Source organism: Phaseolus vulgaris, chromosome 8 (assembly GCF_051622355.1).
Source record: "Phaseolus vulgaris cultivar YP4 chromosome 8, ASM5162235v1, whole genome shotgun sequence".
Lineage (NCBI taxonomy): Eukaryota > Viridiplantae > Streptophyta > Magnoliopsida > Fabales > Fabaceae > Phaseolus > Phaseolus vulgaris.
In genome coordinates, this window is record NC_143505.1 from 56,177,526 (window position 1) to 56,281,310 (window position 103,785).

General features: G+C 33.0%; 10 protein-coding genes, 1 non-coding gene and 1 pseudogene across 25 annotated transcripts; 7 read left to right on the forward strand and 5 right to left on the reverse strand.

The window, feature by feature from the left end:
• Window positions 1–296: 296 nt before the first annotated feature.
• Window positions 297–3,754, forward strand: LOC137825393 (cytosolic endo-beta-N-acetylglucosaminidase 1-like; annotated as a pseudogene).
• Window positions 3,755–9,917: 6,163 nt separating this feature from the next.
• On the reverse strand, window positions 9,918–10,742 carry LOC137825583 (LOB domain-containing protein 12). Its single transcript, XM_068631284.2, has 2 exons — window positions 10,494–10,742; window positions 9,918–10,261 (listed from the first exon to the last, which is right to left on the reverse strand). Exons 1-2 carry the CDS (start codon window positions 10,647–10,649, stop codon window positions 9,944–9,946), a joined length of 474 nt encoding a protein of 157 aa, XP_068487385.1. The 5' UTR covers window positions 10,650–10,742; the 3' UTR covers window positions 9,918–9,943.
• A 7,809-nt stretch (window positions 10,743–18,551) lies between these two features.
• LOC137825659 (small ribosomal subunit protein eS4z) lies at window positions 18,552–20,843 on the reverse strand. 2 transcript variants are annotated; one of them, XM_068631386.2, is made up of 5 exons: window positions 20,746–20,843; window positions 20,318–20,395; window positions 20,056–20,236; window positions 19,455–19,552; window positions 18,552–19,178 (listed from the first exon to the last, which is right to left on the reverse strand). In XM_068631386.2, the coding sequence occupies exons 1-5, from the start codon at window positions 20,746–20,748 to the stop codon at window positions 18,744–18,746; spliced, it is 795 nt and encodes a 264-aa protein (XP_068487487.1). In that variant the 5' UTR covers window positions 20,749–20,843; the 3' UTR covers window positions 18,552–18,743. The 2 variants fall into 2 exon arrangements, with proteins under 2 accessions (XP_068487487.1, XP_090149745.1); XM_090293619.1 differs by lacking the exon at window positions 20,746–20,843 and adding an exon at window positions 20,513–20,681.
• Window positions 20,844–39,172: 18,329 nt separating this feature from the next.
• On the forward strand, window positions 39,173–42,018 carry LOC137827228 (ferritin-2, chloroplastic). Its single transcript, XM_068633484.2, has 8 exons — window positions 39,173–39,687; window positions 39,786–39,869; window positions 39,970–40,030; window positions 40,140–40,227; window positions 41,277–41,338; window positions 41,467–41,532; window positions 41,664–41,727; window positions 41,847–42,018. The coding sequence occupies exons 1-8, from the start codon at window positions 39,413–39,415 to the stop codon at window positions 41,888–41,890; spliced, it is 744 nt and encodes a 247-aa protein (XP_068489585.2). The 5' UTR covers window positions 39,173–39,412; the 3' UTR covers window positions 41,891–42,018.
• A 3,343-nt stretch (window positions 42,019–45,361) lies between these two features.
• LOC137825660 (small ribosomal subunit protein eS4z) lies at window positions 45,362–47,783 on the reverse strand. The gene is made up of 5 exons (XM_068631388.2): window positions 47,565–47,783; window positions 47,096–47,173; window positions 46,834–47,014; window positions 46,239–46,336; window positions 45,362–45,963 (listed from the first exon to the last, which is right to left on the reverse strand). Exons 1-5 carry the CDS (start codon window positions 47,565–47,567, stop codon window positions 45,529–45,531), a joined length of 795 nt encoding a protein of 264 aa, XP_068487489.1. The 5' UTR covers window positions 47,568–47,783; the 3' UTR covers window positions 45,362–45,528.
• A 4,797-nt stretch (window positions 47,784–52,580) lies between these two features.
• On the forward strand, window positions 52,581–52,653 carry TRNAK-CUU (transfer RNA lysine (anticodon CUU)). Its single transcript has one exon. It is a non-coding gene; the product is annotated as a tRNA-Lys (tRNA).
• Window positions 52,594–55,874, forward strand: LOC137826932 (Peptide-N4-(N-acetyl-beta-glucosaminyl)asparagine amidase A protein). Its single transcript, XM_068633087.2, has one exon. The coding sequence runs from the start codon at window positions 53,870–53,872 to the stop codon at window positions 55,730–55,732; it is 1,863 nt and encodes a 620-aa protein (XP_068489188.1). The 5' UTR covers window positions 52,594–53,869; the 3' UTR covers window positions 55,733–55,874.
• A 199-nt stretch (window positions 55,875–56,073) lies between these two features.
• Window positions 56,074–60,348, reverse strand: LOC137826934 (putative methyltransferase PMT23). Its single transcript, XM_068633088.2, has 8 exons — window positions 59,637–60,348; window positions 59,234–59,383; window positions 58,420–58,690; window positions 58,195–58,305; window positions 57,810–57,981; window positions 57,063–57,317; window positions 56,637–56,831; window positions 56,074–56,493 (listed from the first exon to the last, which is right to left on the reverse strand). Exons 1-8 carry the CDS (start codon window positions 60,099–60,101, stop codon window positions 56,295–56,297), a joined length of 1,818 nt encoding a protein of 605 aa, XP_068489189.1. The 5' UTR covers window positions 60,102–60,348; the 3' UTR covers window positions 56,074–56,294.
• Window positions 60,349–79,595: 19,247 nt separating this feature from the next.
• Window positions 79,596–80,802, reverse strand: LOC137826936 (protein VAPYRIN). The gene is made up of 2 exons (XM_068633096.2): window positions 80,158–80,802; window positions 79,596–80,080 (listed from the first exon to the last, which is right to left on the reverse strand). The coding sequence occupies exons 1-2, from the start codon at window positions 80,800–80,802 to the stop codon at window positions 79,664–79,666; spliced, it is 1,062 nt and encodes a 353-aa protein (XP_068489197.1). The 3' UTR covers window positions 79,596–79,663.
• LOC137826935 (sister chromatid cohesion 1 protein 1) lies at window positions 80,787–86,417 on the forward strand. 12 transcript variants are annotated; one of them, XM_090293621.1, is made up of 22 exons: window positions 80,787–80,905; window positions 80,986–81,112; window positions 81,323–81,397; window positions 81,622–81,690; window positions 81,807–81,865; window positions 81,979–82,023; window positions 82,153–82,172; window positions 82,258–82,334; window positions 82,435–82,573; window positions 82,672–82,729; window positions 82,809–82,887; window positions 82,970–83,073; window positions 83,732–83,805; window positions 83,882–84,034; window positions 84,209–84,374; window positions 84,441–84,520; window positions 84,609–84,750; window positions 84,850–84,925; window positions 85,090–85,208; window positions 85,320–85,401; window positions 85,488–85,600; window positions 86,155–86,417. In XM_090293621.1, exons 3-22 carry the CDS (start codon window positions 81,345–81,347, stop codon window positions 86,235–86,237), a joined length of 1,791 nt encoding a protein of 596 aa, XP_090149747.1. In that variant the 5' UTR covers window positions 80,787–80,905; window positions 80,986–81,112; window positions 81,323–81,344; the 3' UTR covers window positions 86,238–86,417. The 12 variants fall into 12 exon arrangements, with proteins under 12 accessions (XP_090149747.1, XP_090149751.1, XP_090149746.1 ...); XM_090293625.1 differs by lacking the exon at window positions 80,787–80,905 and having other exon boundaries at window positions 80,949–81,246; window positions 82,453–82,573; XM_090293620.1 differs by lacking the exon at window positions 80,787–80,905 and having other exon boundaries at window positions 81,108–81,246.
• A 1,866-nt stretch (window positions 86,418–88,283) lies between these two features.
• Window positions 88,284–89,954, forward strand: LOC137826281 (uncharacterized protein At3g28850-like). Of its 2 annotated transcripts, none has more exons than XM_090294631.1 (2): window positions 88,284–89,288; window positions 89,532–89,954. In XM_090294631.1, the coding sequence occupies exon 1, from the start codon at window positions 88,524–88,526 to the stop codon at window positions 89,274–89,276; it is 753 nt and encodes a 250-aa protein (XP_090150757.1). In that variant the 5' UTR covers window positions 88,284–88,523; the 3' UTR covers window positions 89,277–89,288; window positions 89,532–89,954. The 2 variants fall into 2 exon arrangements, with proteins under 2 accessions (XP_090150757.1, XP_090150756.1); XM_090294630.1 differs by having other exon boundaries at window positions 89,518–89,657.
• Window positions 89,955–99,385: 9,431 nt separating this feature from the next.
• On the forward strand, window positions 99,386–103,468 carry LOC137824398 (putative inactive receptor-like protein kinase At3g56050). 2 transcript variants are annotated; one of them, XM_068630032.2, is made up of 9 exons: window positions 99,386–99,776; window positions 99,859–99,997; window positions 100,416–100,487; window positions 100,584–100,727; window positions 100,817–100,957; window positions 101,116–101,498; window positions 102,006–102,196; window positions 102,290–102,422; window positions 102,587–103,468. In XM_068630032.2, the coding sequence occupies exons 1-9, from the start codon at window positions 99,662–99,664 to the stop codon at window positions 103,162–103,164; spliced, it is 1,896 nt and encodes a 631-aa protein (XP_068486133.1). In that variant the 5' UTR covers window positions 99,386–99,661; the 3' UTR covers window positions 103,165–103,468. The 2 variants fall into 2 exon arrangements, with proteins under 2 accessions (XP_068486133.1, XP_068486134.1); XM_068630033.2 differs by lacking the exons at window positions 99,386–99,776; window positions 99,859–99,997 and adding an exon at window positions 99,999–100,055.
• The last annotated feature ends 317 nt before the right edge of the window (window positions 103,469–103,785 follow it).

Here is a 103,785-nt window from a genome sequence, read left to right on the forward strand (position 1 = left end):
AAGAGAGACGCTAGATGAGACTAGTGTGAGCTTAGTGTCCCAATAGAAATGTAAGTTAATCTTTTGGAAACTATGTATTAGAGACGACCTCCAATGGAACACAAATTTACAAGGTAGTGTTGACTAAGCCTACATAAAAAAAATATATTATTTAACTATAACATAGGTTTGGAGGACACTAAAATGAATATAAAATTAAATAATTATTAAGAATAGACTTTAAGCCTAACTCAACATCATAAAATTAGCTTATAAGGTAACGTTTGCATTCAATTATATGTGTGAGATTATCTATTATGGGTGGTCTATACCATCTTAAGATGTGAATTGTAAGTGTAACTCAACCTCATAAAATTAACTTATAAGATGAGGTTTGCACTCATTTATATACTATGAAATATCTTAATCTCTGGTGGATGTGCGATCTCTAACAATAATTAAACTTAGGGTCGTCGCCAGTGTCACTATTGAAGGTGATCTATATTATCAAAATGAACATAATAAACCTTTCTTTGATATATGTGATGGGCTATTTGCAAATTATGAATGGAAGGTATTGCTCATATTCCCCTGGCTTGATCTTGCAATACTGTAGTTTGTTTAGTCAATTATTACCAGTTAATTTTATTATTATCAATACCATGTAGGAAAACTATCCAAATCAATTTGCTTTTGTTTCTGGTGATAGAAAGTTTGATGTGTACATGGGGATTGATGCATTTGGAAGGGGGACATATGGTGGTGGATAGTGGAGTGTAAGTGATCTGTGTGACTTTTCATAGCTTCGAGTTGTGTTTTATTGTCCTAGTTTGAAACTTAGTTGGAATTCAGTTTTTAATTGTCGTGATTGGAAATTACAGTAGAACTGAATCTTGGCAATCATACTTGAATGTCAATTGCATTATGCTTTAACGATTGTGACATTGATTAATAGACATCATATCACACATGAACTGCATATTTTACAGAAGTTATGCAATTGATTATATTATTTTGCAGAAGTTTTGCTGACTTTATATTATGGATATGCCAGACTAACCGGGTTCTTGATGTAATAAGAAAAGCTGATGCTCTGCTGCAATATTTGCTATGAGACTAAGCAAGCACCAGATTTTGCAAGTGCACAGAATCGGTAATATGTATTTGCCAATATTTCCCTTTCTTCGAGTTGATAAAAGTGTGTCACAAGGTTCACCAAAACTCAGGCATTACACTTTACTTAGAAACAAATCAAATTATTATAAGACCTCTCTAGCTATATTCAAAGAGAGAACAAACAACACTCTTAAAATTGAGAATACAAACTCTAAAAAGTGACACGGGAGAAATTGTCTAACTCTTTAAATTTCCTCTCTAAAAAAGCAAAAAGCCATAAGAGAAAAGATTAATGAATTTGGGATGATTTTAAAAGAATCACCTAGGCTTTCATAGGATTGCAAGGGTAATACAAAAGTTAGACATGACAGAATAGTTTAACTTGCTCAATGTTGAGCTCTTCGGTTTCCTTTTTTTAAAGAAAAACTGAGAAACTTATCCAATGTGCAACTTTTGATTAGAAACTCTGCCAATAAATTCTTTTATACACTTTTAAGAAAAAAATATTCAATGTTTGGACCTCTAAAAACATTTCGTATATTCATTAAGTAGACTATTTTTTGAATACTCTATCATTTTTCAAGTTGTCATAATACACTTAACCTCTGGATTATTACTGTTTATATACCTGATATTGATCATAATTTACTAATTAAGGACTGGTTTTAAGTAATACCTTTTAAAACTAACATGTAACAATAAGTAAAAATATGATTGTTTACTCCAAATCTTCAAGTTCATCATAAATTGTACTTTTGAAATGCATGATTGAATGAGAAACTTGTTTTCCTGCAATCACATACAATATATCGGCCATTTTTGTTAATCATGATGCTTCCTTGGGTTCATTCCTTATACTATTATAGTACTACTTACTTTAATTACACCCTAACTCAAAAATTTGTCTGCAGCCACTCCTTGAGTTTGCTGATTCTACTGCAAATTCTATTCAACTTCTTGTAGAGCAAGTGATGAAAAATCCAATATTATATAATTTTCTTTAACTGGAAATTCCTATAGCATGTGTACATTGCATATTTCATATGATTAACAGAAATTCAGAATGAGTCATGAGCAAACTATTAAGAGACTAAGACATCACCTTTAACAAAAAACTTTAAGATTTAAGACAATAGGTCTACGAGTCTTCTTTTTTATGTCATAGAATTCATTTACAGAGTTAAATGGTTGACCTCATAGCGTGCAAACACTTTTCATATTTTTATGTACTTTTATTCCTTTGCAGTATTACAACTTCATGATTTTGTACATCTCCTTTCTTCTCTGTTGTATTTTAAATCAACGTATTGAATTATTACATTTCAAAACTAGTTCAGATAAGATCTCAGGGTAAATATCATATGTCTGTCTGTATTTCTGGAGAGGGTGGTCTTGTATATCCATTGGAGAATTCTATTTAATGATAATTCATCTTAAGTTGAAATCTGACCATCTCAACTCAAGTATTTGTTAATGTAGCTTGAAAGAAGCATCATATAGTGGAGGGGGAAATATTACATTCAAAGGATCTCTTGAAAAGTATACTAACTTTAAGACAAGAATCTTTCATGTAGAGTTCATTTTAAGCGAGCACTTCTTTTATTCTGTAAGCTATCTATCATCTATATTAAAATTGTTGAACAAACTGCTCCTCAATCTATCCTCGTTTGATCACTAGCTTTCATACATGGAATTCAAATTCAAACTTTTGTTGGATGTTAGAGTGACAAGGTTGAACTTTAGACCTTTGGGTCATTCGCAGAGTCTCTAATTCTATGTCATGAATTGACTCCTGCAGGCAAACGCACCAATGATTTTATACTTTTATATCTCTGGCCATCAGAGATATAATCATTGTCAGTGCGTCAATATAGATAAAAGTTCAGAAAAAATTCAGTTTTATCTTTCTTAGGGAGCTGAATCTGGATACTTATTTCAAGGAAGGGAAGTGGGGTATCTTTCCTTGACCAATGGTATAGTGCACATGCAGACCAGTTCAGCAAAATCTCTATATATAACTTGATATTACTAACAGTGCTATCTTTTCTTACCCTAGTTGACACATGAAGTCTGTGGGAATTGCAGGTGAAATCTGTTAGCAATTCTTCACTGGGAATCGTGCTTGAGTTCACTTCTACCGTGAACAAATCAATTTCTGTACTACTTATTTCCCATGGAATGAATTATGTGTCCAGTGCATTTAGCAAATTAGTCAGAACAAGTGAACACATGGGATACGTTCTGACTGAAATCCATGCTTTGTGCTACAGGTCAAATGCTCCATCCAAAGAAATGGTCTGAAATCACAGTCAAGACTTCCAACTATAAGCCAGATTTTCCGGTTTCTACAGCCTGGCTAGTTGATGGTGAATTCATCAATTGGAATTCTGATCCTCCGGATTCAAGGATCCTTAGTGTTAAAATATCTTGGAAGCTGAAAGAAGGAAAAAAAGATGTATTTCAACACTACAATGTGTATGTGGAGAAACTTCCTAAGCTAGAAGATGGTAAATAAAGCACCAGATTAGAACATGTACAGGAGTATCTTGGAGTAGCACATGTAAACTGTTACTAGGTTTCTGAGATCAAAGTTCCTCCTAGCATTTCTAGTCTCAAATTTATCATACAAGTCTGCGGTTTTGATGGTACAAATCGATAAAAGGTCCATAACTTGTCCTTAAGGAAGTATAGATCTTGCATTTTGGGTATGGGAGAATAGGAGATAAAAGGTCAATGCAATAAATTGTCATTAAGGAAGTATAGATCTTGTATTTTGGATTTGGCATTGCATGCCATACTTAGGGTGCAATGACGAATAAAATTTAGCCTAAGTTGCTACTTTCAAGCTCATAATTTCTATGCAAGTAACAGAGTATCCTAAGTGTCTTTATAGACCTTTCAAGTCCAACGGAACTATGATGCCTAGTGCTTGTTTATTTAATTAATCTAGTAGATTTGTCAGATAGTGTGTGCATTTTCCAGTAATAAAACACTAGACAATCATGAATTAGTGTTCTAAGTATACTTGTTACAGGATAAAAAGCTTTACATTATAAATTAATTAGCCAGTATCTAGACCATTGTTAGAAAGACTCCAAACACAACTTTCAACTTTCTGTAACATAGCATCCTGCACATCTAGAATTACGGTAACAATGGTTTCCCAAAGACTAGAAAACAGTAACTATGATGTTCAATGCTCCAAGCTGCACAATTTTAAACATTTGAATTTACACCAAAACGGTTTTGTTTGTAGTGTATAAACAACATGTGGCTGCCCCACAAAAATAATTAATATGTATAAGAATAGCTTCGAGTTCAATATAGTGTAGCCTTTTATTTTGCATAATGGTAATTTGTTTGGTAATGAAACAGTGCCAGAAAATCTTACTTTGACTTTAAATAAGTGAAAGAATAAAAAAGAAAGTAAAAAATAAGGTAAGGAGGGTGGTATATTAGTGGCATCTGAAGGCTAAAACAAAACTTGTTTTGGAAGTATTGTCCTCGAGCCCTCAAAATATAATTGTGGTGCCCACTGTTTTTTTTATCAGTTCAGCATTACTTTTTATGTCTCCACAAAGAGGAAGAATTTCATATTTGCACATATTTGTCATTTACTGTGTATTTCAAATTTCTATTCATGGTGTTGTATTCAACTGCTGTCATATATTCAGCATCTTTTAACTCCTACTACAATTTTCTCCATCTAATTCCATGAATACTGAAAAGTCCACAAAACAAGGTCTAGAACAAGAGTTGCATTTTCTCTCATGTACTCCTCATTATGAGGCTTCAGATAATTGTTTTAGAATTTTCATAAACTTATATTCTGAACCATATAAGAATCATTTTAAAACAAACAATTAAGTAACTGTAAAAAATTTATGTTTACATCGTCTATGTATTTAAAATAAATCATTTTTCAATCCCAAAAAGAAACCGAATTCATTATTTGAGTGTTGGAACTAAACTATTTGAAGCAAGAATTAGGTTTGATTTATTCTCATAAAGCTTTCTTTTCACATGCGTCACAAATAATTGAATCCTAATTAACATCCTTAAGGGACCCAAAACCAACAGGTTTTAATTTAAGCTGTTGGCATTTGATAACATGTTTTAACCCAAATAATGTGTTTAACTTTTAATCAGTAGCTCAATCATTGAATCAAACATGTGTCCTTTTATATTCATAAGTAATACTTAAATTAGTGTTAGCTCGAGTTCACATTATTTTCTCCAACTCACTCTGAAATATCAGTTAATGTAATTTTAAACTTCGCATCTGAGAGTGTGTCTGTGATTGCTAGATTTCGTTGTGGTTTCAAGTGGAAACAAAATGATATCTAACTTTTAATATTGTATGTTCTAATTTTCTTTATTTATGTCGTTCGCATCTTTATTCATGTATTTTATCATGAGTTTTGAGTTAATATATTTACATCTTATGAAGAAAATAAAATAAATTATAGATGTGTGAAAAAAAGAGAATAGAGTGAATCATCAAGTTGAAAATAAATATTTTTTTATAAGAAAAACAGTGTATACGAAGTTAAAAAAACCCTATTAAAACATAATCTTACACTAAATATTTCATATTCATAAAAATAGCTTACAATTTAGATAGAGAAAATACTAAATTTCAAGTAATGAATCATCAACAAATGTATACAAGAGTTCAAGATACGAACTTCAATAAAAAAAAATTAATAGAATATGTTTGTGAGTCTTTTATCCTTATATATTGGTTTTTATTGTCCATTTTTATTAAATTTAAGATTTCAACTGACTCAAATTTATAATTGGTTATTGCATCTCTTATGTCTTATTATTGATTTTTTGTTTTCTAAAATTTCTCTTTCAACACCAAGTTGTCATTTGAACGATGCTCAAGCAGTGATCAATCATTGTTTGCATCGAGCAATGTTGCTAATGTCCATAAAGTTATAACTTGAAACTTAACTAAGAGAGTTGCAAAAACAATTTATCTTCTTTGGAACTCTCAACACTCAAGCGACAAGTGGTTGATAAAGAAGTGAATGGTCATTACTTTTTTAGTGGAGTTCCACTGGTGGCTTGTTCAATAAGTTACATCACTCAAGTGATAATGTGATACTTGAACAAGAGATAATGAGTGTTATTTCTCTCTCCTCTAGAGTTGGTCACTTAAGTGATGAGAGGACGTCGAATAAGAGAGAGACAAAACAATTTTACTCTCCTTTAAATATAATATTCACTTAAACAATATGAGTCGCCGCTAAGTGATAGTTTCTCATCTTGAATAACGAGTCTTTTCCTATTTAGAGAAGACATGTTACCTAAACGAGGAAGTTTTGCTCAAGCGACATATCTATGATTGCTTTGGCGTGTGAGATAAGAGATGTATGTTTTATGTATACTATGTGACATGTATGTATATATGAAATGAATATATGTGATGATATGAAAAATGATGAGATGATATACATAATATTGTATATTGTGTGGATACATGGGATGATATCATGTAATTGCAGTCTAGTATTAAGTACACGAATCTAGTATTAAGTACACGAACCCATTAAGTAAAGAAGATACCTTAACTTCACTGATAATCTAAATCATATAGATTCAAGTACAAGTGGTGAGAATCTTGAAATAGGTTCCTAATCAAACTTTGTAAAATAAGTACAATGAATCACCTTGATGTAGAAAATTTAACTTAAATTTCCTATATTGTTTTTTATGGATGAAATGTGTTTAGTGGGACATACATATATAATGAGTCTTTTGGAAGGTGTTAAGTGTGATAAATTAGTCTGATGTCGATAAATTTGAAAATTATAATCTTTGATGGTGAATTAAGTAAGATGCTTATTTTGATACACTAATAGTCTCACAATACTTAGAAATCAATACTAAGGACAATTTAAATATGTCTTCCTCTTTTAACTCTCTCCTAAGTCTCTTAAGGATAAAATTGTGATGGAGTTTCGTGTAAAATCAAAAGCGTATAACAATAAAAAATAATGCACATAATAAGAATCTTACAATATTCTCACATTCCATATATTTAATTATTCAAAATAGACATTAAGTCTAATACTTTTATCTCAATTAACTTTATTTCAAAATATTTTTAAATTTTAAAATATATTTGATGGATATTCGAAGTTTACTGAGGTTGTATTTCGAGTTTTTCAACTTAATTGTATTTTAAAACTTTCTTGAAAGTATAAATGTTTAAACTATTTTATATTAATGATAAAAAAAAATATAAAAAAAACTATTTTATGTAATATAATATGATATTTATCATAAATATGTTGATTTAAAAAAATTATTTATGAAATATACCTCAAATCAAGTTTTATATTTATTTTAATCTATTATAGATTACTGTAAATTTATTATATTGTATTAGCGTCAAATTAATTTTGCTCCAATTATTTGGAATTATAATTATAGTGGATTCAAATTCAAAATAAATTATTATATTGAAACCTCTTGAATAGTATCATAAGAATTACATGCACTCCTATAGTTGTCTTAACCATCTTTATCTTTTAAAATCAAAAGTAACTCACCCACCATTTTACTTTCAGAAAGTTTGTATTATCCACGTGTTTTTCGTTTCATCTTTAAGCACGAAAAAGTTAATTAAATTCCACGATTTACTGGTTCATTTTTTTTTTATTTGTACTTTTTTAAATGTTATTTGTTTCACAAGTATATCTCCTTAAGTCCAAACATATAAAAACATCTAAACATTCAGACTTGTTATGCAACTAGTAACAAATTAGTAAAAGAAAATGTCTTTATGATATTGGATGAATTAAACATAAAGAAAAATATAAAACATCATTTTATTTCTTCTTCTTTTTATGACGTTATGATAATATGATATATTGTTATTATTGACCAGACTTTATTGATGTGTTATTGAATAATATCTTGATCGATACACTATAATATTATTATTTTCTTATTTATGTTAAATTAATAAAAAAAAAGAAAGAAAAATTATAAAAATTATATAAATAAGATATTGTTTGATTGAAAAATATTATTATTTATTTTATTAATATTAATATTATTCTTAATTGTTATTATTATAATTAAAAGAATAAAAATATATATAACTATAATATATTATAAATGTCATATAGTCATAAAAAATACTTATTTTTCTTTTATAAACTATTATTTAATTCAAAATCAATATTTTGTTTTATAATTGAGTATGAAAAGCTAATATACTTTTCTTTTCTTGAGAGTGTAAAACCCTCTCATATTCTTTCTCTTTTATGTATATATCTTCTCTAACACTTTTCATTACAACAATCTCCTTCACTATTTGTACAATTATGCTGGCTATTGTACACTAACATTGTTGCTACTACTTTCAACATTGTTTCCATTTATTGCAGGTCTCTTTTTTCAAATTATTTTTATTCGGTGTCACCCTTCCTAATTATTTTTTCTTCTTTTGCACTTTAATTATTATTATTTTTAAATCTCAATATAATTATTTTTGAAAAAATATGTCACCTATTTCTGACCAATAACAATAATAGCAACTAAACATGACACTTCAAGAATGTTTCACACAAATGTTATCTTAATTGATTTCATGATATTAGTTCATTTCTATACATTACTTTTTTTATTTTTTTAAATGTGATTTTTAATTTATTATGCACAATTTTACCATACAAATAGAAAGAAATCAAATCTATAGTTTTTATATAATAAATTAGATTTGAACGAGTCTTTAGATTCTTTCTCCATGATTACAACAAAATCTATTTCTATATTTTTATATAGTAATTTAAAAATATTAAAATATCAATATAAATACTTTATATTATATATTTATTAATGTAGTAGTATAAAAATAATAAAATTATTATATATTCACTAGATTATAAGAAAATAAACTATATAAATTTATTCTTTAAATTCATTAATCTTTTCTCTTTATTTATATATATATATATATATATATATTAATAAAAATTAGAAATGATTTAAATATATCTCTAGATGTAATATACTAAAAAAATTATTAAATAACAACTAAATTTATATACTAATTTAGAATCTAAAATATTAACAGTTTATCTAATTTAGATATCAATTTAAAAATAATTTTATAAATTTTATTAATAATAAAAATTACTTTAATTATAAATAATATTTTAATATCTAATTTAATCAATATAGTGATTAATTACTTTTTATCTTTAAAATTAATTTTTATTCAATAATTTTTTTTAATAGTTTAAATTTTTTAAAAATATATTATCAATAAACATTTTGTATTGTATTTGTAACAAAAAAAAATTGTTTATTTGAGATTTATACTTTATAGTTTTTATCACACAATTTATTAATTTTATAAGTAAAAGTTTATTATATATTATGATATATTTTGAAATCTTTTCATTCTATTTTTTAGATTAAAAAATCTAGTATTACACTTTTTTTCTACTAAATAATATAAAAATAATTATTTGAAACTCAAGTTCTTTGGAGTTAGATGTTGTCCACTTGAAAGCTCCTAATTTTGTCACGATTTTTCTTTAAAATATTAATCTCAATTATTCTTTCTTGTAAAATAATTCCTCTGCAACACTTGTTCCAATAAAAGAAACAGGAATGCTTCTAATGAGAAAAATTATAAGTATAAGTTTTTTTTTGTTTCCAGATAACAAGGTAGCTTCTGAATATAAAATAATAAGAATGTTTGTCAATTTTAAAAGTCACCACCAATTTTGTCTTTATTTGTTGCATTAACAACTAATATAGAAACACCTTAATATAAAGAAAGACAAACATGCATTTGAGAATTTTTTATTCCAGAATAATGTTATGGTCTAAGATAATTAGGGGGATGATGAACTACACTGTTAGAAGTACCAAAATTAGGAAACTGAGAGAAGTTATTTTGAAGATGATCAGAGTTGTGTAGATCAGTTTCTTCTGAGGGTACAATCAATGACTTCTTATCTATCTGAATGCATTGTATCTCTGCTTGAGCAACTGCAAGCTGCATTTTAAGATCAGCAACTTGATTCTGCAAATAAGATATGGCTCCAACACAACCATACACAGGGTCCCTCACTCTAGCACTTGCCTCATACACTAGACTACTCACTGCATCTGCTCTCTGCTCAACTGGAAGTTCCTGAAACATTGTACAAGAAACAACCATTTAGAACACTCTCTGAATCCACTGAAAGACCACCACTGACAACTCCAAAAGAACAAAAACCCTTAAATACTAAAGGTTTTATTTTTTTCAATTATATTGATAATTAGTACTTGAATTTTGATTCTGAAATTAATTGATTGTCTAGCAGAAAAAGGGTATTTTTCAACACTGAAGGAATGCAGAAAGAAGAGTAAGAAAGAAATACCTGCAACATTTTGCTAAGATTGCTAGCACCAAAAACCTTATGAACTATGGCAAACTTTTGAGGATCATCAGAAAGAAAATAAGGAGCGAAGATGCAATCTTCTGTGCACTTGCGTCTCAGCAATTTGCATGAGCCACAAGGGGGATTTCCACCCATCTTTTGAAATTTGTTGAAAACAAAGGACACTAAGAAAAGAGAAAATTGATTGTGCTTGAACTAGAAGCAGAAGAAAGAGGAATGAACTGAAGACAAAAGAAGTCAATGGAGCACAGAAAAAATAATAGTTGCATATGATGAGACTACCATTGAAAACATTGGTGTATTTATAATGGATACTAACTAAATCTGCTACAGTATTATATAAAGTATCAATTACTGAATTTTTATTTTTTAATTAAATAAAGAGTAAGTGATTCACCAAATTCTTAAATATAAAAAATTGTCAATTTGTACATTCAAATAAATATTTGAAACGCTTATACTCAAACAAAAATATAATTACAAACTTTTGTGTTATCTTTATCTTTTATTTTGATTTGATACCTTGACAAATTTGTCAATATTTTGTAATTTAGGAAACTTGTCATACTGTATTTTAATTTTCCTTTTTTATTTTGGTTTAATTATTTTTGTATTACTTTACTGTTAATAGTCAATTTTATCCAGTAACTTTTAAAAAATCAATTTTATTTTAATATTTTTTTAGAACGTTAGATTGTGATCACTGGTGACATCATCATCATCTGCTCTGTTGCTGCTGCTACTCATTGACCTTTCTCTTCTCTTCTCTTCTTCTGTTTCTGTGAATCAATGGGAGGAGAAGAGAATAACTCAGAGGGTATTATGGAAATTGGGATTTTTTTCAAGAGGGATTTTCCAGTGTTGCAACTACACTGTACTTAGTGATTTTATAAGATTCATGTTTACATGAAAAAAAACGTTTTTGAATGGTTTAATATTATAGCATCACATTCTTTTATCATTCTCAGATTAAAATATTATAATCTTTTGTAGCACTCGTTCTTTGTTTGATGGATTTTTTTTATAATTTTAATATATTTTAAACAATAGTATAGTATATATTCTGTTTAAATTGTTTACAAAGAGGTGTATGAGTTGTATTGTATTGTATAATTGTATTACACTACTTGAAAATAAATATAGGTATTTTTATGTATGGAAATTTTCAATTTATGATAGTAAAATCTCCACATTTAAAATAAAATCTATACATCTATTTGACATTTATTGAAAATATAGAAAATATTTAAATATAAAAGATCTCGTCAAAATAGATTTTTTATTAGCCTGTTTTTACCTACAAATTAACTACTGTTTTAACTAAAAGATCTTTTTAAAATAAATCTTATTATCTTATAAAAGAAAAATAATATTAAACTAAATCAATCTCTAGAGTGTAGTTTGGATTGGTTTTAAGGTTTTGTTGCATAATTCTTTACTAATAAAATATTAAAAAATATACATTGACAACTTGTTATAATATAACTCTCTTTCTATTTTTATACTTAAAATTTTATATAAAATATAAAAATATTTTTTATTATATCATTAATAAGAAGTTGATAATGGAACAAGATGTGATTGCTCTAATAATTAATTTCGGATATTTTCCTTTGGATCAGTTCCATATCAATATCAAACTACAAATTGACTGGAATACTTCAGTTTTGAAGAAAAAGAGTCTAACTTGATTAAAATATATATATATATATATATATATATATATATATATTCTGTTATTAACTTTTTGGATCAGTTTTGAAGAAAAAGAGTCTAACTTGATTAAAAAAAATATATATATTCTGTTATTAACTTTTTGGATTAGTTTTCATTTATCTTTTTATATATGAAGAACCTTATCATATTATAGGTACCATTAAGATGATATATGAACTGAATGAAAATTGGGGTATAGTTTCTTACTAACGTACCGGTAACAAATATATAAAAAGTATATGGCACTACATTTCCCAAAATTACTTCTTCTTTTAGAGGAAAATACTTAGCCCTTACGTATTCAACTCTTAATTAACATGTTCCGAAGGGTATGAACTTAAAGATGAAGAAGATTCATGCACAACACATACAACAACATGCGCTCATTGCTTCAATTAAATCATCCCATCGGAAGAAGGCGCATGGTGGCAGTGACGACGAAGTGAAAATCGCGGCAGGCCTCATAGAAGAGTGATAAGAGTATTTTTATTAACGTTGTTGGAGCCATTAATAAGAATGATGAGATGGTTGGGGTTGGGGTTGGGAGAGAAAGAAGAGAGGAATTTCAGAAGTTGGATTCAGGATGAAGATGAGACTTTAATAAGGGAGAATGGAAAGAAGGAAGAAAGATATGTTAGAATACATTTTGTGTTATACATATAGACATGTATGTATATTAGTGTCGGTAATTTACAAGTAATTGCATCTCTCGGTCTCTATTATTGGTTGACTGGTACCGTGGTCTACTTCAATGGATCGATCGACGTCAAGTCCAGTTACGTTTAAACAGAGTTAACAAAGTTAATTTGTGATTAAGAACTAGATAATGCAACCTTAAGCGCGATCCAACTCCCTAATTCGGCCCAATAACTTGTTGGGAATCCCTCCTTAGTTTAATGAGAGATTATGACCAATGAATATTAGTAACATTATTGTGGGGAGCTGAATTACTCATACCCCTCAATTAAGTCAATTAAGGGGGAGAATTGTTGGGAATCTCTCCTTAATTTAATGGAAGATTATGACCAATAAACCTCAGTAACATTATTGTGAGGGAGTTGAATTATTTATACCCTCAACTAAATCATTTAAGGGGAGAATTGTTGGGAATCCCTCCTTAATTTAATGAGAGATTATGACCAATAAATATTGGTAACAAATCCATTAAATATATTCAATGATGGTCATTCAAAAGTTTTTTGGAAATTGTAACTCTCACCTAAAAATATAATGAGCATTAATATCTTTAGGAAGAAGTCTTCCAGAGAAAAAGAAAGAGTAGATATCCATCATCATAGTGTGAGATTAGAATATCCTAGTGAGAAACTAGAGAGACATTTTGTTGGGTGAGATTGAGTGTTAAAAAAAAATATTGTAATCTTATTTTCATAGTGGAGGCATTTTATGGACTAGGTCCCGTGGGTTTTACTTCTCAAGTTGAGGAAGGTTTTCCCACATTAAAAATTCTCTGTCTCATTATTCTATTTTTGCTCTATTTTCTATTATTTGCTTATTGCATCCGCAAGTGCCCATTTTGTATTTACACCAAAGGGGAGAATTATTTCTGAATTTTTCCAACATAATTAAGGCTCATTAAGGTAATATAAATAATAACACACTTTTCAAGAACGAGGTACGTCATTAGCTATAGTACTCTGACAACCGAGTGTCGAACATCTTTGCTAACTTGAGCGTCGGAGTGCCTTCTGCAGGTACCATTCGAGTTTGTACTTCGAGACAACTGAGAGAAGCGACAAGTAGAGAAGAGGAAGGAGTTTGCAAGGAGGAAGGTTGATGGGTAGTACAACCGACCGACAGAAGAGTGATCTCAATAGTTCTCAAAGGAATTGAAGTGAAGAAGAAAGTAGATGGTATCAACCCGAAGCATGGCAGGCGAAAGAATGTCCGAAGCTGAGCAGATGGCATTGTTGATGTCTCTACAGAGGGAGATGGTTGAAATGAAGCGAAGAAATCAAGAGGTTACTCAAAGGAATGAGAATGAGATCCAAGCTCTTCGTAGGGAGAATGAGGAGATGAAGAGGAAGCTCACAGGGGAGGGGTCGTCTACTGAACCGACCAACCTAGTTGAAGGTCGTTCACCTCCCCCATCGGTCTAAAGACTGCTGAAGAGATGAAAGACAAGGTTTTTACCCAAGAGTTGAACGGAGAGTCCTACCCAAACAAGACGACCCCTACAACCGGACCTACGTCCGGGGTTTCGGATTCAATTCACCGACATCTTTTTACCGACTCCATCATCGGCGTCCCACTATCCGACAAGGGGAAAGACTTCAACAGAGATCACTATGATGGCACAACCGACCCGAACAAGCACATGGATGTGTACACTGCATACATCAGCATGTACACCTCGAACAACGCGATCCTATGTCGGGTGTGTTCCACATCGTTGAAGGGAGGAACTCTTAGCTGGTTCACAAAACATTGAGTTTGGCATGACGATTGGGCTTCTTGATGTCTGACTTGACATCAGGCGGCGCCTGCAGACGTGATGTGACTCGCATTGATGAGGGGTTTTCTGCGCAAACGACAAGGATCGTTGGATCAAAGAGATCTAATGTTGAGATGGTTGCGATGCTTCGTCTCCCAAGACCCTTGAGGGCTATAAATAGTGGTCCCAACAGTGTCGAGACACTGCACTTCTATTTTGATATTTGCTCTGAGACCCAAGTACCTCTCGTCCTCCTGTGTTGCTATCTTTCGTCTTTCACAAGGTTAGTCATGTTTTCTTTGTCTCGTCCTACCTCCTCTTCTTCGGTTGCTCCTTCCCCTCATCATATGTGTCCTTCGTCCTCTTTGTCTTCTTCTGATTCTAACTCCTCCACGACCGAACCTATCTCGATCGGTGTCATTCAAACGGTACATCCTGTGGAGGATATGGTTAGGGGAAATGACTGGGGTGGTGTTGTCGATCGGTCGGGTTCCCCTAAGCAGGTTATCTCCCCTTCGGAGCTTGATTGGGTGGAAGCTAAGGTAACTAGGATCACCTTTGCTTTCATGACCGAGACCTCTGTTGCCGATTTTTTGGATAGGGCCCCGATTTTGAAGGCAAATGCTAGCCTTAACATTATCTCCATTGAGCCTTGCCTCCCGACTGAGTCTGTAAGTCTGGGTCGGTCTGCTGTTGAGTCACCCTTCTTCTATATGTATTCTTGCTTATTCTCATATTTGCACATTTCTTTATCTTTTGATATCTTCACGATGGGCGTCCTTCAGGCGCTCAACGTTGCTCCCACATAGCTACAACCAAATACTTGGGCGTTCATTCAAGCCTTCTGCTTGATATGTGATGTTTTTTGTTTTCATCCTACTCCTTCGTATTTTCTGAGTTATTACACCTTCCACCCGACCGAACATGTTCTGTGGCATTCACTCATCAGTCGATCAGGTAACGTTCTCTTCAATTCTTTTACAACTTTATACAAAAAATTTAAATAAAAATTCTTCAAGATTGTCATCCGATCGGAGGGCATGCCACATTTTTTTTATGAAGTCGACCGATCGAGGTTTCCTTTGTTCTGCACTAGGAAACCTCAAAAGTTTAAGGAGTGGGGACCTCGTCCGACCTCTAGTGCCAAGGAGAGAGAGATTCTTTCTTTGACGAGCTCCCAAGGAAACTTCCTACACGGAAGCTACTAGCCGTGTACGCACAAATGCACTGATGGTTGGCCTTTAAGGTATGCTAGCTTTCTTTAGTTTCGGTTGAATGCCTAGTCTTCAACTAACACCTTTTCTTACGTAGATATAATGACTAAAGGCTTCCCCTCGTCGGGCGATGTTGGATTCCTTCAAGGAAAGGGTTGTCCAGAGAAAGGGTCGTTTGAGCATTGAAGCTCTGGCTGCAGGGAAGGAGTCGACCGTCAGCACTAGCCCTTCCAACAGGGGAAATAAAAGGCTAAGAGAGGGTGGTAATACTGTCAGGACCACCCGCTCTCCCCGCGTGGTGTCGACGCCTCCTCCTCCACGTTGTGTGCCCATCGATGTCGACTCTTCGCCGACCGATGATTTCAACAGGCCAATCCCACCTCTTGCTGACGAGAATACCATGAAGGTTTCAATGTCACCCCTGTCAATGTTAGGGGTGACTTACAGTTCGCAAATGGGGTGACTTACAATTCGCAAATGGGGTGAAGATTGGTCTGACCGCCCCGACAATTTTGTATGTTTTTATCCGAGATGGATGCGAGGGGTTCGGCCTCGATCCACTTGGTGAAGTAATCAACCCCGACTAAGAGAAACTTTGTCTGCCTTTTGCTTGGAATGAAGACCGATAATGTCCATGCCCCAGATGGCGAACGGTCATGGTGACGTCATGATGTACAACTCTTCCGGCTTGAGATGGTGCAGAGGACTGAACTCCTAGCACTTGGTGCATTTCTTCACATATTCGGCGCAGTCACCATGGAGGTCGGTCAGTAATACCCGGTCCTGAGGACTTTAGCGTCCATCGTTCGTGCACCCGAATGATTGTCGCACACTCTGTTGTGGATTTCCTTGAGGACGTACTCTGCTTGCTCCTTGGTATGCACTTCAACAATGGCGTTGAGTAGCCTCTTCGGTAGAGGTCCTGGTTGATCATGGTGTACCTCGAGCACCGCAACTTCGTTGCTTTCTCCTCTTTCGACTTGCACGTGTCGTGCTTCAAGTATTGGATGATTGGACTCATCCAAGTTTCGGCCTCGATCTCAGTCACAGCAAGGCACTCAACTTCCCCCACACTAGGTTATCTTAGCCAAATTTTCACAACCGATTTGTGGTGGCTCTTCTTTTTGGTCGTAGCTAGTCGAGACAACGCATCGGCCCTCATGTTGTCTTGCCGGCGAATGTGTTCTACCGTCACTTTTGCATGTCACCTCACGATTGTGTGGTAATATCTTTGCAGCAGGGGCTCTTTTTCCTCGAACTCTCCTTTTATTTTCTAGACCACTAACTGGGAATTGCTTTTGCATGTCACCTCACGAGATCCCATCTCGTACGCCAGGTTTAAGTCGGCTAGGATAGCCTCGTATTCGGTTTGATTGTTGGTGGCCTTGAACCCAAACTGAAGTGCTTGCTCCAAGAAGAGGCCGCCTGGTCCTGAGAGGATGACTCCTGCCCCACATACGGTTTTGTTGGACGACCCATCCACATATATAGTCCATCCAACCGAGAGGTCGTGTTGGGTGGGAGCTCGGCAGAGAAGTCAGTCAAGCACTGGATTTGATTGCTCCTCTCAGCTCATAACGGATGTTGAACTCCGAGAGCTCCACCGACCACCCTATCACACGTCCTACAAGATCAGGCTTAGATAAAAATTTTAATATGGAGGTACTCGGTTCTTACCGTTATGGTGTGGTTCTGGAAGTAAGGTCGCATCCGCCTTGCTGTTGGGACCAAAGCAAGAGCTACCTTCTCTATCAGCTGGTATCTCGTCTTGACTGCATGGAGCGTCCGGCTGACGAAGTATACCGGACGTTCTTCCTTTTCCACCTCTTGGACCAGCGTCGTGATGATTGCTTCTTCCAAGATCGATAGCTACACCACTATCGATTGGTCGGGCTTGGGTTTGTGAATAACTTCCGGTAAGGACAGAAATTTCCTTCAGCTGTTTGTCTGAGTTCGCTTCGATTCCTCAGTGGGTTAACATAAAACCCAAGAACTTGTCGCCCTTCACCCTAAACGCATACTTCTCAGGATTTGTCCTTCTCAATGCGTCAAAGACTTCTTCCAGGTCTTTGATGTGCTGGGCGAACGAGTTAGACTTTACAACTATGTCGTCAACATAGACCTTCACGCTCCGGACGATCATTCCCTTGAAGATTTTGTCCATCAACCGATGGTAGGTTGCTCCAGCGTTCTTCAGGCCGAACAACATTACTTTATAATAGTAACTAACACCGTCGATTTGAAAGCCATTTTCTCCATGTCCTTGGAGTCCATGCTTATCTGGTTAAAGCCAAGAATAAACATCTAAGAAACTCAACATTTTATGACAGGCTGCTCCATTTACTTGTTCTTAGGGTACATGCTTATCTGATTATAGCCAGAATAAACATCCAAGAAACACAACATTTTATGACCGACTGTTTCATTTACCAACCGATCGATGTTGAGGAATCGATGTTGAGGAATGGGTACGAATCCTTTGGACAACAAATTCTTGAATGAAATTTTCTGCTTCATAAATATATTTTAAAAGAAATTTCCTTTAAAAAATATAATGCATAGATTCATTTAGTAAAACTCGCCAATAATCATATTCAGTTCAATATCCACTACAACTTCGCCATTATTCTGCCTAGGTAAAAACTGATTCTGCAATTTGTGCAACCAGAAATCAAGTAAATACTAGAAAAAGAAACGATTACATCATGAATTTAACAGCCACAATAAAGTTGTATAGAGCAAGAGTCAAAATTCAACAATAAAAATCTCTCGGACAAAAGGAATTAGAAACCAAAAACATAGAATTAAACTACGAAATGCTCAAGTCTATTAATTCAGAAGGGGGAATTAAGCAGCAGTTGCTTGCTGAGCGGCAGTCCTTTTTCTAGCTTCCTCAATGATGGATAGCTTAATACCCTTACCCTTGGGAAGTGATATCAAAGGCTTTGTCCCCTTCCCAATAGTGAACACGTTTGCCAAACGAGTAGCAAATTCATGTCCAGTGGCATCCTGAACGTGAATTGTGTCAAAGCTGCCCTTTTGCCTCTCCCTGCTCTTAATAACTCCAACACGCCCCCTGTTTCTTCCTCCAGTAACCATAACAACGTTCCCAACATCAAATTTGATAAAATCAACGATCTTGTTTTCCTCCAGATCCAGCTTAATGGTGTCATTGGCTCTGATGACAGGGTCTGGGTATCGGATGGTACGACCATCAAAGGTGTTCAGGTATGGAATACCTTTCTGACCAAACTGCACCGACTTTACCTTGCACAGCTTAAACTGCCATATATACACATACAAGGAGGAATACACATTAAACCATAACCATTAATTGTAGGAAACTTCGAAACAAAATGCAAACAATTAACTAAGCAGGTTCTGAAATTGACATTTATTGGTTCATTAGTATCAACACATAACAGTGAAGCCAGTCTTCTATGTTACTTATTATATATTTACAGTATAATGGAAAATAGGCTGCTAATGATATAAGTACCTTGACAGTATTATGGCAAATAGAATAAATATATTAAAAAATATACGTATAAAAAGTACCTTTGCCTCATCATCCCTGACAGAATGAAGACGGAAACGACCTTTGGTGTCATAGAGCAGGCGGAAGTTCTCGTTTGTTTTAGGTATAGATACAACATCTACATAGAGAAATAAAATTTAGAACGAAATCATGGAATCCAGCCAAAACAAAACAATTATACTGCAAATGACAAACACTTGGTTCGGTGGGGGTAGAGAGAGTCAGCGACAAGTCTCAGGGACTAATTTGACCGACAAATTAGTGCTCACAATTTATCATAACAAATTCACAAAACAGGACGATTCAAGAAACACGGGTAAACATTGAAAGTGTTCGTAAATGAAACAGAGAGTCAGGGTGTATTCAGCATTCTTAAGAGCATGAATCTCGTTAATTCAGTAAATGCTCTACTTCCTATTCAACATCCTGAATATATTCTTTTATCTGTTTCGACCTACAGAGATATCACTAAATAATTCGTATTCATAAAACATCAAATTCAAACATCAAATTCAAACATCAATAACACTGTCTTACACAACAGCATATTATTAACCTTCAACCCCAGAATACAATACTGCATAAATTTAGCCCTATAAAATTAGAATGCCACAAACATACCCATGAAACCAGAAGGATATGTCTTGTCTGTCCTGACTTTGCCATCAACAAGCACATGTCGCTGCATCAGAATAGCAATGACTTCACGGTAGGTCAGAGCATACTTCAACCGGTTCCGCAGGATGAGTATGAGGGGAAGGCACTCCCTTGATTTGTGGGGTCCAGATGAGGGTTTGGGAGCCTATACATGAAAGAAAAAGTATACATCAGTTTCTAAAATGCTTCCCTTAACTGATCAAATGATGAAGAAACTTTCACTTACAAATGCACCACCCAATTTGTCAAGCATCCAATGCTTAGGAGCATTGAGCCTCTTCAAATGTTTCTTCAATCCCCTAGCCTGTAACAGTCACAAGCACCAAAGTTAAAAACTCAAAACACAAAATAAAAGGAAGAAACAAACAGCAAACCTAAAATTAAATAGATAAAACTTATCAATGGATCCTCAAAAAAATACCATGTTACAAACTTATCCTCCACAAGTTTATTTGGATAAATAGAGTGCAGAAAAGAGTAAAATCAAAAAACCCAGTGTACAGAATTCGGAGGTAAAACCCATTGAGTTAAAATATGACATAAAATGGATTAATACTTGCTAAAATGAAGATTCAATCCAAACAGAAAACAAAAAGGACTAAGAAACAGATCAAAACCTAATATGAATATGAGAAATAGAAAGAGGATACCAACCATCTTTGGATTTGCAAAGGAAACTAGTGCCCCACCTCTACTGCACTAAAGTGGAGAACTGAAGGGCCGCAACTGTATATTTAAAAAAAATTGTTTTTTTTACCTATTTCATCCCATAAGCTATTAAATATTAATATTTTAATTATTTATAAAAATTTATAATTTTGAAAATTATTTTAATATTTTGTATTTTATTTATATTTTTATTAAAGAGATTTTATTAATATTTTGTTATAAATGTAAGTTGGCAAAATATCATAACTCGCACTCCATAAATTTAAATTACACCCATATAAATTCAAATTCAAATTTTACTTTTCTGAAATGTGTACTGTGAATTGCATTATTGTGTTCTATGATTATATTATTTTTAATAAAAATATATTTTACATTAAAATATATATATATATATATATATATATATATATTATCTATCTATAAAAGAGAATTTATATATTAAGGGAATTTTCTGTTATAACTATTTCTTTTATATATAAATATATTCTTATTTTATCTTTATTAATATTTTATTAATTTATTATACTTATTTTGTAATTTCAAGGTAGTTTTTTTTAATGTGGAGAGTGAAGAAATTGATGCGTTGTTGTTTTAGATTATTTTTTTTAATTATTATAAAGTTATGAATTTATGAAATTTGTTATTGGTTTTAAGTTGACTGTTTTAATCTTCTTATTACTTTTTAAATTTTCAATTTGATTTAAATTAACCATTTGATCTTGAGTTTTGACCATTTGGTTAGGAAACTGTTTTAAACTAATTTTCTTTTTTATTTTTAAAATTAAAGATATTTGTAAATTTATCATATATAACTATTATGTTAGCTATGCTTCTTTCAATATATGGCGTAGGTGAACTTAAATAATTTATTTGTCTTCTTATATATATTTATATTTATTAAAATATACTATAATAATATTAATATTGTTTATTCAAATTTTAATATTAAATATAGATATATAAATGATAAAAGTAAAAAATGTGGACCTGTTATACCTAGAAAGAGGATTTCTTTTTATAACCGTTCTTTTTAGACAAATTTTTTATAATTCTACCCTTATTTAATATATTTTATTTTATTAGAACAATTGAGTATTTGTCATTTCATATGAATTACTTAAAAAGATAAAATTATTTTTTAAATTATGCAAACTAACTTTTCACTCTTCTCTTAATTCCTTATTTTAAGGCAACACGAGAAAGAAAGAAAGAAAAAAAGCACACTCTCACCCTCACTCCATTCTCACATAAAATCTCAAGTATCACATAAAATAACTTTCATTTTCAATCTCCCTCTCCATTCAAATTTCAATTACTCTCTCCACTCAATTTCAAGCAACATTATTTTTTGTGGTAAAATCATCATTCTTTTGTATCTACCATCAAGTTAATTCTAATATCAACGTGAATATCATCACACTCTCCGATCCCAAAACCACCAATGGAAGAAAAGAAAAAGTTTGGAGAAGAGAAACTCAAACCATAAGAGAAAAAAAAAGTTGATTAATCAATTCATCAGTTTTATTTTACATGTTATTTTTTGCTTTCCAATTTTCACTCATCCAAAATTATTTCTATATGTATGTTAAATTTTTATCATTGTAGAAGTTGAGCAGAAGAGGAAAATGCAGATACTCATGCGAAGTTTCTCTAGTATATACAAATATGTTCATATTTTATCCTTATATCAGTATTTCATTTTATTATTTTATATTTAATTATTTCGTCATTTTATAATTACTTAAATTTAAAACTAAAAAAAAAACGAAAAAAAGAACAAAAAGAAAAAGAAATATAAAAAAAATATTGTATACCACAAAAAAACTTAGTTTGTTCTTTCATTCTGACCAATCTAAAGTATTTCTGGTTGAATTAGTGTCATTATTGTTTATTTTATTCTAATCAATCAATACACTTGTATAAATTCTGATTATTTAATTGTTAAAATTTCTCATTTTTATTTTTTTTATTTTGTTTTTCATTTTCATATAAGGGCAGAAGAGGAAGAAAATAGAGAAGCAGAATATCCCAAACAGTTACTTGAATACCGAACATTCAGATTTTTTTGCACAGGTACAAAGTTATCTTGACATCATTGTGAATGTTGACGTCGATGGAAGATTGATGTCTTCCGCATTGTTGTGAAAAAAAAATAAAATTAGAAAATAAATATTTTTTTGAGTTTATTAGATTCTCCTTTTTGTGTACACAAATTTATTCTTGTTTTATGCTCATTAATATTTTATTTTATTCTTATTAATATTTTATTTTATTAATTTATCTTGATTGATTATTTTGTCATTGTATAATTTTAACGTTAATATTTTTAGTTTTAAAAATTTATTTTATTTATTGTCAAAACCACATTATTTAAGTATAGAAATTCTAGCACCAGAACAAACACACATTTCTTTTGAGGTTTCGCTACTCTTTTCTTTTTCTCAGTTTTTGTATTTGTACAAGGATACATTTTGGAATTGCAAAGGAAACTAAAAACTTCTATTGCACTAATGGTTGAGTTCTGGATCATGCCTTGATTCTATTCTCTTTAAATAGAGATTCCTGTTATGAACCCTATATATAAAATCAAAATTCTAATTCTAATTTTGTATGATTGGATACCCATTTTGTATTATATGATTATATTATTTTAATAAAAAATATATTTTAGATTTAGACATGTGTGGATTATATATGATTAAATTATAAAATGTTAATGCAAAATTTATGAATGAAAACATTATCTAGGAACTAAAATAATTTTAGTATAATAAAAAAAATTATTTGTCTTCCAACTAGAAATCAATGAATCCAAAAGACAAAAATAAGTTTTTTCATATATGAGTTTCTTTTAAAATTGATATTTAAAAAATAAACTTCTAAAATAAACAAATTAAAAATTAAACAAATTTTAAATTTATTATTGACTAGATTTTAGTTTTAATTAATATCAATAATATAATGGTTTGAGATCAAAATTTTACTAAGCTGAGAAAAATATGTCTTATTCTATTATTTATAATATTATTTGCTCTCAATAATTATGATAATAATATTTCACACCTAAACTAATTTTAATAAATTATCATATGTATCAGTCCTATCTCATTACCAATATATTACATATATAACAAATTACAATTGAATATTTTTTAATAAAGACTTAGGAGTAGTCGATCATATAGTCATTTGTCACGCACTTAATGCCTTATTTGTCACACTTAATGTATTGTAAAAGAATAGAATTGCATAAAGCATGTCCAACCAAATCAACATTAATTATTTATGTTAAAATGATTACTTGAAAAACTTATAAATTTATTTATTTTAGATTTTTATTTAAGTAGAAAATAAAATAATTTAAGATTTTATATTTACTTTAGGTTTTGAAAAATTAAAAAATTTGTTTATTTTAGATTTTTATTTAAGTATGACATAAAACAAGGATTTGTGTTTATTTAAGATTTTCAATAATTTAGAAATTTTATTTATTACAATTTTTTATTAAATTTTTTTAATTTAAGTAAGACATTAAATAATTTAGATTTATATTTATTAAATAATTTAAGAATTTTATTTATTTCATATTTTTATTTAAGTATGATAATAAATAATTTATAATTTTTATTTATTTAGGATTTTGAATAATTTAGGAATTTAATTTATTTTATATTTTTAATGAAGTAGAACATTAAATTATTTAGATTTTATATTTATTTCAGACTTTAAAATTTTTAGAAATATTATTTATTTTAGATTATTATTTAAGTAGATAATAAAATAATTTATGATGTGTATTTATTTAAAATTTTGAAAAACTTAGAAAATTAATTAATTTTTTTTTATTTAAGAATGACATTAAATAATTTAGAATATGTGTTTATTTAAAAAATTAACAATTTAGGAGTTCTCTTGATTTTTTTTATTTTTATTAAAGAATTACATTAATTTTTTTTAATTTATATTTATTAAGGATTTTGAAAAACTTACAAATTTTATTTATTTAAGATTTTTATTTAAGTAGAAAATAAAATAATTTAAAAATTTGTATTTATTTAAGATTATAAAAAATTTATTTTTTTGAGTTTTTATTTAAATATAACATAAACTAAGTTAGAATTTATTTTTATATAAGATTTTGAATAATTTAAGAATTTAATTTATTTCATATTTTTATTTAAGTATAATATTGAATAATTTAGATTTTGGATTTATTTAGGATTTTTAAAATTTTAGAAATAATATTTATTTTAGATTATATTTTATGTAGAAAATAAAATAATTTATTTAGAATTTTGAAACAATTTAAATTTTTTATTTAAGAATGACATTAAATAATTTAAGATATGTATTTATTTAGGATTTTGAATAATTTAAGAATTTTATTTTATTTTTTATTTTTATTTAAAATTGACATTAATTTTTTTTATTTGTATTTATTTAAGATTTTGAAAAACTTATAAATTTTATAATTAATTATCTAATTCGTCCCTACATTTAGGGTTAATATTCAATTTAGTATAGTGGTTTTAAAAAAAATCAATTTGGTCCATATGTATTTTAAAATGTATCCATATTGGTCATTTTCGTTAAGTCACAGCTTGCGGCATCAAGTGATGCTTATGTGGCAGAGAGAGAGGTGCTTATATGGCTGACAGAGGTGCTTACGGAGTTCCATCTCATGCACAGGGGTTCCAAAATCCTTCCTCCATCACCCCTGTGCTAGAAGGGTACAGTGATGCTAACTGAATCTCTGATTCAGATGAGACAAAATCCACTAATGGTTATGTATTTACACTTGGGGGTGGTGCAGTTATATGGAGATCAGCCAGACAAACTATTATTGCAAGATCAACAATGGAATCTGAGTTTGTTGCTCTCAAAATGGCTTGTAGTGAAGATGAGTGGTTGAAAAACTTCTTAGCAAACATTATGTTAGGAATGAAACCAACCTCATTTGTATCAATGCATTGTGATTGCCAATCGACAATAGTTATAGCTAAAAATAAAACTTACAATGGAAAGAACAAACATATACAATTGAGACATAATTTAGTGAAGCAGCTCCTAAAGAGTAGAACGATTTCTATTGGCTATGTCAAGTCATAATGGAATTTGGCAGATCCTCGAACAAAACCCATAGGGAGAAAACTAATTTTAGAAATATCGAGGGGAATGGGACTTAAGCCACTTACAAACAAACAAGTGATGGAAACCCAACCTTTGTAATTGGAGATTCCAGGAATAAGGTTCGTATGGGTAAAAACAAGTCACTTGTTAGTTCTGCTAGCACTAATATTGATTTAAAATCAATTTTTTCCATTCTTATAGTGTGTGAAAGTGCTAGATATTACATTATCGAGAGGATAAACTTTATGGTTAAAATTCTAAGATAAAAGAGTTTTAACGATTTACAAAGTTGTAATGATTTTTATATCCCTTACGGGTGGTGTATGATTTGCAGCATATACTTGATGAAATCACCTATATAAGTGTCAAGTGGGGCCGCTTGCATGAGATCTTGCCGAGATCTCTATAACACTCATGAATATCGAGCACGTGCATGGCCTAGTAAGCGCAACACGTTGATAACAACAAGTAATGTGGGGGTGTATTGTAATTTATAAACCTCTAACACATACTAAGTGTCTTGGTTCATATAACTTGTTATACCAACTACACTTTGTGTTAAGTTCATCAATCTAATATTGGTTCATATAGCTTGTTATACCAGCTCAATGCATTACATCTTAGATGAACCCAAAATTTTCTTTTTTTTTCTTTATCTATATGTTATATCTTTTGCGGGGATTGTTGTAAACCCTAAACAAATCAAACGCGTATAGATCGAACGCGTAGAGATATTTTGCAAACCGCCAAAATAGAAAATGTTACCGTTGCAAGTGCATGTTTCGCTTCTCCTTACCTAGTCTTTCAGAAACTTTGCTGCAGTGGAGAAGTCGTTCCGCCCCTGCATTGCCTGGTTTTTTGGAGGTTGAACAATGTTGGTGTAGTTGAGAAGCTGAAACGTTCAAATGCGGTTTATGAAGATGCAAATCGGTTATGAAAATGCAACACATTTCTTGGTTCCTCTCCCTATATAAAGAGAGGTTTCATCCTCTTCACTCACACATCTTCATTGTCTCTCATCTTCCGCATCTCACATTCAGCTTCCTCTCACCTTTTCACCTTTTTCCTCTTTCTCTCTCTTCACTTATTTTATTTTCTTTTACTTTATAATTATTTTTCAGGGTTTATTGGATTCTTACTCTTTTAAAAGTAACTTGCTAGTTCTAATCCTCAAAAATTTCTAATAAGTTTTTGTTGTATCCTGGAGGACTTACGCAATACACCACAAATAAATCCTTACAAACAGTGATCATTCACGCCTCCGAAGTCAATTTTGTTTGTATTTTGAAGCCTCATTTACTACAATACATTCACGTTCCTAGTACCAGAATCTGGATAAGAGATCGAGATTTGGGCAGAGAAATTGGATTGAAAGTGAGCTCCTTGGGGTAAGGCAAAACAGAACCCTGACGAGGCCTTTAACAACGTAGTCGTTGTATTAGAGGAGAGTGACAATGACGTGGTAAACGCCCATGTAAAATATAGGGGTTTCGGGGGTTTAAGTAACTTAAAAGAAAAGAGACACATCCATAGGTAATTGTGATATATAACATCTTAAATTAGAAATTTTAACATAGTATTATGATTTTTAAAGTAGTTATTATAAAAGTTAATAAGTTTACCATACATGGTTATGTGTGACTAAAGATGGTGCAATGTTTTTTACATTGTCAATACATAACCTATTTTTTTCTTAAACTTTCTTTGATATTTTAACTAAGTATTCGCTAAAAAGGAAATAGATCCAAACATGGTAAATGGAGGTGAAAGTAGAACATAGAATGCTTATATGGTTAATATGATTTGAGCATATCATGAGGAATAATATTTCATTATTTGTGGTCATTATTAGTAGCACTGATTCTGAATCAAATTCATTTTCTGTCAAATGAGCCTTATTATTTTTCTTGTCTTTTTTTTTTGGCATTGTCATTACAATTAGAGTAATGGACAAATTTATCATAACTATACCATTTTACTCTTCTTATATTAAGATTCTTTCTTAAACCCCTCTTTTTATATTGATTTTTCCTATAGTATAGAAATTTTCTCTTAATATTGTTATTGCTACAACGAGAGTGATCTTAAGAGGTGAAGTCATTTAAATCTCTATTTATGTCTCCTTTAAATCCACCTACCACTTTTATTCTAACCACCACAACCTCTCTATTCTTTTGACTATTTTTGTCTTGCAAAGCTTGTGTTTGTACCCTTTTTATGACTTCTTTTCTCAATCACTATCCACTAATGTGTTTCTAAAGAGTTTTGCAATAGTCCTAAGATTACAACTCCTCTATAACAACAATTATATGGTTAAATCGAGAAGATAGGCTTCTAAGTAGTTTTTCAAAAAATTTAGAATTAGTCAACATCTCATCACAGACTCGCATGAATTAGCCACAACATGGATTTTGTTGAAATAATCAATAAGTGTTTTTTGCTAACTCATGGATGGCAGTTCATACAGTATTTGAAGATATTACAACCTTACACATGCTTATTTTAGAATATCCCACACTTGCTTTGATGATGTGACTTTATAATTTTTTTAAAAATTTGTAAAAACAATTAATGCAATAAAACTTGAGTCTTGCAATATGACCTCTCAATCTCTTTATAGGTTTTCTTTTGTTCTTGGGAGGTTTTTGAAATCCAAGAGTAGCATCCATTTTCATGCATCAATCGACATAGTCGTTTCCACTTACTAAGAGGTTATGTAACATTTAGAATAGTCATGAAAGCATACTCACAATATTGCTTCAACTCACCGAAAATGTTGATCTCTCATTCACACGGGTCTTTCACACAAGCTCTAGATACCAATATATTAAGAATAAAACAAACATAACCATAAATAAATACAAAATAGATGGAGAAAATACAATAGACAAAAAAAAATGTTTTATCATTTCTAATTAAAAAATACATAAATACAATTATTTATATGAAATGTTATAACTGTATTTTTTTCTTTTTTCTTACATCTCAAACACAATTACATAATCTCTCCTTAGAGTTTATATTTATGATATATACGAAAAATTTTACTTGTTGTATATGTATTTCAATTAATTACAACTTGGAATTTCCGACATTAAATTTTTATTTTAGAAAATAAATTTATATTTAACTCAATTTCACATAATTGGTTGTAAAATAAAATTTATATATATATATATATATATATATATTAATTACTACAAACACACCATTACACAACATATCATTTATATATTATATACTTACAGGTTGGATTGATGACTAACTTATTAACAAAATATTATGAAAAGTTAAATATTTTTTTTGTCTCAGTTTTCATTTAAATTTAATAATCAAATATAAATTTAAAAATAAAATATTGTCAAATTAGTAAATCAAGAAATTTACTTAATGGCTTATCTCAAAGATCATAAGCTTTAAGCTGCAACGTTTATTTATTCTAAATTATAATCGCTAGAGAAGAAAGTTTTTACGGGTCCACAATTTTAAATAAAAGTAATAATGAAGCAATAATATATAGAGTCCCGATTTTTGGACAACTCTAAATGAGTTGCTCCACCATACAACTGTCAACGTGGCAGAACAAATATTATTTTATTTGAATTGTGGGGTTCAGGAAAAATCTGAAATTAAGTGTTTAGGGTGCGGTAGAATGTGAAATTAGGTTTTAGGAAAGGGGCTGAAATTAGGTTTCTTCTTCTCCACCACATCGTCTTCTTCACCACATCATCTTCTCCACCATATCGTCTTCTCCACAACATCGTCTTCTCCACCACATCGTCTTCTCCGCAAGCTATTTGTTCCAAGTTCTCCGCAACCTTTATGTGCAGCGGCATTCGTGGTCGTCGTAGGTGCATCAATTTTCAGGGTGGTTTGGCGGTGGTGTCGTCTTCGATATCCTCCTTTCACGGTGGTTGGGCGGCGGTGTCATCTTGGACATCCTGTTTTCACAGTGGTTGGGTGGCATTCTCCTCTTGCACATCCTGTTTTGAAAGGTAATACATTTATTTTTTTCATTTGTTTATTAAGTGAAACCTTGTTGTTGTGTGATTTTTGTTGTTGGGTCATTCTTGTTATTTGTCCTGTGGCGACCCTTGTATGAGCCAAACCTGATTTTTCGCATAGACTGCTAAGATAAATATATATTCGTATTTGATGTTGGGTTTACTTTGTGGGTCTGTATTTCACTATTATTGTAGTATTTTTTTTTCATAGTAGCATGTTAGGATACATAAAGAAAAGGGATTGGTGGAGCAACTCATTTAGAGTTGTCCAAAAACTGGGACCCATTTTCTGGAGTATGACTTGATTTTTTGTGGAAAATATTTTATTGTTGGAAATATGTGTCTTACTGTAAAAATATGCAGAGTGTTTGTTTGGAATGTTAGGTTGATGAGGTACCAAAATTTTTAAGGAAATTTTGTAATGTTGACATGGATAAGAAAGTTAAAAAGAGAGTGTTAGTGTTTGTGTTAGTGTTAGTGTTGATGTTGGTTGGGGAGGGCACTAGGTGGGGAGAAAGTGGGTTAAATCGGTTTTTTATATAGGCCAACAAAGTAGGATAGTGTCAAGTAACCACAATGTTCACTGAATTTAGAGGGTTGCAGTATGTTGTGTCCCTAGTAGGAGTATGTGGTGACCCACATGAGACTTCCTGCACAAACTTAACTGGGGAACTTTTTCTTGAAATGTCAATGGGGAGAAAGTGGATTAAATGAGTTATTTAGAGGCTATGAGAGTAGGACCCTGTGAATTAACCCCAAAATTTAGTAAAGTTAGAGACTAACAGTACGTGGTGACCCTTCAAGGAATATGTGGTGACCCACTTCTTACTTCCTGTACAAACCCAATGAAACTTGTTATGGAAATATGAAGTGAGTGTTCATGTTTAGGGTTTGGGATGGGCATGATGTGGGGAGAAAGTGTCTTAGATCAAGACTTTAGAGGGCATGAGTGTAAGGCAATGACAAGTGAGCAGAAATCTAGTAAACTTAGAGGGTTGCAGTATGTGGTGACCCCAGTAAGAGTATGTGGTGACTCACATCACAGTTCCTGCACAGACCTAACAGGGGAACTTTTTCTTGAAATGTCAATTGTGTTCGTGTTGGTTAGGGAGGAACACGAGGTGGGGAGAAAGTGAATTAAATGAGTTATTTAGAGGCTGTGAGAGTAGGACCCTGTGAATTAACCCCAAAATTTAGTAAAGTTAGAGACTGACAGTATGTGGTGACCCTTCAGGGAATATGTGGTGACCCACTTCTTACTTCCTACACAAACCCAGTGAAACTTGTTCTGGAAATGGGAAGTGAGTGAGTGTTGCTTGTAGTGGGCGATGAAGTGTGAATTGTTTCATTTTTTAAAGATTGATGTTCTTTCATTGTTGTTTGGTTTTAAATAACGTATTCAATGTTGACGAACATATGCAGACGTCTTACGTTAATGATAAAGACGAACCCAGTGAGCAAGGCATACCTAAAGAGCAAGGCGTACACGAAGAGCAAGGCCTATCTGATGAGCAAGGTGTACCCGAAGAGCAACATGTACCCGAACAGGAAGACGTACCTGAAGAGTAAGACGTACCCCAAGAGCAAGACATACCCAAAGACCAAGATGGGGGAGAAGAAAAAAGTATCATATTCCCCCGAGTGAAGCATAGAGCAAGGAAACGTGTGAAGTCGGTTGTGATGAAATCACCATGGACTAGGTATGGAAGGGGAAAAAATGATTTTGTTAGTCATAATTGAAAGGGATCGTACATGACATGTTTAGTACTTAAGTATGTTTATTACGAAGTAGTTGTTAGGAATGATACATGTTTATTTCATTGGGTGTAATGTGGTTAGAGAATTTAAGACGTGTATTTAGCAACTGCGTTGTAATTTTAGTAACTCTAACTTGGTTGGACTTTTTGAAGTTTTATTTAATTTTAATTGTCTTCCATTTATGTGGTTGAAGTGAACATATTTTTTAAATTTGAATGTATGACAGTGTCAACACACACTAAGTTCATAGAAGCTAAGAAGGACAAGTAACCAAAAAATTCACTTAACACATGTAATAAGCATTGTTCAAACATGTGCTTATAAATACAACTTTTCATCCTCAATTATACAATAATAGTCTTTATTGTGCATGTAGCCATGTTTGTAAGATGTGGAAGTTTAAACCATCCTTGAACGTCGGATTCTATCTTCCTCCCTCTTATTCAATAACTCCAATTGTTTTGCATATGAATATATTTTGGATATTGAAATGTGAATTAGAATATTGGATATAGGACATTGTTTTTTAAGTATAGACAATTTTTGAAACTGTACCTAGAGTCGGTGGATCGCGTATTACTGGATGAGAACAACGAACTTCCTCATCAGATGGTGGACATATGTCAAATTTTAAAACCTATAGGCATGAATCAGATGGTGTACATATGTTAAATTTTAAAACCTATAGGCATGAATATTGTAACGAAAGGCACAGTTGTTTGTACTATAGTTATAATGAAAGCTAAATACCTTAACAATGTTGTTTATGGTTATATATTAAGGTAGAATGTTCTTTGATTCGAACTAAATATGACTACCTATAACAATATTAATGATTTCATGAAATATGAAATGGACTTATTTGAAAAAAGAGTTTTATGGAAGATAAATACATTCTTTAGCACAAAGACTGATCCTACTGCAATTTGTGATCCAAATTCCGGATCTTTTAACACCTTTGCATGTACACTTGCTCTAACTATTCCTGTTGGATCCTGTAATAAAGATGTGTATAATAGTAATTTTTTTGTTACATAAACTGAAAGGATCGAAAGAGTACATAAGGATGTAATCTTGACGAATGTGAACAATGTATTAAGGATGGAGTTAATGAATGACACATGTACAATTTTGTTATGTAATATTGAACAATTGTGGTACATGTTCAGCCACCCACATGCAATGACTGGTTGTATATGTTTGAATGAAAGTTTTTTTACCATATTCAAAATATTTTGTAAGATTACAGTGTACATGGTTATCCCGAAAATGAGGATAATTTATTCTAAATCGATCAATTATGTGAGTAGTATTAGCAGTCATGCATTTTCCCTCAATGGTTGCACTTTAGCTTCTACTAAAAAATTGGATTGGGCCAAAATGGTAAACTGCTCAAGGGGTCCACTTTAGGTTCTACTACAAAAATTGGATTGAGCGAAAACGGGGCAGTGCTTAAGGGGTCCATTTTAGCTTGTACGAAAATAATTTAGATTGACCGAAAATAGGGCAGTGCTAAAGGGGTCCATTTCAGCTTGCACAATTTTTTTTGGATTGAGCGAAAACGGGGCAGTGCTGAAGGGGTCCATTTTAGCTTGCATGAAATTTTTTGGATTGAGCGAAGATAGTCCAGTGCTGAAGGGGTCCATTTTAGCTTGCACGAAATTTTTTGGATAGAGCGAAAATAGTCCAGTGCTGAAGGGGTCCATTTTAGCTTGCACGAAAATTTTTGGATTGAACGAAAAAGGGGCAGTGCTAAAGGGGTCCATTTTAGCTTGCACAAAAATAATTTAGATTGATCTAAAATAGGGCAGTGCTGAAGGGGTCCATTTTAGCTTGCACAAATTTTTTTTGGATTGAGCGAAAACGGGGCAGTGCTAAAGGGGTCCATTTTAGCTTGCACGAAAATAATTTGGATTGATCGAAAATAGGACAGTGCTAAAAGGGTCCATTTTAGCTTGCACGAAAATTTTTGGTTTGAGCGAAAATAGTATAGTTCTAAAGGAGTCCATTTTAGCTTGCTCGAAAATTTTTGGATTGAGCGAAAACGAGACAGTGCTGAAGGGGTCCATTTTAGCTTGCACGAAAATAATTTGGATTGATCGAAAATAGGACAGTGCTAAAAGAGTCCATTTTAGCTTACAGGAAAATTTTTGGTTTGAGCGAAAATAGTCCAGTGTTGAAGGAGTCCATTTTAGCTTGCATGAAATTTTTTGGATTGAGCGAAAACGGGGCAGTGCTGAAAGGGTCCATTTTAGTTTGCACGAAAATAATTTGGATTGAGCGAAAATAGGTCAGTGCTGAAGGGGGGTCCATTTGAGCTTGCACGAATTTTTTTGGATGGAATGCTGCTTAGGCATAGTATCATGAAATTTTGTCTTCCTCGCTTTGATCGTAGTTGTTTATGTTTTACCCAAATACTTGGTAAAAAAGTTGCCAAATTTTAAACTTTAACATAATATTGTTAACTTTAAACTTATTTTAGTGTAGCAAAATGCACAAATGTAAATATTTATAACTTTTTTTTGGCTGAGTCCAGCGAACTAAGAACGAAGTCATACTTAACCACGAACGACTGTTAAATTAACCTTCCACAGTTGGGAACAAATACGTACGTTGTTGTATTCAGGCATCGTCTTTCCGTCATAGTCAACCATACCATTTCACAGCTCAATATATTTCAAAACCAATACTCAACAATCATAACTACATAAAGAAAAGCACATAAAAATATTTACATATGAATATGCATAAAAATAACAAAAGTTTTCATTTCAATACTAACCCGTTTAGCTGTATAGGAAGTTTTTGTTTGACTACCTTGATGGGGGGACTATCCACCCCAACCAACACACACTTCACATTTCTAGAATAAATTTGCATTGGTGTGTACAGGAAGTCTAATGTGGGTCACCACATGTTACTACTTGGGTTACCACATACTGCAATCCTCTAAGTTGAGTGAATTTGTCATCAGTGGACACTGCCCTTCACTCATGGACTCTCAAAACCTGATCTAACTCACTTTTTGCCCGCATCATGCCCACCCCAACCAACACGGACTTCACATTTCCAGAATAAGTTTGCACTGGGTCTGTACAGGGAAGTCTAATGTGGGTCACCAGATGTTCCTACTTGGGTCATCACATACTGCAATCCTCTAAGTTGAGTGAATAATTGCTCACTTGACACTGCCTTGCACTCATGCCCTCTAAAGACCTGATCTAACACACTTTCTTCCCACGTAATGTCCACCCCAACCAACACGCACTTCACATTTCCATAACAAGTTTGCACTGGGTGTGTACAAGAAGTCTAATGCGGGTCACCACATCTTCCTACTTGGGTCACCACATACTGCAATCCTCTAAGTTGAGTGAATTTTTTATCACTGGACGCTACCCTACACTCATGGACTCTCAAAACCTGATATAACACACTTTCTGCCCACATCATGCCCAACCTAACCAACACTAACACGCTCTTCACATTTACATAATAAGTTTGCACAGGGACTGTGCAGGAATTATAATGTGGTCACCACATATTCCTTCTAAGATCACCACATACAACAATGCCCTAAGTTGAGTGAATTTGTGATCACTGGACACTGCCTTACACTCATGGACTCTAAAATCTGATCTAACGCATTTTCTGCCAACATCATGCCCATCCAAACCAACACCAACACTCACTTCACATTTCCAGAATAAGTTTGCAAAGGGATTGTGCAGGAAGTTTAATGTGGTCACCACATATTCCTACTAGGGTCACCACATACAACAAACCTCTAAATTTAGTGAATTTGTGATCACTGGATACTGCCCTACACTCATGCTGCATACTGTGATTTCGGTATATAAATGGATAAAAACAACTCTACATACATGGATAACAACAACTTAACAAAAAGGATATGGTGCAAACTATGTTTCTTCATATTTGTTGGGTTTATTGAACGGCTATCCAATTGTATATAATTAGGGCCAAAATCACAGGAAAAAAAATATTGTTTGGAAATCATTAACCGTAAAATTGGAAACAAACAGATCTTATTGTAGTATGACATTTTACCCCATGGGCATATTTGGTTGCACTCTACTGCCCTGCTTCACAGAAATAACATGTTTTATACATACAGAGATGCAAAGTCACACATTCATATTTTTACAATCATGCTATACAAAATTAAGAGCATCTCATGGTAATTTCTTAAATATAGATTACAAATTCATATTCTCATTCCCTTTTGTCAACCACACTCTGTTTTTCAGCATTTTATAACAATGATTGGTTAAAAAGTATCTACTGCTTAGAACATTCTAAGTCACATCTAGGTAACAAACAATTACAATGACACTGGACTCAAGCTTCAAAGCTTAATGTAATGTTTATTTTGCATCAGGGTATAAACAGCATGGCGCCAGCTTCCACAAATTTTGGAGTTGGAATCGCTTAATGACTTGGGTTTTTCTGAAACATATGTGAGATGTTTGCAGGTATGGTATTAAATTCTACCTGAAAGTGTATGTCAAATGTTGAGTACTATAAAGAAAACCTTTGATTTGTTATGCTTTGTATTTTCTCAACCAATATATTACATGCTACAATGCTTGACAAATTTCGGAGGTTGTCAACAGCATGAAAGACCTAATACATATTTGTGCACAACACAGAGTTGGGGTAATAAGTAATTTGCGAGTATTTTTTATGATGAGGTTACCCTATCGTGTTCTATTTTCAATTAATCTAGTTGTACGAAGCTGTTCTAATTTGGGCTTTTGGAATTATATTCTTATTAGTCTTGCCTACAAAGTGTTTCAAACAATTATCCTCTACTAACAACAACCTCAAAGCTCGACATGCAATAGATGCAGCATGCCAAATGCTCATGGTCTCCCAACTTATACAATCACACTCAATAAGCTGATGGACTCTAAAAATCTTATCTAACGCACTTTCTGCCCACATCATGCCCACCCCAACCACATATTCCTACTAAACCCTAAACCAACAATTACCAAACTCGTTTGTTTAACGATTAGAACATACAATTTATATGCTCTAACTTCATCACTGTGAAAAAAATTTATCAATTTTATATCAATGTGTCTAGTAATAACAATAATACCAACAGTTCAACATTCAAGGAAGAAAAGCTTCAAACTTCCTTCAACACGAAAATCAAACTAAAATTGAATCAAAATAGGCTCTACAACAACATCAAAATCACACAACAACAATGTTTCACTTCAGAATCCATTGAATAAAAAATATATTACCTTTATCACCTAACCACCGTGAAAAGAGATGGAGGGCGTCCACCGAGCAAACACCGACCGACGACGACAACGAAGAACAAGACCACGAAACCACGACACAGGAAACCAATACAACAATAAACTGCAAGAGGGAACGGTGCACTGGTGAACCACGGGACCAAAAAGAAGAAGAAATTGAAAGAGGGAGAGTTCAGCCACCAAAAGAAGAAGAAATTGAAAGAGAGAGAGTTCAACCACCAAAAGAAGAAGAAATTGAAAGAGGGAGAGTATCGTAACCCTAATGGAAATTTGAACCAAAGATTAAACCTTTTCAAAAAAAAATTGTGGGCCCTACAACAACAATTTAATATTTGTTTTTTTGCCACGTACACTGAGCAATGAGATAAGCGGTTGTTCAACCAACATTTTCCTAATATATATTAGTGTTTACTTTAAAAAGTCAATTTTAATTTAACTTAATCTATCGCCGTACTAATTTTACACCCCTTGTCACTGTTTCTTATGACAATATTAAAACATTTATAGTTTCGATATTTTAACCCTAATACAATTTTTGGGCTGATTTTCCTTCACTATATCAATTCAGAATTGTATTGTTCTTAATTATTTAAATTTTTTTTTGCCTTTCGAATATTCATAATTCAAATTACAAAATTTTGGATATACAAATATGTAATATGTCAGTTCCAGATTTCACTATCCGGAAGCTTATCTGGACAACATAAATGACATTTTGGATGTCAAGATTCATAAGAAACATAAATGAGTTCCAGATCTTAATCCTTAACATCATTTATAGTACACCATTCCAGATATGAAAAACCATAACTCATAACTCACTTCTAAATATGATCATCTAAAAACTTAAATGAAATATAAAAATTGATTGAGTTTCTGAACAAACTTGCGCTCAATAAGCCCAATCAAAGTCTTGGGCTGTATACCATTGCCAACCAAATTACCATCTGTTTACATTAAAAAAATAAATGAATAATTTATCCTTTTCCTTTATGTCTATTATTATTACGATTCTAATAAATAAATGCAACATATAATAAAAATATAATTTATTTCCTCAAAATATATGCATAATAATAATGAAATTGAGAATAAAAAATATCTCCTGCTTTATCTCATACAGATACATCTCATTGTCAGGGTCAGCAATAGTAATTAATAATGATTTTATTTGATTGCTTTTTGATACTTCCTGATTTAGCTTTCATGGTGACACTGATCAGGATAAGCATAGATCTTATTCGCTAATTTAGCTTTTATGTTTCTAACTTGCTTTTTCCCACCTAAAGCTACTTTCACATTGCAATTTAAGAAGAAAAAAAACTGCAAGCTATTTCTAGACAGTTAAGAAAAGAAGAACAAATCAAAGTAAGCCAATGCTCATCTCTCGTGGAATCACACACCACATTTTCCATATCAATGAAGACATAAAATAAACCAAAAAAAAAGTGAAGAAATATTTAAACATTAATTAAAATTTTAATTCTACTTATTGACCAAGTATAATAAATTTAGTTGTATTTTTTTATCATGCTACAAATATCTTGCTTCCACTAGACTAAATTTAGTTCTATTTGAAAGATAATTCAATTATTTATATTAGTTTTATTTATTATTATCCATATCAAAACTTAAAACGTTTTGAATATTTATAGCGTGAAACATATTTTTTATTAAAAAAAACTCAAAATATTATGACTAAGTCATATTCACTATCTAGATTATCTATATTAAGATATTACAAAATTTCTATTTTTTATGTTTACAATTTATTTAATCAAGATTAAACTCAAAACTTACTACTTTGGTATCATCGTCTTTTGAAGTAACATAATTCAATTTTTTTCCACAAAAACCTAACATGCTCTACGACAGATTAAATATACTTTAGTTATTCTCCAGAATTATAATTATATTTTCAAGAATGATAATTTTTTACATGAAAATAATTTTATACTAAACACTTCCTCAAAGTTATATTAGAATAAATAACACGTTAAGCTGTTTCAATAATTCTAAGAGTATAATAATTCACAATATACTCTTGACACATGCTTTCATTGTAACTTTGATATACATGCCATCTTCACACAAAAATACAATTGGAGAAAAGACAAACGAAAAAAGGTTCCAAATATAAAACTGTAAAGGGTCCCAAAAAGGATTAGAGAAACTATTTGATTCTAGATATTTCGAGGGGACAACACAATAATGATACTCAGCAAGACCACGAGTATGCCACGCGCCCAATCCTAGCTTTGCATATCAGCCCTCCACGTTTTGTCGCATCCAACGGTTCTCACTTCACCAAGTTCTCCATTTACTCTCACACGCCCATCTCGATCACCACGCTCACAATATTAACACAGTCGCCATTCCTACGAAACAAACCCTTTCCGTTCCCTTCCGTCTTCGTCTGTTTTTCAAATCCCCCTTTTAGCGGAATTCCGAATCTAAACCATGCTTCTCCGAACCGCTGCTGCTTCGTCACTCTCCCTCTTCAACCCCAACGCCGAACCTTCGCGTTTCGTTCCCGTTCAGGGAAACAAAGCGAGCCGGTTGGTGGTTCGCGCCGCCAAAGGATCCACGAACCACCGCGCCCTAACCGGCGTGATTTTTGAACCGTTCGAGGAGGTAAAGAAGGAGCTCGATCTCGTTCCCATCGTTCCACAAGCTTCTCTCGCACGCCAAAAATACGTTGACGAATCTGAAGCCGTCGTTAACGAACAAATCAAGTTGCTCCTCTCTCTCTCTCTCTCTCTCTCTCTTCTTTCTCGTTGTTTTCATTTCACTTTGTTATTTTATCGTTCTGATTGTCGTTTTTTGGATGCAGTGTGGAGTATAACGTTTCGTATGTATATCATGCTATGTTTGCGTACTTCGATAGGGATAACGTTGCGCTGAGAGGTCTTGCTAAGTAAGTCACGGTTTGTTAACTTTTTAATTTATCTTTTTATTTGATACTGCTACTAATGAGGAGTGATAATTTTGTAATTACTAATTATTGTTTTGAAAAGGTTTTTCAAGGAATCGAGTGAAGAAGAACGAGAGCATGCTGAGAAATTGATGGAGTATCAGGTTTTTTACTTTGACTTATTTTAATTATTTTGGCGTATTGATTGACGTTCATGTTGAACTCTGAATTGTAATTGTGTTGTTGCGATGTATTTGTTTTATTCTTTTTCAGAACAAGCGTGGTGGAAAAGTGAAGTTGCAGTCAATTGTGATGCCGCTTTCTGAGTTTGATCATGCAGATAAGGGGGATGCCCTGTACGGTTAGTTTTCTGGCCTTGTAATTTCTCTTTTTAGTGTTTTCAGTTCAGATCATGTGTGTGATTTGTGGTTTTGATTCTTGAAATCTTACGAGTTTTTAGATCGTCTCTAGAATTGGAATTCTTAGTTGATATAATAGTTCGTGAAAGACTCTGTACATATTTGATACTATTCTTAGCATCTTATGATGAATCACAAATGATTTGGAATTATGCAAATACATATGTGAATGTTGTGAGACCTTTTATTTATTTGTGTACTCATAATTTATTGTCAATCAAATTGGAAAGTTTTACGAATGGGAGTTTGTATGAAAAGAAATTTAAGGAGCACTCCTAAACATAAACCTCTCCGTTTTTCGTTTGTATGAAAGTAGGATTTTATCCTTCACTATTTGTATTGGTCTCTATTTTACCCTTTCCACATAGCTATGAGAGTTGTGGTCGGGTTCTTCTGTCAATTCTAATTAAAAATTATTGCATTTGAGATATACACGTCATTTATAGTATTTAATTATTTATTTCAAAAATATTCTTCATATCGCTATTTCTAATTTGTATTTGTGATACCAGGAGGTATCAGGACTGAATTATAACAATATGCATTTATTTATACTTCATAAACATAGCATGATATACATAAGAAATGTGTTTTTCTACTAATTAAAATGAAATAAAAATAAGAAGAAACAATGAAATGTGTTTTTCTACAAATTAAAATGTTTAATTCATTTATTATAAATTAATTAATTTATAGAAGTTATCTTATATAGTTTATTTTTATTTTCTCAAGTATTTACGGATAAACTTAATCACAAGCAAGTTTGTTCTGGCCACTAATGTTATTTAAATTAAATAAAATCCAGATTGGATGTTACATTTGTATATTATTACTATTTAGAGATACAATATTTATTACGAAAATGGTAAATACGAATTAAAGCGTCAACTTGTTCAATATATTTTAACTTCTTTCGGCTTTTTCCTCTTGAAGTTATCCACTGGATTCATTATTTGTCAGAGTTAAACATGTTTTCTTCCTCTTGTTTCAGCAATGGAACTCGCTCTATCATTAGAGAAACTAACGAACGAAAAGCTCCTTCACTTGCACAGTGTAAGCCACCTTTTATTGGATCTTAGTTCTGGTTTTGCTGCGTTGTTTCATTTCATTGGTCTTGTCTATGTCGATAATGATTTGTTAAAAGAAGTCCCTTACTTTGAACTTGATGCATGTATCTTCAGGTTGCCACGAAGAACGGTGACGTGCAGTTGACAGACTTCGTCGAAAGCGAGTTTCTGGGTGAACAGGTATAAATGCATTGTAAATTTGGTGTTGCAACCAGCAATTTTTCAAATAGTGAGATATTGTACATATTTCTTTGTGTTTTATGCATGGCATTTGGCAAAACAAGACTAATCTTTAGTTGTTTCTTTCTTAGGTGGAAGCCATCAAAAGAATATCTGAGTATGTTGCTCAGCTCAGAAGAGTTGGCAAAGGACATGGTAAGAAATTTCAAACTCTGGTATTTGCATTTTACTTTCCCGAGACCAATGATCAAAGTATAGTTGTATCTGATCAAAGTATCGTTGTATCTTATTTGTTTTCCTGGATGAACTTTCAGGTGTGTGGCACTTTGATCAGATGCTGCTACACGAGGCAGCTTGATGATTACTGTTTTCCCCCTTTCTCTTGTTACTATGTGTATCTTTCTCATCTAGTGAATTTCGAGTCTTGTGCTAGATGGTGGAACTGAAACTAAGGATGAATAAAATAAATGAGAACTGTTTTGGACACATCCATGTTTTGAAGTTTATTTATTATTTGATCAGGGCAAAACAAACTTTATTTCAAAACATTCTCCCTAAAATAAAGGCAATTAATGTAATAAATCTCACCATATAATAATGAAAATTTGATGTACTATTTTCAACAAACATATTTTATAATTAATTCAATATTTCATTATTTATTTTATTGAGATAAATAGTTTTTGTTGTGTAGTTTTGTAATATTGCCATTTTCTTCAATATGGGTAACATTGTTTTTACTTATTAACTTCGCATGTATCTCACGCTATCCACTGATAACCACTGATAAGAGGTTATTCATTTTTAACTTAACTTTTTTATTCCTTTCACTGGTTATTGAAGGTTGAAGTTATCAATTGTCCAATTCAAGTAATCGATTATCAACACCCTTGAAAGGATAATCGTGGATTGTTTACCATTTTTTTATATTTATATGGTTGTTGTGTTGTATGAAAGACATTTGAACATTTTATAAACCATTATGAACAATTTTATAAGTTAATTGATTGTAAGTTGCAAAGGGAAGTTTGATGTTAAAAAGGTTTATTACTTTTTCATGTTTTGTTTGTTGTTTATGAGGACTCTGTTTCTATAGTTTGAATCATCAAGATAAAATTGTTACTGTGTAAGGAAAATCTTACTCCCATTCCTATAAAAAAAACATTTTGAAGTAAAAAAAAACATTTTAAGTTTAGTAGTTTAATTTTTATTTATCTCTTCTTTGCAACATGTTTGAATGCTTTGTTTTGAAAATTTATATATTAATGTATAAAATGTTATTATTATTTTGATTAAATAAAAAAATTTAAACAGTTCACGTGTTAAATAAAAATATATTTTGATGTGTGCTTGTTATTGTATCACTCTTGTTATTGTTGGTTGCTTTGTTTAGATCATCATCAGATTGGTCTTACACTATTTCTATTATGGTCACATTTGGTTTGGCTTTGGATGATAGCTACCTCTGAATGGAAATTGAATCTTTGATGAATGACTTGGATTAGCTTATATAAAGGTTGAGGTGTGGATCTTATTGTGTTGTAACCCTAACTCTTAACCTTACTCTTAACTCTAACCTTAACCCCTAACTCTAATCATAACCTTAATCTTTAAGAATATCCCTAACCATTAATTCTAAACTTTAACCCTTTATCATATTCCTAACCATTAACCTGATTCCTAAATTTAAACATACTTATCATCATTAAACCTAAACTCTAAACCTTAAACTATAATCATAGCCATAATATACCTTAATCTTAAACTCTAAACCTTAAACTATAATCATAGCCATAATAGTAACCTTAATCCTAAATAAAAATAACTATTTCGCATATTCACTAATTTATATCACTAATTAATATCACTAATTAAGGGAAATTGAGTTTGTAAATGAGAAAAACATTGTTAATTTTATACAAGTAATTGGATATAACATAAAAAATCAAAATGTTTCATTCTTCTTTTATCGCTATGAGAAATAGTGTCATGTCATTTTCATAATGTGCTGAATGCAATTTTGATGTTGGATGGAAAATTCTTAAATCAATCATTTGAAACCGAAGTGCAACTTATATCTTAAACAACAACCGATTTTACTCATACTTGAAGGTTACATTGTAACAATCTAAAGTCTGACTTGACATACACCGATTTTACTCATACTTTAAGGTTACATTGTAACAATCTAAAGTCTCACTTGACATACACGATATATGTGTTCATTGTTATTGACATTATGATTTTTTTACTTCATAGGATTGCTTAGGTGTCATAGATAGCATTGGTGTATGTATGAAGGTGGCACAATTGGATGCTCCTCGTTTTTGCAGGAGAAAAGATTGACCAACTTAAAATATATTTGTAGTTTATGATTTTGTCATGAAATTCATATATTATATAGTCGTATGAGAAAGAACTTCATTTGATTCAAAAATATTGAAAAATGTATTTGTATGAGACAATCTATTGATTATACTTAAATGTTTGTTTAAAATATTTTGGTGTACACATTGTCATTTAGGACATACTATTTACGTTTACATACAATCATGGTAAGAAAATACTATATTACTTTTTTATTAAATTATGTTATTTTTTTATTATATTATATTATATTATTTTTTATTCTTATTTATATTATATTGTATTATTTTTTAGTTTTGTTATATTATATTATATTTAATTATATAATTATATTTAAAATTAATTGAATATTTAAAATTTTTGTAAAATAAAATTTTTGTATTTTAAAAAATATTATGAAAATCGATTTGAGAATCGATTTCTTTATCTTAATAATGTGAAAATCGATTTGTATGTGTTAATAGTGTAAAAATATCAGTACAAAGATTCATTCCTAAGAGCATATTGTCTTTCTTTCTCATCACATCTCTTAATCCAAAACACATCAAATCTCTTAATCCAAAACACATGACACACTTACTTCCGTATTCACGAACACTTGTAGACACAAGTGTACCATCCACATTAACTTCAATTTCTTCTCATACTCTAACCTCTTTCCTCTTATATTAATTAATAATACTTTACTCCTTTTCGTTTTAACACTTTTAATCATAATTTAAATAATATTTAACATACATTTTAATAAAAATATAAAAACAAACTTATTAAATACTATTTAATAACAAATTATACGTAATATACTAATGCCAATAATTTTACTAATATCAATTTTATCAAATAATAACTTCATACCTACGTCTCATACAAACTAATCAGGATGATGAGAGTTTTGCCACAAAAAAATGTAATAATAAATATTCAAGAAAGGAGAATAATTTACCCAGTACAAAACCATTTGGAATCACAATAATGGATAAATAGTTTTTGATAATGTTAGTACGGGGTAACATTTTCAAAATTAGAAATCCCTACTTAATACAATTCTTAATCTAAAAATTACCCAGAAACTAAACAATTTTATAAAAATTAAAGACAATACATAGATTCTTTAAAGTGAAAACATTTACCCTAAGCAACGATGAATATAACGTTTTATAAACAATTCTAGGATTCTGAAGGATGCGTATTAAATATTTATACCAACTTTCTTGAATGATTATTTCTGCTTCAGAAAAAGAGGCTGCAATATTTAAAAGTTAACTCACATAAATAGTTATTAACATAAACGTCATAAATATATTTTAAAAGAAATTTCCTTTAAAAAATATAATCCATAGATTCATTTAATAAAGCACACCAAAAATCATATTCAGTTCAATAGGGACTATAACTACGCGATTATTCTACTTAGATAAAAACCGATTTTGCGATTTGTGCAACCAGAAAACAAGTAAATAAATACTGGAGAAAGAAAAGATTACATCATGAATTTAACAGCCACAATGAAGTTGTATAGTGCAAGAGTCAAAATTCAACAACAAAAATCTGTCGGACAAAAGGAATTAAACACCAAAAACATAGAATTAAACTACGAAATGCTCAAGTCTATTAATTCAGAAGGGGGAATTAAGCAGCAGTTGCTTGCTGAGCGGCAGTCCTTTTTCTAGCTTCCTCAATGATGGATAGCTTAATACCCTTACCCTTGGGAAGTGATATCAAAGGCTTTGTCCCCTTCCCAATAGTGAACACGTTTGCCAAACGAGTAGCAAATTCATGTCCAGTGGCATCCTGAACGTGAATTGTGTCAAAGCTGCCCTTTTGCCTCTCCCTGCTCTTAATAACTCCAACACGCCCCCTGTTTCTTCCTCCAGTAACCATAACAACGTTCCCAACATCAAATTTGATAAAATCAACGATCTTGTTTTCCTCCAGATCCAGCTTAATGGTGTCATTGGCTCTGATGACAGGGTCTGGGTATCGGATGGTACGACCATCAAAGGTGTTCAGGTATGGAATACCTTTCTGACCAAACTGCACAGACTTTACCTTGCACAGCTTAAACTGCCATAAACACACATACAAGGAGGAATACACATTAAACCATAACTAAGCAAGTTCTGAAATTGACATTTATAGGTCCATTAGTATCAACACATTTTATGCAAGACCATAAAACAGTGAAGCAAGTCTTCTAAATTACTTATTATATATTTACGGTATAATGGAAAATAGGTTGATAATGAATAACAAATATTCAAAACAACCATATAATAAGTACCTTGAGAGTATTATGGCACATAGAATAAATATGTTCAAAATAACCGTATAATAAGTACCTTGGCCTCATCATCCCTGACAGAGTGAAGACGGAAACGACCTTTGGTGTCATAGAGCAGGCGGAAGTTCTCGTTTGTTTTAGGTATAGATACAACATCTACATAGAAAAATAAAACTTAGAATACAATCATTGATCCTGAAAAAACAAAAGAATTATCCTGCAAATGACAGACACTTTGTTCAGTGGGTGGAGGGGGTAGAGAGAGTCAGCGACAAGACTCTGGGACTAATTTGACCGTCAAATTAGTGCCCACAATTTATCATAACAAATGATTCAAGAAACACTGGTAAACATAGAGTGTTTGTATATGAAACAGAGAATCAGGTGTATTCAGCATTCTTTAGAGTATGAATCTAGTTAATTCACTAAATACTCTACTTCCTATTCAAAATCAAAATCCTTAATATATTATAATTTTTATCTGTTCCAACATACAGAGGTTTCACTAAATAATTCATATTAATAAAACATCAGAATCAAACATCAATAACACTGTTGTACACAATAGCATATTATTAACCCCTACTGCATACATTTAGTCCAATAAAATCATGCAAAGAGTTATTCTAACAATTAGCATGCCACAAACATACCCATGAAACCAGAAGGGTATGTCTTGTCTGTCCTGACTTTGCCATCAACAAGCACATGTCGCTGCATCAGAATAGCAATGACTTCACGGTAGGTAAGAGCATACTTCAACCGATTTCGGAGGATGAGTATGAGAGGAAGGCACTCCCTCGATTTGTGGGGTCCAGATGAGGGTTTGGGAGCCTATGCAGGAAAGAAAAAATACTCATCAGTTTCTAAAATGCTTCCCTAAACTGATAAAATTTTGAAAAAACTTCCACTTACAAATGCACCACCCAATTTGTCAAGCATCCAATGCTTAGGAGCATTGAGCCTCTTCAAATGTTTCTTCAATCCCCTAGCCTGTAACAACCACAAGCACCAAAGTTAACAAATTAAATCCAAAATAAAAGGCAGATACAAACAGCAAACCTAAAATTAAATATATAAAAGTTAGGGTTTATAACAATGGATCCTCCAAGAAATACCATATAACAACTTTATCTTCCACCAGTTTGTTTGGATAAATAGTGTGCAGCACATAGTAAAATCAAAAAAACCCAGTGTACATAATTCGGAGGTAAAACCCATTGAGTTAAAATATGACATTAGATGGATTATTACGCACCATCTCGCTAAAATTAAAATTTAATACGAACAGAAAACATACCAGACTAAGACTAAGAAACAGATCAAAACCTAGTATGAATATGAGAATGTTCAAAACCACATAGAAGAGTAGAAGAATACGAACCATTTTGGAATTGCAAAGGAAACACTAGTGCTCCACTGCTACGGCACTAAACTGAAAAACTGAAAGAGTAGCTGCGGCACTTATGAAGAGGGTTGTGCATAAAACCCTAATTTGTGGTTGAGTTCTGGATCATGGGCCTTTTTTTGGCTGAATTCGGTATAATGGGCTTTTTTTTAGAATGGCCGTATTCTCGTTCTGCGAAGGGCTATGCATTCTGCATCCTATAAATTTAAATTGTACCCCATAAATTTAGAGAATTTTTTTTTTTTACACAAATTTATTCCTATTTTATTTTTATATAAATATTTTATTTTATTGTTTTATTTTTATTATTTTGCTATTTTATAATTACTTAAATTTAAAACTAAAAAAAATAATATTAAAGACGTATACTATATTTAATTAAAAATAATGAGTTAAATAAAATTTGAAATTGAAAGATAATTTGACGGTAGTTACTCTAATTGGCAAAAATTATATTTCTGTTATATAACAGTTTCTAACTTGTAGTGGTTACAATTAATTACCGATTTTACTTTACTTAATATAATTTATTTATTTTATAAAATTAGTAAATTTAAAATTTATTTTTATTAATATTAATGGTATATACTTATGTATATAAAAAAAAATCCCATTATATTTGAAAGAAAGAATTAATATTAAATTTAAAAAGAAAATGCACTACATTTATTTATGTAAAAATAATGAGTGAAATAAAAATTTGAATTAAAATGTAATTTGATGAGAGTTTCCTTTTAACTCAAAAAAACAAAACATATTAAAATAAACTCTAAAAAAATGTTAGAAAAAATATCTTTAACTAAAATTTTCGGTCCATATTAACAACTCCTTGAGAGTCATCTTTCCTCCGATGTTTTTTTTAAGAAATTATAATTTAGAGGACAAGTAATCAAATTCAAAACAATAATTCAAACCATAAAAAATATTTGTTTGGATAAAAAAATTATTAGAAGAATAAAAATAAATGTATTTTTTAAACTAAGATTAGTTATAAGAATGATTTTATAAATTAGTTTATATACTTATGAAAATTAAATTCTTACTCTAAATATTGCCACTCTATAATATAGAAAAATTCATTTAAATATTGAAAATTTAATATGCCTAATAAAATATATTAATATCAAATATTCAACAATTAAATTGAATAATTTTTTACTTTGGAAAACATTATCAAACATTTGTATCACTTAATAACTTTAGAAAATGTTAATGCAAAATTTATACATGAAAATATTATTAGTAATTAAAATAATTTTAGTATAATAAAACTTTTTATTTTTCTCTCAACTATTCCTTCCAAATCAATCAATCCAAAAGACAAAATAATTTTTTCTATTGGGATTTTTTCTATTTGAAATATAAGTTTCCATTTTACTATATAGGTAATTCTCACTAATTATTTGGATAAAATGAACTTTTTCATATGTAAAGTATAACTTTTACATCTACTCGTGGAAAAAATTAGAATAAAAAATATTATACATACGTACATGTTCTTAAATAAAAAAAAATGAAGTAGTATTAGAAATACAACTTCTTTATGAAGTAAACATTTCATAAATACTTCTAGAATGCATAATTATTTTTTTTAAATAATGTCGACTTGGATCGTTTAAAAAAAATTACTATTATGATACTTTACAAACATTTACTTACATTCTCTATTAATATTACTTTTCCCTTTTCATAATACCCATATATTTATTTACCTTTTATTTTTCTCTTTCTTGCATCTCAGACAGAATTGAGTGTTCACAAAGGTTACTAGGACAAATTCGTAGTTAGGATGATAACGAAAAGAGTAGTAAACTGTATTACAAGTTAAGATATTAAAAATATTATCATGAAAATAACTATTGAAACATAAATAAAATATATTTTTATAAATAAGTATTTGATAATGAAAGGGACCTTTATGCCAAAACAAAAATAAAATAAGATAAATAAATATATGACAATAAGGAGACTTTTATGCCAAAATAATAGTGATATGATTAATGTTTTGCTTGGAAGAAGGAGAAAGAGGGAAGAAAAAAAAAGTGAAAAGTTGTTTTTGTTTGAGTTTAGGAGAAATGAGTAGATTTGAGTATAAAATTTGTAAAATATGATTGATAGGATTGAAATGTAAAAAAAAATATATATGTTTTGAAATTGTGAAATATTTAAATAAAAAAATAATATATATATATATATTATTTTTGTAACTGTGTTTAAAAGTTGTAATTAAAAAATCATAATTATTTTTTTAGAATTAATATTATTATGTAAAGGATATAATTGTGTTATTAATTGATTTACGAAAATACTCCTAACTTACAATTTTGCAAGTTAGGATTTAAAACAAAGAAGAATGTTTATAATTAAAACTTTATATTTTTATTTATATACTTGTGTTTGAAATTTGTAATTAAAGAAAAAAAATCATATTTAAATATTTTGAAGAAACATTATTAGGTAAAGGAAATATTATTAGTAATCATAATTTATATTATATTGATGAAAAAATAAAATTGATAATAAACATGATCTTATTCAAATGTAAATTTGATAAGTCTAATTTACAATAATAAAAATAATTAAGTCTGAGAAAAAATATGGAAATAAAATAGCACCACAAATATACCTATCAAATATTCTAACTCTTTTTTTTATTTTTTATAATTTATTAAAAAATTAAAAAAAAAGTACCATATGTAAAAAATAATTAATTAAATTCCTGTATATAACATTCATAATACTAATCTCAACCCATTACACATTTTTTTACCTTATTTAATATAAACAATGGACTATAATTGATAACGCATGATGACATAATTGATTAAGCCCCACATCTAATCGATTAAGAAGCCTAGATTAATTAATTACACAAACAACCTTAAGCGACTACATAATACCGTAATTGATTAGAGATTTGGTTATAATCGATTTATAACTTATTCCATTCATACACATTCATTTCCACTTCTTCAAATCCATGCATACACTTACGTTTATCCTTGTTTCACTTTTTAAACAAACACCAAGTCATGCAACCCCGTACTCTCTCTAAACAACATTTACTTAAAAAAAAACTCAAATGAATATACCCTACCAAATATCCAACAATGTTCATGATACTCAAACAATGTCTTTGTTATTTTTAATAATTTTTCAATCAATTATGGCAACATCGGTAACTAATTAACCATTTTTTTATAATCAATTATGATCCATAACTCAATCCTTCACCATGCATTTTCCAGTTCACCCTCTTCCAATTCCAACCACATGCATGTACACGAAGCATTAAACATTACCAATGCAAGGTCATAAATATAAAACAACTTCATTGTCCAAAATTTCCACACAACTCTTCATAGTTTAGAGATGGTGCTTCTTTCCTCCTCTCTCTCCTTTCTTTACACGCAAATCATCATAAATCATGCCTCCCAAACACAAAAAATATCTATAATTCTCAACCTCCAAATCCACTTGAAGAGTACAATTATCCATCAAAACAAAGACTAAGAGTTTAAAATAGAGAATAAAAATAACCTTATTTCATCGATCAGTCTAATAGAAACAATATATTATATATGTACATTCTAATTAAAGTAAAAACAAAATAAGACCATAAAATAACAGATAATAAGTATGTCAAAATTAATAAATTGTTATTCAAGGACATGCTTCTTTTCATAATTCAATTTTTATTTACTTATATATATTATTATTTTTCCATCAAGTAACAGGTTTTTAATTTGGTGACAAGAAAACCAAAAAGTTGTAACAATATACAAAATACTCTGATGGATTGTGCCTTCATGACCGAATTCTTTGATTGAATTTTGGAGAGGATTGGCGGAAGCTTTAATGGAGGAGGCGTGCAAGGAGGCTCACATGGAGCTTGCGATTTCCTTGGAGGTGCATGCTAAGTATGGAGAGTGATAGGTGAGGCTTAATCACTTGAGCTAGGTGGAGAGTTGAAGACTAAAGTGTTTATCCTAAAAAGGCAAGACAAGAGAGAGAATTGACTCAATATTTTGGCAGCAATTTCACTCATTCATTAATCTTGTAAAATGAGAGTTAAGCACCTCAACTTATAGGACAAAAGGCTGAACATTTTGGAGCCAAAATTTGAAAATTCAAAATAAAACTCTCAAACGAGAAAGTGTCATGTGGAGTCATACTTTCCATGTTTAGTTCACACATTCCATGCTAAATCCTCTCCACTTCCTATGTTGTCATGTGGACGTCCATGTGCTCCATGCCAAGGTGATTTTCGTTCTTCAATATACCCTAAACTCATATTTGCAATTAAATCAATAAACAACCTCTAGGTATTCATCCTCCTTATTATGGGATCGTGTGTCGCTGGACAGTTTCCATCATACTCAAATTTTATTTTTAAGCACACATTTTATCACAGAAGTAGATGAGTATGAACATAAAGATATATGTATTATTATTATTATTTTGTTTGTAACATGTTTTGTCCTACCCATTGAATGAGAAATATATGCATTAAAAACATTTTGTTTGGATAATTAAAAATAATAATAAAATAAACAAATGTAAAATAAAATAATTTAATAAAAATAGTATGTGTTTATTTATTATTTATTTTTAAATAATAGAATTTAAAATACTATTTTATTACACTTTTCATAACGTGAACACCACATGATATTAGTAAACCATTTTTTTTTAAAATATTACGACACTAAAAGGTCTAGTCAAGTAGAGCTTTTCTAGTGACAATATTTTAAAAAAATCATAATTTCATAATTGTAAAATAACTACACTTTTACCAATTAGTCCTAAAATAGTAAAAGATATAAAAAAAAACACCTTGTTTTTATTTAGGTAAAGTTTAACCCTTGTGCAAAAAGGAAATTCACTGTTTTGTTGTGGCCAGTTAAACATTTGTTTGGAATCTTTATTTTTTACTAAAAAGAGATTTTATTTATAAGAACTAATCTAAGAGATAATGCAAATAATCAATAAGCCCGTCTAGCTCAGTTGGTAGAGCGCAAGGCTCTTAACCTTGTGGTCGTGGGTTCGAGCCCCACGGTGGGCGTGTGATTGTTTTTGTTTTTTCTTTCTTTGAATTATTTTCTTCCATAAAATGGTTTAAATGAATCTTTGTTTCAAATATCATTATTATTAATTTGATGAGAAAGTATTTAACATAAAAAAATTATATGCTATCTCATTATATCTAAGTAATATAATCACAAAATTATCTTATCTCTTACATGTTTTTTTTAATAAAATATGTGTTATCAAATAGTGATGTTGTCAAAATATTTTGATCAGAATTTTAAAAAGTTTGCGGTTACTTAAGCAAATGCTAACTTTGGAAAGATTATTGGAAGATGTGTTTCTTTTAACAATTTCAACCCATACATAGTTTATTTAAGATTTCTTTGTATCCCTTTATGAAAGCTAGTTGCTCAACTATTTTCAACGTGAATTTAATCAATTAAAGGTATTTAATATATATTGTTGATAGAAAATTAGGAATAATAACAAGAGAATGAACTTCTGAATTCTTGGATCTTTGTACCCCTTTATCCTTTTGTTATATTTTCTTCTCTTTCCCCCTTTCTATTATTTCCACCTAAATTTTGTATCATATTCAATGTAGTTCATCTTATCTTTTATCCCTTTTCTTTCTATTTTCCACTTAAATCTCTTATCATATCTACAATAGTACGCAATTGTAGTATTGCTTTATTAGTTTTTTCAGGTAGTGTTATCAATTACTTTTTCATAATGTTGATTGTGGCTCAAATTGCCTACTTGCAATGATTCCACTAAGTTGTCTAGTGACATGCATGGTGATGAAACAATAGGAGAAAAGATGACAAGGAAAAGTACAAAATAGAGAAAGATCAAAGATAACCTTATTTTTATTTAAGGTAAAATGTAATCCTTACTATAAAAAACACAACACAAGCATCACTCTTAAATTTACTCATTTTTCATGAACAGCGTATTCATTAAAGTTCCTCATTTTTTTTACCTAATACTGCTAACAAAAGAAAAAGTAAATTAAATTGGAATAAAAAAGTTCATGATTGAAGTTTAGGTTCTTGTTTTGGACATGTCAAAAGTTGCAATGGGATGAAAAGAGAGAGAGGAAGTACTGAATGAATGAACGCGGAGTTTAGTGTTGTGTGGGATGGTGATAAGAAAAATAGGAGGAAGAAATTTCCTGAGATAGTAGTATCCAAAAAGCTATTATTATATAAATAATGCCATTCTAAAGGATTGAAAATGAAGCAAAGACAATGGGGGAGGTATCCAAAGTTCTAAAACCAGAATCACCTTCATTTCAAATTTCACGTATGATTCTTCTTCTAGCCATGAATACTGAGAGGGAGAGATTTGTTAATCCGTTCCTCTGTTTCTTTTTCCTTCTCTTTATGACAACGTTGTCACACTCCCAACCAGACCGTTTCATCAGACCCCTCCATGGGAGTAACCGAGAATACTTCGAGGTGGGTTACCCTCCGCCGTCACACGAACCCACTCCCTCCTGCACCCACCGTGCCCTCCACCACTCCTTTGCCCACACTATCGACTCTCCTCCGTACACCACCTCCTACAGCCCTCCCCCACGCTGCCCCGGCCCGTGGTCCCGCGTCGTGCTCCACTTCCACGCCCGCTGCAAGGGCGAGCAGTACGATCGCATTGCCGCCATCTGGATCGCCGGCGCCGAGCTTTTCCGCACCAGCACCGCCGAGCCCACCGCTGACGGCATCTTCTGGAACATCCGCAAGGACGTCACCAGATACTCCTCCCTCCTCGCCAAACACAACCTTGACCTCACCATGATGCTTGAAAACATCGTCGACAACGAGTTCACTGGCGTCTACCACGTCACCGTCACTCTCCTATACTACAATGACTATGCTGTTAAAGCCCCCGTCAGGGTTCCGTTTGTCCCCTGCCCCGAGGAGCTCACTTTCAATTCAATTTCTCTGCCCAATTCTCGATCTCTTATCCAGGATCCTGGTACCAGGAACGTGAATGAGTCGCCAGCGGATTTGATTATTCCGATCTCCGACGACGGACGGCGAGGGTTTTGGTTCAAGGTGGAGGGGGAGAAAAGTTCCTGCTCCCGGAAAATTCAAATTCCGAGAAACACCTATCGCGCGGTGCTTGAATTATACGTTTCTTTTCACGGAAACGACGAGTTTTGGTACTCAAACCCGCCGAATTCTTACATCAAGGCGAACGGTTTGGCAACGGAGCGTGGGAATGGCGCGTACAGGGAAGTTTACGTCACGATCGACGGCCAGGTTGTCGGGTGGGAGATTCCGTTCCCGGTGATATTCACCGGCGGGATAAATCCTTTGTTCTGGGAGCCCATGGTGTCGATTGGGGCTTTTGACCTTCCCTCGTACGACATCGATTTGACGCCATTTTTGGGGAAAGTTCTGGATGGGAAGGAGCACGAGTTCGGAATAGGGGTGGTGAAGGGTATATCTTACTGGCTGGTGAACGCAAACTTGCACCTTTGGTTGGACCATGAATCAGAGGTGGTTCATGCTAATCCCGTGGTTCATCACAGTCCTGAAACTTCGATCGAACGGCAAGAGGGGTTTCGAGGGCTAGATGGGTCGTTTGATGTAGACGCGGAGAAGGAAACGCATATCACAGGGTGGGTCATGACAAGTGCTGGCAACATCACCACCACGGTTTCTCAGGGATTCTCGTTCAAGAACATAATAAAGTTCCAACACAATGGGACTATCAAGACCGTTAAGCAGAAGTTCAAGGCAAAGAAAAAAGTGAAGGTGATCGATGGAAATGGTGAATCTATTACTAAGTTGAAGGTTAGGCGAAGGTACCCTTTAAGGGTTGTCACCACCACTCAAGAGTTTCCCGATGGTACGTACCGGCTTGCCACCGATCTTTCTCATAATCTCAATGAGAAGCATGTAAGTGGGTGCTTCGTGAAATCCATTACCAATGCCCAGAATTCCAAGGGCTGGATCGAGGTGAAGGGTCACTCTGTTGTGTCGGGTCAGGCAAGCACCACGCAGAATTATAGTTATCTTGATAGGTTCAGGTGCTACTCCCGGAATGTTGCTGCGTCTAATGGATTGATTGTCTTGGACAATTCAACTTTTGTTTGTGAATTGTGAGGATTTTTTGTAGTTGCTTTTCTCGTACATGTATTATGTAGTTTCCTGCATAGGGTTTTAGTTTTATTTTTTCTAGGGGAAGGAATGTGTAGTACTGTAGTATCTTTTGAATCTGCATGTATGTATGTATTGCTTCCATTCAGTCACTGTGCCTGGATCTAGACACCCAAGGAAAACACATGAGCAAGGATCATAACATAAATATGTGGTTCCTGCCAGAGTAGAGCTTGCACATGAGCAAGTTCAGCTTAAAGAATTATGCTGGCCATCTATGCAAGTCCCTAACATATTCTATTTTTACTTTGTCACTTATTCAAAAGCCGGTACAAAAATAATGAAAATAAACAAGAAAAATAGTTGTTTTTAACTATTTTGAGAACAATGAGTAAGTATACTATCACTATAAATAAAGGTATGGTTAACAAATTTCACACTCGGACAAGATTACTCGTCTACTCGTCGATAAAATATTCCTTTCTTAAAATTCATTCTTTTTGCACCTATTACTCCAGAATATACCGATACATCATACATGGGTGATTGAAGATTACCTAATGCCCATTCAGTCTGAAGAACTCGTAGGTCGCCAGAAACCCTTCCTACCTACAAGAAACTGATCTTGATGCAACCTTACAGACCAGTGAAGTGAACGCAAAATTGGAGTGAGCTTGTTAAGTGTCTCCATAGAATCTTGAACCACGAGATATCCATTTGGTCTCAATATGCGATCAATCTCCACTGCCACATCTAAAATGTCACATCTGGCAAAAAATGTTCATTATCAGAATGATATACCTTTCTTTAACACATACCTGGTGTGTAAAAGTGACAGTGTCCTAGAATAATAGTAATAAAAGGAGAAATAACATGATCTTATAGATATTAGCTTCTTCAATAGCCATACCTTTGTCCAAGATATTTGAAAAGAAAGCTAGAGTGAAGAAGATCGTATGTGCGAGGATATGTACTAAAGGACTCGCACCAATCATGGTACATTCCTATCAACCCTCTGTCCATTACAATATCAAGAGTATCAGGCACATCAATAGGTACTACATTCATCACCCAGACAGGTAGATCAACAAGAGCAGCAGCAAATCTGCAAAATAACAGACACAGTATCAGTTTCAAAGAAACTTGGAGGAAACTGGTCAATAAAGGTTTAATGCGATATAAGATAATGCAAATTTAAATGCACGTGACAGAAGATAACATGCCATTGTTACATCATTTGTAGGTCTGAAAGAAAATCAAGTATATGGTTAATACTACACATATAAAGAATGTAAGGGGAAAGGAGCTAGAATTTAAAAAAAAAATATTACTTTACCCTGCATAACCAGCATTCATGTCCATTACATTTCGAACAGTTAACCAGTTTATTGAAAGACCATTCACATAAACATCTGAAACTAATTCAGACCAGTGTTTGCTGTCCTTGAAGAACTTGTCCTTGGAAACTGAATCAGTAGGTAAGCTAGGTGGCTTACTGGTAAGCCTCTGGGGCCAAGACTTGGGCCAGCTCAGCAGGTTACCCATATCATCAACCGGAAGAGGAGTAAGGCAACTATTGAGCCTGGCATACCTAAACATAATCATAAGCATGAGGAGGAAATTAGCAAAGATAGAAACTAAACTAAGCATAGGGCTACCTTCATTCTCATTTATAAGCAAAATGAGAAAATCAGTAAACTAATTTGAGACATATTAAGAAAATCAGTTAACTACATTAAATTTTATTAGTCTTTTAATATTCTTCCTAAAATATATTTTTTGGAAAACAAAAACTATAATAGTGTAGTCAAAGGTTACACATTAATTAAAGTTAGGGTATTTTAGGAAAAAGATCATTAAATAAAATGAAAGTTCGCAATTTTGCTTATATTTGAGAAAAAAAAGTGATTTTTACTCATAAACGAGATAGAAGGTGATAATATCTAGCATTGCTCGCAATAGTCTCTTTGGCCTTTTTCTTAGAGACAATGTTCATTTATTTTGTGTTGTTGTAATGTAGAAAGTATAAATCGATAGAAACATAAGCATTATAGAAATAAGATCCCAAGAAGAGAGAAAATACCATGAGCTATTCTTCCCATCTTCATTTTCACACAATGGTGGATTGTTCTCTTTACGTTTCTCATAGCAAGAAGATGAAGTGGGCTTCTGGTATATAACAAGTCCAATTCCAGATGAATCATGAGCCTTAGCCACAACCTTCCAGCACATGGCTTTTGTTATATCCACCATGGCTGCAGTTTGAAAAAAAATCTTAAACATAAAGCTAAGAAGACAGAACAAATTTGTTTGGAGCATCAAGGTTAGGTCATACAAGAATTCAATATATCCGTGTATTAAATAAGATACATTCTCAACACAAATGAAAAAATTATAACTACAGGGAAGGAAAGACAATGACACAAATAGACAGAGGATGAAGGTGAGAGAAAGAGAGGAAGACAAACCATTCCATACTTTCTGATCTCTGTCATCATCTCGGTAGACTGGTGTTGCAGACCATGCAAAGAAACCACCAGGTCTAAGAATCCTGTTGAGCTCAAATAAGGGCTTCCCACCTAAATTTGTGACAGTATTTGTGAATAAACATCTCTATCAGAGATTGATATAAAGGGAACATGGAAGGAAGTCCTGATATGGAAAGTGGAAGCTAGAAAAAAAAATATAAGTACCATCTGCATCCCAGTGAACCCTACATCGTGCACAATGGATCAAATCAAAGCCATTATCTGGAAAAGTCAACTTTTGTGTTCCAATGACAGAAAGAGTTGCAGGAATTCCTCGTTCCAAGGCAAACTGTATCTGAGCTTCATGTTCATCCTTTGGGGCAAATGACATAGTAATAACATTTTTGTCCAGCAAATAGCCACCGAAACTAGCAACACCACAGCCAACATCTAGAACAACCCTGGTATGCTTTCCCCATTTAATTGCTGGCAATGTCTAGTGTATAACAAAAAAAAATCAACAAACCAGATATTCAAAAACTAGTACTATCACCATAGATGTACTGGCTTAAGTCATGCATAAATCAAAACGAAACATTGCTAAGCCCTCATTACAACAAAATGTCATTCATTTTAATGGATAAAACAATAAATGAATGCCAAGTACTCCAAGTTAAAAGATGCCAACTCTTTATGTCAGATCTTAGACACTTCCATCAATCCTACTAGAAAGAAGTAACAAAGCATTGCATCTAACAGCACTAAGCAAAACAATTTCAACTACTGCTCCTGCCTAACATTCCTAATCATAAACTCCGAGCTTTTTGATGTGTTCCTTTGATATCAATATGTAGGCCAAGCAAGATCCAAAATGTAGTAAGTCTCTTCTCAGTCACTCTCCATGTCCTCCCAATTTTTTGGTTTTTTTCAATAATTCATTAAAGTTTATCAGTATCTATAATAGTCACACATGGAGAATAAAATATTAAAGCGCATATCCTAATCATGGTAAATCATGTGAATCCACATGGCAAAATACCTTCTGCATGAACTCAATATAATGATCAACTCCATCTTTGAATTGAGTACCACCACCTGGAAAAACCAGATATTCTCCCGACTTTACTACCCAGTGTTGGTCTTTCTTGTACTCCACCAGCTTTGGATGAGGGATGTTATCATACCAAATCTGAAAATAAAGAAAATATAAAATTCCTTCTCCATTGATTAAAAGACTCAAATAGTACTTAACAAATAACAACTCAACCCTACTTTCATTACTTTGTTAGAATAAATTAGTATTTGACAAATCATAAAGCAAAACTCATTCAGAATACAAGTAAAGTTAAGAGTACACCAATTTCTTCAATAATCTGCAGAATAATATGTAAATGATTAAAGAGTACCACACTAACAATTTATTCAATTTTTATGAATCTCACCTTATCTCTGCTCTTAGGCCACGGAACTGGGACTTTATACCCTTTGGGGAGAGGCAACAAGCAGTGAAGACTAGTCTCAGGGCAATGTCTTTCCCTGTGCTCCATGTGCTTCCTCGACTTAAGAGCCTTAATGGCCACAAAATTATCCAAACATGGAATAAAATCAACATTCTGCGGGTCCTCACACAACTTCCAATCGATGGTCAAAGCATTCTCCTCTTGGGGCAAACCTTGGTCTTCTTCAGCTGTGACATTGGTCACCTTTGGAGGTAGTTCTTGCACTTTCGGTTTTGAAGCATGATGAGGAGATGCTTGGTGTTGGATAACAGAATCGAAAGCAACAGGGTTTGAGGTGGTGTTGGAGAAGCTGAAGAGGAAGAGCGCGACACAAATGAGCAAGATTAAGAGAGTGAAAATGAAAGGGTATTTCCTCTCCTTGAAGAAGTCTTCAGCTACAATTGCCATTTTGGTTTCTCACTCTGCTGGGAGACACAGAATAGACATAAAGATGATGATGATACATGAGCTTACGAGGAAGAAGGGGACATGTCGCTGTCAGAACAAGATCAAAGGATAGAAAAGAGGGGATCGTGTGGTTTTCCTTCGGATCCTAAACAGTGTGTACTTTGGTTGTCAGATTCAGAACTCCAAGAACACGACTTCAACTCAAACCAGATTCACGCACTCTCCAAACGACGAGTTGACACTTACATTTTTCATCATTTAAAATGTAGAAGGACGTTGAGTAATTTAAAATATATAATGTGATAATGATATTTTGTAACATTAATTTTTTTTAATCTAGGGTTAAATTTTATAAGTGCGATTAAAAAATTGTAATTTTAAATTTGATGTTTTAATTTTTAAAATTAAACAACTTAATTTCACTATTAATAAGAGATTGTAAGGGTAATATGTATCAAATTTTGTTGTTAATCTTTATTATTCATTTCTTTGGTGCATGATTAATTGACACTGTTATTCTATCTTGCAACTATAGATGCTCCTAGGAGACCTAATAAAGTAAAAGAAGTGAAATAAAACAAAACCATAAGTTCCGGAACAGTGGAAAGAAACTCTTTGCTGTGTGACTCTCACTTACAAACATTTAGCATTTTATGTTAGAAATTAGATGGTATATTAACAATAGAAAAAAATTATTTTAATTTAAAAAAATAAGAAACCAAATTTCTAATCAAAATTTTATGGGATCGAAATTACATATTCATCAAAATTATAAGGGTCAAAAGTTTATATAATTTTGATATCTACTACTTTAGTTCTCATTTATAAAAGAAACTAATCTTACACTTATGATTTGTTATTCCATAAGGTTTTAGAATAAAATATATTATTTCTTATTCCACAACGATAATGACAATAAGCAATATTTTTTTTCGGAAAAAAAAGTAATTATAAGTGTACTTAGCATTAGCGTAATAAGAATGAACACAACAAAAAAATAATATTATGAAATCATAGGATCCCGAGTGATGGGATCACAATTATACATCAAAAAGAAGAATTCAAAAATTTCAAATTGTTCTACCAATAAGAAATAAGACGGTGACAAAAACATGATGCTTACTATAATTGGAGGTAGTGATGATTCCAATTATAAGAGCTTAATAACCACATCTACTCTTTTAAATGACACATGAATGACTGACATTTGTGTTACAATCATGTGACTTTTGATGTAGATAAATTAAAAATTTAAACTTTCATAACAAAAAATATTTCCATAGCCAATGACAATAAATCCACTATATTGGAGAAAGAATTGTCTTTATTTCAAACAATATAAACTTTGATATTGTTCTTATCATTGCTTTTCTAAAATATAACCTATTGCGAGTCTCTTAAATAACCAAAATTTTATTTTTGTTGTAATTTTTTGGTCTAACTCTTTTGTTTTTAATGATATTCAAAAGAGGAAGACTATTGGTTATGATATTAGTTGAGGATTGTATTACATGGATTAAACATAAAAAATTCAAAGAGACTTGATCAAGTGTTAAATAACAAAAGGGTTTCAAGAAGTGAGAAAGGTGAGGATATTTGGTTATGGTATAAACGTTCAAGACATGCCTCTTTTAATTACATAAAGAAATTATTTCCAAATATATTTGATCAAATAGACACTTAAACTTTGTACTATGACGTTTGTATTCAGATCATTTGGTTATGTTTGAATGAAGTCTAAAAGTGAAGTTGGAGGACTATTTCAAAAAATTTGCAAAATGATTGAGACTAAGTAAAAATCACAAGTTCAAGTACTACGCAATGAAAGTGGAGGAGAATATATGCAATCAAAAGTTCAACATCTTGTCCATACACTCCACAATAAATTGGGGTGATGAAACAAAATAATTGTTGTCTATTAGAGGTGGTTTGAGTTGCACTTATTTGAGCTCATGTGACAACAATATATTGTCACATATGCAATATACTCTATAAATTGAACACCATCTAAGTCTCTTAGTATAAAATAATTCTTCATAAATTGAATATCGGGACCATGTCCCCTCCATACTAGAGCTTCTTCTACCTAGAGCAAGTTATCCAATATTACCAAATTTTAGTACGAGCTTAATCAAGTTGAGAGAAACACTTTTCTCAACTGGTCCCACTAAGATTGATGACTAAATCATAGAGAAAAACAAATAATAAGGGATCTTTAGAGCAAAAATGAGTTTACTCTGTTTGGAAATTTGATCGGGTACAAATGTACCCTGACTTCTCAACTACAACATGACATGATCAAATTTTGAAATAGATGAGGTATGAGAGAGAAATTGAAGAGAGAAGGGGGAGGGATAGAGAAAAAGAAAAAAGAAGGTGGGTTGGGGGTTGAGTCCTTTATTTTTTCCAGGGTGTTACAATTATTCTCAACAACAAAAAATTTCATCTTCGAAAATTAGCTTACCAAGAAAAATTAGGATATGATTATGTTATATTCTCTTTTATTCCTCAAGTGGAATAACAGAATATGAGATTTCACAATACTTTGATTATGTCAATGTTTCTTCCATGAAGTTACTTTACTTGAGAATTCAAAATTTTAACTAACTTCACTTTAAAAGAAAGATCTTTTATTTAACTAAATTAGACATTAGAATATGATTATGACCAATTATATATATTTCCTTAGTTACGATACACAAAAGACATAATGAATGTTGGTTAACGGAAGAGACAAAACAAGTTTATAAGCAGTAAAACATATTCTCTTGAGGATCTAGTAAAGACCTATGAACTTTGGAGTCATCTTCTTAGATATGATTGCTCTCTTTACGCCAAGGAATGACGTAACTCTCAGAAAATCATGATTACCTATAGAGAAACTTAAAGGTCTTCTTCAGGGTTTCTCTGGCAAAACCTAACAATATTGGCAAAAATGAAAATTTTGTTACCAAAATTTTGGAAGCTTAAGAACTGAACCCTTGAATATGAGAATTCATTTTTTTAGTACCTCAAACCTTTTTGTCTCTCGAATAATTTTTTCAGTAATTAAAATTGTTAAGGTGAACTTTTTGAATGGATCCCTATAAATACGACACCCCTTTGGATTGGAAAAAAAAAACTTGAATTCATTGACCTAAAATCATTACTTTAAACCAGAACAACTTCTTATGAGATTAATCTTAAAATCACTATTTTGAACCAAAACAAATTTTTATAAAATTAATATGTATTTATAGATTTTAAGATATTGAATTAGATAACTTTTAATATCTTTATTTAGACTCCATTAACAAATATATGAAGGTGTTACTCTACAATTCAGATATGATACAAGTTTGGAAGTTATATTTTTATATATGTCTCCAAGTAGATATTCGGGTCAAGTAAGTAGAGGATTAGTTATACCGAGGTGTCAAACTATTGGTCAACCATGATATTAATTCCCTTTACAGTTAAAAACATTTATGTATTTTGTTCTGACACAAATTAATCCCACCGTAACAAAAAATCACACATAAAATTTGTAAAATATTACTAAGGTGTCAATAAAAGCTTATTTATGTGGTTTGATTTTCAAGGGACAATGGTTACTAATTTTGGATTGGACAACTTGACACCAATTCCATTTACTGTGTCGTCCTTATCAAATCGAAAACGCGTTGATTTGACCTAAGTCGAAATTGGGACAACAAGGTTCAGGTCAGTTTGGTACTGACTTGACCCTAATAGGATTCATAGTTGATGCATAACCGCGGTCCATGGTAAAGGAAAAAGATCCAAAAGACCCAAATACGTCTCCTAACACCATCCCTGAAAATCAGTTGAGATATTAGGGATCTCCTTTTAACGGTATAAAAACCTTATAAATAGGCAAATAGTTTTGGAAGTATCTCAATTTTTATATTCTCAATAAATATATATATATATATATATATATATATATATATATATATTACAATCATGATATTTTTATGCATTCACTGACTTGAGCGTTGAATAATTTTATTTAGGTAAAATTTACTCTCACTTTATGAATTTCAACATCAAGAATTATGATTTGCAAAGAAATTACTTTGTTACCATCTCGTATCATCAAAACTCATTTCGGCAATAATCCTTTTACACCTAATAAAATTATTATTTTATTATATAATATTTTTTTGATAGATATTGTGTGATGATGATTTTTAGTAGGATTAACATGACTGCTAAAATAAAAAATAGGCATATGAAACAATAACATAACGAGTAATACAATTATCATATCATATACATGACCCTTTGGTGTCAATATTTGATGACACTTCTAAGTATTTGATGAGAAATACACTTATAAGTAGGTGCTCTCTTGTTGGTCCAATGCTATATTCTCTTTTGCAAGGTTTGCTTTCAAATTCTTCTATGCATCCTTCTCTTTTGCAAGGTTTGCTTTCAATATGAGTTTTCTAATTTAACATAATCCGAGGTTTTGCTACTTTTGTGAATACAGTTTTATTTGTATATACAGATAGTTGAATTAGTTGAATTTCTCTTGTATTGAAGATATATTACCCACATCAGTTACTTGATTGAAAAGTTATTAGTAATTCCGTTTCCATTTATTTCATTTTTTGTTCTTTTTTCTGTATTTGTTATAAGTTATAACTCTTCTCTTCTTTGTCATCATTTTTTTTATTTGTATAATCTAATCGATCACACTGGATTTCAATTTTGTTTTAACATCTACTTTTCTTTTTAAAATGAAAAATAAAATTATTAGTGGCTTCTCGCTCCTTCTTCATGAACAGTAACTAGCCGCCAATAAATTGCTAACTAAAGAATTTATAACATTATATACAGTGAACTAATTTTGATCATGTATTAATCATATCACACTATCAATATACTAACATATATATAACATATTACAATTTTTCAATCAAAGATATAGGAGTCCTCATTCATATAGTAATTTGTCACACACTTAATGTTTATAAAAGAATTGCATAAAGCATGTCCTACCAAACTAACATCAATTTTTTTATGTTAAAATGATTACTGACAAAACTTATAAATTTTATTTATTTAAGATTTTTATTAAAGTATGACATAGAATAAGTTGAGATTTGTATTTATTTAGGATTTTGAATAATTTAAAAATTTTATTTATTATAATTTTTATTGAATTTTTTTTTATTTAAGTAAGTGATTAAATAATTTAGATTTGAATTTCTTTGAGATTTTAAATAATTTTTTTTATATTTTTATTTATTTAAGATTTTAAATAATTTAAGAATTTATTTTATTTTATATTTTTATTTAAGTATAACATTAAATCATTTAAATTTTGTATTTGTTTAAGACTTTGAAAATTTTAGAAATATTATTTATTTTAAATTATTATTTAAATAGAGAATAAAATAATTTAGGATGTGTATTTATTTAGGATTTTATAAAACTTATAAATTTGATTAATTTATATTTTTTATTTAAGAATGACATTAAATTTTTTTGGATTTATATTTATTAAGGATTTTGAAAAAATTATAAATTTTATTTATTTAAGATTTTTATTTAAGTAAAATAATTTAAAATCCTGTATTTATTTAAAAAATTTAAAAGCTTAAAAATCTTATTTTTATTTATTTAGGATTTGTATTTATATAAGTGTTCCTGCTAGGGAGATGGGACCTAGAGAACTATTGAAGTCTTCTTCTCCTTCCTTCGGTCGGGCAGGTGACTGTGTGATGAACTGTGATTCTTCTCGTCTTCTGGCTTATCCTTCGGTACTCGGCGCTCGGTCGTCGGGCGAATCACCGGATGGTGGGGGTACCTGCGAAGGCACTCCAACGCTCAAGTCAGTAAAGCGGGTGGTCAGCTCTTAGGTAGGTGAACAGTAATAAATGACATACCTTACTCCTTGGGATGCGCGCTATTTATATTATTCTAATGGGCCTACCTTGTTGGGCCCGTTTATCGAGGTGGATACCGCTTAGGGCTGCATTACCTAATTCTTGATGATGGATTAGCTTCACTGATCTCGGTTTGAGCGTTAATTGTGATAGGGTTCGGCCATCGGCCAAGTTCCCTTGATGCGGGTCGGCCATCGGCCAAATCCTTGTGGTCTCGGTCGTCTTAGTTAAGTCTTCTAAGGTCTCGGCCTCTCGGCACAAGTCTCCAAAGGTCTCGGCCTCTTGGCCTCTCGGCACAAGTCTCCCAAGGTCTCGGCCTCTCGGCCCCTTGGCCAAGTCTTCTAAGGTCTCAGCCTCTCGGCCTGTCGGCCAAGTCTTCTAAGGCCTCAGCCTCTCGGCCTGTCGGCCAAGTCTTCTAAGGTCTCAGCCAGGTTCCCCTGGTCTCGGTCAGGTTGATTGGGCATCGGGCAGCCAGGTGGGTCCCGACCTCGTCCCGTACCGGTACACTTGCCCTCCAGGCTCGAGGGCAGATGGGTTAGATATGTCCGGTGAGTCTTTAATGATGGGTGTCGGTCGGTCTCCCTTGGTCGTGCGGCTATCTCATTTCTCGAGGTGTGACGTGACCTGGGCGGCGTGACGTGACCTGGGCGGCGTGACGTGACCTTTGGTGACGTGACGTGATTGACATTAATGAGGGGTTTTTTGGGCGGGAAGTGCTTTGAACCGTTGGATCTAAGAGATCTAACGGTTGAGATTGATTCGACGTTTCGAATTCCGAGGCCCATGGGCCTTATAAATAGGGGTCTCCAACAGTGTCGAGACCCTGCATTTTCTGAGTGAGTTTGTCTGATAGCCGAGCCTTCCCTCGCCCACCGCTCTGAGAACCGAGTGACCGTTCGGCCTCTTTATAAAGCTTCGCCTTCCCTCATTTTTCAAAGGTTAGTGATGTCGACCGTGTCTCGGCCAACGTCTTCTTCGTCCGGCCATTCTTCCCCCTCTCTCGGTCAGGGTCATTCTTCCTCTTTGTTAACCTCTTCTTCGTCAACCTCTTCTTCATCTGCCGCCGATTCCTTGTCGGCTGGGGTGGTGATAAGTGTCTAATTTCAGTAATATTTCATATTAAAATATAGGCACTTATGAGGATTTATTGCTAATTTACATATAAAATAATCCCTAATTTATGAATTTATACCTTTTTACATTTTTTATGATCTTTATTTGAATAAGAGTATTTTATTCCCAAATTTGGTGTTAATTGCAGATTTCTGAGGAAGATTGGAGATTTGGATTAAAGATGAATGATTTGAGCCAAAAAGATAAAGATAGAAGGTCCCAGAATGAAAGAAAAAAAGAAAGAAAGAAAGATTGGGCCTTTTTATGTTTTATCATTTAGCCCATTAGCGCGACACAATAAACAACCTAACCCTAGAAAACTAGGATAAATAGAGGGCTAGAGGCTCAACCTTAGTGTGTCAGATTGAGAGGAAAACACCATAGAGTGAATTGTAACCCAATTGGGAGAATGGAAGGTGATAGAAGTATGCGTGGCTAATTCTACCCTTTGGGATTGGGAGTAATCTGCTCAAACTCTTATGTATTGAGGTGATATTTTATATATTAATATTCAGTTCTTGATTGATTATTGGTATTGTTGTTTTACTTTTAATTCTCCGTGACAAATTGAGAATCTTAAATCTGACCGGGAGGTATTTTTAGGGTTCGGACCTAAACAACAATACTTAACATATTTGAGTGCTAGGAATAGACTTGAAATGTTAATTGCTATTAAACGTCTGAGCTTCGTTCTAAGTTGTTCTTATAAGTATGCGAGAGATCGATAGTTAGGGAACATTCTTAAGGATTTTATATGCGAGGAATCGATATAAATGATTTTTATACGGGCATCAATTTCAATTAAAGAACTTAATATTAACATGCTAATCAAAATACATGAGAGTGAGAGAGATGAAACTTAATCCCAATTTTTCCAATTGAAGCAACTAATTCTTTGTTTGTTTTCTTATTGATCAGTGCCAACATAATCACTTCACACTCTTTTTTATTGTTCTGTTGTTATATTTAGCGAATATTGTACTCGATGATTCACTGTTCTTTGTGGGATCGATATCCGTCCTTAGGGACAATTATTACTTCTGACAAACGCGGTGCACTTGCCGTAAAAAGTCATCAGGTGGCCGAGGCGCCACCCCTGGTGGAGGTGGTCAGGGGGGACGACCCGGTTAACGCTGTTGACCGGTCGGACTTTCCCCCGGTCAACGTCATCGATCGGCCAGACTCTCCTCCGGCCGTCGTCATTGACCAGCCGGAATCTCTCCCGACGGCTATTCCACTAGTGGATCTTAGTTGGGTGGATCCTAAGGTTGTTGAGTTCTCGTCCACTTATGACACCGAAAAGTCTGTGGCCAAGTTTTTGGCTAAGTACCCGGTGTTGAAAGTGGGCGAGGATTCTGACGATTCCAGGGATCCGGACTACTTCAGGATCTTGCCTTGTGGGCCGATCGAGCGGGTATGTATGGATCGGGCTGGTGCCGGTCCTCCCTTCTTTTATATGTATACCTGCTTCTTTTCTGACCTTCATGTGTCCCTCCCCTTCGACAAGTTCACAATGGGCGTCCTTCGGGCGCTCAACGTGGCCCCTACCCAAGTACACCCAAATACATGGGCGTCCCTTCAGCCATTTCGCTTGTTGTGTGACGTCATGCGGCTTCGCCCAACCCCTTCTTCTTTTCTTTGCTATTATGGCTCTCATCCCGGTCGCCTTGCCTCTTGGCTCTCTTTGGCCGGTCGGCCAGGGCATGTTTTGTTCGACCCTTTCGCGGTCTCGTACAAGAGGTTTAAAGAGAGGTTAGTCAAGGTCGTCATTCGGCCTGAGGCGACGGCCTTTTTCTTTGATCGAGACGATAAGTCTCGATTCCCCCTATATTGGACGTCCAAGGCCACAGATTTTAAGAGTTGGCCGAGGCCGACGGGGAGTGAGGAAGAGGTAGAGATTCTTTCCTTCTTCGACACCCTCCCAAGGAAGCTTCCTTGCCGATCGTTGATCGGTGCATATGCCGAGACGGCGCGTTGGGCGGCCATTAGGGGTATGAGCTCGTCCTTGTTGTGTCAGTCGGTGTTTTATATTTCCGTTGTTCTAACTTGTGTTTTTTGGTTTGCAGCTACGATGGTTCAAGAGAAACCGACCGGCGTCGTCCTTGACAAGTATCGGGAGAGGGCGGCTGCTCGAAAGGGGCGCCAGAGTATTGATGTTATTCCCGCGACCGCCTCTGGTGCTGGACGGGACGAGGCCGGTCCCTCCCATAAGTCCAAGAAGAGGCCGAGGGATGGAGGCAACATTGCTACCACCCATCGTTCCCCCGACTCTCTGCCGACACCGCCTCCTCGTCGCGAGATCGCCGAGGCGGTCCCTCTGTCCCCCCGGCGCGTGGAACAGGCGTCCGGGCCTCAAGCCAGCGGCCACCGGCCTTCATCCTCGGCCCTGGATCTTCTTGGGGGGAATCACAGGTTCATGCGCAGGGTTCGCGTGAATCTCCCCGAGGGGACTCGGGAGTCGCTCCGGTCGGTCGCCCCCATGGACTTGGTGAGGAGCGGCCTTGGGCTGATGTGTCGGTCCATCGTCCTCGTTGAGCACGGGGTTGAAGGCCACGACCGGCATGCCGAGGAAATTTCTCGGATGGGGCAGGAACTGGCCGAGACTCGTGAAAATCTGAAGCGGTCTTTGACTGCCAACGATGACCTCTCGGCCAGCGTTGCCCGGGAGGCTGCTGAAAGGGAGCTCGCCAAGAAGGATGCTGCTGAGGCGAGGCGACTTTTGGCCTCGGCTAGGAAGGAGGCTCTGAGGGCGGCGGCTGAAGCTGCCGAGGTTAAGAAGATGGCCGAGGAGAAGCTTTCATCCTCGGCTGCTGAGTTGGCCGCCTTCCAAGCTGCGAAGGAGCAGGTCGAGGCTGAGCTCGACCAAAATTATGAAGAGTTGGAGGAGTTGCTCAAGCAATGCTTCGATCGGGCGGTGCGCCAAGCCCATGTGCTTTACGGGGGGCCGCCGGCCACTGATGATTTTAACATGGATTATGAGGTTCATCAGGGTCGGCTGGTACCAAGTTCTGAGGTGGCTGCGCTGATCGGCCAAGAAACTGAGCCGGCCGGGACCGAGGAGGGGGAGGCCGAAGCTCAGGGTGTGGAGGCTGAGGCCGAGGAGGGTGAATGTGTTGAAATTCAGGATTAGGCTTGCCTTTGGCCGGGTTGTGGCCTTTTCCTTTTTTTTAGCATCCTCCGAGGCCGGGGCGTGGCCTTCTTATTTTGTGCTTTGATGTATCACCCGAAATTTCTTGCTTATTAATATATCATTCAGCTTTTCCTTTATTAGTTTGGCATAAAATTGACAAGTTAACCAATCGGTCTCCCATTGATTCAGGCGGTCGGTTATAACTGCGAATGCTTAAAATACGAGCAAGTAAAACTTGGGCGATCGACCATTAACTGCAAATCGTTTAAAATTCGAGCAAGTAAAATATGGGCGATCGGCCATTAATTGCGAATGTCAAATTCGAGCAAGTAAAATATGGGCGATCGGCCACTAATTGCGAACATTGAATTCGGGCAAGTAAAATATGGGCGATCGGCCACTAATTGCGAATGTTGAATTCGAGCAAGTAAAATATGGGCGATCGGCCAATAATTGCGAATCGTCAAATTCGAGCAAGTAAAATATGGGCGATCGGCCATCAATTGCGAATGTTAAATTTGAGCAAGTAAAATATGGGCGATCGGCCATTAATTACGAACGTTAAATTCGGGCGTTCGGCCTTAATTTGCGATGTTAATCGAGCAAGTTTGGTTGGCGATTGGCCGGCACTTGCGATGTTAATCGAGCAAGTGGGCGATCAGTTGGCCGACACTCGCGATGTTAATCGAGCAAGTGGGCGTTCGGTCACTACTTGCGATGTTAATCGAGCAAGTGGGCGTTCGGTCACTACTTGCAATGTTAATCGAGCAAGTTTGGTTGGCGATTGGCCGGCACTTGCGATGTTAATCGAGCAAGTGTAAGTGGCGGTCGGCCATTGCTTGTTCGGTAGAATATTTCCAACACTTTGATGAAAACGCCTCGTTAAAACCTCTCTGGTTGGGTGAGGAAAGAGTGCGTGATTTTATTGATTTTAGCTGTAATAGAACTTGAGGTGCGTGGCATTCCACGTCCTCGGTACAATTTTTCCTGAAAGCCATTCTAAATGATAGGCTCCTCCTTGTGCGACTTCTCGGACTCGGAAAGGCACCTCCCAATTGGATGAGAACTTCCCTTCATTTTTTCTTGCGTCGCTGTGCATTCTCCACACGAGATTGCCCTTCTGGAAACCTCTCGGCCGGACTTTGGTGTTGTATCGTCTGGACGCCCGGGCTTTGCAGGCAGCCTCCTGAATCTTGCTTTTGTCACGAAGCTCACTTACCAGGTCGAGGTTGACCGCTAGGCTTTCCTCGTTTAGGGTGAGATCGAACATTTGCCTTCGTATGGTGGGCTCGGCCACCTCAACTGGGATCATGACCTCGGTTCCGTACGTCAGACTGTAGGGTGTTTCCTGTGTGGTAGTTTGGGGGGTGCACCTGTACGCCCAAAGTACCTCGATCAGTTCCTCGGTCCATCGGCCCTTTACTTTGCCCAGCCGCTTCTTCAACTCGTTGAGTATGACCTTGTTGGCGGTCTCGGCCTGCCCATTGGTTTGTGGGTGTTCTACCTGTTGGCTCTATTAGTGTCTAAGTTCAAGAGGGGAGGGGTGAATTGAGCTTATAAAATTTTCGCAAGAACACACAATTTTTCAGTATTCCAGAGGCAAAAAGAACAATTTGTTTTTACATGAAACAGATTGATTCTTCAGAGCAGTCTTGGCACAATTTGAATTTTGTTCAATGTAAAATTGTGTTCAACAAAAAATTATAACAGAACCAGATCAACTTAATATTGTGAGGATGAAGGATACAGCTATGCTTAGAAATCAATCAAAAGTTACACAACACAAGATTTCAAGAAGTATGATCCTTTCTTAGGTTTTAATGAATGATCAGTTTGTTCACAATTCACTTAAACCATTACATGCAGCAACCTTGTATATGATCAGAAAACTTCAACAAATCAGGAAGAACAGTTTTCACTTAACCCAAAATTAACAGATTCAATTTAAAAAGAACAGATTTAGTTCTTGACAGAATTAAGCAAAAAAAACCAGAAAAGAGTGCAGGGATGAGAATACAAGATACACACATTTTTATACTGGTTCATTCATACAGAGCTACATCCAGTCTCACCTTACCCCAAGGTGGAATTCACTAAAAACAGTACCAATCACTTACAAAACCAGCAGTTCTTGAACACTACAAGAACAACACACACAATGCTGAAAAACCCTATTTCAGCACACCTTGCACTCCAAGAAACCCTATCAAGGAGTGACTAACACTTACACCTTTACAAAACAGAATAAAGGAAAGATTACACCTGAAAAAAAGATGCAAGAACTCAAAACCAGTAGTTCAATTTGCTGCAGAACTGCACCAGCACCTTCACCAAGCTCAAAGGTTTCCTAGAACAAGCACACTTGAAAATCTCTTTGGAAAACCTTTCAAAAAATATTTCAATCCTTCTTCTCACATGGAAATTGTTTGATCTCTGTCAAAAGCGTAATTCCTCAGCACTAATTCATGTGAGATAGACTTTTCTTTATATAGAAAGCAGTTTCTAACTTCTTTTCAAAAAAGAGTTGAAAAGCAGTTAAGAAAACAACAGATTCATTTTTGAACTTAACAGATTTATTTTGTGAAAACTGCCAACTCAGCTTAACAGAAATAACTGTCTGAGTGGTACCTTTGGAGCCCTAACTAACTTGTGAAAAACCTTTCAACTCACCAAGGAATAAACCTGTTCTTTCTCAGTGAAACAAATTAAAATATAGCACACAGGCCAGCTCAGCTTTAACTGAAATAACTGTCTAAGCTTTGCCTGTGGTGCTCTAACTGAATTTTAGAAAAAGCCTTTTAACAGAGAAGAAATAAACAGATTCTTTCTCCATAAAACAGATTTATTTGTGTACTGTTTTAAAACTGTTAAAACCATTTTAAAAAGCTTTTCAAAAACCATTTAACCATATCATGTGCTTGATCTAGACTTGGTTAGGCATCTAGGATAGGTTACACAGCAAAAGGCAATCATACACACTTACAAGCCTAATTACAAATGAATCTAAAAACCTATTACAATCTTCAAAGCACTCAAGCCATTTTCTTCATCAAACACACATCAAGCCTTGGTAGGGAAGAAGCTTCCTCCAGCTTCAACACTACCGTGGTCGTGATGGACTTGATGCCCAGGTCGTCATAGAAGGACTGTAGGCCTCGGTCGATGAACTGTCGGCCATTGTCAGTTACTATTGTGTGTGGGACGCCGAATCGGCAGACAATGCTCCTCCATACGAAGTTTTGTACATTCTTCGCCGAGATGGAGGCGAGGGGTTCGGCCTCGATCCATTTTGTGAAGTAGTCGACTCCCACCAGGAGGAACTTGGTCTGCCCCTTCCCTGGGGAGAATGGACCGATAGTGTCCATCCCCCACATGGCGAACGGCCACGGGGAGATGATGTTGTGCAGTTCTTCCGGCCTGGTGTGGTGGAGGGGGCCGAACTCTTGGCACTTGGTGCATTTTTTCACGTATTCGGCACAGTCGCCTTGTATGGTCGACCAGTAGTAGCCGGCTCTCAAGACCTTGGCGGCCATCGTCCTCGCCCCGGCGTGATTTCCGCATATTCCCTCATGGATCTCGGCCAGAATGTACTCGACCCTTTTATTGGTGATGCATTTTAGCAAGGGGGTCGAGTAGCCTCTCCGGTACAAATCTTCGTTGATCATGGTGTACCGGGTGCATTGTTGCTTCATCGCCTTCTCTTGGTCGGCCTTGCATGTGTCGTCCGTTAGGTATTGGATCGTCTATGGTTGGTGCAGCCATTCTACGTGTGCTGCAAGCCCTTAGTTCACTCACTTCACTTAATACTGTGGGTAAGATGGATATGGATAATGGTGTGGATCAACATGATGATCAAGCAACTATTTGGAATTTACACACTGCGCTTGAGCCATTGTCGCAAGAACTGAGTTTGTATAAGTTCAACTGAGATGCAACTTGGACAGAGCTCTTTCTCTCCTAACATGTCAAACATAAATGTTGCTCAGAATCTACAAGGTTCTTCTACATCACCACCTCTTCCTCCAGGAACACATAGATTATTGTCTTTTATCGAAGCTTTCTTTGCTTTGTGTGAAGCTGGAGTTTTGATGAAGATCAAAGTTGGCCCCAAAAAAGCATGTGAGTATGTTTATATAACAATTTATTTATGTTGATAGTAGTGATTAGGCTAAGAGTTACGTACTGCTGGTTAGACTACAATGAATTTATTTATGAAATAATCAAGTTAACTTATTATGACCATATCTAGATCACTACCGATGAGATTAAAAAAAAGTCATGAAATGTATGCTATATATATTATATGCTCTTTTGTAGTTAAGAAAAATAACCAATGTCTTTTTTTTTTTACTGCGACATGGCTTAATGATTTTACCACCTGAAACATTTTAGAGTACATGTTTCAAATGCATTTACATTTTTTTTTTCTTTTTTGTGATGTATTGGAATTGGAATTCAAATCTATAACCCTTTTTAGACCAACCTATAACAAAACCACACAGTGGCATTTAAACAAAATATTCAAAATATATTTCTTTTTCAATCTTATATGTCTTCTGGAATTGATTCATACATAATTAAGAGGAAATAGGGAAAATTGTTAGAATTAATTTAATATATTAGAATTTGACATTTAAACAAAATATTCAAAATATATTTCTTTTTTCAATCTTAGATGTCTTATGGAATTGATTCATACATAATTAAGAGGAAATAGGGAAAATTGTTAGAATTAATTTAATATACATTAGAATTTTGACAATTGATTGATAAGGACATTTTCCTTTTCGATGTTGTGTTATCCAATTAAGTTTGTTGTTCATCACCCAGGCAAAATGTTGTACCAAGAACCACCAGGGCAAAAGAAACCACCCAGGCAACAAGATGACAATACTGATTATGCAGGCTATTAGGATTATGTTTGTAGTTTTTTTTTAAATTGTAGAATATATTACAAGTTCACTTAACTTTTGAATTATGGATCTTTATTTATGTTTGAAGTTTGTGTGGATTTTTATAGATATTTCAAGTGGACTTGAGTTTATCTTTTATATGATGAGACTTTAATTATATTATGTTTGAATTTCAAATTAAATGTGTGTTTTGTTTTGTTTTCTTTTATGTTAGGTGTATTGGATGATGTTTGGTAATAGATTGTTCAATTAGTATATTTTGGATATGTGTTGGATACATTAAATTTATATAGGTGTTAAAAAAGGCATTTATTTAAATACATGAATATACATTTTGAAGGATATAGGATTATGGATTAACCCATGGAATATAGTTGGTGGATAATGTGAGTAGATTTTATCTACAGACTAGTGGTCGTCGGTTTACCTACAGACTGGTAGTCGTTGGTATCACTTACGGATTGGTGGTCGTTGGTATTACCTACGGACTGGTGGTTGTGGATATTACCTATGTCGTCCACGTATGCTTGGACATTTCGCCCTAGCAAGGGGGTAAGAATTCTGTCCATCAACCTCTGATAGTTGACACTGATATTTTTAAGACCAAAAGGCATGACCTTGTAACAATAGCTTGCGAATTCGGTCATAAAAGCAGTCTTGCTTTCATCACTCAAGTGCATGCGGATATGATTGTACCTCGAGAACGCATCTAAAAAGCTCAGTAATCGGCAACCTGAAGCATAGCCAACTAAGGAATCGATGCTTGGTAAGTCAGCCAACTCGGCCTAAACCCTGGTAGGTCGGCCACGTTGGCCCAATTCCTGACATCGACTCATTTTTCAAAAGGAAAAACTTATTAAAAATTCAGGCCCAAACCCTAGTAAGTTGGCCACGTCGGCCCAACTCTTGACAGTCTCAGGACGGTACACAACCCCCCAGTCTTGAGTCGAATTAACGAGGCGAAAATGCTTAGAGCGTTTGATCCTGTAGACTTGGATACCGAGCCACCTGGCAGGTCGGCCAACTCGGCCTAAACCCTAGCAGGTTAGCCACATCGACCCAATTCTTGGTAGTCCAAAGTCGTGGTTAAACTAGCCAAGTTGACAACTCCGGTGCTTGGTCTTGGCTAGACTACTCGTGCTCGTTTCATGTGCTACCACACTGAACTTCTTGGGTTCGTTATGTATGCTATCAAATTTAAAACTTTGGTGTAAGATTTCGACCGAAATGCTTGAGTTCGTTATGTACGCTATCAGAAATAAAACTCTAGTGTAAGATTTCGACCGAATTGCTCGAGTTCGTTATGTACACTACTAGATTGAATTATGGTGACAAATTTCGACTGAACTGCTCAGATTCGTTATGTACACTACCAGATTGAATTATGGTATCAGATTTCAATCGAACTGCTCGGGTTCGTTATGTACACTACCAGATTGAATTTTGGTATCAGATTTCGATCGAACTGCTCGGGTTCTTTATGTACGCTACCAGATTTAAAACTCTGGTGAAAGATTTCGACTGAACTGCTCGGGTTCGTTATGTACCCTACCAGATTTAAAACTCTGGAGCCAGATTTCGACCGAACTGCTCGGATTTGTTATGTACGCTACCAATTGTAAAACTCTGGAATTTGATTTCTACCGAACTGTTCGGGTTTGTTATGTACACTACCAAATTGAATTCCGGTGTCAGATTTCGACCGAACTGCTCGGGTTCGTTATGTACGCTACCAAATTTGATTTAAAACTCTGGTGTAAGATTTCAACCTAACTGCTCGGGTTCGTTATGTACGCTACCTGATTGAATTCTCCGGTTAGGTGCCGACCGAACTACTCTGGTTCGTTATTATAGTGATCAGATTAAAAACTCTAGTTATTTTTCGATTGAACTATTCAGATCCGAAGTGATGATAATCATAACAGATCTAAATAACAACAATTATATTGGGACAATAATAATTTTGATCGCACGAGGCAATAATAATATTTTCTGGTCGCACAAAGCGATAATGCGGTCGGTAGGATTCCTGTTGAAGAGTATAAATAAGCAAGAATATAATATATAATTGTAAAGTACCCTTCTTAGATTTCACGTGTTGCTAATACTCCAACGATCAAGTGGGTAAGAGCATAAAATATGTCACTGAAGTATGTATTGCATAAAATAATACTTATCTTATTTTTGGGATTCATGTTCTATTTATAGAGATTTGTCTTATCTTTTCCAATTTGTCTTTTTTTTACAAGCCTAATCTCTCAATAGATTTAAATCTTGAAATAAGATTTGCAAAATCAATATCAAAATCATGTGTATATCGTAAGTGATTGGTGGTAGTAGGGACAATTTTACCTGCTCCACGGTGGACGTCAAATGTTCTCACCGGCTCGAAGTCGGTCGGATTATGGGTGAGCTCTTCTCATTTTCCCTTCTGGTACTTGGTCGACCAACTGGATGAGGCATTGGTAACTGCCTCTAGGCTTTAGTGAACTGATCTTCTTGAACGAGGCGAGTTCCACCTGCGATTACATTCCGACGCTCAAGTTAGTGAGAACATAAAATATAGTGTATATAGTGGAATATATTGCAAAGATGCCAGTTGAGATACTCCCTGTGGGTGGTTGTCTATTTATAAGTCTTCATGGGCTTGAATTTCTAACCCTAGTCCTTCCAGCCATTAATGTCTCATATCACAATAATTTTGTATAAAATCTGGATATAAAGTATATAAATCAGAATAATTAAACAACGTAATCAGGGATACTGAGGATAATATTTATTACGTTATCGAGAATATGATATTTATATTTATTACGCTATCGGGAATATATGTGTGCAGGAAAAACGTTACACTTTCCTTAAGTGGAATTGTCTATCGCTGGCGTTGCGCGATACTGGGCCAAGGCCAAAACTAGTTGTGTTTTTTTGCTTGTTAGGTCGGTTCGCGACCCATGCTAAGTTCTCACGCTGTTACTTTCCCCAGATGAACCTTTAGTGAGCTCGGCCAAATGCCTACCCGATTCGAGACGGTACAATTTTTAAGATAAATAATGAATTTTGATTCTATTGATAAGTGTTCTAGAGAAGATACATTAGGGAGATTTGATGAGTCATGAGCTAACTCATAAAAAATTATAACACCTCCTACAAAAAAAACTTTAGATAATTTATTAGTTTCTTTTTTATATGTTGTTCATCTTTATCATTTTAAGTCAGTGTGAGACTTAAACTCACACGTGGAATCCTATAACAAAGGTAGCACAAAAGCATATGTTATGATATTATTCTTAAAATCACTATTTTGAACCAAAACAACTTTTTATAAAATTAATATGTATTTATAGATTTTAAGATATTGAATTGGATAACTTTTAATATCTTGAATTAGACTTCATTAACAAGTATATGAAGGTGTTACCTTACAATTGAGTTATGATACAACATTGACAATTATATTATATATATATATATATAAGTAGATATTCGAGTCAGGTAGGTAGAGAATCAGTTATACCGAAGTGTCAAATTATTGGTCAACCATGATATTAATTCCCTTTGTAGTTAAAAACCTTTATGTATTTTTTTTTTCTAACACAAATTAATCCCACTATAACCAAAAAAATTACACCTAGAATTTGTAAGATATTACTAAGATGTCAATAAAAGCTTATTTTATGTGGTTTGGTTTCAAGGGACTATGCTTACTATTTTGGATTGGGCAACTTGACACCAATTCCATTTATTGTGTTGTCCTGGTCAAATCAGATACGCATTAAATTGACTTAAGTCAGAATTAGGACGACAAGGTTCAAATCGATTTGGTATCAATTTGACACTAATTAGATTCACACTTGATGCATAACTATGGTGCATGATAAAGGAAAGAGATCCGAAAGACCTAAATATGTTCCATAACACCATCCTTCTAAATCGATATTAGAGATCCCCTTTTAACGATTTATGAAAAATATATTAATTTATAAAATCCAGTTGTAATCAATTATGTTAATATTTGTTTGAATTTTTTTTTTTGCATAAATATTATGTAAGAATAAATGATAGAAAAAGATAAGTGTGATACAATCCATAAAACCTTGTAAATAGGCAAATACTGAGTATCTCAATTTCTTACATTCTCATAATATTTTTATGTTCTGACTTCTATCTCACTTGTGAATTCCAACATCAATAATTACAATTTGCAAAAAATCACTTTGGTGCCATATGAGATCCTCAAAACTCATCTTGGAAAGAACCCTTTTACATTTAACAAAATTATTATTTTATTATAATATAATATTTTATTCCGATTGATTGATTGATTTTTACTAAGATTAAGGTTAACCTGACTAAGTTTTTTACTTTTGGGTTATTTCTGAGTTTTTGAGTTATTTCTGATGTTAACATGATTACCAAAAAAATAAATAGGCATATAAAACAATAAGAGTAACATTATTATCATATTATACACAAGACCCTGAATTTGACAACAATATTTGACGAGAAATACTTCTAAGTGGGAGTTAGAGAATACAAGGCTCCCCTGTTAACCAGCAATTCGCAGATATCATGGTGTCCCCAAATTCTAGCCATGTACAAAGGGGTAGCACCCCTCTTATTCACAACATTAAGGTTCACACCCTTCTCAACCAACACTTGTACCGTCTCCACATCGCCACTCTCCACCGCCATATGCAAGGGCACGTGACCTTCCTCGTCTTCACATTCCAAGTCCAAACCCGCTAATTCAATAAGCACCTTCATCACATCCTTATGCCCTTTGAAAGCCGCAGCATGAAGCGCCGTCAAACCATATTGATCACGATACTTCACACTCTCACCACCTCTTCGCAACAGTGCCTTCACTTCATTCGCCTCTCCATTCCTCGAAGCCTCAAATATTGCTTCTCCCACCTCCACCTCTTCTCTCTGAACACAGCAAAAATATGAAAACAGAACATTATAAGTGATGGGCAAATTAATTTGGGATGTTTTCTTTCACTTACATTTGTGTTCGTATCTTCTGCCACGTGTACTTCATCAGAGGCGTTGGGGCTGGGGACTATTCTCAAGCCGGCTTCCAGGAGGAGGTGAACCATGTCGTCCGGCTCCTGCAGCTTTGTGGCGGCGCCGAGGAGCGACTCGGCTTCGGCGGGTGACAAATCCGCGAGCATGGAACGCTGTCGTTTGATTAGGTTTCTAACCGCGTCCAATTCTCCGCGCGTGACGGCATCGTTTAGGAGGAGGGGTCCCACGAAGGCCACCTTCAGTTTGATGTCCCGAGTTTTGAATCCGTAGGGGCGAGAGGCGAACCACGAGTTGATGGACTCGGGGTGAGTGGACCCGGACGAGTTCGCGGCGAACTCGGCGGTTTTCACGAGGAAGCGGTCGGAGGGGGAGCGAGGGAAGGAGCGAGGGAGATGAGACTGCGGCTTAAGGATGACTTTGAAGGTGGCGAAGGATAAAGGGAGAATGAGTCCACTCGGTGGGTTGACCAGAAACTTTTTTGGCGATGAGGTTTGGATCTTGAAGGCCACTGGTGAGGTTGGGTTTAGAGAGCGAAGCCGCACCGTGGCTCGGCATTTGCAGTTGAGTGCGAACTCTATGCGCACCTCTGCGGGCTCGCACACTTCCACCAGTGCCTCCTCCATACACCAAAGCTCGATTCTCTCTGCGGGATTCGGATTGGGCTTGGTAGTTGGTGAGTGAAGAATAGATGGAGCAATGAAAATGAGAGTCACGTGACACTGTGATGTAAGCCTAACGTCCCTCAAGGCGCGTGTCCAATTTTTATAGGTTTTCACCTTTTTCTAACGAATTCACCTTCAATGAAGAAACAAGGAGAAAAATCGTTGACATGTGGAGCCCACTCTAACATCCAGAGTGCACTGCTGCACTGCTACTCCACTGACACGTGTTACAGTCATGCTTTGTAGCACGGGGAAATTCGGTGCACAGCGGGTAGTTATTTGTTTGTCACGTTAGTTGTTAGCATAGGCGTGTTTGTTACTTGCTTGCTGCATTACATTATAAGCCATTGCATTTGGCGGGTAGAAAGTGTTGTAAAGCGAAGGGAGTAGTGAGTCTTTTGCAAGGTTTGTTTTCAAATTTTTCTATCTTTGCGTTTTCTAATTTAAGATAATCGGAGGTTTTGCTATTTTGTGAATACAGTTGAATTTCTCTTGCATTGAAGATGTTTTACTCGCACCAGCTTCTTGCTCGAAAGGCTCCTCTTGGCCAGATATGGTAACTCCGTTTCCATTTATTTCATCTATCGTCTTCTGCCATCTACTCTGTATTTGTTATAAATTATAACTCTGATTCCAACTGTTCTCTGTTTTCTCTGTTACATCACTGATTCTATTTTCGGTCATCATGCTTGTTGGATTTCAAATTTGTTTAACATCTGCGTTTGTTTCTAAAATGAAAAATAAAAATATTAGTCGCATTCTTACTCCTTCTTCATGAAGGATGGCTGCAACTATGCACGCAAAGATAAACCGAAGAAAGCTGGACAAGCTTAACATCATTAAGATCTGGTAATGGTTACTTTACGTTTTTTTTTCGTAGCCTAGAGTGGCGAGCCGCTAGAGTCCTATACATTGCCAACTAAAGGAGCTGATATATTATTTTTTTTCTTGTACTTGTTTTATAGCGAAGAGATTCTGAACCCATCGGTTCCTATGGCTCTTAGACTTTCTGGAATTCTCATGGGTGCTCTCTCGTTGATTCAATGCTATCTTCAGTTTCAATTTCTATTTCAGTTAATAGGTAGAAATGTAGCATATCTCCGTGCCTCTGCTTACTGGTTGTTGCGTTTTTATCAGGAGGAGTGGTGATTGTGTATGAGAGAAAAGTGAAGCTCCTTTATGGTAAACTTCGAATCCTTATTTTCATGATTAACCTAGCATTAAAATGTTTGAAAGTCCCTCTCAGCACACAACGATTTATCCGAATTCTTTACTTTTAGTTTTTAATTTTATCTTTTCTTTTTCTTGCAGATGACGTGACCCGTTTATTGGTAAGAAACTCAACTTTGACATTTTTTAAGAATTCAGTTATTTTCTTTCTTTCTTTTTTTACATTTGTTTTCACTGTTGGTACAGGTCGAGATAAACGAAGCATGGAAGGTGAAGACTGGCCCAGATCCAACATTGCTCCCCAAGGCAAAATCCAAGGCTAAGTTAGTCACATTTGTATACTGTTTTTTAAAAGATTTAAGAAAAATAAATATATACTTAAATGGGGTTGTCCGTATATCATTAATCAATAATGCTCTATAGTAACTCTTTCTCTGACAGGAAAGAGACTGTTACTCTACCAGGGATTAGTGACACAAACGTGGCAGATATTGAACAGTCCCTTCAGTTTTCCAACACAGGCACCACAATGGGAGTCCAACATAACGCCTTTTTCGCTATGGTATGCGTACCTTGTCTCAATGCATGAAATTAGAAAGGGAAAATAACTAATCAATAAACATTGATAGGTTGAGCTAATCCAAACCCTGTTTATTGCAGCGACTTGATAGTGTGGATGACCCCTTCACTAATATTGGAGACCAAGATCTCCATCAAGGTTGTCTTCCTTAGATGTACTAAACATATATATGTAAAGTTCATGCAAGTGTCAATTTGCTCACTCTTATCATTCTCAGCTGACGTAGAGAACATTACCTTATTTGAACGCTTTGAAACATTCCAAGCTAATACGGGTCCATTCAATCGCTTTGAGAGGTTTTTAGTTTCAATCATCCTTTTTTGTATAGTAGTCTTTAATTTCTTGCAATAATTCATTTACTTTTGGATGTTGTGGTAGGTTTGATATTGAAGGAGATGAGGAAACACAGGTAAATATAACATCTGCAGATCAAATTCCATCCCTTATACCCTCCCCACCTCATGAAGACCAGCCCACCAGAGGTAATTAGGATACCAAACATTTGTCAAAACACGTCTTTCCTTACACCTTATGTGCGTTTTTTTTTAATTTCTCAACATTTCCCTAGTCTGTACCCTACGCATGTAGCTTACGCAACTGGGTTTTTGATGGAAGAGAGTAGTGTACCATCTAGACCAAATTCAGCCATGACCTGTTCTTATAAGCTTGAAAATTGAGTTGTCCGGATTGAGCTTGGCTACAACTTGAACTGTATATATTTGTTAAGGAGTGTAAAGGAGTAAGGGAGTGCCATATTACTAGATTTGTACATATAGCTTAAGAATTGTAGGGGAATAATGGACTTTCTGTACTGAATTGTATGCACAGCCCGTGTATCACCTTTCCTAACAGAGAGGGATTTAGTGTTGACAAATGACTATAGAAGATAAACAATTCGAACTTTTAGTTGGTGGCGTGTAGGTAAAACGTTATTTTAGCATCATTCATAAGTTGACTTGTAAAAAGGGGCATCTTTAGCATAGAAACTGAAGTATTATTATTATAATGTAGTGATCATGGGATTACATTTCAGCTGTATTACCATTTATTAAAATCGACATGTTGTGTAAATAATTAAATCTTGTCAATATAAAAAGTAAATGAGAATGAAATTTGTTTGCTGACATATAACTTCTGCAGCTGATATGTTTCCAGACCTTCATCCTAGACAACGGGACCTTCAGCAACCTAATGAAGCCATGACACTTATACAGGTAATACTATTATTTAATTCTACAATGACTATTAATGAGAAAAAGAAATGACTAACCTTAGAATACTATGCAACAGGAACCTAGAAGGCGAGTACCAAATAAAAGAAAAAGAGGAGGACGATTGGATGTAGAAATGGATTATGAACAAACCATTATTCCTGTTCACATATACCAACACTGGCTTCAGAATGCTTCTGATATTGTCTCGCGAAGGAGTAGAAAGAAAAAGGTTTCTCATATATGATATTCTAGGAACCAGACAATTTTTGAAAGAAAGATAATTAGAGAGTCCAATATCATAAAAAAGAAAAAAAAAAGAAAAGAGAAGCAGATAAAATTTGAAATCTAATTATATTCTCTACAAAATGCTTCCCGTATAAAGAATACATTCTCTCTGTTGCAGCAAACCAATGTCTTGTCATCGACAAAGATAGCCAACCTCATGAAGCTGCCACCTGTTGCGCTAATTGGTGATTCATTTACAGCTGAAAATAACAATATATATTATCCAGCACCTATTCTTGACTTATGGATTAAGAGCATTCAACCACTCCAAGATTCACCTTCAGGTCAGCGTAAAGTCTCTCTCTGTTATTAGTTGATCTTAAGAAAGTAACAAACTTAATTTTATGCAGAAAGGATTTCAGCCCACCATCCTCCAGAACCATCATTTTCATCACCTCAAGGAGTACACAATGGAGATTTCATGCAATTTGTTAGTCTTATACTCCATCTTTTGGTTTGCTTTTCTTTATTTTAGGAGGACATGCAACTTATTTCTAATAAAATGTTCAAATGTGAAGCCTTCTGAAGATTTTGACAGTATGCTAGACCACCAGGCCCCTCCAATGGAGAAGCAGCGGAAAAATATCCTCATGGATGAACTGACGGCTAGTCTATTGAGAGGGCGTGAATCTACTCCGCATGTCTCATCAATGAAAGCCGGTATTTTTTTATTGATTTCTATATTGGATATTTCAATTCTCCAATGGACATCCATGACTAAGAAAATACACATAATTGTTCTTCAATATGTTTTTCTAGTAGACAGTGCACATTCCTTTCCAAGACCAGCCTCTGAACATGGTCCTGCCTCACATTCAGACTTTGATTCGGGAAGGTAGTTGGTTCAATTTATAACCTATCGCATATTGTTCAATAAGTCGTCATAGTTTCAAATGTCCATTCCACCTTGATGTCTAGAGGACAAAAAGATAATTGTAGTTTTGCACTTGTTGAATAAGATTTGTTTGTTGTAGTCTGATGTTTCAGAAATATTAACAGATTAAAAAATAGAAGGTATTCTTCATCTGCAAACAGCAGTGGAGGTCTTGAGCCACTAGTGGAGGATGTAAATTTCAAGTTAGCTAGGCTTTATGAAGATGGTCCCACGCCCGATCAAGGTATATATTACTTGTTATATTAAGGCTTTTTCTAAGATTGGAAGAGGACCACCTGTAATGGTATATTCTTTATTCACTTGAGACAAGTCAGCCTCACAAGTTCCTTTTCAGAACTTCTCGTGGAAACAGGACCCACGCAAACGCAAGTAAACATCAATCTTCCCAGTGACAACATAACCGATTCCATACAAGCGTATGAATCTCTTTTAAGTAATTATTAACCATCATTACAGATTTCATTTTAGGTAATAATAATGCATATTTCTTGTGTTTGAACAGACAGATGAAGGCACACTTTGACACGCCTGGAGCTCCTCCTGTTGAATCCCTTCATATTCTTGCTGCTGGAATGACACGGACATCGGCATCACAACTTTTCTATCAAGTTTGTGGTATACATTTAAATTCTCAATTTTTATGTTAAGTATTTAATATTTTTTTAAATTATTTATCTAATAAATAAATAAATAAAAGTTGATTTTTGTATCCGGTATTATCTCCGATAATTCTATTCCACGCATGTTTATATTTTTTGTTAAATTAAAATATTGTAATATGATCTTTTGTGTTAAGATATAATATACATATTAAGACTCTTATGTTTATTAATAGTATATTAGGAAAATACTTGATGATAAAATGGAATAAAAGATTTTTTAAATATAATTAATTAGAAAAGTTAATGTAATAGTTATATGGCAAAATACACAGTAAATATATTTTAATGATTTAAATAATTTTTTTATATTCTCAATTTGAATAAAAAATTTATGGATGCTTAAAACAAAAATGGTCATATATTAATTTAAATCTTTAAAATAGTAGTTTAATGACTATATTCACTACTTTACACCATCATTAGAATAATTATTGTAAACATAACTATTTATGATTGGATAATACTATAGAATTATTTTACAATATTAATACATTTTCATATGCACAGTTCTTGCTTCTCGTGATGCTTTGAAAGTGGAGCAAAAAGAACCCTATGGAGAGATTCTCTTCTCTAGAGGATTAAAAATGTGATGAATTTCGGTTCTAATTTGCTTATCACTAATGCAGCTTGGGCCCTTTATCACTAAGTTATATTGACGTTGAATTTAGTTTGCAATCATATAGTTATGACATACTTGTAACTTCTATCGATTATCCAAATTGCTACTGCTGGTATTTTTCAAGTATTACAAACATGTTCTTCATTTGTCACTTCTCTTATAAATTTTTAAGTTTTTTTAACTTTAATACTATTTCAGAATTTTATTAATTTTCAAGATCGTATATCCATTTTACTTAAATGATCTTACTAGAAAATCCAAATTTCCAATTCATATTCAATTCTCTCGATCGAATACGCTAATGAAACTTTATTTTTTTTATTAACTTACCAATTACCTACGGCATCCCTCTGCACCAGTATGACCTTTGTTAACAAGGAATATATTTTTAGAAATATCACACAGTAACTCATTTACTTGCATATACTTCTCCATTCTTTTTCTTTTTTCATTTATACTGTATTATCTTTTTTTAATTCTTAGAATAATTTATTTCTATTATTGTTATTTTCTTTTGTTAAAACTAAAGCTCTTATTCTATAAAAAAAAACACTTAACTATCACAAAATCATATATTAAAATTTTAAAAAATTTGTTTGGATTTTTTACTGCATATATTTTTTTTCACAAACAATTTTTTTATTTTATTTTTTCATTTAAATACTGTATAAATTTTCAGTTGTCTTCTAGTATATACATTTGAGAGATTTGAGAGGGACCATATGCAAATAGTAATATTACCAAAAAAATTTATCAAAAAATATATTTACTTTTAAAGGATATTCTATACAGTTAATGGTTGATTTTTTTACTCATTATTTAACAATAACATTAAAAAAATCACCAATTATGTGTATAGTTTGTAATTATATACAATTACTTTTTCTGAATAATGATTACCTGTAATGTTAATTTTTAGTATTATTAAATTATAATTTTATTATATTTTCTTAATATTTATATGATATTAATTTTTTTACATATGATTATATTAATATTATGTTATTTTTTTTAGAAAATATAGATTTAATTTTGAAATTCAATTTTTTTTATAAAAATATGGATTTAGATTTATAAAAATTTAAATTATTTTTTTATAGAAAATATGGATTTAAATTTAAAATCTGATTCAAATATTTAAATCTGGATTGGATACGAATTAGATTTTTCAAAATCCAATTACTTGTGAGATGTTCAAGAATAATATGTTGTATTTGTAAACTTTTAAATTTTATAATAGTTATAATTGTTGATATTATTTTATGATATTTTCTTTATATTTATATAATATTGTTAGTTTTTTTAGAAAATATAAATTTAGATTTAAAATTTAATTTTTGTTATAAAATTATGAATTTAGATTTGAATTTATAAAAATTCAAATTAATTTTATAAAAATCTAAATTAATTTTATAAAAAATATGGATTTAGATTGAAAATCCAATCCAAATACTTGGATTTTGATTATGTAAAAATCTATATTAGTTTTATAAAAACATGGATATGGATTTAAAATCTATTCCAAATATTTAAATTTGGATTGAATTTTTCAAGATCTAATCCATGACCACCTTACCCATACTAATTCAAATATCTCTAATTTTTTAAATATCTCTAATTTTATGGTTACTTAAGTTGTTTTTCGTACAAGTGTATTTTAAATATATAACATATCATACCTTTCATATTTAATGATTTTGTAATTTCTTATTACAATAATAGATGTAACATTATTAATTTAAAACTTCAAATTAAATGTTTAATTATTTTAATGGAATCAAAATTTACATATTTATTAAAAAAAATTCAAAAAAGTGATGTGGATTATACTAACTCACTTCTGAAAACGATTATTTAAATTAAATATAAATTCACTTTAAATTTATGGATGACAAATCTGGTCTTTAATAATCAACCCATTTATATATTTAAAGTGGTAGTTTTTGGCCTAAAATGTATGCCATATTTTTCTAATAATATAATTTATAAGATTTATCGTGAAGTCTGAAGATTTAAAAAGCTTGAGAATAAAAATATCTGTAGAAAGGCATAATAAAAAGGAAGAAAGGCACATGCAGCTGTAGGTAGGGTTATGATTATGGAGTAACAATGATGACGCATCATGTATAACACCTACCATTAATAACCCTTTTTCCATTTATAACCCCCACACTCTTAACGTTTCTTCTCCTTTGCTCATTACCCTCTCACTCCACTTCACTCCCCACAAAACCCTTTTCCCTTCTAATAACTTCTCATGTGGCCACCGTGGCTTAATTCACCCAACCGGTTCCGCAACACTCCACCGCCGTCACCGTCGCCCTCCTCATCTCCGTTGTCGTCGCATTCTCGATCTCGCTCCTTAAGCTTCTCCTGCTCATCTTTCAAAGACATTCAGAGCCTCCTCCAAGAAAAGCCCGAATCCGGCCCTACTGCTCCAAAATCTCCGTCGCTATTCCGCCGCGTCCGGATCTCCACCGCCGTCCTACGCGCCTGGGGTGCCTCGCGCGCTACCGTCCCCGCCGCTCTCCCGCCCGGCCTTGACCAAGGCGTCGTCGTCTACTTCACCAGCCTCCGCGTCGTCCGCCGCACCTTCGACGACTGCCGAGCCGTCCGATCCATCCTCCGCGGCCTCCGCGTCGCCGTCGACGAGCGCGACGTCTCCATCGACGACCGCTTCCGCGACGAACTCCACGCCGTTCTCGGCCGCCGCAGCAATCTCGCCTTGCCACGCGTCTTCGTCGGCGGCGTCTACATCGGCGGCGCCGACGATGTCCGTCAGCTTCACGAGAGTGGCGAGCTCCACCGCCTCATTGAACGGCTCCCGCGCTCGAATCAGAACGCTTGCGACTGTTGCGGAGGTTTCAGATTCGTAGTGTGCGATGAGTGCAACGGAAGCCACAAAATCTTCACCGAAAAAAACGGATTTCGAAGCTGTTCGTCTTGCAATCCTAACGGCTTGATTCGGTGCCCTGCTTGCTTCTTTGTGCACCCGCGCCACACCAAATAACTTACTCCATCGGTTAGTTACTGCTCACAGCTCACAGACAACTCACTGAAATAATTAAATTAATCATTTATGTTTATAAATAAATAAAGACTTTCTCACTTGCTTTTCTTCAATATGAGTACATTACATATATTAATTGAAATCGTGTAGTCTGGAGGATCTTCAAATCTGAATAGGCTTACGTCATTATTAATTGTTAATTAATTATTAATAGTATTTTGTTATTATTACACGGTTTTAGGGCTTATGATCTAGGTTTGATTTGTTGTAATGGCACAATTCAAACACTATTGATTCACTTGGTGCATGACATGCTGGAGTCATGTACTAACTGACAGCACACAATGGTATCTCTGAGAAGTTTCGTTTAGCATTACCAAATCATCCGAAATTGTTTGTGTCTGGTGGTGGGTGATGCCAAATTTGCTTCAAAGGGTCGAAACTGTTCTCACAGTTTTCGATTCAGTTTTTGTTCTTGTTCATACTCAATTATCATTGGGGTAGGTCGTGGACAATTGTCTTAGGAGGTGGGAACCGCGTGTGTTGGACCTTGTTTAGGGTCTGGCCCATTTTCTATTTCCCTCTTTTTTTTAGTACTGATTTTGATTGCTTGGCCCACTTCTTTTATAGTGCAAATTTCTTCATGCTCAATTCTCATCTTTTATCACGTTAACATGACCCCAGCTTGTCTCATGATCTATATTGTTTTGTCTTTATAATGTAAGGACTAACTATGAACAAAACAAAAAAGTTTTTTAAGAACTGAAATTATATTTTGAAGCGTCGTGGGATTCATTGTGCACCTTAAATCAGAATGAAAGTGGGTAGGAAGTTAGGAACTAGGATGAACATTGACTATGTTTATCCAAAAAAAACCTTCTTGGAGGAAAATACATTTGGTGCCATGATTGTTCTCGTGAAATTGTCATATGTTTATTTTATTCTGTGTTCTAAATTCTATGCAACATGCTACGCATGAAAGTGCATAGTTAGACAGAAGTCGAGCAATTGACTTGATGTGTTTTTTCTAATTGAAAATTATCATACATACAATCTAAATATAAGTATTTTTTTTTTAGTTTACATGAGAAGGAGAACTTCTAGATTTTGTTTTTGATAATGAAGTGAAAAAACCACAGTATTAACGCTCTTTCCAGATCTGTATGCTCTCTTACAAGCCCAAATATGCCTCACAATATCCACATCTCATGCCAACATTTCACATGATCCAAATAATATTCTTTTCATTATTATAGCTCATCTCAGCTGGAAAGATATCGTTGATCAAGAAATCAAAGCTCTACCTAAATAAACGCTTGGGAACTTGCTCCTTGCGCCCTTAACGGGCATGTCATGATCTTTAAATATGTTTTCAAATCAAAACTTAAACTTGGTGGGTCGAGGTATCCTTTTCACATGATCCATGACCTCTCTAGTTTTTAACTTCATTGAACACCTAAAGTCTCTTAGTCTCTTCATCCTTTTTTGTTTTGATTAACCCTAATAATTTCCAATACAGTGGGGTTGTCGGAATCATGATAAATAACTGTATAACCCTCTATTATAATTATCAATATATTGTGAATATTCATATTTGTTTTTTTTTTTAATTTTCATATTATATTATAAAGAGGTTTTTTGAATTTCATATTATATTATTAAGAGGTTTTTTGGATTTTTGATTTTCATATTAAACGGGTACAAGAACATAAATATACACCATACCTCATACCTCAATTGATTCGGCTTCCTCCTCACTGATCTCTCTCTAGAGGTTATGGTTATGGACTCTCTCTATAGGATAAATATCTACATATAAATGAAATTAGATTTATTTCTACAATCTCGACTTTCAGTAATGTGAGTGAAATCCAGTATTGTTAATGAAATTTGTGTAATCCACAGTAAATATTCCATTAAAATAGCAATTCAGTTTTTTTAGAGTAAATATTCCGCTAAAAGTGACAAATAGGCTATTGATAGCAAATATTTTGACCAAGTGTCATAGTTATCCAAAATTAAATAACAACAAACTAAAACTTATTTTATAATATACACATTTATAAAAATAATATTAATATGAAAATATTATAATTTTAGAGTACATTTCTTAAGTCTTTTATGTTCTTTCATTGTGATTTTACAATACCCTAATTTTAATATATTAAATTTTTAATATATGATATAATATCAAGATTAATATATTTTAAAAGTAGAGTAAATAGGACACAAATAAGCTCCACAGAGAATACAAATTCATAATTTTATCTTCTATTTTTTAAAACTATGTTTCAGTGGTGTTTTAAAGTCGAGTTGGATTCCCTCGACTTAAAGTATAACATAAAACAGGTTAAAAAATAAAAGGATACACCACTTTTTATAATTCAACCACAACCCAGTTACAGAGCAACCTTTTAGAAAATTATATAATTGGGCAGTAATTTTTTCTATAATATTTTAATTTTGTTTTCATCTGTAAATTACTTTTTTGTTTCATGAATTATTTTCCTCTAAATTAAATTCTGGCTTGAGATAACTCATGTTACAATTGTGGGACTAATAAAAATATCTATCATGTTTGATTTTTAACGATGTAAAGAAGTTAAAACTATAAGTTAATATACTAATAAAGAATAAAATATATAAGTTTTAATGTGAAATAATTAAAGTTCGTGAATGATATATCATAAGGAAGAAACAATAACACTTTTTACAAACTCAAATATAGAAATAAATCATAATTTTAAATCAATAAATTAAATTTAATCAAAATTAAAAGAATTATGATAATTAACTGGTTGTCATAAAAAACATAATCATATAAACTAAACCAAGGATACAATATTATGACACAACAATGAGAAAAGAAATTAGTTTTTAAAATTCATGATAACAATTTTAATGATAGAAAGATGTCATGTTTTAATGCGATATGCATATTTAGATAATTATATATAAATGACGAATATACATCCTCTCGATCATAAATTTTCTTGCTAATTATTTCTGGGTAATTATGCTGTTTATATGAGGTTTTTTATCTGCATTGTTAATCACTAATCTTCATAGAAAAAATATCTAACTGCCTATTTTTAGTAGGTTCTCTATTCAATCATATTGTTTCCTTTCAGATTTTCAAATTCAAAATTTTACCAACTTATCAAATTCACATGTTAGTAATTTTTTTTGGATTTAAATAACTAAAAAACATTTTAGATGAGGACAAAAATATTGTCAGATTAACTGCCTATTTGTATGTATTTTTTAAACAAAATTTAGCAGTGGGAGGATTTTCTCCCTTTGGAAAAAATTGTATTGTTTTATATAAAGAAGTATATAAACTCCCTTTTGACCTATAAATCAAATAAAGCTTAAATAGTACATACTTAAAATAATGTTTCACCCACCCAAAATGAACTTCCCTACGTATATATACTGTTTTTTTTTTCCTATGATACTTGTTAGGTACATGAACTGGTTTGATTTTACTCAAAGGTTAATTTTTAAAAAAATAATGTTTTCTTAACCAATTTATTTTGATAACATGCATGTTAGGAAAATGAGAGATAAATAATTTTCTTTTATAAATTATAACTCTTTTTCATTTTGAAATGACACTTTTCCATTCCAAAACTTAATATATTATGCATATAATAATAATAATTAATATTATTAAAAAAAGTTTAAGATATGTCTTAAGCTAAAACATTCATTGTCACTGTATTATCCTTGAAACATCATATTTATAATCAATTGTTTCTTTAAAACTATAATTAGATTTCCTAGAAGACCTGATTTTTCTCTATTTTTTTTTTAATTTGTTGATCCTCTTGTTGTTGTTTCTTAAGCATTGACCAACCTTATTAATTGGTAAACTTCCTAATAGTATATAATCCCTCAAATCTTGAAATAATGCATAACTTAACATTTACTTAAATTTGTATAGATTTTTTTATGTTACTGTATTATAATATAGGATAAATTTCTTTCATTAGCTTATTTAATTTATTTATTAATGTTTAAAATAAACCGAATTAAAAGAAGTGGAATAAGATATATACTTTTTCTCTTCACCCGTTCTTATATTGGATAACCCAGTCTCCATTTTATACAGTTAACCAATTAAAATTTTAATTATTTTTTAAAAATAAACAAATTTATCTTGCATAAGAGTTTATAATTAAATAATAGTTTATGATTTTTTTTATACTTTTTATTTCCTTTAAAATTTCCTTTGAATTGATCTCTTTTAGAAGGTTGCTAAAACTTTATTTATTTTTTCTACAGTTTTACTAATTAAATTATTCATTCTCTTTTTAATATTGAATAAATTTAAAAGATCGTACAAACTATCCAAACTTTTATTACCAAGTCAAACCCAGTGAATTTAAACTTATTCACTATATAATTAACTTATGTTATTTGTTGTTAAAATTACTGAACTTTTTTTAAAAGAAATTTCGTACAAAAATTTAGAAAAACAATTAAGATATAATAATTATATATATATATATATATATATATATATATATATATTCTCTTTACGGTTGTTGAATTATAATGAGTTCTTATAAGTGGAACTCAATCGTCTGCCCTTTTTTTCTTCCTCTTTAGTTTTTTTTTTCACTTTTTTTTACTTTTCTTTTTTCATACTTCATCTATTTGAAAAATTTGATCACACTCATCACTAGTTGAGAGTCAATAATCATTTATATTCAATAAGATTTTAAACGGTTTGTGTTTATTTTAAAGATTTATTCTTCTCTCATTTTTCTTACTATTAAACTAACACGAAGCCAAGTCCCTTGAGGAATGTCCATAAAACCTTTAACCATTACACCAATCAAATTTTGTTGTCATGTTATGATTATTATTATACTTATAAGTATAATTATCAATATTAATATAATTAATTAAATAAAAATTAATAACATTATTCATATATTTAATATCATTATTATTATTAATATTATTAAATAATATTAATATTATTGATATTATTAAATATTATCAATATTGTTAAATATTATCAATATTGTTAAATATTATTAATTTTGTTATATTACTAATATCATAAATACTATTATTATTATTAATATAATACTAATTTTATTATTTAAATTATTATATTAATATTATTAATTTTATAATATTAATAATATGTATACTTATTAGTTATGATTTTTATTATTTATGAATATTAATTATGATTTTATAATTTTTCATATTATAATAATATTTTTAATATTATGTATATAATTACTATGATAATAGTTGGTAGGTAATAGAGATTCGTGAGTAATAGTTGGTAGGTAATAGAGATTCGTAGGTAAAAGTTGGTAGGTAATAAGATCCGTGGGTAATAGTTGGTAGATAATGTTGAATTTACCTACGGATCAGAATCTGTGGGTAATGCCCGTATGTAATGTTGTTCATAGTTAATATTCGTAGATAATGCTGAATTTACCTACGAACTCAGATCCGTGGCTAAAAATTTGTAGATAATACTAATTCTTTTGTAGTGTAAGTTTTGATTATGGTTGATATTATGTATGATTGTGTATTGTTGAATATGTTTTCAAAATGCTCAAGTTTGAAATAAAATTAGTGTAGCTGAATGAATGAAATTTATTGTGTGATATCACTTTTGTTATAGGTTTCAATATTTGATGATTGTAATTGATGAAACTTAAAAAATGGACTATGTTGTTGTAGATGTTGATTTTTTTATATTTTCGCTCAAGTAAGCCAATTCTCCTTCAAACAAGCCAATTTTTATTTATTTTTTAGAATGTTAATTTCTATTTTTTTATAATTTTTTGTAGTTATTATTAATTTATTATTTTTCATGAGTATTTTAATTGTTAGGTTAGAATAGAATTATTAATTAGTTAGATTGTAATTAGAGTAATATTATTTTATAAATAATTGTAGGATTTATAATTGATATTATTTATTGAAATGCATGTATGATTAGATTAGATTTGTTAATTTTATATTACATGTATATTTATAATTATTTTATACGTGTTGATATTGAGTTCGGAGGTGTTTAACCCTCGACAATTATTTACCGTTTGAGAGACCCTTAATTTCCCGTTTAATACTGAATACATTTTCTAGGTGAACAGTTTAACAAGAACAATACTTTTTATTAGTTCATTAATACGTAACTTATTATTAGTACGTAACTTATTATTGACCTGTCATATATTTTACGTACTTTTGGTTCATATCATTTCAGAGGTCCACATAGTGCAAATTATCAGAAGTTGACATTGTTGAACCTAAAAGTTTATAATTTTTGTCTTCCTCTCTTCATTGTTTATCAAAATATCAATATTAACTTTTAATTTATATTGAATTTTCGTGTAATAAACCACCAGAAGGCTATGAGTGTGGTTACTACATTATGCAATGAAAGATTTATAAGGGTAGGGATTCAAAAATATTGGGAGAAGGTAATAATATTTAAATTATTTTTTTATAATAAAAATATATATACCTTAACACTAATTTGAACTTATTTTGTAATACAATTTTTTACAGATGATCAACCACTACCTTTGATAGCACTAGATTATGTGAAAAATGTTTGGGTCACATACTTCGTTAATTACTATTACTCTAGGATAGATAATGAATAATATATAGGAATTAGATAGATAGGAATATATATTAGTGTTTGTAATAGATTTATCAATGTATATAATTTGATTGTTTGAAAGAATGTGTTTGAATATGTATCTAGCTGACTTTTTAAATGAACAGGTTAATTAAGAGGAGGAAACGCATCAAACAAAATTGACTAAAATAAAGTTTCATAATAGACAGTAGTTGTTGTCAAAATCGTTGTTTATAAACAATATAGACGACGATTTTGACCAAAACCGTCGTCTATAATGAGACTATTTGAAAAAAAGGTAACAGGAAGAAGAGTATAGATGACAATTTTTGCCAAAATTGCCGTTTATACCCTTCTACGGGTATACTTTGACTATATTTGATTCTCATATACACTACAATCAAAATAATCGTCGTTTAGATGTGTCTTGTATGCAGATCGTAGTCTATTACTCAATAGTATAAATTACATGGTGATAGTTGCAGTTGCAAAATTGTTGTCTAAGAGTTATAAAAATCGTTGTCTATGAGCTTTTCTGATGGGAAAAACGCACGCGTAAACAACACACACAATCACAAATCAACTGCAGAAAATAAACAACACAAGATTTAACGTGGTTTGGTCGCCAACTGCAACCTACATCCACACGAGCAACTATTAGGTTTTATTCTTTTCCTGTTGCGTACAAAATTACAAGCGCAATGATCTCTTTACATAGAGATAATAAATGGACACAATGATTAATTATTATTACTCTAGGATAGATAATGAATAATATATAGGAATTAGATAGATAAGAATATATATTAGTGTTTGTAATAGATTTATCAATGTATATAATTTGATTGTTTGAAAGAATGTGTTTGAATATGTATCTAGCTGATTTTTTAAATGAACAGGTTAATTAAGAGGAGGAAACACATACATAATTGACTAAAAAAAAGTTTCATAATAGACAATAGTTATTGTCAAAATCGTTGTTTATAAATAATATAGACGACAATTTTGACCAAAACCGTCGTCTATAATGAGACTATTTGAAAAAAAATAATAGGAAGAAGAGTATAGATGACGATTTTTGTCAAAATTGTCGTTTATATCCTTCTACGGGTATACTTTGACTATATTTGATTTTCATATACACTACAATCAAAATAATCGTCGTTTAGATGTGTCTTGTATGCAGATCGTAGTCTATTACTCAATAGTATAAATTACATGTCAATAGTTGTAGTTGCAAAATTGTTGTGTAAGAGTTCTAAAAATTGTTGTCTATAAGCTTTTCTGATGGGAAAATCGCACGCGGAAACAACACACAATCACAAATCAACTGCAGAAAATAAACAACACAAGATTTAACGTGGTTCAGTCACCAACTGCAACCTACATCCACACGAGCAACTATTAGGTTTTATTTTTTTCCTGTTGCGTACAAAATTATAAGCGCAATGATCTTAAATAGAGATAATAAAGGGACACAATGATTAATTATTATTACTCTAGGATAGATAATGAATAATATATAGAAATTAGATAGATAAGAATATATATTAGTGTTTGTAATAGATTTATCAATGTATATAATTTGATTGTTTGAAAGAATGTGTTTGAATATATATCTAGCTGATTTTTTAAATGAACAGGTTAATTAAGAGGTGGAAACACATACATAATTGACTAAAATAAAGTTTCATAATAGACAGTAGTTGTTGTCAAAATCGTTGTTTATAAACAATATAGACGACGATTTTGACCAAAACCGTCGTCTATAATGAGACTATTTGAAAAAAAGTAACAGGAAGAAGAGTATAGATGACGATTTTTGCCAAAATTGCCGTTTATACCCTTCTATGGGTATACTTTGACTATATTTGATTTTCATATACACTACAATTAAAATAATCGTCGTTTAGATGTGTCTTGTATGCAGATTGTAGTTTATTACTCAATAGTATAAATTACATGCTGATAGTTGCAATTGCAAAATTGTTGTCTAAGAGTTCTAAAAATCGTTGTCTATAAGCTTTTCTGATGTGAAAACACACAATCACAAATCAATTGCAGAAAATAAACAACACAAGATTTAACGTGGTTTGATCACCAACTGCAACCTACATCCACACGAGCAACTATTAGGTTTTATTTCTTTCCTGTTGCGTACAAAATTACAAGCACAATGATCTATTTAAATAGAGATAATAAAGTGACACAATGATTAAGCTCACTCACTAAACATGTGTCTAGTGAGTCCAACCCAATTGGTCCTAGCTTCATACCCAACATTTTCTACACCAATTTTTCTTGTAAATATTTAAAATTAAAACTTACTTATTGAATTAAAAACAAGCTTAGAACTTAATTTATAACTCAACTATTATTTAATAAATAATTATCAAGCAACTATTCAATAAACTTTTGGTCAAGTAATATTTATATGATTTTTTAATGACAAGTCTCGGAGAAAATATTGTCTTGGTATGATCACCATATATATATTCAAGCACAAGTCTTATAGTCAAGTCATAGCCTCTAAGAGCATAGAAGAAATAAGAAATGGACATAAAAGAATGAATGAATGGCTGTGTTTTTTTTATAAGGATGATATGATGTGGGAGAAAGGTAAGTTTTGGGGCCATTTATATATATATATGAATGATAAAATCTAGATTTTAACATGTTTTATTTCTATGTAAATATATTTTTATCTTGTTTGAGAAAATTTTTATATCTTGATTTAAATTTTTACCACTAATTTTAACATTAAATAAAAATAGAAATATTAGCTAAAATATTTAAGATGATAAAAATATTTCAAATTAAAATAGTTATATTATTTTTATGTATACAATTCCATTAAATATTTTTTTTAAAATAATACAAATACATACATTTTTTAATAATTTTTAATTAAAAATATTGTGTGAATACTATTTTGTATATTACTTTTATTATATAATCATTATTTTTTAACAACTATTATCCAAAGAAGATAATCACATATTATTTTTTTTATTTTATATTGCATAATACATGACACGTGTTTATAACTTTCCACGTAAAAAAACATCAGTAAAAGAATATATCATAAACAAAAATTACTTTTTATATTCTTTTTTTAATTGCATAAAAAATACGAGTTTTAGGTAACATTATTCATAATAACTAAAATCAAACAAAATCAAATTTATAGATTTTTAAAATCTATTTATGCCTGAAATATATTAAACTATATACTCAAATTACGTTAAAAGTTTTTAGTGAAAAAAAATCTGATATTTGATATTTTGAGGTGAAATTTTGTCAGAATAAGAATATTAAAATATACAATCAGACTTCATAAAGAGACAATAAAAACTATTTTTAAAAATAATATAGTTATTAAAATCTTGAAACAATTAATAGCATCACAAGATATTTTTTAATATATTTCCCTGAAATTAACTATAACGTATTAAAAAGGTTATGTGAACATGTTATTGTCCTTGGCTCTCAGTGCTTGCACCGTTCTACTATTATGACTTGTTAGCTCAGTGACAGCGAACGCGCTTTCAAGTCTCTTGGGTCCATTCACTGATACAAAACACACACCAATCTCAACTGAATGTGTCATTACATGTTACCTTAGAACTTAGAACCAGTCCATGGTTTATACCTTAGACATCACCCTTTTGCTTCTTTCTTTCTATATCTTCTCCAACGTAGCTTCCTTTGGATATTAACCTTTAATTCTTGCAAGAAAGACCGTGTACTTGCAGCAAGAATGGAAAAGAAAAGGAAACTCAGTCGGTTGCAGGATCTTTATATAGCTTGGCGGCTTGTGGCGGTTTTTTTCTTGTTTCAGAACTTGGGTTTGTGCTGTTCTTTGAATGAAGAAGGTACTTGACTAGTGCTGGGATTTTGGGTTTGTGGAATCTTGTGGCTACTTGGATCATGCTGAAACGTGGTTTCTGTGTGCAGGTTATGCTCTTTTGAAGTTGAGGCAGAGAATAGTGAGTGACCCTTTTGGTGCTTTGTCAAATTGGGTTGATGATGAGGCGTCTTTTGACCCTTGTAATTGGTTTGGAGTTGAGTGCTCAGATGGAAGAGTTGTGGCCTTGTAAGTGCTGATTTTTAGCCTTTTTCTCAGAAACTGCTTATTTGGAAACAATGCTGTGGTATAATTTATGGTCACATTAGAAAAGAAGAGGAGTGTTTATGTTTTTTCTTTTTAATTTTCTAAGTTCTCTTTGTGTCATCAAATTCATTTGGCTCAATGGATTTTAAAAGTGTTTTAACTCAATTTATGAACTCCACAGACAGTGGTTGTTGTCATATAACAAATTTTCATAATTAGTCTCTCAAGTTAAAATTATTAAATTATTCACCAGTGTTCATATTATTAAACACGAAAGATGGATTTGCTCAGGAGTTTGAAAACTCCACAAACATGCTGTTACGATAACAGTTTTTGAACATTTGTCTCCTGTGTTTTATCTAATCACTAGTGTTTTAAACTAGAGTGATTTTTTGCTCAGGAATTTGAAGGATCTCTGCCTTGGAGGAACTCTGGCACCTGAGCTTGTGAAACTTGTCCACATAAACTCCATGTAATTTTCGTTACCTGGTTGCATTCACTATCTCAGTTCCTTTCCTTCATTAATTCTATTTTGGCCTTTGTTCTAATAATTGGAGGGTGAATATAGTATTTTGCGGAACAACTCTTTCTCTGGGACCATCCCTGAAGGATTTGTGGAGTTAAAAGAATTGGAGGTTTTGGATTTGGGATACAACAACTTCAGTGGACTTCTACCAGCTGATCTTGGGAGTAATATCTCCCTGGCAATCCTGTAGATGACCCTCTTTGAACAGTTCAATTTCACTTTTCTTTTTCAGAAAATTCTGCCACATATACTCACTCAGTTTCTTCTAATTGTAGTTTGCTGGATAACAATGAATTTCTTGTTGGTTTCTCTCCGGAAATCAATGAACTGAGGATGCTTTCTGAGTGCCAAGTAGATGAAAATCAGCTAACTTATGCTGCTAAAATGCCAGCTTGCATAGAAAGAGCCACCACATGGTATGTTACTAATTAATTGAAAGGTGGTCCATCTCTGGAATTATGTACTTGTATTTTGTATTCTAGTCGTGTTCATTATATATATATTCTCTTAGTATGATAGGCTTATCCTATTTCTTTTTTCTAAAAAACAAGTTCACACATTTTTCTTTTTAAAGGCATATTGGTCAAGGTAAAGGTACTACTCGTGGCCTACTTCAACGTCCAAAACTATTCCATCGTGAAAATAATGACTCTCGTAATCGTGCGGTTAATCCACCTCAAGAGAAGCCTTCTCCTCATTTACCAGTGCCAAAGCTAACTCCCCCTGAGAAAAATGCTTCTAGTTCTCCTTCTCCCCATTCTACACCAGGTTCTGGAGCACAATCCAAAACTGAAAAAAGCACTTCACCAAAGTTTCATATGTTGGTTGGAGTTATAGGTGGTGCAGTGTTTCTTCTTTTTTCATCCATTGGCATATATATTTGTAAAACAAAGGTGGCTAATGTCAGACCTTGGACCACGGGACTAAGTGGACAGCTTCAGAAGGCATTTGTAACTGGTAAATCTAAGCAGCACACAATTTTTATCATGATAAAACTTAGATACAGTTGTAAAGTGTTTTAATGTTCTCAAATCAAATTTGAAGTTTTACTTGATATTACATGATCTCGTGTGAATTTTATTACACATATTATCAAAATAAAACTTCAAATCTAAAAAGAGAATATCACAAAATATCCCTAAGGAATTGCCTATCATGCTAGGACCTACATCATTAGGTACAAGGTCTACTACTTATTATTAAAAAACTGTACTTCTGTTTCTAGGAAGGATCATGTCTTTTTAATAAAAAATAGAAGATCTAAATCCCATAATGCATACTGACTCAGGATTCCTGAAACACCACAAACAATAGGAACTTATTTAACTTGTTTTCAGGGTTCTTCGGTCATCTTATTGATCTGGCTTTGAATGACTGCATGCCAATATTATTGAGCAAGATTTGTAATGCTCATATGCAAGTGTTCTGCCTGTGTACATGCATAACAGAGTTCTACATTTTCAGGTGCGCAAAAGCTAAGGAGATTGGATCTTGAAGTAGCATGTGAAGATTTTAGTAATGTAATTGGTACTTCACCTATTGGCACACTGTACAAAGGAACTTTGTCTAGTGGAGTTGAAATAGCTGTAACTTCTGTTCCGGTGACATTATCCAAGAATTGGTCAAAGACTTTAGAAGTTCAATTTAGAAACAAGGTATCAATTATCATAACAGAAAAAGACCAAACAAACTTAACAGTAGAATTGCAATTTAAGCATTGTAATTATAACTAACCGTTGTGGTTTCAGATAGATACGTTATCGAAAGTGAACCACAAGAATTTTGTCAATCTTATTGGATACTGTGAAGAAGAGGAGCCTTTCACCAGAATGTTGGTTTTTGAATATGCCCCAAATGGAACACTATTTGAGCATTTACACAGTGAGTGTTTTATCATTTTAGAGTAATTATAACACCAAGTATAGCAACATGCTTTCTTTAACACGTTCTAAATTATTGTTTAACGTTGTTGAAAGTCATAGAACTAGTTATTGTTGTGTTTGAGTTGGTGAATAGGCTGATGTGTTTGTTCTTGTGAATGGCAGTAAAAGAGGCTGAGCACTTGGATTGGTTAACAAGGCTTAGAGTTGCAACGGGTATGGCTTACTGCTTGCAGCATATGCACCAATTGGATCCTCCTATGGCCCTTATCAAGCTGAATTCTCAAGCTGTTTACTTGACTGATGACTATGCTTCCAAACTCTCAGATTTGAGTTTCTCCTATGACATAACCTCAGCTGAGAGAAAAGCTATTGACGTGCCAAAAGCAACTCTTGAAAGTAATGTTTATAGCTTTGGTGTTTTGTTATTTGAGATGGTTACTGGTCGTCTCCCTTATTCAGTGGAACAAAGGGACTCACTTGAAAACTGGGCATCACACTATTTACAAGGAGACCAACCCCTCAAAGATATGGTGGATCCAATTCTTGTATCTTACCAAGAGGATCAGCTGGAACAAGTTGCTGCATTGATTAGATCTTGTGTGCACCCTGATCCAAAGCAAAGACCAACAATGAAAGATGTCAGTGAGAGACTAAGAGAGATAACAAAGATAACACCCGAATCAGCAGTTCCAAAACTTTCTCCACTTTGGTGGGCAGAGCTTGAGATTGCTTGTACATAAGCGCTTTGAAACCAGTGAAGCAGATTGTAGTTAAGCTCCAGAGGTTTTAGCATTGTGATGTGATCCTTTTTTCCTTAGGTGAAGGCATAAAAAGTTGCTAAGATGTATCTATTTTTGTTATGTTGTAGAACATGGTCGCAAATGACGTGTGGGAGACCAAAAAAGTGGGGTGATGTTCTTTCGGTGCTTCTTTCAATTGTAGTTTATGGAATTGCACAGAGAAGCAGTTTTTTGTATATCAGTTCATTTCAATTCAGTTCATGAGGCGAATCAAGATATTTCAAACTCTTTCATTCTGTTCAAATGGGTCAAACAAACTATAGTTTCTAGGATTAGATTTCGGGGAAAGTAAAATTTCCTTCAACTTAATTTTTACTTCTCTCTTCCATCATTTCGATGGTGGAGATCATGTTTGCTGATGACAATTCAAAAACTTCATCATTCTTTTTGTCTTCTTCTTGCGCATGGTCCCTTAGGTGCTACAAAAACAACTAATTATTAATACGAACAAGCAATTAGTTTAGAGGATCAATTATTAAGTTTATTCTTCTTTCTTAAAAAGATGCACCACTAATTATAAAGTTTCTTATAGACATATGTTTATGAGAGATAATCCTGGTT

Bases quoted from the DNA above. Each gene is read 5' to 3' on its own strand.
- LOC137825583 (XM_068631284.2), bottom strand. From the start codon at position 10,649: ATGGGTGGAAATCCCCCTTGTGGCTCATGCAAATTGCTGAGACGCAAG. The intron at 10,262-10,493 runs GTATTTCTTTCT...ACAATGTTTCAG, and splicing joins ATCTTAGCAAAATGTTGCAG to GAACTTCCAGTTGAGCAGAG.
- LOC137825659 (XM_068631386.2), bottom strand. The intron at 19,553-20,055 runs GTATGTTTGTGG...TTCTCTATGTAG, and splicing joins ATATCCTTCTGGTTTCATGG to ATGTTGTATCTATACCTAAA. The intron at 19,179-19,454 runs GTACTTTTTATA...TATATATGGCAG, and splicing joins TCAGGGATGATGAGGCAAAG to TTTAAGCTGTGCAAGGTAAA.
- LOC137827228 (XM_068633484.2), top strand. From the start codon at position 39,413: ATGCTTCTCCGAACCGCTGCTGCTTCGTCACTCTCCCTCTTCAACCCC. The intron at 40,228-41,276 runs GTTAGTTTTCTG...CTCTTGTTTCAG, and splicing joins TAAGGGGGATGCCCTGTACG to CAATGGAACTCGCTCTATCA. The intron at 41,339-41,466 runs GTAAGCCACCTT...ATGTATCTTCAG, and splicing joins AGCTCCTTCACTTGCACAGT to GTTGCCACGAAGAACGGTGA.
- LOC137825660 (XM_068631388.2), bottom strand. The intron at 46,337-46,833 runs GTATGTTTGTGG...TTTTCTATGTAG, and splicing joins ATACCCTTCTGGTTTCATGG to ATGTTGTATCTATACCTAAA. The intron at 45,964-46,238 runs GTACTTATTATA...TGTTTATGGCAG, and splicing joins TCAGGGATGATGAGGCCAAG to TTTAAGCTGTGCAAGGTAAA.
- LOC137826932 (XM_068633087.2), top strand. From the start codon at position 53,870: ATGGGGGAGGTATCCAAAGTTCTAAAACCAGAATCACCTTCATTTCAA.
- LOC137826934 (XM_068633088.2), bottom strand. From the start codon at position 60,101: ATGGCAATTGTAGCTGAAGACTTCTTCAAGGAGAGGAAATACCCTTTC. The intron at 57,982-58,194 runs GTTTGTCTTCCT...TTCAAACTGCAG, and splicing joins AGATCAGAAAGTATGGAATG to CCATGGTGGATATAACAAAA. The intron at 57,318-57,809 runs GTATTTTCTCTC...GATTATGTTTAG, and splicing joins GATGGGAAGAATAGCTCATG to GTATGCCAGGCTCAATAGTT.
- LOC137826936 (XM_068633096.2), bottom strand. From the start codon at position 80,802: ATGGAGGAGGCACTGGTGGAAGTGTGCGAGCCCGCAGAGGTGCGCATA. The intron at 80,081-80,157 runs GTAAGTGAAAGA...TGCTGTGTTCAG, and splicing joins CAGAAGATACGAACACAAAT to AGAGAAGAGGTGGAGGTGGG.
- LOC137826935 (XM_090293621.1), top strand. From the start codon at position 81,345: ATGTTTTACTCGCACCAGCTTCTTGCTCGAAAGGCTCCTCTTGGCCAG. The intron at 83,074-83,731 runs GTAATTAGGATA...TAACTTCTGCAG, and splicing joins TGAAGACCAGCCCACCAGAG to CTGATATGTTTCCAGACCTT. The intron at 84,375-84,440 runs GTCAGCGTAAAG...AATTTTATGCAG, and splicing joins ACTCCAAGATTCACCTTCAG to AAAGGATTTCAGCCCACCAT.
- LOC137826281 (XM_090294631.1), top strand. From the start codon at position 88,524: ATGTGGCCACCGTGGCTTAATTCACCCAACCGGTTCCGCAACACTCCA.
- LOC137824398 (XM_068630032.2), top strand. From the start codon at position 99,662: ATGGAAAAGAAAAGGAAACTCAGTCGGTTGCAGGATCTTTATATAGCT. The intron at 101,499-102,005 runs GTAAATCTAAGC...CTACATTTTCAG, and splicing joins TCAGAAGGCATTTGTAACTG to GTGCGCAAAAGCTAAGGAGA. The intron at 102,423-102,586 runs GTGAGTGTTTTA...TGTGAATGGCAG, and splicing joins ACTATTTGAGCATTTACACA to TAAAAGAGGCTGAGCACTTG.